The sequence below is a fragment of the Echiichthys vipera genome, assembly GCF_963691815.1.
Source record: "Echiichthys vipera genome assembly, chromosome: 9".
NCBI lineage: Eukaryota > Metazoa > Chordata > Actinopteri > Perciformes > Trachinidae > Echiichthys > Echiichthys vipera.
Window position 1 is genome coordinate 7,100,905 of NC_139834.1, and position 144,179 is coordinate 7,245,083.

The 144,179-nt window shown below is 41.2% G+C and overlaps 9 protein-coding genes across 10 annotated transcripts in view; 4 read left to right on the plus strand and 5 right to left on the minus strand.

Moving 5' to 3' along the window:
* hipk1a (homeodomain interacting protein kinase 1a) overlaps positions 1-236 on the minus strand; it is a 16,787-nt gene extending 16,551 nt beyond the window's left edge. Inside the window, exon 1 of the mRNA XM_083919462.1 lies at positions 1-236. This exon is cut by the window's left edge and continues 9 nt beyond it. Coding sequence (XP_083775588.1) covers positions 1-31 — 31 coding nt within the window. The 5' untranslated portion in view covers positions 32-236.
* A 2,703-nt stretch (positions 237-2,939) lies between these two features.
* On the minus strand, positions 2,940-76,363 carry acap3a (ArfGAP with coiled-coil, ankyrin repeat and PH domains 3a). Of its 2 annotated transcripts, none has more exons than XM_083920127.1 (25): positions 76,210-76,363; positions 41,826-41,883; positions 38,263-38,382; positions 37,649-37,702; positions 29,899-29,957; positions 29,354-29,537; positions 27,320-27,364; positions 27,103-27,198; positions 26,555-26,629; positions 25,199-25,210; positions 19,827-19,939; positions 18,775-18,826; positions 18,289-18,389; positions 17,393-17,504; positions 16,519-16,727; positions 13,452-13,521; positions 13,001-13,095; positions 12,689-12,906; positions 12,498-12,587; positions 12,264-12,353; positions 11,950-12,176; positions 11,168-11,277; positions 9,213-9,323; positions 9,062-9,123; positions 2,940-3,800 (listed from the first exon to the last, which is right to left on the minus strand). In XM_083920127.1, the coding sequence occupies exons 1-25, from the start codon at positions 76,254-76,256 to the stop codon at positions 3,694-3,696; spliced, it is 2,517 nt and encodes an 838-aa protein (XP_083776253.1). In that variant the 5' UTR covers positions 76,257-76,363; the 3' UTR covers positions 2,940-3,693. The 2 variants fall into 2 exon arrangements, with proteins under 2 accessions (XP_083776253.1, XP_083776252.1); XM_083920126.1 differs by having other exon boundaries at positions 12,264-12,360; positions 12,496-12,587.
* An 11,868-nt stretch (positions 76,364-88,231) lies between these two features.
* Positions 88,232-96,314, minus strand: LOC310952294 (PHD and RING finger domain-containing protein 1-like). The gene is made up of 7 exons (XM_083920867.1): positions 95,995-96,314; positions 94,108-94,191; positions 93,893-94,023; positions 93,572-93,663; positions 91,973-92,172; positions 88,483-88,579; positions 88,232-88,401 (listed from the first exon to the last, which is right to left on the minus strand). Exons 1-7 carry the CDS (start codon positions 96,142-96,144, stop codon positions 88,364-88,366), a joined length of 792 nt encoding a protein of 263 aa, XP_083776993.1. The 5' UTR covers positions 96,145-96,314; the 3' UTR covers positions 88,232-88,363.
* A 3,778-nt stretch (positions 96,315-100,092) lies between these two features.
* On the plus strand, positions 100,093-101,789 carry LOC310951372 (P2Y purinoceptor 1). The gene is made up of 2 exons (XM_083919569.1): positions 100,093-100,199; positions 100,624-101,789. The coding sequence occupies exon 2, from the start codon at positions 100,695-100,697 to the stop codon at positions 101,655-101,657; it is 963 nt and encodes a 320-aa protein (XP_083775695.1). The 5' UTR covers positions 100,093-100,199; positions 100,624-100,694; the 3' UTR covers positions 101,658-101,789.
* A 4-nt stretch (positions 101,790-101,793) lies between these two features.
* ints11 (integrator complex subunit 11) lies at positions 101,794-112,427 on the minus strand. The gene is made up of 17 exons (XM_083919568.1): positions 112,256-112,427; positions 111,198-111,295; positions 110,596-110,669; positions 110,260-110,488; positions 110,051-110,149; positions 109,940-109,974; positions 109,716-109,854; positions 109,529-109,593; positions 108,199-108,388; positions 108,027-108,110; positions 107,863-107,952; positions 106,812-106,974; positions 106,586-106,696; positions 105,801-105,862; positions 105,486-105,628; positions 104,812-104,941; positions 101,794-102,101 (listed from the first exon to the last, which is right to left on the minus strand). Exons 1-17 carry the CDS (start codon positions 112,281-112,283, stop codon positions 102,036-102,038), a joined length of 1,806 nt encoding a protein of 601 aa, XP_083775694.1. The 5' UTR covers positions 112,284-112,427; the 3' UTR covers positions 101,794-102,035.
* An 823-nt stretch (positions 112,428-113,250) lies between these two features.
* Positions 113,251-116,515, plus strand: cptp (ceramide-1-phosphate transfer protein). Its single transcript, XM_083920742.1, has 2 exons — positions 113,251-113,591; positions 114,696-116,515. Exons 1-2 carry the CDS (start codon positions 113,464-113,466, stop codon positions 115,216-115,218), a joined length of 651 nt encoding a protein of 216 aa, XP_083776868.1. The 5' UTR covers positions 113,251-113,463; the 3' UTR covers positions 115,219-116,515.
* Positions 116,516-117,895: 1,380 nt separating this feature from the next.
* ubxn10 (UBX domain protein 10) lies at positions 117,896-118,645 on the plus strand (the record flags this gene model as incomplete). Its single annotated transcript, XM_083920469.1, has 1 exon — positions 117,896-118,645. One exon carries the CDS (start codon positions 117,896-117,898, stop codon positions 118,643-118,645), a length of 750 nt encoding a protein of 249 aa, XP_083776595.1.
* A 3,066-nt stretch (positions 118,646-121,711) lies between these two features.
* ddx19a (DEAD-box helicase 19a) lies at positions 121,712-128,352 on the minus strand (the record flags this gene model as incomplete). The annotated part of the gene is made up of 11 exons (XM_083920470.1): positions 121,712-121,773; positions 121,857-122,048; positions 122,419-122,581; positions 123,367-123,604; positions 123,710-123,887; positions 124,005-124,119; positions 124,208-124,310; positions 127,589-127,681; positions 127,770-127,959; positions 128,068-128,131; positions 128,290-128,352. The coding sequence occupies 11 exons, from the start codon at positions 128,350-128,352 to the stop codon at positions 121,712-121,714; spliced, it is 1,461 nt and encodes a 486-aa protein (XP_083776596.1).
* Positions 128,353-134,320: 5,968 nt separating this feature from the next.
* The window catches only part of vwa5b1 (von Willebrand factor A domain containing 5B1), a gene marked incomplete at both ends in the record, with an annotated part of 26,897 nt that continues 17,038 nt past the window's right edge, over positions 134,321-144,179 (plus strand). Inside the window, 8 exons of the mRNA XM_083919690.1 lie at positions 134,321-134,459; positions 134,616-134,777; positions 136,126-136,345; positions 136,551-136,699; positions 137,979-138,110; positions 140,282-140,406; positions 142,299-142,475; positions 143,797-143,907. Coding sequence (XP_083775816.1) covers positions 134,321-134,459; positions 134,616-134,777; positions 136,126-136,345; positions 136,551-136,699; positions 137,979-138,110; positions 140,282-140,406; positions 142,299-142,475; positions 143,797-143,907 — 1,215 coding nt within the window. The remainder of the gene's footprint in view (positions 134,460-134,615; positions 134,778-136,125; positions 136,346-136,550; positions 136,700-137,978; positions 138,111-140,281; positions 140,407-142,298; positions 142,476-143,796; positions 143,908-144,179) is intronic.

A 144,179-nucleotide genomic window follows, 5' to 3' on the forward strand; every position in this document is an offset into this window, starting at 1 on the left:
ATGAGCGAACACACCGACGCCGATCTGACATTTAAGGCCTCCTCATCATCACCTCCTCGCCGGGCTCCGTGTGGTGCTGCAGCCGCTTAGCTGGAGCTGCAGAGCCGCCTGCAGGAGCTCTCTGACTCCGACCCCGCAGTCACATCGCGTGTCAAGCGAGCAAAATGTGCACGATGTCCCCGGAAATGTCAGATGTCATCGTTATGGCCACCGTCGAGTGAGCAGACAGAGCTCCGTCTTCATCACGACCGTCTGCTCGGAGCTGCTCTTTTCATCGAGGCGACGTAACGGCGAGACGTGACGGACGTCAACAAGCGCGGCTGTAGAGCCAAAGATCGTCTATTGTTACAGGTCACTATCAATCAGCGACGAGACGATCACTCCGCCGGTTAAATCCATTTTTAAGGAACTGGACTCAGTGAGCGTGCAGATGAATCAGTAGAAGAAACAGTGGTGGGAATGACCAATCACACTTAGTAGCTACTGCAGTAGTGAAAGGAATACTCTACTATATATAATATATAAAACTAGTTTTAACTGAAGTAAAAGTAGTAATATCACACTAGAGAAATACTCTGTTACAAGTTCTGCATTCAAAACAATACTTTAGTACAAAGAGGAAAAGCAGTCATTGTGCAGAATGGCCCATTTCAGAATAATATATTATCAGGATCAAATTATTGACAGATGAATGTAAATATGTACTGTTGCAGCTGATAAAGGTGGGGTCATCGTATGTACTTTATAAACTGCTGTGGAGCTTAATCTATAAGAATAAATCCTATTTATATCAGAGTCAAAGGTTTTTACAGAGGGGATTCCGGATATCTCTTTGTTAAAAATACTGTCATCAGACTTAGAATAAGTCTGTTTTTAAGAATACAATGTGTAAGTCAGGCTATGAATGATATATGAACAAATCCCTCTGTAAAAGAAACCTCCACAATATAAATAGGAATGAAACTGGGAAGTTTGGTGACTGTAAGAGCTCCTGAAGTGGAGAAAATCATTTTTAGAAAACAGCATTTAAAGTTAATTTTGTAAAATTCATACATTTAGCCAAGACACTATAGTGAATAGGGCAAACATGAGGCATTATCTCATGCTAACTTTGGTGAATTGAGGAAAAATCTGCAGACTCAAACAGACAAAGTGCAGAAATAAACACCTAAATGTGTATTTTGGATGTTTTCATTCCACCAGTCTGAAAAAAGACGTGATAAGGAAGTAAAATAGCCCAAGATCACACAAATCAATTGATGCTTTTGCCTGGGGAGTCTCCCCTTAATAACACAGTATAATGTGTGTTTTATTTTGTATTAAAACATATGTATCCAAAGTAACTAAAGCCACCAAACAATGTAGTGAAGTAATAAGTATCATATTCCCTGTTAAATGTAGTGGACTATAAGTATAGTATAAAGTAGCATAAAATGGAAGTGCAAGTGCAAGTACCTGAAAGTTGTATTTAAGTTCAGTACTTGAGTAAATGTACTTCTTAGTTCTTTTCCACCACTGACTGGAGGCTACTTAATTACAATTTTGAGGTACTTGTGCTTTGCTTGAGTAATTTCACGTTATGCTACTTTATACTTCTATTCCACTACATTTAACAATTTCACACTTTAACTCCACCACATATCAGAGGATAGTGATGGAAGAAGTATGTTTTTAGTAAAGTAAAAGCCTTCTACATTGTACAAAATATTCTGTTACACGTAAAAGTCCTGCATTCTACATAAAAGCACAAAAGTGTGAGCATCGAAATCAACTTAAAGTACCAAACGTAGAGGTTGTCATCATGCAGAATGGCCCATTTCACAGTCCTTTGGCCTATATTGTATTAGGCCACTGTATTATAATTAGTGATACATTAATGGGTTTATCACGTAATACACACTAAGCCGAATGCATTGTGTTTTGTATTAATAATTTAAATAAGCAAAGTGCTGGATTTGATACTTTGTTGGACTGCTACACAACAGTTCCCCTCTGGATAAATAAATAACAGCAGCAGCACGGTGATTTCAGAGATTGACTGTCCAAATGACACTTGGTCCGGCAGGAAGCAAGAAGCAGGAAGCTGCGTTGCAATAATGGATCTAATCAGAGGGTAAAATGGAAGCTGGGCACAGACATGTGTAAGGCCCCCCCCACACTTCATGATGGTGGTCATTTGTAGTCTTATTTTATGGTTGTTTCGTGCACCTTTGTGGTCTTTTTTTGTGTGTGGTCGTTGTGTGTCTGTAGTCTTTTTGAACATATTTGTTTTTGTCTCAGTCTTTTTGAACATCTTCATGGTCATTTTGCATCTCTTTTTGGTGTTTTTGAATATCTTTGGTCATTTGGTGTCTACTTTCAGTCTGTTGGAATATCTTTGTGGTCATTTTGCGTCTCTTTGTAGTCTTTTTGAATATCTTTGTGGTCATTTTGCGTCTCTTTGTAGTCTTTTTGAATATCTTTGTGGTCATTTTGTGTCTCTTTGCATGCTCTTTTGCCTTCCTCTTTGTGGTCATTTTGTGTCACCTTTGACGCGTTTGATTTTTGACTGACCTCCAATAAGAAATTTTAAAAATCATTCAAACTCTGGTCCAGGGGCCCCAAATGTTTTTGAAGAAGTGAGAATGTGGCTTTCGAGTGGGACGGAGACAAATCTTATCCTATTTTCCTGATATTCCTGCCATAATAAGGAGTGGGTGCATTTATATTATAATGTGGATAACTATCATCTCACTCTAAAACAACGATCCACTAGTTATTACTTCTCATGCAGGATGGCAAGGGTTTTTTTGACTCACTGGTCTCATATTTCAACACACGGGGGAGCTGTTGTTTTGGCTCCATGGAGCTGTGATGTATGGTCGGCAAAACCGAGAGCTTTACGGGGGTGTGTAAACACAGACAATGTTTATTTTCCATCCATCTTTCATCTGCATTCCTGTTCATTCAGATATATTAACATTTTTGCTTCTTCTACAGCATGTGTACAGTAACATAAGCACTGCATTTCATAGTGGTACTGCAAAGTACATTTCAACAACATATTACAAAGACTACACCAGCATAGTCGATGAAACAAAACACTTTTCATAACCAAATAAACTGCTCATCAAGAGAAATAATACTGTGCCTTCAAGAGGGTTGATGATAACTGATGATATGACACGCTTCATCCATACAACATAGCTGAATTCAAGTTTAAGTATGAAATATAATGGGAGTAAATGCATGCATTACACACACAGACAGAAGAACGTATTAATGTAAAAAAAATACTCCCAATAATCAGAATAATGATGCAGCAAACAAATGACAAATAAACAAAAGAAGTGCTCGGCATTTTATCCATCATCTAACAATGTACAAAAGCAATGCTAGATTTCTTTATAAAAGCATTTCAAAAGGAAAAGACCAGCAAATCCTCATTTCAAAATAATCTAACAGCACAAGGCTCTTGAAGATACGATGCACCTATTTAAAAAAAAAGAATGATAAACAACAGCATTTAAAAAAAGCCATGATTTCTCCATTTTAATGCACTTTGGAGGTGAATGGGATAAAACAGACTGGGTAAGGGTGATAAATGGTAAAATATGCTCATATTGAACTGATCCAGTCGAGTGTGTATGGAAAGTGGCTGTTGCACTTTTCAAGTCCACATTCTTTGCCCTTCTCCAGATGTTTGCTGGCGGACTACCTGAAGGAGTGTCGGAAGTGCACACTCCTTCGTTTCAGCTTCTCCGGGTTGTGGGACGCCATGTGGGAAAATTCCCGGAAGATGTCGAGGTATGTGGCGTCTCCTGATGAAAATAAAGAGAGAACGATGATGAAAACGATGCCACTCGAGACACTTTGAACAGTCAAAACAGCTTTTATATGGTTATGAATACAAGCACTGAGGGGAAACAGAAAGGCAGAGAGGAGTTCTGTGGAAGAAAAGAGCTCCATGAATGGAAGGGCAAAAACAGGCTGAGGCTTCATCAAGTTTCCCCTTTTTCTGCTTTCCAAATTCTGAGCTTTTACTCTTCTCGTGGCCATGGTAACCGCTGAATCCACAGGCATAACAAAAGCAGTTGAACTCTTTTGTGTCCCATGAGAGCTCCCAGGCTTGGCTAATTAAAAAAAGGGGGGAATGAACATTCCTGGCTTTCCCTGTTTATGTGATGTGAGAGGAAAAGGAGATGACTGAGTACAACCGTCAAAGTAGAGAAGGCTTCTTGGTAGCACCTTATTTTAAGGGTAAAGACGCAGCAGGTGAATAGTTCTTTTTAAATTTTATTAAAATATATCACCATGAAACTTCTCCATTTTATTGCTTACATTGAAACTAATATTTTTTGTATCGCAAGTTTTCCCGAAATATAAAGTTTAAATATGCAAATGAGGCATTTCCTTATGAAATATGTGCTAGTTTGCATGGACTTGGTAAATGGACTTGTACTTATATAGCCCCTTCCTAGTCTTCTGACTACTCAAGGCACTTTCACACTACTTGTCACATTCACCCATTCACACAGACATTCACACTGATGGCAGTGGAGATCTACAGACCATCTAATCTGACCATGCACACCACATTCACCCATGCGCAGCACGGGGAGCAATTCAGGGTTCAGTGTCTTGCCCAAGGACACTTCGACATGTGGTCCGGGGGAGCTGGGGATCGAACCGCTTTACTAAATAAAGAATAATAAAGTCAGGTTCAAAATTCTTGATTTGTTTTGTGGACAAAGAATCGAAGGTTTTTTTCAGAGGGGATTCCGGATATCTCTTTGTTAAAAATACTGTCAACAGACTTAGAATAAGTCTGTTTTTAAGAATACAATGTGTAAGTCAGGCTATGAATGATATATGAAAAAATCCCTCTGTAAAAGAAACCTCCACAATATAAATAGGAATGAAACTGGGAAGTTTGGTGACTGTAAGAGCTCCTGAAGTGGAGAAAATCATTTTTAGAAAACAGCATTTAAAGTTAATTTTGTAAAATTCATACATTTAGCCAAGACACTATAGTGAATAGGGCAAACATGAGGCATTATCTCATGCTAACTTTGGTGAATTGAGGAAAAATCTACAGACTCAAACAGACAAAGTGCAGAAATAAACACCTAAATGTGTATTTTGGATGTTTTCATTCCACCAGTATGAAAAAGACGTGATAAGGAAGTAAAATAGCCCAAGATCACACAAATCAATTGATGCTTTTGCCTGGGGTGTCTCCCCTTAATAACACAGTATAATGTAGTTGTAAGCAGATATAAGGGTATTTTATATTTTTAAGTATTTATTAAAGGGGATGTATAATGCTCATTTTTAGGTTCATACTCTTCATACTTTCTGTTAAAAGCTTAAATATAAAAAGAAAAAACACTTATCTTTCTGATACGGTCTGTTCTGATTTACAGGAGGATCTATCACTGTTGACAAGCACCTTAATAAACACTTAAAATGTTCTCATATATTATATATAAACCATTCATTAATATGTATTTACTGCTTATAAAGAAAGAAAGAAAACTTGAATGTTAATCTGTCTCCATGCATATTCAAACTCATCACTCACATTCTAGTTTACACAATAAATATGGTAGAATGTCATGCTGTGAACATGTAGAAATATCTGATCCATTATTAGATTATTAGAAATGTGGTAATGTTAGATGAAGTGAAAGGTTGTCAAAGCCAGGAAGAAAGAAGCAAAGTGACAGGTTAGATTTTTAGTCACATCTTCCATTTATTTTCATTCTTAGAAGACACTGGGAGGAGTTATTGAACAAAAGAAGGGAGTTGAAACCAAACAGGTTGCAGTTAGTGTTATTAATATACACAGGTATATTCAGAGACGTTCACAATCTCATACAATATTCAAATCGATTGTACAGATAACAGTCAAGAGAAAATACATGAAAGTTAAAAATTGCATGTTAGAAGCAAGCAGTTAAAGTGTTAATAGTTTTTTGTTAGTTTATATACACAACAGTCAATAGACACATCGTACTGTACAACACGTAATCCTTCAATGGCTCGATGTAAAAATCATGGTTTGGTCAGTGATGACATCACCTCGTAAAATCGGCTTCCTGTTTCCTTTTTGTAAGCTACCGCGCTAATGTACTGCACACAGTAAGGAAAGGCTGGACTTTCAAAGTGCGGAGAATCTTTATCACTGACGAGCAAGAAGGGAGAGTGAGAAAAGATATAAATAAAAAAATAAAATTCACAACTAAAAGGCTCCGACCTGCGTGTCACTTGGTAAAGTTAAGCTAGGGACTGTTTGAAAGTTATTAGGGGGAAACCTTGGGTCAGAAAAATGGGTTAAAAATGATGAAATCAATTCATGAACGTGTTCAATGGATTCACTGATGAGGAAGAAGTGCAGTTAAATATCTTTTGTGCACTTAAACTCAAATGTTTACTTGTTGAGCAATGTTATAAAGTGTTTCATTAAATAATAAAAAAAAGTGGCTGCAGATATTTGAGGGAAATCTATGGAATAAATAGATCTTTTGAAACTGTGAAAACTTATTTTTTCATTAGTGATACAGCTTACGGGCTTGCTAAGTCACAGATGAGAGAAAGCAAGAGTGTTTTTTTCTGGTTTTCAAAAAAACAACCCCAAACTCTTATTTTATAAAGAAAAAATGCACAATCAAGAAAACAAAATGTTAGGGGGAGTAAACGGCACGGTTAAGAAAAATGAAAAAGAAGTTCAGCAGTGGTGTCGTGATAGTTGAGGTGGGTGTCCTTCTACATAGATGAGTAGGTGAGTGTTCGCTTGGCTGTAATAATTGGCAAATTAAAAATGTAATAAATCACTTGGTGACAAAGGGTTTCTCATTTTACAGCTAAACAGCATGTTAAAATATGTTTAAGCCCACTACATGAATCATTTTCATACAGTCGCGTTGGATTCATGGTCTACCATGAGAAGAACAAACAAACCCTGTCTGCAGTCTTTGGTTTGACTGAACTACAACAGTCCGTAGCATCTGTCAAAGACAAGCAACATCTCTGGGAATTCGTTTTTCTTTAGGCTCCTTTTGCCTCAGATAACATGTGAAAACCGCAGTGGACAGACTCATACGAGTTCAATGCTTTAAACAACTGTTTCTGGATCACTGCCATTTACTCCGAGCTACATAGGGAGCCAGACAAAAAAGGTCCCCATCAGACCTGACATCGTTTTAGAGCATCAACGACATCATTGAATACAGCTTTTGGGCAGCCACGTCCATTCTCATCAAGCTTTTTGCACTAACCAGCCAATGGAAGACAGTGAGAGACGGGTGTTCAGTCTGTGTGCATACATTTTCTGTCATGAATGTCATTCCATGCACTGTTTGTCATGATTTGGCAGTATATAATATGGATATCAACATCATTCAATAATAACAAATGTGTAATATTCACATACACTGGGCACAGAAGTATAGAAAAGCAACAGGACGACCTGGGCAACAGCCACCCATGCACTACAAACCAAGAACAAATCTAATATGGGCCTAGTCGTGATACATTAGAGTAACATACACAAACATTTCAACACACAAATACTGTATATACAGTAAAACCTGTTAGTTTAGTGGGATTTATCAAAAAAATTCTGTTTTCCGCTGCAGAATTACACCAAGTTGATTATATATTCTGAAACTGTGGAGTATTGGCTCTCTCTCTCTCTTAATGAGAATGTAATACTGGCGCTATGTGTGTGTGAATACTCAGCAAAATAAGATCTAACAAAATATATCCAGTTTAAAAAAATACCATCTGCATTGTTGTTTCAACATAATACAAAAAAATACAGATTATCTGTACTGAAATGATCATTGCACTATTGCTCCGCACGTTTCGTCATAAATACAAACAAAAGCTTATCCCGAAAAATAAAATCAAAAAAGGGAAGTAAAGGACAACAACTTAAGAGCCAAAAAACTAAATTTGGTTGGTAAGAAAAAGTGCATAATTTCGCTTTTAATTAAACACAAAAGCTTAACTTGATCGACCTTCTCGATCAATACGGAGAAACTGTGATCATTTACTCGTAGTCACAGTCATCGCAGCCTCACCGTTTCCCCTCAGAACGTAAATACCAGACGACCATTGTATCACGCGTTATTAAAAAACAGCTGGCTCAGATTTAAATCGACCACAAACAGGAGAATTGGCTGAATTACCCTGTAAGAGACTTTTTTGGCATTATTCCTGCAACTCTGCGCTACGAATACTGTGCAGAGTCAGCAGGAAGGAGGAGCTGCTGTTCTCAGGAGTCATCTGTCCTATTCTGTCAGTCCCATTTCTTTAGATTATATAGAGACAGGATACTAACTTTGACTTTTTATCAATCATTGTCATTTTTATGATTTAACCAGCAGAATTTCACGCTGATGTGAGCCGTAAAAGTGGGAAAGTAACATTGTCTATTGGAAAAATGAATAGGACTTTCACTTCTGGAACAATGGGTGTCCGAAGTGTCTCCTCAAACTTATCGCACTACGCTAACAGCTGATATAAAACGTAGAATGGATTGGTGGGACAAGTGAGCTGTGGCAGGACTTTGGTTTCAGAGCCCCCTGTAACCCTCGAAACCTTCAAATAAAACTTTATGACTTTATCGGTGGTCTGTTGATTGCCTGGTGAGAGTGCTGCTGGATAGTCTTTTTTAAAAAAACAAACAGAACAAAACAGAAGTGGCAAGCCCTTCCCTGGCAGTGATTTCTTAACTCTGCTGTGAACTGTGATTGTGTGGCAGATCTGACATCGTTATAAAAGGAGGTTAACATGTTCACCGTGTGATCCTGAGTGACTGCTGTGGTATAAAGTCAGCAGACTGTGCTGGGGGGGGGGCACTAATGATTCTGATATATGTGATGTAGAGAAGGAAGGAGGAACACACGCTCCCTCAACACATCTCTCTCTCAGTCAGTCATGCGTCTGCTGGCACCCCCTGCACTGGTTAAACCTGACTGGACTTGACTCTAGCACTCTGCTATATTGAGACAGATAAACTCCTGAATGCATTTCTTATACTGCTGCTCAGTGGGGCTGCTGGTTGGGTATTGACCTGGCTGTCCAAAGGGTCCCTCCGATTCCCGCATCTCCTCGTTCATCCTGGCGAGACGCAGCCTGAAGGAAAGCAGGAAAAGTGCGTTTAGACTTCACCAGAGCTGGAGAGTAAACAAAAAAGAAACCTGGAAGTATAGAAATGAACATACAGTGTGACTATATCTGCATTGGCTTGCTGCACGGCTATACTCAAAGGGTCCTGGCCGTCCTCGTCCCCGTCGTTCTGTGTGGCGCCTCGTTTCAGGAATAAACACACCTGCCTGAAAATACCAGAGAAACAATCACAGCACATCCAATCAGATCGCCATCTTCAGAGGTCTGGGATCACTGACACAAAACAAATAATACAGTCTCCGTGATTCAGAGAGGAAGCTGCAGACACTCTCATCCTTAAAGTCCTGAGACGTATTGTATGTGAGGTCACAAAACTCTCTTAAAGTGTCATTCCGCCACAACAGCATCCCGTGGTCTTTTTCGGCATGAATATACATCAAAAAAGCCATTGAGGCAGTTTTTTTTGTTGATCACCTATTAACAGAGAAATCCCAAACACTGAGTAGCTCGGGGCGGAGCGCTGAACATTACAAAACGAGGAGGAAAGTATCGAACTGAACTCCGGTGCATTCCACTTATATAGACTGCCTCTCAATACAGACGCAGCTGGCTGCTAAGACTTGTATTTTGGTCTAGGTGACTCAGCTGGGAACCGGAGGGTCGCCAGTTCGAGTCCCTGTGTCGACCTTGAATGGAGTGTGGACTGGTGGCTAGAGAGCTGCCAGTTCATCTCCTGGGCACTGCCGAGGTGCTGTTGTGCAAGGCACCAAACCCCCAACTGCTCGGGGCAGCCCCCTCGCTCTGACACCTCTCCATTAATTGCATGTATATAGGTCCTGTCTGTGCATGTGTGTATTTCGGGCCTGTGTGTGTGTGTAACCTGTATAATAATAATAACAGAGTAAAAATGTAGTTTCCCTTGCAGAATAAATAAAAGGAATTCTTCTATTTCTTCTTCTATCATTGTAACACACTCATTTTTAAATAAACTCAGGGCTCTCTAACTACATTGTTTACGTTGTTGGTGCTTCGTTTTATGTGTAGGGACTCTTCTCATGCTACTGCAGAGGTTTGGTGCTATTTTGAGCAGTATTAGTGGTAAAAAGAAAGCTGTTTTGGGGGCGCCTGGTGGTTCAGGTGGTTAGAGCGGGCGCCCCATGTACCGAGGCTAGAAGTCCTCGATGCAGCGGCCGGGTTCAATTCCCACATGTGGCCCTTTGCTGCACGTAGCCCCCCCCCCTCTCTCACTCCTGTTTCCTGTCTTTCTTCAACCTATCCATAAAAGGCCAAAAAAAGTTATATATATATTTTAAAAAAAAAAGGTGTTTTGGATGGTTCAGCGTTCCGCCACTATGGGTTATTTGATGTGTATTCATGCCAAAAAACAACATGGGATGCTACTACGTCGGAATTACACTTTAAAGCTGCAGAAGGTAAAGATGTAGTTTTCTCTCTGATCACCTGAATTAGAATTTGGAGAACTATTATTATGTATTTTTTTGCCCAGCGACGCTAAAAATAAATTGCCTACCATAAGTGTATTTTCACAAACTGGCCGTAAATTGCTCATTCCACCTGGTCATCATAAGCATAATCGATGCCCCCTGACATTTTCTATATAAGGCTGCCTGTTTCATTCACAAAAATGTTACTGAAGAGTCAAAAAAAAAAAAAAAGAATTACACGCTGCAGAGCTTCTAGTCCTGCAGTCTGGAATCAGCTGATAAGAAGATCACAAGACCACCTTCAGCAGAGATAGCATCCGTATTAAAAGGCGTGTTTCCATGAGGGTAAAATGTGGCCGCTTGGAAAGTTTCAGGGCCCGCCCTCTCAAATGGCCGTTCACTCGCCGTGTTTCCATTACAAAATTTTACTACTCTACTTGGCCGTGTTGTTGTGGCGTCCGTAAAACCTCAGGTCATATCCCGCAGAGAGCTACATCCAATCAGAAACCAGGCTTCCTTCAGGGGTTTGAGTGGCTGTTTTTTGGCCCTGCTCTCCCGCAGGGCCAACAAACGGCCGATCAAATGACCGCTGCTTCGAGACTCACCCCGTGTGTCCCAGATATGTGGCATGATGCAGGGGGCCCCTCCCTCTCGCGTCCCTTTGGTTGACGTCAGCGGCGTTCTGGAGCAGGAACTCGCAGGCGATCAGTGAACCCTAAAAGAAAGTAACAAAACCAGTTTGCAAGATTCTTGATATTGATATTGATTTTGGGAGCAACAGGCATTTAAAAAGGAATATTCACACATTCGCAGCTGCTGACTTTTGATGTGTTTTTGGAGGGGACTGGTTTTTGCACTGTCCCAATTTGATACATACTGCATGCAACAGTGCATACTTTGTACGTACTGAAAGTAAAAAAAAAGGAAAAGGATGAAATCTGGAAGCTCCAAAAAACATATAATCCTACATTTCCCATAATGCAACTCAATAGCATCTTACTGTACATCAACACTTTTTCTGACCGGTAAATGTCAACAAACAGGCTTTCAATTAATAAAATGTGAAGACCCTTATATATATATATATTATGTATATATATATATATATATATATAAGAGAGGTTGCGGGATTTATATATATATATATATATATATAGGTTAAAAGTTATTTATATAACCGTGATGACATCACTATGACATCATCAGGGTTGACAAAGCTCCTCCAGATTTTCCTCAGGACATTAAACAGCTGTTTCCCCAGGTTGAGAAGTGCTCGTAACTGACCTTCAAGTCTTTTTATTGTGTTACTTAAACATTAACTCAGATGCACAAATCTAATTCATTTCCGACTCATTTCTCGCAGTGCTCGGTCGACTGACTCTCTCACCCCGATCACAGCCTGTATGAGGGGCGTCTTTCCTTCGTCCTCGTCATTGACCAAATTGACATCTGCCCCATGGGCTAGTGCCTCAGCCATGACAGGCAGGTTGCGGGATTTCGAGGCCTTGCAGAGCAGCACTCCGGGATGCAGGTCCCTCATGTCCTCCGCGTCCGACGTCTCCGGCTCAGCCTCCAGCTCAGCTTCGCCACTCGAGTCCTCCGACACCTCGCACTCTGAGGAAAGGAGGGTAAGGAGACCTCACGTGACCTTCATTTCACACACAGAGGGCCATCTGTTACACATTCCTCCAGTGGACTTACCCTCTGTGACGCTGTCCACCACTGAGCCAAACACCAGGATGTCCGTGCTGCCGTCTGTGCTGCCTCCCAACCCGCTGTCACTGCTCAGGCCTGCCGGACCAGGAGACGCCAGAACAGGGACACATTAGATACAGCTGTCGCCTTAAAAAGGCACCGAATAATGCAAAACAGAGACTTGAATCAAGCATCAAATACAGACTGTTTTTCAAGAGACAAAAAAAGCGAGTTGCCTACTTCGAGGTCCAGATCCCGTGTCAAAGTAGGAGAAGAGAGAGTCCAGCTCGTCAGGACAAAACAGGGAGTCTCGTCTGAACTTAGCGGCGGCTGTGAGACAAACACATAGGATCAGAACCCCAAAGAAACATCTCCTGTCTAATGTAATGGAGGACCTTTGCACACTTCCACACGGAGATGCACTAAAGTACCTGCGGAGAGCGTGGATGGGGAGATGCTTCCAGGCTCTTGTCGGTATCTTCGCCGTGTTTTAGGTACCGTGGTGGCGCTGTTGTGTCTCCGGCATTTCTTCACGCTCCATCGCCGCTCCGATTTCCTCTCTCCGTTGATGAGTATCTCTGTGGAGCCCAGCTTTTTCAGGAATTTCTTCTCTACGTACTTTGATTTAATCCAAGCCTCCTTCTCCTGCCTGCAACGGACGACACAGCATACTGTATGAGAGACTGGTAGTGTTCAAAAATAATATATTTCATTTGATTTAGCCATATTTTATGGATTCCTACCTTGAACTGGACGGTAATGGTTTCTTTAGACCTTGTTCTTGGTATGAGCCTTCGTAGATGTGGTTGATGACACTGTTTCCAAGCTCACACATTAACTACAGAGCAAAGACAAAGAGACAGAACATGAATGGTCTCCTCACTAAGATTGGACTTAATAGTCCAACATTTTGGAAAACGTGTTGTTCACTTTTTTTTGACGAGAGGATTGACTGTCCATTCAAATGTGAAGCTAAAGTCAGAACACAGTTAGCTTAGCTTAGCATAAGGACTTGAAACAGGGGGATAACGCTTGCCAGGCTCTGTCTGAAGGATATCTTTTTATTTACTTTAATGTACCTTTTAAAGAGCTTGGCGAACGGTTTCACACTGCTTCCAGTCTGTATGCTAAGCTAAGATAAGCTAAGCTAAGCTAAGTGGCTCAGCAGCTTCATATTCAAATCATCTGCTGTACCTTTAATAATTCTGGTTCCCACGAGTCCAGTGTGAGCGAGCGAACCTTCGAACAGTGAACTCCCAGACTCCTGCAACCAAAAAACAGATGTCAAGTTTAAAAACCTGTGCTGTGTTCACGTTCTGGAGTCAGACTATTCAGAGGTGAAGTACTTTGTTGGCTATAAGGCAACAGGTGGCAACAGGTGGCAACAAACAAAAAGAAAACTATATATAAAATATATATATAAATCTATATTCATTTATATTCTTTAACAGGAAAGAGGAAGATTGAATGATAAACTATGGTGACCTGGTCTGAATAGCTGCAAGGATCTAACATCACAAGAGAGAAATGAGAGGAGCTGCCGCTAATGTCATGCAAATCGCTACGTTCCACCGATGAAGCTCTCCGGTAACCAGGGCAACAGTGGCACACTGGAAAAAAACTCCCTGATACTGTTTCTCCTCTTTGTTGCTCTGCATTGTAACAAGATGTCTGGCGAGCCCCGGAAGGGAAGATGAATATTCAACAGGTGGGAACTCGCACAGTGATGAGGTTTGATTACATCAGCAGAGATAATTGCAACTTCAAAATAAGACACAACTCCTGAGGGATTATTTTCCCACTTGTTAGCTTGGAAACTAACATCAATGAGTGTGACGTAACAGAACGAGAGATCTGGATGAGGATGTTCTGGATTAAACTCGTCAACGGCTCGTCTTTCTCACTTCACAAACTCAATCAAAGCCTGATCCAATAAGCAACGCACGGCACTTGAATCCCTTCAGCAGTGTGTGTCTGAATGTGCTTTAACTGCACACCGTAAGCCAAAGAACCAGACAGCTGGCACCACTTCATTTCTTCAGCGCCAGTACCAACACAGCAACAATGGCAGCAGTGGGGGAAGTATTCAGATCTTTTACTTAAAGTCTTTTCTGCTTACTGTTACTTTGATGTTTGATCTTCAATGTGCAGACTAATGTTTCTGCAGAGTTTCACACTAGAAAGATGTTTTTAAGGTTAGTTTTTTAGGTTCTTACTTGTATTCTGGGTTTCTGCTAGAACATTTACATGCTTAATGTTCCAAAAACACATTGTTTGTCTCATACTGTCTGTCAGAATATGCCTGTATTCACGCTTTGTCTGAAACGCTCCAAAAAGCTTAGTCTGCACGAAAAAGTCACATATCTCATATCTCCCGAACCACAAAAAAGTTTGAAAGAACCTTTTACACATGTGCGTTAAAGCAATTCTTACCTTTCTGGCATTTTTACACTTTTCTTTTGTAATCTTAAAATGCTCCTAGTAAGCAAAAGAAATCCACCAGGTTTTGAAACTCAATATTCAATTCTCATGTATTTCTTATAAAAGTCTGACCAATCATTTTATACGTCTGAATAAAATTATTTGCCGAGGTCATTCTGCGTTCCAGTGCCATGTGCCATTACACACATGTATCATGTCTGACCTCATCTGAATCTGATCACTGTCCACTTATATCTTTTCTGCACTACAGTTCTGTTTATACCTGTTTCAACAGTCTACTGCATGTTTACACTGTTTACATCATATACACCCGCTCACATGTCTGCTTACATCTGATACACACATGTCTTTCTACATCTCACGCCGACGATGTTCTCTGTATCTAACCTGTACTAACACACTAACATCCTGACACTTATTCTACCTGTACTAACACACTAACATCCTGACACTAACTCTTCTTTTACACTTTATTCTTGTGTTAGGTTAAAATGTTTTTGTATAATTGCACTGTCGTTATTTGCTGCTCTGTGTGCCCTGAATTGCCCCCCGGGGACAAATAAAGTTTTTTTTGAATTGAATTGAATTGAATGAGAAGTCCAAATTTTCCGACCTCCAACGCGGCAAAGTGCACTGGAATGCCTGTCAAAGTGGAACCTCCTACTAGCGAATTTGGGGTAGGTCGATCTCCCTAGAATTCGCTAGAAGACGTTCCATTTTGACAGGCATTCGGGGTAAACTTTGGCTAGTTGGAGGTCCGAAAATTCAGACTTCCTATGACACTCGAATGCAGCATTTCTCTCTCAGCGCACGTTTCAGGGGAGGAGGGAGGTCAGACGTCAGAGGTCAGGCAGGGGGAAGAGGGTGGGACTTTGGAGGGAAGCGCTGTGAGACATGCCAGAAAGGTAGGAATAGCTTTATGAAAAGTACAGAGGCGTTATGAGCAAAATGTTCTTAAAGTCTCATTATTAAAAATACTCATTATTCAGAACAACCCCTTTCAGACTGATTCAATAATTAACAAATGGTCAAGGTCAGAGCTGACTTTGATTAAAACAGGTTGATTCTCTCCCCACAATTGCAGATTTCTTCACAAAAAAACTCACAGGTATGTGACTAAGGGCGCACTCACACTGTCCTTCCGTCCCGGGCCAAAACCGTTTTTTCAGCTAAAGCCTTGTGCGTTTGAGCAGTGTGAGTGCACCCGCTCCGCGCATAATTGCGGACAGCGGGCCGTCCACGGCCCGCCTGAGAGAGGTGGGCTTTTGTAGAGCGCGTTTGCACATGTACGAGCACCAGCACGAGGCCTAAGGCGGTTCTGACTTCATTTATGTGCGCCTGTTCGGACATAGAAAATAGAATGACAGACCATGCGCGGACATTTAACAACAACAACAACAATGGCGGCAAAGGTTCACGTTGGTGTGATGCGGAGGTGGAGTGTTTACTGCAGATTTGGTCGGATGAAAATATTTAAAAACAGTCGACAAGACGCACAAAAACACCGAGGTCTATGGAAAGATTTGTAAACAAAGCGACGCATCGCGATGACGTCATCAATGCGTGTGACGTGTTACGGCGTGATGATGAAGCATTTGCGCGAGGCCCAGGCAGTGTGAGTACAAACGGGCCTGGGGCGCGGGGGGAGAGGGAGGGGGGACGAGTACCCTAAAGCCCGGGGCGCGGTGTGGAACGACAGTGTGAGTGCGCCCTGGTAACATAACCCCAGTGATCAGATAAACTTGGTGAAGCAAGAGTATAAAGTAGCAGAAAATGTTATTAAATTAAAAGGTACAAATGTTTTTTTCCTGGACTCTACCTGTGGATGCCGGAGCACTCGATACACAGCAGGATGCCCAGGTTGATGGAGGCCCAGCGAGGGTCGGCCTGGCCGCAGTCACAGCACTGCTCGTTCCCCGGCAGACACTGGATCCGGTGCAGAATGGTCTCCCCTCGAACGCTGCGCTCCCGCGGCTCGCTGGCTGAATCGATACTGCTTGTGGACGGAGAGGCTGTTCTGTCCAGATGCTAAACATTGACACAAACAAAAAAAATGCCATGTCAGCGGGGGATATTCTGTGTTTTACAAATGCACTCAATTCAATTCAATTTTATTTATAGTGCCAAATCATAACAGAAGTTATCTCAGGACACTTTACAAACTAGGTAAAGACCACACTCTATGATAAACATAGACCTAACAATTCCCCCGTAGAGTAATCCCCCCAGTGACTCATGTCTCTTTTGTAGCAGCAGATATGTTTTCGTGTTCAGATCAGATGTAGATGTGTTCAGATGTTTGTTTTTACAAGTTTGTACAGATTAACCATTAGTTTGCTGTTGTAGTCAGTCTTGGTGGAGCTAATTTGATACTTTATATTTTTATACCAGGTATTTTCTTCTATCAAACAATGCAGCATATTTTTATAAACTTTTTAATGTTAGGTGTTGCATCCACACACCTAACATTAAAGATCAGATGCACCTGCAAAACAGCTCAAACAGATAAATGTAGTGAAAACAATATTTCGCACAATATTTTCCTTTGAAAAGTAGAAGTATTAAGTAGCGTGAAATGGAAATAGTCTAATAAAGTACAATGTAATTTATCTTCCACCGCTGCAACAACACAATGCAATCTGTTAAACAAGCTGTGAAGCATCTTTGTGCGTGCTCTGTGTCCTGTGACTTACCTCTATATAGTAGGTGTCTGGGCTCTCTCTGTAGGCCGAAGCTATGCTCGCTTGAACCGCCTGAATCCAAGCTTGTCTTAGCTTCTCAGACTCAGCCTGAAGCATACAGCTCCTGTTAAACAGACCATCAGCGTAGTATTAACATAATCATAATGTACCTTCAGTACAGATCTGCATAACTTAGTGTAACATGCTAAAATAACACTATGAAAAAAGCGTTCATCTGCATATTTTTCATGGATATACGGCCAATTCTTTTAGAACTATAAAAACGACCACAGCTATAATTTACCACATAGAAGCGTGCTTATATGGCATAACCAGAAGAAATGCTGCAAGGATTTACTAAAGGACGATTAAAACATAAGAGTTTGCAAACATGCCAGAGGCAGCACAGTTCATTTTCTCCTGATTTGTACGTCTGAAAAGTGACATTTTAGTGTCAAAATCTTCGGGGGATATGTGGCTTGTGAAAATGAAAAATGGGTCCAATCTTTGTTTCAGTGACTACGGGGGGAAAGGGAATTGTTATAATCTGTGTTCATGTTAACTTCTCCCACTTCCATCAATCAGTCAGGATGTAAAGCTGTTCTCCTTAAGAGGCGGAGCCGCGACGAGACACACACGACACAGACCAAAGAAACGACCACAAGTTGCAGCGGTCGTATCTAGATGGTACCCTTCAAAAACGTCTCTGACAAACATAAAGTACAGCTGAGTCTGACGGGAATATCTTTCATTTTGCAGGTATTTAGTCAAAAATGAAAGTACTGGCCAGATGAAAACGTTGACCTCATGATGGCGCCAGATGAAAAGTGAAGACATTACAATTCACCCTCTGGGGGACATCTTTAAAACCAAATTAGATATGACCCCATCCGGTAGTTAACTCTTACTTGGAGGGGGAGACAACCTCGAAACAGAACCTCCTCTCGATGTCCTCGCATGGTTTAACGGAGCACAGCCGCAGGTCTTCCACCACCACCGTCAGGGAGTCCTGCCAGTACAAAAACAACTTAGGATTCCTGTGCTTATCGAAAAAAACAACAACCTGAAACACAACAGAAACATAAAACAGCTGTTCCTCCATGAAAAGACATTTTTCTTCCTGGCAGTGGGAAGCCTCAGAGTACCTGTCCATTAGATATTTACGCACGCTCGTGTCAACCAGAGAAAAATGACTTGAAAGCAACACTGTCCGCTCCAGATTGAGTACTCAGATATCAGCAGAGCTCTCTTGACATGTCTGTGAGCGATGATGGATTTCAGTGAAGATCACCATAACGTTAAAAAAGGCTACCCCTCCATTAAAGTTGCACTTAACCTCTGAGAGCCCACTTTACCCTGGGGAAAACTGATAGCTCCAAGATATATGGACTTACCTTGAGCTTCTTCTGATAGACCAGCTGACTGTTCTGTATGGAGAACCACCGTCTAGAGAGAGCGAGAGAGATAAATAACTTATATTAGATGGATATCCTCCCGATCTTTAAAGGTCAGCGCACAGAGGTGAATCACAAGCATTGAGTGAAATTGGTTTTGCTCTTGGCATTGCAACATCGTGACCATGTGAGATGAATTCATCACATCGCTCATATCACAGCCTCACTGACCTCCCAAACCTGCCACAGAGGGACACAAATCGTCCGCCCGCGAAGGCGAAACTGAGGAAATGGCATGCACACTAATCATCTGCTCTATTATATTATTATATATATTAATCAATATTATAATGATATAACTGCTTTGTTGTATTAGCATTGTAAAATTATATTTCTATATTCTATATCATGATATTCTCTTCCATTTCTATTACTTTACCATGGAGTCATTGACAACTTGAGCCCTGCTTTGTTTAGCCTGTATTTATTTACATTCTAGCAAACTGGCACAATATAAGGTATGCCGGATTTGCTGTTAGCTGTTCATGTATGCAATGTAATCATGGATGTTCACACAACTATCACTGGATTACTTGGATATCGAAGAAAACTTCAAACCGGGGTGATTCTCAAGCAAGTTCTGGATGCATAATGAGCGCCTTTTTCCTGTGGTTTCCAAGTGGGTTTAAGGGACGTTTATTCGCAGTGATACCTGAGATAATGATCTGTGTAGAGGTGTAAGTCACTCTGAATCTGAGAATGTGGGTATCATATTTCTGTGTTAAGATTTCACTGAGTTATTACTCAGAGAAGGAGTGACATTTTGACACAGGAACGCAAAACAAAACAAGCTTTCAACGATTTATAAAACAAACAAAATACAACACGCAATATAGTGTTACTTATCATGCACAATTCACTTAAATTATTGAAGGTGCTGTAATATATATTGTAACTATGTAACTTAATGCACCTTCTGTGATGACTGTGTTACCATCACTTCACTAATGTGATACATTACAGTATATAGAGATCTCTGCCATCTTATTTACCTGTTCCAGGTCTTGAAGGCATTGCTGGCCCTCTTGAACAAGTAGCCCTCCATCACCACACCATTAGGAGCGTCCACATTGAACTCCACCTTAGAGTCGTCATACGAAAAGTCCTGAAAGTGAAGAGAAAAGAGACACGAACAGTAGGTCAAATGAACCCTGGCGTGATCATACACAGGGTTGAGAATAACTGTCAAACATAAAGCAAAATCCTTTACTGCAGTGAAGAGGTTGTATGCAAGCTGTTCCTGGAATACCAGTAGCATTGGATGTGCACTGTACTGTACAGTCCATTAACCGACCAAATCAGCATACACTGTGCGATCATGTAGAAACACTCACATGTTGGTCCATGTATGCATTGGAGTTGCATGCCATCTTCGTGCGCGGCACACTGGGGCATTTCGTAACTCAACAGATGCGAGTGTGACGCAAATTATTACATAAACAGAGTATGAATCATGTGAAATTAGCCTCCAACCTTTTTCATGACATGAAGCACTTTAATGCCACTTGACATAAAGTGGTACACAGGTAGTCAGGGCAGTCATTCCTAAATTTGACTATTTTCGGAAGCACAAAAAACACGTTTCAAGGAAGTATGCCCTGAGCCTAATAATAAGCAAGAGGTAATATAATATGCAGCAGGAACAGAACATTCACTTATTCAATTTCAACATCACATGCATTCAGCCCTGTGAGAAGACCAAACCGCGTCCTCCCACCAGAGTCAATTTAGGCTGCAAACTTAAAATAAAGAGCTGTCTCAGACGTAAAAAAACCAAAAGTACCCGAGAATATATGAAAGTCTGCTGAAGTGACCTACATAAAAACGATCTTCATTCACTCCCCTGTTTCATAACAGTGGGTGTGTACATGCAGCAGCTCCCAGCACACCGTTAACAAATGACTGCATCCTTTAATAATAGAACGAGTCTCTGCTGCGCCTCACCGTATCGTGATTTTAACTTCATATAAAAAAGGTGCGAGACACAACATTTCAATCATGCACCTTCAACAAACACTGGATTTAAAACATCTTTATACTTTGTCGCAACCGATAAAAAGGGGGAAACAGAAAGAGCTCAACACAAATGAGGAGACCAAAAGAAAAGAATAACTCCATAACAGACAAAAAAACAAATCATACGTCTATTAATAAGGAAAAGGACGACAGAATAATTTCTCGTTGTGCAAATATAAAGTCTAATACTACACAAAACATGCAGGAATTCTACATTTGATGCAAATGCAACATGATCGCAGTTTCCTATGCGCCTATCCACCAGTGGGTACTTTCATTTAAAATGTACACACACGTCATTGAGCATTACACCAGGGAACTACACACATTTTCACATTTTAATGAGAGGCTGTGCTGAGGGGAAAGTAATGGAATTGAGTCAGAGAGAGAAATAAAAAGAGTAAGCCAGGGAGTTACTTAGACATCTCTCTAATCACAAAGTCAAAGGGATAATCATTCTCAGAATAAAGTTGAATACCATGAACACAGAATCAGAGTATGCACTAAAGTAACAAATGGCCAATGTAATGTAAATCAACCCACCAAACTGTGGTCCCACTGGCAGAAGATCTTCATTTTCAAACGTTTAGTGTGTTCCAACAACATTGAAAAGCACAAAAAAGGCAACAAAAAAAGGCTCCTGAAACCCAGCTCTCTCAGAGAAGAAGCGTGTGTGCCTTCACTCTCTCACAGCGGAGGTTAACACATCGTGTCTCTGCAGCGCGGTGCGTAATTCCAACACTGACATGTGTGCCCTTCACTACAGCCGCCTGCCTGCCGCCCTGCGAGCCTCCGGATTACAGGACTAATTACCATACAGCTGCCAATGTATCCGTGGCAGGGTGGTGTGGAAGAGTAGCAGACTACACTACTACAGTGCTGTAGCTGCTTTCGACCCCAAAGACAAGCAGGCTGCTTTGACACTTTGGTGTCTGGGTCTGCTTCATTTTTAAAACTCCCTAAACACTCCTCCCCTCTCTGGAGAAGGTGGGAGTTTCAGTCCCCTGTTGACCCTGAGGGAGGTTATCTGGCAGGCTTCCCACATCACCAAACAAATACCAGTCGGGGCTGGATTAACCATCTACACTCTATTCTGCAACGCAACTATTGGATCTGTAAGAAGTGGATGCAGCTTACCTTCAGCTGTCAGATTCCTCTCTTTCCCCCCCCAATACAACATCACAAACACGGGAGGCAACACTGAAACAAGATGTGCACTGAGTGGTACGCTGCAATCTCTAGCCTACAACAAAGACCATCTATTTTTAACGATGCGACGTCACACGGACAGAAACTGAACATCAGTGAATTATTGAACAGGCTGGGAAACAGAGACTTCCAAATGTTTGGAAGCAAGTGAGCAACTTTGTCGAGTGTGGAGAAACGCCGGAGGAAGCAGACGACATGTGCTGGTGCTTCATCCACCTACTGCTGGACGCACTGTACCGCAAGTCGACCTACAGGCTGCAGAGCGCCAACACCAAATGGTGAGCCCAGTAGGCAGCACTGATCCCTCAGTCTGCAGGTTCCTTCTGTGTCTCATTATCACCACAGGTTCTCTCTACAAGCTTTCATCTGTTGCAGACCGGCCGGACATACCGCTGATCCTCAACACACCTGGTTGACTTCACTACAAAGAAACCGAAAGGTCATTTATTTTGAAAAAACTAGACCTTGATCGGAGGAATCCTCAAAAAGTCTTCTGTTATTAATTGATTGCGCTAATATGAGTTAAATCACTGCAATAAATCAGCAAAGAGCACAAACTGCTGGGATCAGACAGCCTCAAATTCATGCTTAAATTAAAAAAATTTGATTTAATAACAGTAGAGCTGCAAAGATTAATAGATTAGTTGTCAACCATCTTTTTTGCTAACTATTTTGATTAATTGATCAATCAATCAATCAATCAATCAGTGGGCTTGAGTAATTTTTCCTCCTTTTTGACAGTAAAGTGAATATTGTTGAGTTGTGGACAAAACAAGACATTTGAGGAAACACTGATCCACACTTTTCACCATTTTCTGACATTTCATAGACCAAACAACTCATTGAGAAAACAATCAACAGATTAATGGACAGTGAAAACGTTGTAGCCCTAAACAATGTGAATGTGAATTCAGATCAGTGGCTGCCTGAATTCTCAACAACACCATTAGAAAACTTTAATCTGGACAGTTTTTCTCTGTTCTCCTCTAATGAGCTGTGTTGGAACACAAAGGGGATGCTGTGTGATACGTGACGTTTCTTCTTCTGCTGACCTCGTCTAACGAACGCCCCGGGCCTGAAGCGCCATGTGTCAAATGAATAAATGTGGTAAGAGCTATATTTGAAGTGTTGCACCTCTTTTTTTCTTCCGAAGGTTGAGAATATCTAAACAAAGAGACCAAACAACTGATTAGGGGGGAATAACTATATGACGGTAAACTGAATATCTTTGGTCTGTTGGGAAAAATAATGGGAATTTGTTACTATTTTAGACAAAATCATTATAGAATTGAGAAAAAAATATGCAAATTAATCAATAAGGTAACTTATATGTGCTTGTATTATGTATATGCATGTATGTATGTATTGTATGTGCCTTCTCTATCCCCTGGACTTTTCTGTGTTGTAATATTTGTATGCTTGGTTGCCTGACGTAGAGTGTCGCTGACATAAAGAGCACCAAACAAACAAAAATATTTAACCTAGTTGGAGTTTCAAACAGAAAAAATCAATACAGTGAAGCACACGGGGTGCAGCATTGCACTGCGCTGGTGATGAAAACGTAGAAATATAGAATAGCAGGAGGAGCCGACTGCCTCAAACAGGACTTCTCCATTAAATCTGCTGTTAAAAATGAATGGCCCTGGCATTTAGATGCTTTTGGCTGCACTGTGCGCCCCATCAGCAGCAGTGACAGTTGGAGCACTTTAACTCCCTTTCTGCTCTCCTGGTTTTATGCTTGTACTGAGTAAAGGCTGCCGCTTTGCCCTGTGTAAGTTTACACAAGGCTTATTGCACATGCTTGATGTGATGAGGATGAAAAGAAACGAGGGGGAAAAGTCTCCTCTTTAAAGGAAGGAGAGAAGAATAACAAAGTGGGGCGAAGAATACAAAATATAATATGCACTACACTTTTGTGAATGGGTTAATCTTATATGTGCATATTTAGACAATAATTCCGATAAAGATGTCATAATTTGAATGTTGCAGCTACTTTATATGCTGCAGGTTGTTATGTGGACACAGGCTCTAACTTGCTAAGACAAAAATATACTGTATGCACCTTGTGTTAAGAAGGAAACTAAGAAAACTTGAATTGTTTAATTCCTATTTGGTGGTGCACTTCAGCCTCTTGTGGCAGAAAATAATATTACAACGACAAAACTGATCCTGACAAAAAATACACTATAAAGTAACTTTGAAAAATGACCCTGGCAAAACTTTTTATTTCCTTCTGTTTCGCTACTTCATTGTTTTTTCTCAAAAAAGTCAGATTGTATAAAAGATAATGAGAAAATGAGCCGACTTCTTTCCTGATTTATTACCTCAGCAAACATTTTCCTAATGAGTTTATGGTCTTAATCACTAGTTTCAAGCCTTTTCAATACAGGGTGATGTTCATTTAGTAAATGATGGTCCCATTAGAGTTAAATAGACCATAAAGCAGGAGATGCTTTAGGGCGGGGCTACACAGCTAACTGTCAATCAGGATAGAGGCTTAGTAATACATACTAATGTCACTGTGTCCATTAAAATAGCCGTGAACTTGTTTTGGGGTGTTGTCAGTGTGACTGTGTTTTAGGACTTTGACCCTCTCACAGTGTGTTTTCACTTCATTAAAGTATCATTATCAAGAAACTTAGAAATATCATCCTGGAAAAACCTGCTTTCCCACTTGTTCTTAAGTCAAACACAAGAAATAAAACTATTCAGATCTGACTTATAAAATGGATCACCAGAATATTTTTTTCTAACTCAGGGCTTCCAAGTGACTGTAGCTGTCAAAACAATGCTGTAAAAATAATTAAAAAAGTACAATATTTGCTTCCAAAACGTAGTGGAGTAGAGGATTAAACTTGAGTAGACGTACTGACTTTCAAGCGCTGACAATATGTGATGTAACAGACAGTTTCTATACAGGCCATTTAAACTGAGCCCTGTCTTTCTAATTGTTTCGTATAAATGATTCAGGATGCACTTCAGCTTGCCCTCAGGGCTTTTGGAGTCCGACTGCGGCTTGAAGAAAACTTCAAAGGGGTTTTTGTAATGTTCTGTAGGAACATCTTGGGCTGCGGCGCCCTCCCCACCTCAACACACTAAACCAAAGATGAGTCTCAAGTAAAAATGTAGAAGTACTCACCTGCATGAGGGTCTGAGCGGAGATGGTAGCGTCGGGAACATGAGCAGATGGAAAGAAAACGCAGCGTTAGAATTTGAATTTTAAATGGTGATAAAACAATAATCTTTCAATGCACCTGGGAATAAAAAAAAAATGACTGCTGCTCACAAAAAAAACGTCACCTGGCACCACAATATTTTCATACCCGGCAGATAATAATGTGGCCCTTAACTCCCTGACCTTGTTTATTTACGACAACAGCTCCGTCCCTTGGTGATGGATGGTGCATGAAGCTTAACAGCTCTGGCAAAAACAGATCAATAACCGGCCCCGCATGTGACCCAGCCCTTCCCCGTGGCTCTATCTAACAGCGCAGATCGCAGCGCCTGGAGGGAGAGCCGGCGCTGACCGGAGCTGTCTGACAGATGGTCACTGATCCTGGGGTACAGAGGAGTCAGACGCTGGCTGGCGCGCTGGAAACAAGGCTTTCTGAATTATTAAATAACAAGATGGCACACAGGGAGTGCACCCTGGTTTTATGGATTTTATTATTCAGCACCAAGAGAAAAGATGCAGTAAACTCACAGAGCCAATTTGAATCCATCCAATATTTAAAAATACAGCCTTGTCAGAAATTGGGGACCATGGATGTCTGTACAAAAGGTCATATAAATCCAGTTAACAGTTGTCAAGATATTTCAGTCTTTACCAAGTTGTTTCCATCCACAGGGACTAAATCCCGCTCAACAAACCACTCGGTCAGCACTTCACTGGACTAAGAGCAGAGTGAAGCTCCTGCTCATACATCAGCACAAACCACAGCTAATGTGCTGACCACTGACAGCAGACAACAGCGGGATTAATATCTCTTAAAAACACTTAATTCCACCTAATTTAATGCTTAAATCAATGCCTGGACTTTGTTAGGGGGATTAATCAAACACTTCCCAGCTGCCCAGGTCTAATCCCTCCCCAGTCACAACAGATGCACCCGGGCCCTAGTGGCAGACTGGATCTCAGAGGTGAGATGTGAGAACATTACCACGTTAGATTCTCAGAACAGCTCAGTTTCGACCTGCACAACCGCACAGACAACAGGAAGACTGTTCAGGCAAGTGTCTGAATCCTTTTCTAGCAGGAAAACACCAAAGACAAACATGAAAGGGTGTGAATCCAGAGTTTTCATGGAGTAGTGTGGTGTCAGGTGTGTGTATCACACAGTAACACAGTTTTGAGTATTTTGCTAGTTGTTTATATGTCTGTCTGTCCGTCGGTGGACAGATTTTGTGGCTGGAATAGCGTCCCAACTGTGCAAGAAACAGTCACAAAACAAACACATGTTATTATCTGGTCAATCTTAAACAAATAGGAACTCACCCTCTGCTGAATGGTTGCATGTTTATGCTCCATTTCCCTCTTCTCCATGGCTGAATCAATCACCAGCTGATCCAGCTGAAAAACAAGTTCAGTGTTTTTGAATGGACATCCAGCCAAAGTAACATCCATCCTGAGAAAGTCCAACACATAGTAGTAAAGGCTGCAGATGTAAAGGCTGATTCCAGCTGACTGCAACTCTTTCCACTTGCAAACAGACGCTAAGCCTCCAATGACATGTTAGGTCATTGTTTGGTCATGAAGCATTGATTCACAACCTGCTGTGACAAACAAGTTAATCCACAATAACGTGTACCATAAAATATTGGTTTCAACTGTACTGGAGCCTTTTGATTTCATGTGGAGAGGAACTCTTAAAATGAAAAAATCCAACAATGTATTGATCGACAAGTGGAAATGCAAATGACACATTACGCAATAGGCTCCTGTCAATAGTTACATTAAATTAAACCGATTTAAATCAAGACAGAGCGCCCGGGGATGTGATGGATGGAGCACACGCCGAGTGGGGACAAAGATGCTTCTCTCACCTCAGCAGCCAGTTTCTTCATGTACGGGTCGATCTCATCCAGCAGGTTGTAGCCCTGCTGGAACAGCGAGTACTGGGCGTGCATGAATGACAGCATCTGGGTGGGAGAGAGGCAGCTGGTTTGAAACAGGATGAAGTGCTTCTCTGCAGATGACTCTTTATATGTGGAGTGTGTTTTTTTTAAAGACACGGGTGTTTGTGTGTCTGCTTTGACTTACAGCATCAAGGATCTCAAATTTCTTCTTTGCCTGGAGGACATTGATCTGCAGAACAAAAGAGTTTCTAAATGTAAATAATTTATAAGACTGTCAGGAGTATTGATTATAGTTACTCATAATGATACCCACAACAATACAACACACACAGACTGTTGAGCGATAGCTCCATCTGGAGGACAAGTTTCCTTTTTCTTACTGTAACACCATCAAACTATTCTCATTTGCTAAGAAAATCTATCCACCTATCTATCTATCTATCTACCTACCTGTCTATCTGTCTATCTATCAATCTATCTATCCATCTATCCATTTATCCGTCCATCATCTAAACTTAATTTGAGTTAACTCTGACAAAGACAAAGTACTGAGCTTATGGTACTGTATTAATGTGAAGTACTTCGATTGAGGCTTTTTGTTTCATGCTGCTTTTTATACTTATATACTAAATATCTAATAAACTTTTTCCTTCCCTACATGTATGTGATAAATTAGGTTTCTTTGCAAAATAAGATTCCTGCATCCATAGAGCTCATAAAATATGATGTATTTCAATCATTTAGAGGTTTGGACAAAACAAAAATTGTGAAGGTGTCACTTTGGGATCTGGGAGGAGGCTGCACAATCAGTGAAAAATGTATTAAATTGGGTAATTATAACAGCATTTGTCACTATTTTCTGAATTCTGTTAATCAATCGATTAATGGTGAAAATAATCCGCAGATTAATATGAAAATAATCATTGTTAATGGTTCAAAATGAGTCACACATAATAATATATGTCACGTTTTTCAGCATTGAGTACCTTTACTTTTAATACTAAAGTACATTTTTCTGATAGGTGCATTTACTAAAATAACATTTTGAATGCATTTTACTTGAGTATTTATACTTAACATTTGTACAGTGTGGAACTTAATTCTTTCACCAGTATAAGTGGAAAAAAAACAAACACCGTCCCTTTGGCATTTCCTTAGTTAAAGCCTTTGCTTTGTACATGTTAACCCGTGCAAACCTAAATAACATTTTGTGCCACTTATACATACTGTATAACACATCTCCCTGCAGCTTTGACCTTTCCTGCCTTGAGACACTTTCACTTAAGACTCAAAAGGGTAACGTGTCTGAGAGCAGTGAGAGAAAGCTGCCAGCAGGCAGAATGAAGAATGGAAAAGAGGGCACGGCCACAGCGATCGCACTGAATCAGTCTCTTTGTTCCCCCCGCGGGCAGTCATGGGTAAGATGTCACAACTTGTGAGCAAAATAAAACTGCATGCTGCATATGAACAGAGCGGAGAAAGTGTCATACTTGAAGAAGGACAGACGCAGACATCGCCACGGGGCTAAAGGGGCTACGTCATGGGAAATTAGCCCGACTAGTGGGAATTTAAATGAATTTTAAAAAACATCATTAAGTCCTCTGAACAGATTTAAATGATTTTGCAGTAATATTCGTCCCTCCTCACCCTTTCTGTCCTGCGGTGGTGGAAGAAGTATTCAGATATGGACAGTTCTGGCCTTCCCATCGTGCATTAATTCCTGATACTGATCACCTCGTCGGGCATTATCCTTACACTAGTGCAGTGCCCGTTTGGCTCAGGAAGATTGCTTGGCCCCTGAAACTGCTCATACAATTGACTTCACACTCAACACTGCACTCCCTTGGGTCCTCAGCAGCACATCTGCCGACTGTTAAGTTGACTGGATGAACAGTTCTTGAGGCGTGAAGGACAGTCATACAGACATACTGTACACACACACACACAGATTCTTTCCTTTATAGTTAGATGACGCTGCTACAGCCACCTATTGGCCGAATGGCACCAAATTCTCCATGTCCACTCGTGCATCATATCTGCACATGTCCGCAAAATGGGATTGCAGTGCACACCTGCTAAGTGTGGAGTAGACTGGTTGAATGGTTCTTGAGATATGCGGATTACACGCACATACAAACGCACAGTACCTCGCTTTAATGCAAGGAACATTCTGTATATTCTCAAACCATGCTTCATCCATAGAGTCATGTTTTCTAACCTGCAGTACGTAGTCCAGAGCGAGGTGTCGGAAGCACTTGCGGGTGATGCTGAGCGTGCCGGCGGCTTCCTCGACCTCGTGAGGTTTGTTCCTTGGCGCCTGAGCATTCTTCACCTGTGCTATTTCCATGTCCTCACGCACCCGATCGAAGTGCTTCTTGGTCTCTTTGAACTTCCGAACATCCCTGTCAGACACAGTGAGACATCAGTGACTTCACACCGGATAATAAGACAAACTGTTGGGTCAAGCAGACAACAGAATGACAGATTTTTGGAAATGTGGAGCTGCCGCAAAGTCACTGTGAGGTCACAGGAAACTGAATTGTTCATGATACGTCTGTGACAACGTATCTAGGCTGCAAAGGTTTGTACTCACTTTAATATTTTAAAACACCAAAGAGGTTTTCGGGGTAACAAGGGTACGTCTGCTCTTTTTAGAGATTCTGGACTTTTTTTTCTACCTGTGTTGAATATTTTATACATGTTGAAGTTCTGCAGGGATACCTGACTGGAGCACCCTGAAGGATGGATTGTGGGTCTACTCACTCTTTCACAAAGTTGTGCAACTGCTGCTTCACAGACCGCTGAGCTTGATCAAACAGGATCTGAAACCGATGAAAAGAAGATGTTAGCACGTCTTCATTATGTATTTGAAACACATGAAGACATGGACGGCCGGAGTTGAAAACCATGGCCAACATTGCATTTGATAATACCTCTATACGAAGTAGGATGTTGACTGCAGGACTTGCAGAGGAATATTTTTACATTAATGTATCAGATGAGTCACACAGGGTCAAAACATCCCAATAGTATTGTTTACTGTATATATACACTTTCTGTATCTATTTAGCTAAGAGTTTATTGTTTATCCTATACTGTATTTTTATTTTTTTTTATACCTCCCTTGTGCTTTTGTAAGCTGCTGGAAATTCAATTTCCTAGCGGGAGTTCATCCCAAAGGGATCAATAAGGAGAAGTCTAAGTCTAGTACAAGTTTAATGTAACCCAGCAGTGATATTTGGTGTGACAAAAAAATGAGTTCCTCAACTATTGTTTTATTATTTGTTTATTTCTGTTACTCAATATGCCAAAAATAAAAAGAAGAGTTCATATGTTCTACACAACATCATGCATTTTACCATCTCTCATTAAAAGGAATACGACTTTTGGAGGGAAAACTACAGTGTGCCTCAGTCAAACCCCCTACAGTATATTTCTAACCAACAGAGGGCGACAGCGCATAGCTTTTTCTTTTCTTTTCTCACGATGCATGCAAATTATGCAAATCATCCATTAATGCCTGTTGGAATGAATGGTGGAGGAATGCCACTCGGACTTGAACTACACCCACTGCAACACAATAAGAATTCTTTTGGGTGTTTTACACACAAGATTCCCTCCTCCTCTCTTTTTCGCCCTCTGAGCACATCCTCTGTGATCACTCCTGCCATGCTCCTGCTGCTGCTGCTGCTGCTGCCGCTAAATAGGTCACTCGGGCAGAGAGGGAGGGAGGAAGTGAGTTAGAGGGAGGAGAGGAGGCATTTTGGTACTATGTGACACTGCAGAGTCTGCATCCAAAGCAGGGTGCAAACACACTCAGACAAATTGTCAGAGCACAGGTGCTATCTCCATAACTGAGCAGCTAGATTGGTTAAAGGGTTTGCATCCTCATCCTGCATGAATAATTGGATATACGAGTGTATGCGGATTAAAAGATTTGCAGGGCCCTATAAAACTAAGCTTATGGGCGTTTTAACTCAGCGATTACAGACGCTGATGAGGAGTAGGACACATCTCTATAGTTGAACCCGGTGTACAGAGGGACTCTCCACTAAGGGGAATAAGAAACAGATGACTTTGAGTTGACCAGACTTTAAAATAAAAATGTGGCTGAGATGGAAGTAGTCATCGTATCCCTGCCACCAACTTGTTTTGATGATGGGTTAAGGCTTCATTTTACTGCTCTATAAACTTGCTGGGTTCAAATAAGTGTGAGAGTGGAACAACGAAAGCAGCCCTCCCATCCGGTTTGTTGCTTCATCACAGCAGAAAACCATCCACTTTCCTGTGTGTGTGTGTGATTAACCAGCAAAGGAATTCTTCCAGTGATGCACCAGACGCAGACCTGACTGCAAATTTACCAGAGTTTAATTGTGCATGTGTGGTCAATCTGTTCTCCTGGATGCAGTTTAAAAAAGTGCAAGTGAGAAGTGGAGTCTTGCGCCATCGAGGACTCCCACAAAACCAGAACCAGCCGGGCCATAAACGCTCGCGTGGACACCGTGCAGACTGGATTGGAGTGTACGGAGTCTCAATGTCAACCACGATCTTTAAAAAGAAAGTAGTCAACAAGCACACATGCATGTTTGTGATTGTGTGTGAGTGGTGGCAGGAAAGCTGCTGTGAGACTTCCTGGCTCTGGGGGGAGTGCAGCCTGTAGCATTCCTGAGCTGCTTTGTGGCAAGTTGACACCCTACTTTCATTGGACAAGATGCCAGAGGTCGTCTGATGTGAACTAGCCCGACTGCAGGAGTAACAATACACCAACTAAAGCAGGGGTCTGCACTGGTTTTTGGACAAGGACGTCACAGCTGGAAGAGAGACGGAGTGGACCCCTGCTATACATAATGTATAAAAACTTAACTGAGTTGCATATCAAATTGGGAATACATGTTGGGTGACCTAAAGCCTATACACCTTTTATGGTGTATACAATACTTAGCTATTAAAATAGTAATACTTGGCATATTCATTATATATTCATTCATCATGTTTTATTGTTAAACACATCGTGAACGGGGTTCTTTAATATTAACTGTATCTGGTTAATGTGATGTGTTTTTGTCGTTTTTGTTTTTCAGAAATAGGTTGTCAACAAAAGGGTATTCTACTTACTGAAATACTAAACATTAGCCTGCTGGATGCTTAGAATACTCGCAAATGTCCTATTTATTTATTTATTTCCAGAATACCTCAGTACTCGTCTCTGTGTCAGCTCTAGTAGTTTCCATCTGCACGCCTCCAAATGATGCTCTTGAATGTTCCTCAGGCTTTGACAGACTTCGGCAAGACAGCGTTTTCTTCTCAAGCATGGAATAATCTCCAGAAAACTTTCGAACTAAAAACCTTCATATCTATTAGTGATTTTAAGAGTATCATAAAGAATGCAGTGAGGGAGTTATCATTGTTTTTCTTAAGAGGCCACTGTGCTTGAATAGCTGTCATTCTGTACTACATACTCATGTATGTTTTTACATAGTTCATTTTGTATGGCTGTTAACTTGGCCACGTCTCCCTTGTAAAAGACATTTTTGACCTCAATGGCACTTCCTGGTTAAATAGGTAAAATAAAATCAATTTAAAGAATGTAACATTACCTTAATAACATGGTAACATGGTAACCTGCTAACTCTTTACAGACTTGTCGGCCTCGACTCCTTCCGTAACTATACACTTTCAGTTGTGTTATTGTTGTGAATGAGATCCCTTTTTGTTTGCATTTGAAATCCTCTCTGCAGTTGATGACTATCACAACATCTTATCCTCATATTCAACAGACAGGTCAACAACATACACAATGGCGTTGGAATGTGGTCGAACAAAGAAAACACTGTCAAACGCATCAAAAGTAAGGAAGTCAGGAATACTGTATCTGGCACGTCTTCCAGGACCTGATATCAGAGCTGAGGCATGAGACGGCTTCAAGCCCACCTCACAATGGACCACTGTACTCATGAGTTCATCATTCCACAGACATGTTGGGACACACACTGATGTAATGAATGAGTGATGCATTTACCTTTAAGCCAAATTAGGGATCCATGCAGCAGCGTAAGCAAACAACTGTCAGATCAGTGTGAATTTAGACTTTATCCAGGAAGGTTGACTGATCAAACCTGGACAACTCTGCTACTACTTTGCTTATTTTAAATCAAAATCAAAACTCAAGTGTCCACTTCATCAGGTACAGCTGTACAACTCCTCTGCTTCTAAATATAATATAATGGCTCGATATAATGTAGTCGCGTAAACCACCACCTTCAAATATAACCTCAATAATAATCATGTAACTGAATTTACACATTTCCAACAATGTCAACAAACAAAAGAACATTATACACTTTGAAAGAGTAGAATTTTTAGCTGCTGTATGATGTTGTAATTGATAGATGTATCCCATAAGTGGCCGCTGAGGGTCTATTGCATGTACAGAGAAAAGGCAATGTACCGGCTGTGTTTGTGAGGGTTTTGCGCGGCTCGACTACATGCAAAGATGCAATGTCGTCTTAGAAGGCAGACCTGACCAAGCAAGAATTTCCCTTTTCATAAATTGTCATCATGCTTTTAGATACATTTGATCTGTTAAATATAATTACAGCTACAGCTCTGGAAGTATCAGACATCCAAAAGTATATCCCCGGAGAAGGCAGGGAAAGTCGCCGTACACCTCCAGATGTTGTTTGGTTTTGCGAGATTTCCAGAACAGGTACAAAGCGGCAAGAGCAGTTATTTCAGCCACGGTTGATGACGGGGAGAAATGTTGTTGGTGTCCACGACTACACCGGCGTAGTGCAAATAAACACAAATGATCCCAATATGATCCAGTGTCAGAAATGAAGGGGTGCAAAGGGCAAAAGTGCTCCAAGAAATCTCAAAAAGCAAATTGCCCCTTGGTCATGTTAATTTCCATCTCTAACACACACACACACACACACACACACACTCACACAAACAGCGCTGTTACATATACAGTAAATACAAAGATAATAGCAATAGTATGCTTTTTATTCATCCATTTTGGTCCAGATTAGTGTATGCATTTTAATCAAAATTTCACATTAAATAGCAATTCATTACATTTTTCAAGTGCTCCCCAAATTTTATAAATGCTCCAACTCTTGGGGGGAAAAGTTGCCTCCCAGATATTTTCTGAAATTTTCTCATCTTGTCTGAACACGCTTTAACACAGCTTGAAACCTATTATAAAATAATTTGTCGCGTGGTTAATAGACACATGGAGATTAAAATTTCAATATACAGGAACACAATAACAACAAAGTGTTTAGTCAGTTTCCTGTGCTTCCTTTGAAGACACATTTTCATATATATTTTTTACTCTCTGAACAAAGGATGCAGTTGTAGTCTGTGAGGAATGAGAAAGGATTGCAGTTGCAGACAGAGACGCCTTCCTGCTGTTTGAGTCTTGCTTTGTTTTCCAGTTTCCAAATATAACTGAGACACCCGTGTTGGCATCCAACACAGGAGTTAACTCATTGAGTTTGTGCAGCCTTCTGCAGAAGCGTACTTATTGTACTCTGATGAATTCAATCAGGAATTTGTATATATGTAACTGATCCCTGATCTCTGATCGTACATGCATCCTCTCTACCTACTGTAAATGTAATCCTATGTATAATCCTGTAGCGGCTCAGATGTTAGTCTCTTTGCATCTCTCCTCATGTCTAATGGATGTTCAGCGAGTCAAACACAAGTCAATAATTTATCGAGTATTCATTTGGAGTTTCATGCCTGATCAAACAGAGACCGTTGAAATCTTGGCGTGATTCTGTGGATACTTCAGCCTGTCTGAGAGAGAAAAAATCTGTTGTGAAATCTATGGAAGAGAAAAGGAGCTATACTTGGCTTGACTTTCATACAAACAGAGCCTGTTTGTTGTGTTGTGTGGCGCTGAACTGGCAAAGAGAGAGCCAAGCTACCAGGAAATGGGTGCAAGAGAAGGCCAAGACTCTTTTGACACTTTTCTTGGATCTGTGTGTTTGCTCGACTGACCTCAACGTCCTTGTATAGGCTCAAACATATGTGTGTATTTCATGCGTTTTAAAAGGCACCCGAGCTTGACTGCAACAAGGGCAGTTGGCACTCAGCGGTCCCATTTGCGCGGTGCCATTTCATATTCGTGCGCGCAGTGGCAGCTGCTCGGCAGCAGCATGCACACAGAGGGACATCCGTCACGAGTAGCAGATATAACCATCATCATTTCTTATTCATTGGAGCACTGATGGGAGTCCCTCGGCGACAAGAGCGCCACACACTTAAATGCGCAGGCCGTCTTTCCTGATTAAAAGAGGAACATGTAAAATATGTCAACAGAAGATGAGTGGATCACGAGGCTGCGCAAAGGTCACATCTTTACGTATATTATCATTTCTGTGAAATCTTCCATCTCAGAGGGATCTCTCCTATCGCCTCAGTCTGGCACTTCTCATACAGTACATAACCGCGCTGCTCTGTTCTGCTTTTACATCAAAGTAGCAGAGAAAACCTTTGAGAGCCAATCATTGTGATGTCCAGTCAGACTCTTGGCTCTAATGGACAGAAGGGAGGGAGAGGAGGGTGAAACAGGAGGCTGAGAACCCAGCTGAGCTTACAGTAGAAGACGCCAGCTGGTCCTAGGCCAGACCCACACTCTCTGATGGTTTCTAAAGTGTGACACAGACGAACAGGGGATCTGCCAGTCTGACGAACACACTGACAGACTGATGGCACCTCTGAAGTCTGCATCTGACTGGAACGGGGAAGAAACATAATAGCGGGGAACTGCCAAAGCTCTGAACACATTTACAAAAAGGCCAGCAAAAAATAAATAAATAACGTCTTAACTATGAAACAAAGAGATTAACAGTAACACTTTCCTTTTCTTTTACATGATTGTTGAATTATGTTGTACAGGTCCACATACACATCCAGCAAAAATATCTGCCTCGAGCTGCTAAATGTTCCACTCCTCCGACCGGCTCGTCGCTAAAGTTGTGTACGTTTGTTCCAGCTGTATATATCGTAGCCTATTCATGTATTCTATACAGTATGCACATTACTCTGCACTTTACTGCTTTTTGCACATCTTGTTAGATGCTAAACTGTCTTTCGTTATCTCAGTACTGTGCAATGACAAGAAACCTCTAGTCTCTGTCAACACAGCAAACTCAACACTTTAGCACAACGACCTGTTGAATGTCAAATGTTAAAGTGATGAGAAACATCCTGTTAAGTACAGGCGTGCTTGTCTTTTGGCTCTGGAGCACTCGAGCATGAGAAAGTTTCTCTTTTCACTGCTGTGATTACAACCTTCACGACACATGGTTAACACACTGTTGGCCGCTCGCTCGCACACACACTTTACAGCACTGTCACTTCATGCTATCGACAGTCACACACACACACATTATATACATGTGCCTGGCCATATGTAACACACTCAAGGTTAAACCAAGGGTGACTGCTGTCCAGCGGCTACAGCTAATCCACGCCTGGCTGAGCGACCCGAGCCCATTAACCCTGCATCTGGCTGACCCCTCTCTCTCTACTAATAGACTGAATGAGGTGGAGGGAGTGGCTGATTTGCAATGACACGTCTTTGTGTCACACACACACACACACACACACACACACACACACACACACACACACACACACACACACACACACACACACACACACACACACACACACACACACACACACACACACACACACACACACACACACACACACACACACACACACACACACACACACACACACACACACACACACACACACACACACACACACACACACACACACACACACACACACACACACACACACACACACACTTTACAGCACTGTCAAGCACAAAAGGAGTTCAAGCTAATGGACTTCAAAGGGGGTGGGCAGGAAGGGGGTTTAGGGGGTCAGGAGCCTCGGAGGCGGGGAGGGGAACGACAGCAGTAAAGCAGAAGCTCTGTTTATTGCAGCAGAGAAGATGTAGAAGAATCTTCTTCTCAGAAATTTTAACAGGGGCGCCTTTAGATGAGTGGAAATTGCTAAAATACTTGCAGATAAAAGCTTTGGAAAACAGAGAAAACAGATCAGAGAGGTAAAACTGTTTCTGTCAATGGAGTCTGATGGCTGTGAGGAGAAAATATAACAGTTGATTTCAACAGAAACAATGGAAAGACAAAGACGGATGTTTATGTCGAGTTTGAATTATGTTTTGATGAGTTAACATGGAGATTCTTCTATTTTTTGCCATTTTTGCCCTCGGTGAGATATTATACAGCTCTGACTGACAATGACTGACACTAACACAGCGACAGACTGTCAGACATATTTAAAGATGTGTCAGAAGTAATCAGTTCATAGCTTGACCCTCGGTTTTGTTCTAAAGGGAACACAGGACCCTCGTGAGGTCTTAAATGCTGGTTAATGTTGGGTGATTGGATCATTGTGCTGCTCTGTTCCAATCCACTGTATGAGGAGCATACGGGGACAGCCTGGAGAGCTGACTTACCATGTGGTAGTTGATGATTTCCTGGAGGCTTTCACCGCACTTTTCCAGGCACTCCTGCAAAGAAAAGAAATAACATCATTCTTTAACTGGATCATACAAAAAGAGAACTGCTGCTGTATTTGCATGTGAGAGTGAAAGAAATGGAAGAAAATGAAAACATCCGCAATGCTAAAATTAAGTTGGTTAATGTCACTTGAGGTAGAGTGGAGGATTTCTTCTCTTGAACGTTGTACAGGAAAATGAACTATAATTGCAGGGCTGCTTCAGTTTCTTTCTTTTTTTTTTTTTTACAATGGAAACTACAAATACGAAGACTTTAATAAGAAAGTCTCAATTAGTCTTACGGTTGAAGCCAAGAAGGCTTTTAATAGTACTTAATGTCAGCAGCAATGAAAACAGTCCAAGTCTCTGGTGCCGCACGCCGAGCCAGGAGTAAGTTTCCAGACCGGATCTGATGCTCGCTTACTAATCTGTTAGTAATCAGGTTTACTCACACACATAAAAGTCCCCGTCCCAGGAGACGCTGACTATAACAACCCTTTCCACTAAACGTCAGAAAAATATGACAAATAAAACCACAAAAAAGGGCTGCAATTGTTCGAACAGAACCTCACCGAGATCGTCTCATCCTTCTTGCACTGCTGAGACAAATCCCGAATGCCGTTGACAAAGAGCTTGTTGGCGCTGACGTACGCCTTCCCTGCTTCAATCATCCCAGAGCATAGCTTCACCAGCTGTGGAGGAGAGAGAGACACATTTGGATGAAGGCATCGCTTTCACCACGCACACATCATATCAGGTTAGCATTACCACACCGAGAACATGTTTGTTGGGTTGTTTCAGGGCATTTAGGCTACACGTGTACACAAACTAGACACGTTCTTTTATTTTAAAGTTTCTTTTTGGGATGATTCTGAGATTTTCAGTCAATATTCAGACTGAAGAGAAGGCAGATTTATGTCTATGGGCAGTTTCAGTCTGTTTTAACCCAAGAAACACCCATAGGTCGACCCATATTAACGTTTGTTGTTGAGCAAACAAGGAAGAAGATGCAAAGTTATAAGAGCCTCAAGATCTGTTTGGAGAGGAAGGTTTGGTGGTGGATGGGTCAAACAAACACAGGACTTTCACCCAGGAGGCTGCTGTTCCTTTCCCATGTGAAACAAAAAGTTTAGATTTCTTTTTTTCAAGTTAACCAACTTCCATCAGCCACCCATTTTAAGCTGATCCAGGATCTTTTCCCAGCCCTTACTAATTGTTTTTGTTGCCTAAACTTAACCACGTAGATTTTGTCTCTTAAACTTAGGAGTTCGGTTTCACAGCTTTAAATACTGTCACATGTAACCGTCATGTGATCACTGTGGTGACCTGTTTCAAACTCCCACCACGTGAATGTTTCACCACGTTAAATAGAACGGTCTTCTATGTCCTTTTTGGAGTCATTTAGCCAGTGCAAAGGTTTTTAAACATGAAGTGTTTATTTTTGTGACAACTTAATTAAAGTTGTATTATTATTCATTGTACACATATAGACTTTAAATAAAACTATTTAGCATGCTTTCACATTAGTATCAATTTAACACAGATGACACACAATTAAAGGAGAATTAAAGGAGGTTAAAACTAGGTACAGTAAGATGACAGGGGATCAGCCCCCGGAAGTGGAAACCTACAGAGAAGGGAGGGTTCTTTCAACAGGAACTGGCTGTTTATTGGAGGAACCCTGTGACCAGGGGGTGGAGGACTCCATTCGAGCAGCAGCAGTGACAAACCAGAGCCTGTCTGGGAGGGATGGACTTTGCAAAGCCTGGACCAGGGACTGCCTCAGCAATATTCTTAACCAATCCCAAATAGGCGTGAACTTTATTGCTGTATAAAGTCTTTGTTTGGGAGGGGCTCAGGGCTCTTCCTGGTTATCAGCGATTAAAGATAACAGCTTGGCTGATGGCCAGGCTGATATCTGAAGCCAGGGAGAGGCCTTGGTCAAGCAGAAAAAGCCTTTGCTGATTTTATAATGAACTTTTTATTTCTTAAGAAGCAGTTTGGCTTTCCTTAAGGAAAAGAACACACGGCGTGTTGGACATTTAAAAAGCACAGAAGTCATTTAAAGATGCTCCTTTTTGTAACGTTTAACCCCATCAACAAAAAATTGAGAAATTTGCAGTTTCCAGCATTCAATGTGTACGTAATGTAGATACTCTTGTAAACCTATATATACTCTGCAACTGTATTAGATAAGTCACAAGTGCACACTACAGCAAAAAACATTAAGTTATTCCAGAATAACAGATGTTTTCAAATTCAAATGCTAGTGAATAAGCGAGATGTGAAATTAGCCTCCCTCCGGTTTTTGCTTTATATAAGGTGCCAAATACACTTTGATCAAGGGATAAGTATTTCAATTAACAACCGATTAATGACCCCAGTGACAGGAGTGTGAACTATAGTGGAGGTTTTCTGACACTGATGGCAGTAAAAGACTAATCCTGGCTCTCACGGACACATACTGTAATTCAATGTCAATGGGACCAGATGGAACGGTGACACGAGCATTACAGCCAAAGCATCTGGCCGCCTCATTACAACTGGATGCCACGTCACTTTTCAGTGAACCTAAGCTGAACTCTACAGAGGGACTGAGTGACATTACGCCGTGTGTTTGTGCTGTCAGTGTGTGTGCGTGTGTGTGTGTGTGGAGGGGGTGGGGGGTTGGGGGGGGTAGGCACAGTAGAATCATGCTGGTTTTGAGCAGTTGAGTGTAATGGTCAAGCTGTGTCCAATGTCTATTAAACAAGATATTATATATAACAACATACCAAGATTATGACTGTATAGGCCTTGGATTGATGTGTGAAATACCCTCTGAAAACCAAAACCATAACTGTGTCACAGTCTGTTTCTCAGAACTTAAAAACACACAGTTACACAGTCCCCGACTCCAATGATGGTTCAAAGACATCGAGAGCGCAAATGTGGAAGATCTGGAAACACGGACTGGCTTTTTTCAGGACAGGGTTCTTTAAAGGGACCGGCGTCACAGTATAAGAAAAACCATGTGGTTTTCAACATTAAAGTGTGCAAACAAGTTCTAGTAAAAAAAAAAAAAGAAAAAGTACGAATCTGTAAAAGAGCATAATACAGTATGGGACCTTAAAGATTTAATTGAGGCATTTTAGTACACAGAGGAGCACAGCTGCAAGATTTAAATGTATTAATTACTGTATTTCACATTAACACCTGAATCACTGAACAGGTCATCATGTATGTCAGATTTCCTGTAAGAACTATAATACCAACTTTAGTTCTGCCTAACACATATTGTAGTGTTGTTGTTGTTTTTTAGATGAAACAAGAATGGCTAAAAAACTGTCACTGTTCCTCTCTTTAAACTTCTGGCCACAATTCAAACAGTGATGTCACAGCAGGTGTTTTTGCCTTCAGGTGCAAAGTTGAAGCTGATGGGTGGATTCAGCGCATGAGATAAACAGCCGCCACTTGGCCTGATCTCAACTGACAGCTTGCAGAGCAAGAAAACATGCATGTACCAACAGCGTGATTTGGCATGGCCTAATATAAAATGCGGAGTTGTTGAACTGGCTTTAAATATTGGCCCTAAACGACATATTATATGTTATTTATATAGCACTTTTCAGCATCGGATGTTTGTTTTTTTTCTTCTGTTTTTTGCTTAAGCCGCATGATAGCCCACTGTTCTATTCACACATGGGCTCACACAGGCACTACGGCATCTTTGTACTAGGTTGCTGGCAGAGTAAAGACTGTTTAATATTCGGTCCAACTGATTTGAACATTTGCGTTTTCACATACGACTCCTCAGGGTAAATGTCTAGATGATTACAGTAGTGGATCTGAAAGCCTTGGCACTGATTGGGCTATTTTAAACCAGTTTGATTTTAAGATGATACAACATTTTGTTAATGTCTGCTGTCAGTCCTTCCCTTCGGTGGTTTTCACTGTGCTTTACGATTTCTACAGTATGTGGCATGCCAGCAGGGTTCGCAGCCTTTGAGATATCAGCTTTAATATCAGTGAATGGGGTGTAGCGAGAAGAACATTGAAAGGTTAAACCCAGCATATATGTTATATCAATAGGTTTATGGGACCACAAGGACTGACAGATAAGGTGCACTGGAAGTGACAGTATGAAATGTCTTACCTTATCAAGTTTTGCCTCGATCTCCACAACCTCAGTCTCCACCTCATCGATATTTGCCCTGAAAAACACAACGCAGGAGAAGCTGTTAAAGCATGTGTGTTAATGTGTTACTGGAGGACTGAAAAGAAATTCCATTAAGGGCATTATTTATCTCATTTGGAGAACAGCCGTTCAAACAATGTGCATGTGATTTCCCACGTTCTCAGAAAGCATGAAGACATAAATCTGTGAGTGACAGATGGGAGTTTTTTGTGGAGCCAAACCCAGACATGTTCGAGCAGCAACAGGCGAGAGTCTGGGGTCTCTTTAAGTGAGCGAGACGCCGTCCTGGGAGCAGTTCAGCTCTGTCAAAACAAAGTGACAGACGAGGGCTCGACACGGTAAGGGGGGAACGCGGCTGTCTGGCACATCCCGAACCCCGATCTAAACTACTTTCACTGTCAACACCACCACCACTAATACCACACCCAACCGCACCGCATAGAGAGGTGTTATTTACACCCAGAGGCTCACAGCTGCATGACGTAGCCCCTGAATGCACCACTCCCAAGCTTCCCCACATGCTGATGTCAATAAGGAGTGTGCGTATTATAAATAGACCTACATCACCGCTGCTCATCCTGCCGTTATCTGCTTCCTGCTGCCCAGAGGGAGTATAAATATGATCAAAAGCCAGACTCGAAATATAATCACAGTTCTGCATACCTCAACCAAATCTCCCCATTTCTAGACACATTATTCAATTCAATGTGTGAAATCATAACAAAAGTTATCTCAGGAAACTTTCCATATAGAGCGGAATGATTTACGGGAACCCACCAATCCCCCATGAGTAACAGTGGCGACGAAAACCTTCCTTTTAACAGGCAGGACTGTCGGACAGAACCTTGGCTCTATGGCGGTTGTCCATCTGTCTTGACCGGTTGGGGGAAAGAGATATGCATAACAACAATAGCAGCAGGGGGCGTCGAGCAGGACCACGGCAGCAGGCACAGCCATGATCCAAGGAAACCTGTGTGAAGATAAACTAGAAACAACTAGTGTGGTTTTGGTCAGTTGGGGCAGTCCACCACCTTTGTCCGGACCCAGCTGTTTCATGACTTTCCTACAGACATTTGTGTTCCCCACCCAGATGATGAATCCATTTGACTTTGGTGATCCTCTGTCTTTTAGTCCAGCGCCACATTGAGGTTGACATTTTTGGCTTTTAGTGAAATGTCTCAACAATTGTTGGAAGATGAATTGTGATAACCTCAGAGATCCTCTGACTCTGTAATTCATGACTAAATACCTGCAGAACTAATGACAATACTATCAGCCTCAGCTGTACTGTGGGTTTAGTGTTTAGTTAGAAAAGGGTAGCATGCTAACAGAGTCTTTCAGTCTAGTTTGGTTTAGATTTCATGATGATGTATTTTACCTTTTTTATGTCTTTTAAGTATTCTGAGGCTACAGGCATGTTTATACACCATTAATGTAATGTCATGTAATTTACACCTTGTTTAGCTCACAGGTGTCGTTAGTATAATCCCACTGCTTTCCTTGGCAAGACCTGCCCACCTTAACAACTGAGTGGTGAGGTAGGCAGTTACAGTTAGGCCAGGGGTGGGCAATTCCGGTCCTGGAGGGCCACTGTCCTGCATGTTTTAGGTTTCTCCCTACCCTAACACACCTGAGTCTAACAATAATCAAACTGTGACAAGCATCAGCTGCTTGATAACGTGCACATCCTTAGAATCAGGTGTGTTAGAGCAGAGAGAAACCTAAAACATGCAGGACGGTGGCTCTCCAGGACCGGAATTACCTACCTCTGGGTTAGGCACTGACCTTCTATGGTTAGGGTTATAGGAAGCCCTTTGGTCATGAACCCCTGGCCAATCCTAGTGCTTGAATGATGCGCAGGATACGTTTTGTCAAGGAAAGCAGTGGGGTTTATAATAATGCATCATTCTTGTATATCTAGAGAGACATATATAGCGAGGTGATAAGCTACAGTGTTTGATTCTGCAGATACATGCAGATTTTTGAATAAGACTGTATTAAAAGAGTCATTTGTTGCTTTGTCCATCTTCCACGTTATTGTTTAGCTTAGGGGTACAATAGGCACGTGTGTCACCGTTCGTATGTTTCACAGCCACTGACAGGTACATGGTTATTTAGTGTAGTTTAATTGACCTTTTCTCCATCCGCATTCTGCAAAGACCCCTCCTACTCTGACTCCAATTGGCTAGTACTCATTATCTTCTTCCCAGAATCCTGTGCAGGTGGCGAAAACAAATAACACTGGCAGAAAGGGCTCGTTTGACAATGGTAATCTGGAGCTTTGGTTCAGTTTTTATCAGCTAACAAGATGAAATTCATTTCCTCACAGTTGCGGTTTTCAGTGACGTGACACACACACACACACACACACACACACACACACACACACACACACACACACACACACACACACACACACACACACACACACACACACACACACACACACACACACACACACACACACACACACACACACACACACACACACACACACACACACACACACACACACACACACACACACACACACACACACACACACACACACACACACACACACACACACACACACACACACACACACACACACACACACACACACACACACACACCCCCTTGATGAGAGTATATGTGGCATATATCGGCCACAGCTGGCAGGATATAAAATTGTATCTCTGTCTCATCTCTTTCTCTCTGGCCCTGGGTGGATAAGCCTGCTTGGCCGAGGCTGCAGCGAGCTCAGGGGACGAAAGATGGAACGTGCTCTCGTACTTCACTCCAGCCCCCCCCACACACACACACACACACTCACAAACAGCTTTTACTCTCACCATCTCCTTTAATAAGCATCTGAGGAAGTAAGTAGGGGGGGAGAAATACTCCAGAGAGGAAATATCTGTCAAAAGCTTCGACTCATGCAAAATGGAAACATACATTACTAAAATAATCAATACCATATTATTCCACATGTGGCCGTGTGTTATTGTAACCTCAACTGATCTCCAGCCTCCAGCCAACCACACCCAGGGATAATGTCGCTGCAAGCAAAGCTGTTTTCATTGCTGATGTCATTTTTTTGAAACTGCCCTTTTTATGTGATAATTCAGAGCTTAGCAGGCTCTCCCTTTTCAGGAGGCTCGTTCCCCTCACGCCTTTCAGCAGCAGCCAGGCTGATCTTGAAACCTTATCTTGATATTTACTTCCAAATGTCTACAGATACCAGCACCGTTCATGAATGACCCGTTTTTAAATTAACCAAAAGCAGATGCATAGCATATTGTTATCTACAGTACTTTTCACATGATGACAAAAGTCCCTCCATGATGATCTATTATAAAACATGCAATTAAATGATATGTTTAATTATGTTTATTTGGAAATAAAATTTGGATCATAGTTGCGGCTTGACTTGTTTTAACCCATGATCAAATACAGTCTACTAAGCATATCGTCACTGTTCTGATCTGATCCTCCAGATGTTTCTGTTTACTATTCATTTTGCTGTGCTTCAAATCTGTATTCAAGGTGTTTTTTTGTGGAAGATGGAGTTCACACTCTCCCTTTAAAGGGACTGTATAAAAGTTCAGAGGTCAGAAAAGGGAGAGGTCATGTATTTTTATTTTTCAAGCCCAGACTTATATTTTATTTCATCATTTTCTTGTGAGATATAATTTAAAAAAAGATTGAGGTGCGTATGTCTCTGTGTCACACCTTTATTGTAGACCCAACATCAGTGAATCTTTAGAGTTGTAGTTGGTCTCCATCATAGCTCATCGATAAAACAGCTTTCAGCAGTTGACTCTCAAAACTGTAGCCAACCTGGAGGTCTGGACACATGTAAGTAGTCATTTATACTCCAAAGTCTGCAGGCTGTACTGGTCACGGGGACGGCGTTTTTCGCCACATTTCCCGATCATCACTCCATTTACTCTGTTCCAGTCGGTGACTTGCTATGCTTACAGTCCACGCAATCACTTTTTTTCTGGATTGCACATGGAAGGTCATGCCAGACCCTCGCGGACACACGGACGTGGAAAGTAATATTTCTATTTAGGGTTTAGGGTCACAAGATGCAAGAAATCTAACAACATAACAAGACAAAACATTACTACTACACAGAATGTTAACTTCATCTTCGTCCACTGGAGAGTTTACCTCTTCGGACAATAGAACAAGGATCACTCTTTGGTTAAATTGCTCACAGTGCATAACAATGAAAAACAAAAAGTGGGAACCAGTGCCTTGGTGCTTTATAACCCTTTATTAAACCCACATAAGAAAGCTTTATGTCAAACTGCTTTTACATCTTGCCAAATGCAGAGGTGTGGGACAAACATTGAATACATTTAACTTTGTGGCAATAAAAAAGCATCAAATGGAGCTTGCCACACACTCTTAATGCAGCTGAACAAGTGTGGCTCGACACAGTGACAGCCCATGTAGCTGTTCCAGATGTGCAGACGGACTCTGCTGGCTCGTGGTGCAGCTGCTCCAGCTGAACCCTCTCCTCCAGGCTGTAACCCCCCACTGCCCTGTCTCACTGCACATGCCTCCCATAATGGATGCACACAGTTTCCCCCCCGGGTCTGTAGCCACGGCAACCATCTCCTAAGTGGGCTGGAGAGGTCCCCGATGTGTTTGTGAATTGACCCTTATTCACACCACTGGGAGTGGGAAAGCTAAGCAGATAACAGGACTCACGACACGGCTAACTGTGACAGGAGATGACCATCCTTGCACCGTTCAAATCCTCATCAGGAGACAATTAAACAGCAGTAACAACTCAGTAAGTTTAGAACTTGTCGAGGCAGATTGAGGTTAAATGCCCATGATTGTGTGCCTGGGATCATTTATGTGACATGGAACAGTAAAAAACATAATTAACAGTGAGATTGTGCTTAGTAAGCTGGAGCTCCGGTGGTTCCCACATGCTGACTGGGCATCCAGAGGAACGTCTGAGGTGCTCTTTACTGGCCCAAAGTTGCAGAATACCTCCATTTCCATTTAATTCATGAAAGTCTTAACTAGTTTCACATGATGCTTAACTAACAACACTTGTGTGTGAAGTGACTGTTTATGTTGCCGTTTCTATTATTCCAGTAAGCAGCTGTGGAAAAAAGTATTCAGATCCTTTACTTTAAAGGTATAATTTGCAACTTTTTCAGAATAAAATGTCCCAAAATGACAAGTCTTATGTTATATAGGTTGTTGAGTTGTGTACTTAAAGTATCCTAAAGGTTCCCCACAATGTTCAAACCAGAGAAATCAGTCATTTCATTCAAGGTAATGGTCCGTTACATTTAGTCGCCTGTCAACAGCGTAAGATCCCTTTTGTTTATCCAGTTCTAAGCTAAATTTGTACGAAAAACGTTTAAAGTGTTTATACTTTAAACGGATGAAGTATTTTAGAGAAACTTTCCTTTGTCCACTGAAGAAACACTGATTTCTAACGTGTATCTGCTTTATTCAGTGTTTTTAACCTGGTCTGTTTGGAGACCTCTGCAGTAAAAACCTCCTGAACAATAAACACAAGAGGAATCCTGAGTCAGAGGCTGACTGCAACAACAGTGAAGACAACAACTCCCATGATCCTGCGCTACTTCACAACGTCACCAAGCTCCATCTTTTGTTATTGTTTTGATTGAGAAACCTCTACCGGCAGAAAATCACATATTGTGTGTTTAAGTCAAAGTAGCAATACCATTTTGTAAAAATATTCAATTACAGGTAAAAGTCCTCCAGTGAAAATAATACTGAAACAAAAGTACATAGCGGTATTATAAGCAAATGCCCTTGAAAGCAAAAGTATTTATAATACAGATCGATTGCCCTGTTTTAGCTGGTCAAGCAGAAGCAATTTTTCATAAGAGTCATTTCATTTGTAAAAAAACGCATCATATTTATTTAAAGTCTGTAAAGTAAAATATTTTAGTGGAGTATAAAGTAGCATGAGATGGAAATACTTAAGTAACGTATCTCAAATTAGTACCAAATTACATTATTGTGTGAACCGGATGGCTGAGAGGGATGCAGCTGGGCTCTGATGCCCCAGAGCGTTGTGTTTTGGTGGGTGCATCTCCGCTGAGCAGCCTGGTGGTCTGGATGGAGAATGAGCAGGTGGGATGCTGAGGGGAGAGCCAACACTGGGGGTCCAGGTAGTGACCCCTAAAATACAGTCACGGCCACCCCAGAACCAAACCGGCAGCTGCGTCACACAGATTAAACCTACAGCCGGTGGCCCGCTGGGGAGAATGAATTGGCCAATGAGTGATGCAACGATGTCAGCGTGCTCTCGTCTCCCTGCCAGCATACAAATAATAACAGCTGTAGAGCAGACGACATGCTAACTACAAGTGATCCTCAGTAATCAGCAGACTGTTTGATAGAAATCTGCTGTTTGCTCTTCAGCATCTTTCATCTTCATTCCAAAACCTGCCACAGAAGGTTTCATCAGTGTGAAGAGTTTGGGCGGCTACAGAGGGGACAGGAGGTGGAGGGTGGAGGAGGAGGAACCCAAAGGGTTTTGGAGACGGGGGCGGCCCCGTCTGTCTGAGGGCCCCATTGTGATGAAGCCACTTCCTGTCTGGAGAAGTGGCAGCATTTTGTTTTAATATCGATTGCTTGAGTGTCCTAATTGAGGCTGGATTGCAGGGTTGAATGGCATACTCGAGCGGGGGGAGGGATCCCTGAGCGCATTCCCTTCAGCTACGTTGAACAGCAGCGGGTTATTCTTAGCTGCATGGCTTCTAATGCCCCTGCTGTCTGCTCGAGCTCTCCTCCTCCTCAGGCCACTACATGAACTAATGCAGAGCCAAAGAGGCACCCCTGGCTATGCAATGCCTAGTGATCCTACCCAGTACATTTTCAGAGTCCCCCAAAAACATCTTATCTCCCCAAACCATTGATGTATTATTAGAATGCAGGCTCCCAAATGTAGCTTCAGCTCGAGTCTTTTAGCACAATATAATGTTTGTAGTCATCAAGTGCATATTGTAAACAGCCTTTGCAGGATTCTCGTTTTGATAGGAATCAGCTGTAAACCCCTAAAAAGGCAACGGGAGACAGCATTTGGAAGTTACTCATGACACTAAGGTTAACTTTATTAGCTAGCTATAGCTTAAAAGTAACTGCGACATAAGGCTCCAATATCGATGGCCACTCAGAAGAAATCATCCTGCTTTGGTCGACCACTGTCTTCACAAATGGTCAATTACTGCTACAACAGCCCACTTTGCCGTCCTTGTGACTTCCAAAGATTCTTTTGCACTCATCCAGTTGGCGCCATTTACATCATCATCCTAATAATTTAAGAATAACACCGCCCCATAATCTGCGTAACACTATCCTACTGCATTTAAAAGGTGCAGAGGGAGTTCAGATGTCTCCGGTAATACCCTCCCCAACATGTGTTCAAAGCCCTGACTATTGTTTCATAAGCCCAGGGCTTTTATTTCCACTTGAAAAGCTTAGATGTGTTCCTCATGCTTAAAAAACAGGCTTTCTGTTCCGAGAGAGCTCGGCTGCACTACAAACAAGCGCTCACACTTCTGCGCCAGACTTTGCAGAGTGTGCCGCTGTCACTGCATTAACCTCAAAGCCTCTGCAAAAAACACACATCTGCACTAATGGCTTCTCAGAAGTGACACGTCTGCACTGGCTATAATTACTCATTTATGCTCTGATGGAAAAATGCTGCTGAAGGCATCAAGTCATATAGATATAGATGTAGCTACATGTACTGGATGGGTGGTACCTATCACAGGGTTAACATGTATGTTTCAGAACTGGTGCTCTCATCAGATAGGTCTGTATACATAATAAAAAGCCCGCTCGCTCTTCTACAAGTGGAGGTTAGTGCCCCCCATCCCCCCTACTGTGTCAAATACTTATGTGAAGCCAAAACAGCTGAGTGGCAGCCATTGACCAAGCCCTGTTTCTACGGCAACATTCACCCCTCCCAGCCCACCCACTCATTCATTCATTCAGCGGACTTAATACAGAGACCACCAACACTCCCAACCAAACTATTTTCCTCACAGCGGGCCTCATGTGTCTGCCAAGTCTGTGAAGACACCGTCTGGTGGCGAGTTCAGGAGAGGACAAGACCTTCTGACCTTTTGGGGTCACGTGGTTTCACATTAACTCGACCTACAGGCAATTAATTGGCTGCGATGTTGATAAGTGATCAGTTTTGAAGTCGTGTATCAAGCATAAATGCCAAACATTCATTGGTTCCAGCTTCTCAATTATTAGTTAGTTAGTTGGACAAAAAATGATTCATTTGAAGATGTGACCTTTTGACATTTTATTATAAGAACGGTCTCATGCCTTAACCCCTCACTGCCCTGACATCTCTCAGTGAAGCAGCAAATAAATCAGTAGCCACCTGACCGAGCTTGTCCTCATGGAAAAGCCCCAAAAAGCGGTGTCTATTTTAGCAGGAGGGCTCATGTGTACCCTCTCTCACAACAATGAAAAGCCTTGCAAATAAAAGACAAGGAGAGAGACTGGCGGACAGCTCTGTCTGCATGAAAAGTTATTAAAAAACACCCAGCAGAAGCGTTTGAGACTCAGACATACTGAATCTACAACAAAAGGCATTCAAATAGAATAATGCGGGAGGGTTCAAATTAACTCTATTCAACTAATTCTGCACAGTTTTGTTTTGCATTCGACTAGAAGCCTCTGAAATGCTAATTAGATTACAGACGGTGTCTCAAAATAGATATGTGTGAGTGCTTTGTATTATCAGCAGCAGTTATCCAGCATTTTAGTCACGTCGTTGTGCAGACTTCCACTGCGCTATATTGTACTTTTGTTGATGTTTTTCTGTTTTGGTCTTTGTTAATAAGTATCAGGACATTGAACAGTGAAGCTGCAAACTCAAGAGTTTTCTGGGGGAATTGCCGCCATCTGGGACTTGTGTCACAAAGACAGATTAGACAGTTATCAAAACATATTTGGGATTAATTCTGGTTTTCTCCACGCATTATAACATCTTTTATTCCATCACTGCAGCAGAGAATAACATGAAGCATCTTTATGATGATAATCAGAAATCAAATAAAAAAAACCTACTCATTATTTTTTGGGGTAGAAATAATCCACATATAGTTAATTACCTCCCAGCATATCCTCAATTCAACATTTGGGTCAGATCGACCTTATCAGGCATTAACCAGCTTTGTTTCTACTCTTGTACTCTCCTCAGCTTTAATAGCAGGAATGCTCTTGCACTCCTTTAAATGTCTCTACATGCATCACATATTCACATAACAGTTTTTTCATTGTGAGACAAAAAAAGCACAAAACGTCTATACTTCTGAACATGTTGACAATGACGAACATATTTAACAAAACCTTCTTACAGTATAGCCTTACTTTTAACATGTGGATGTTATTCAGAATATTTCTATAGCTTCCTTTTACATTCAAATTGTGCGATTTTATATATTTCATTTCACTGTAGGTCACTTCTTCCAGCTGCAATAAAACCCTCAAAGAATATCGCAGTTTCATACCATCGTTATATATACGTATAAGTAATCTACTCAAAGTTCTGTTTAGATGCAATGGTTTTTGGATAAACCGTGGTAAAATTCCAGACTGTTAGTTTTACTTTAATTATCATTATAACTGATTAATGCACTTTGACAGACTCATGGTAAATGAGTAAATGAATAAAAAGTAAGCAACAGTCTCCAGGCCGCAGGTTCAACATGCAACATGGGTTTGACGCCAATTAAAACACGGCAGAATTGCAATTAGTATCACCGTCTTCATGTAAATTGTGCATGGGGTAATTGCATATACTCAAATGCAACACAGAAGATAGACTCTGTGTGTGTGTGTGTGTGTGTATGTGTGTGCGTGTGTGTGTGTGTGTGTGTGTGTGTGTGTGTGTGTGTGTGTGTGTGTGTGTGTGTGTGTATTAGTACTTTTTGAACTTTTGAACAAAGTTGCGCGATAATACTGATAAAAGAGATCATTTGGGTCGCTATAATTGGAGTTCTTCAACATAGTTCTGTAGAAGTCACATGTAATTAACAACCAGAGTTAAACTTCAGTGCCGGACGTTCATCTGTCCTCTTTTCCTTGTCATCTCAGAGGGAGAGGACAGGTGCAGCTTTCACGCCAGGTGAGCCAAGCGTACCCATCATGCCTAGAGCTCCACAGGCTCTTTTTCTGCACGAAAGTCAGCAAGATGTCAGTCCACCTAAGCTAAAAGCATCTGAGATTGTGAAAACACACACTTCAGCCTGCCGTGTCCTCTCTGTGAGGAATTCTCCAAAGTCTGAACTGGGATAGGATGTCAGAAACTTACAGTAACTCCATGTGGAGCCCAGCTGAGCTTACTGTAACATCAGAGCATCTCTCATCCAGAAAGCTGTCTGGACTGGAAAGCAGGGGATGGAAAAATATCAGAGTGAGATTGAAAAGAGGTAAAAGAGTCTGACGGACACATATTCCTCTCTCCTGGCTGCACGCAACCTCTCCAAAATCAACACGGCTGATGTTGTTTCAGACTGAAGGAGTTATCTCGTCTGGCGGCGGGTTTGAGCGCTCCACCTCTGATGACCCGTCTGCCTGCTGTGGGCGAACTTTTGCCCGTCTGTCTCTGCCACACCCCTGCCAACGCTCCCTTCTGCAAGCTCACGGGTCGGCTGTGCGGTTCCTTCTCTGCATGCCGCAGACCGCAGCACATAAATCCTGACGCAAAGAGCAGCCCACGTCGCCTCAGAAAGCAGCCCCAAAAACACATTTAATGTTTGTGTTATCCAACGAAGCCACAAGCAGAAGCGAAACATATCTCAAGTGGTTAAATAAGGGCTTAACTAATGTGTTTCTGAAGGCCAACACTAAAACCAACATGACTGATTGAAGCCAATGTTAAAAATATGACCTTTCCTGTGCCAGAAATTCCAAAGGTTCTCCACAATCCTTTTCTACCTTAAAACGACATTTAGATTTTTAACACTTGATTGACTTTAACCACCCAGGAAAACCCAGGGTAATTAAAAAGTCAACAATAAAAACGGAGAAAATTGATTTTATTGCTGTTTTTTACGGACTTGGTCTATGTAGCTGTGGTCAAAAAAGCGCCTCAATCGTATCAGAAGACGACCATGTGACTTGACAATATCCCTTATTCAATAAAAAGGGACAACATTGGTCTGATAATATGATATGATCTGAAACACACATATGTTATAAATGCATTCAGCTGTGAACTCGTCTACACTTGTTGAGTGTTCTCATTTTGCATCAAGATACGTCTTGATTATTGTGCATCAGTGAAGACATCCATCCACTAAAACGTTTGTAAGTGTTTGATTTGAAATTATAAAGGGAACCTCCAGCAGTTTAGTATTGGACTTCCATAAAGTTGAATACTGCTGGTCGGAACTACTGATGACATCCGTTCTCTGGTCAAGTTGGAGCTTCCCAAATCTTGAATTTGTGCGATTTTCAACAATTATGAATGCTGAATGCCCCTGTTTTCAATGCACAGGCTTTCAGCAGCAGAGTACATACAGACTAACGCTCCCCCCTGTGATGGGGCACCCCTAAGGGGTGCAATAACATGAATATTATATTGCATTAATAATATTAAGGCAATTTTTTGTCTCAAAAACAGCTTAACCATCCTTCTTCATTTTCGCCAGTGTACTGAGCTCCTCGCCCTCACGCCTCCAAAGTGTCCGCAGTCATTCTGCGGCAACTCATAGGGTGAGCTGTACCGAATATGGCATCGCTCCAACGATATCCAGGAATTCACATTCTAGACACCAACGCTGACTATCCCTGTAACAATCTGACCACAATTAAGTAGACTGACTGTGACTATACATGGTCCAGACGTATACTTTGTTTAAACCAAGTCTTGTTAGTTCCAAAAAGGCCCCCAAAACACTGGCTCCTACATTTCCCATATTGCATTTAAATAGCCCTTTTCATTAGACTACAACTGTCAGACAAAGCAAGAATTCAAAAGCCCCCGGCCCCTTATTTCACAGACTTAAGAAAGCTCTCAAAGTCCCAGAACACAAACAAGCTGAGCATCACGCCTCGTGATGAGTAAACTGATCTTCATGTGTCAAATTGGTGGAATGCCCCTTTTAAAAAAACTGTCTGCAGGAAAATAAAGGAAACTTTTCAAATTGTTAGTCACACATTCAGTCGCCTATAAAGGAAAATACAAAAAGAAAATACCCTCTCTGCTGTAACAAAGACTCCTCCTGTGTCAGGCTGTTAGTTGGACCTTGAGCAGCATATTTTCAGATCCTCCCTTAGCGAGAGACATTAGATCTGGCACTGCTGTCCAACGACCAATGGACTCACAGCCAGTGTAAAAAGCAGCCAGCCAGCCAGGCAGGCAGGCAGTCCCCTGAGCTGGGGAGAACATTCCCGTTAAGATCTGAGCAGATGAATCCCATCTTCACACATAAAGAGAACAGAGACACATTCTTCAGCAGAAACATTCAAATCAGACAAAACTTCTGCAGCCAAGTTTACTCCTGTGAAAAACTCCTCAATGATATGGAAAAAGTCCGGTTTTCATTTGAACTTTTCATTTCAAAATGTACAATGAAAGTATAAAAGTAAAGTAATAGTTTGATATGTTGGTGGTTAGTGGATGCTGTTTAGCTGGTTTCATGACAGTCCATCCAATAGTTGTTTTTTCTAAGTCCCGTCAGTCATATGAGGTAATTGTTCTCAAAAACCTCAAACCAAAAGTGACACGTTCACACATCATGCACACATGCAGGAGATACTGGCTGTCAAACCCTGAGTCCTGACCCTGCAGTGACCCTAAGAGAATGACCTGGCCCCTGGGGAAGGAGCAGCAGCCCTCAGCTCCCCCCTGCACCCCCCTGTCATCACACTCCAGGCTAACCATGCATTCACACCAAAAGTGATGGAGGCGATGAAAGCGACAAGCTGCCATTCAAAATCAATGTAAATGACACGATGACACGTGATGTCGCTTCGGGCGACGCGTTCCGAGCGATAAGAGCGATACAATAAAGCGTCCATCGCCTCAAAGTGTGTGTCGCTTGGAGTTGAAAAATACTAACTTTTCAAGAAAATCACGGGCGTTGAGATTGCGGTAAGCGTCGGCGAAGTTCTCCGTGAAACATCCAGGGGCTCACCGGGCTCACCAAAGCTGACATTGTTGCAGTCCTTGGAGGAAACCAGACTGTTCCTATGATTAATATAATGGATATAACTATGACCTGTGGGAGGCAGCGGCGTGCCTTTAGGCATCTAGTCCACTGGGAAAACTAGAAGCAGAAGAAGAAGAAGAAAGCCGTCAATGAAGAGTGAACCGATCCCGGTCTGATTTACAGAAGACCAGGCAGCACCTGTACAGCTACGGAGGTTAAATCACTGACTGATCTCACTACAACACGACGACACACTTCCTCTGAGAGATCATCTCTGTTCTTTTAAAAGCATTCAGATTCCCATTAGCACTAGCATAACGTCCATTTAGAACAACCGCAGAGTAGGCTGAGCCAGGGGTTAGCTTCAGTTAGTTAGGCGCCTTGGCTGATATCTGCGATAGCCGCAATGAAGCGTTGATCAAAAATGTGACAAATATGAGCTTTTGGTGTGAATGCACGGTAAGGCAGCTCAGAGAAGAGGTGCCTGCCAAAAGAGACAACACTGAAAGAGAGAGAGAGAGAGAGAGAGAGAGAGAGAGAGAGAGAGAGAGAGAGAGAGAGAGAGAGACTGAACTAGTGTTTCCCGCTCTTTTTGAAATCCAGAAAAACAGACTGTTCCATCTAGATTTACTGTACTTAAGTACAGTAAAACGCATGAGATATGATGATTTGTTACAAATTAACACAAGAAAGATAACTTTAGTTTAAATTATGATTGTGTTATGTTTTGGGATCAATGATGCTCTTGTTTTGTTTTTGCCTTTTATGTTTTCTTTACTTGTTCCTGACTGGAATATTTTGAATTAGTGAGTTTTCAGTAGGTTGTACTGCAACACATTTGAGCCAATTTATTTCTGACTTTATTCTTTTTATATAATTAATTAAAATGTATATATATTTATGTGTTTATTTTATACATTTCCCTAATATTTTTCCCATTTATTTCAGTAGAATTTTATTTTTCAGTTCAAAAGTATCCACTGTTGGAAACACATGTTTCCGTTCAATAAATGCATGATGTTCCCAGTGTGGCATTGGTACTGTAATTGAGGTAAAAGATGTGAATACTTCCTCCAACACTGTGACAAAGACATCCGCATGATTTGGATTAAAGCAAATAAACAACTCAACATGAGTTTAAAGATATCGATCGGTGATAAAAGTGCGACTAACACTGCTGCCTTCTTCTCCCTGAAGCCGTCTACTGAGATCTTTTAATGTCTAAAATGACGAAAATAACATTGTTTCCATTTTTAACTCGTCTGGCTCGGGGATTTGTGCAGCAGACAAATGGCAAAACATCTGGACTTTCTAATTTTAGCTTCTGCTCAGACAGATTGATTCGAGGGTACGTGACCCAAGGAAAAGTCAGAGTTATTAGCTGAACGTTAAAGCAGAATCTCTTTCTGCTTGCACATGCTTGAAGTCCACAATTATAAACCAGTAATGTGGCAGAAAGTTTTCTCTCCTGCTACGTCGGAGTTGGATCCGTGAGGGTTTTCTTTCCTGTGTCAGCCTTTCCACTAATATTTCAAAGCTTTAACTACGGGTCAGCTGTGGAACAGACGTCTTCTGCACAATATCGCCTTTCATTCTGTAGTCAGGCAGCTGGATAGAGTTCAGTACTGAAGACAGTCACATGAAAGAGTCAAAGTGTCTCAAAGCAGCATCTCCCTCACAAAACTGACTGTTGACCTTCGCCTGTGGCCTTCCTAACAAACATCTTTTCAGAGCCTCTGGAGCTGTTTAATCTATCACCTCTCCCACGTAGGCTATGTATTTGGTTCGGTTTGTTTGTTTGTTTGTCAGCGGGATAGCAGAAAAACTTATGAAACTTGGTGCAAGGGTGCAGCATGGGTCAAGGAAGTACCCACTAGATTTTGGAGCGGATACACAACTTATTTTTCACTTTCATTAACATTGCCAGACAGGGCATGGCCTTGGCGGAGGTCTGCGTTCTCCAGGTTCCGTTCTAGTCTTTATTCTGTTCGTCCTTGAGGGATTTGATTGGTGATACATCATGGGTGTCATTCAAACAGTGAGGTTGGTAGGATGAACACTGAGGTTTATCAGGGAATCAGGAGTTGGTTAGTAACTGTGTGGCTGGAGGCCTGAGGAGCTGTACCCTAAGCCGTTTTCAGACTACATCAGGCAGCCTGGCATAAACACAAGACATGCGTTTAGGCTGTGGCGGTGGGGGCTGCAGGTGGGTGACGGATTCAACTTTTGGAGAAACGCAACCTGAAGTTAGCTTCAGCACAGTCGCTCAGTCCCTTCGTCTCTTTTCTCTGTGAAATAAAGACGTAAACGTTGAGATTATAACGATCTGATGGAAAACTTGTGCAACATTAGGGAGTTAAAGAACACATCTGGTGATATTTCATATTTTTCCTATTGTTACCAAATCTCACGAAAAGGCTGAAATGCAAGTGTTGCAATGCCTGATATGTCTCATTGCTCTGTGCCATAAAGCTTTATTGTTGACCAAACCTTATCAGAAAGACATGAATGAGCGAGGACGGCATGTTCTTTCATTTCCACAAACACTCACATTGTAGTTCATTTAGATTTGATATACACAGTCCTGCTGCGGTAAACCAGACGTGTTTAAATCTGCAGAAAATAGTCCCTGGCGCACTATTTTACATTCAGTAATGTTTGTTAAAAACTTCAGTGTACAGCTCTTCAAGAATGTTCTAATTGAAGTATATATTTATGACCTGCTCCTAAAGATGTATGTGTGTAATTAAGTTGGGGAAATCGTTTTTGGTCTCTTCTGGGATGTTTTTGTACCGTCTGCACTTGTTCCGTCTTATGATTGTCTTGTCAGTGGTCTGTGAAGCACTTTGAGCTGAACGTACCTGTGTGAAAGGGGCTGTTTCAAATAAAGTTTTATTGACTGATTGACGGTTTTGGCCTTTTCATAGCAGAAAAATAAAGAAATCAAATAATGTCAGCCTCAACCTTTAACATTACGAAGCAGTTCAGTACAGTGAATTTCAGTTTCATTACATAACGTTATTTCATCCTTGAATTTATAGGATTAGTGTTATTTATATAGATATATTACAAATAAGGCAGATTAAACTGGTTTTAATCAATGCCGTCCATCCCTGGTTGGTTTAATTTTCTGAAACAATTGATGGATTTGTTTGTGGAAAAATAATATTAATCAGCAATTTTGATAATCATTTGTCAAGTGAATATCTTTTACTTTAACACGACATTTTTAATTGTGATGGACCCTTTTCACTATACGACAAAAAAAAGTAGATTAAAATAATTTAGAATCACCATATAGAGAGTGAAAACTTAACTGGCAATCAGACTTTTAAGCACCTTTAAAGACACTTTTTGAAATATTTGCACACTTTAACTGCCACCAGCTTTAAGGTTAATGAGTCAAACAACTTGGCATCTCTCGTAAATTTGTGACTTCAATTCTTTATAGAAGGATTCAAATTGAATGTGTTCCTTTAGCAATTTTTTCACACAACCATCCATGTTCCTAAAAGCCTCTGGGGAGCTTTGTGGTCAGAGCTTTAATAGCTACTAATACATCCTTAGTCTGTACTAAACAGCCACAGAAACAGAAGATTATAGAGATCACTTAGCAACAAGTGATGACACTCAGTCCAGACAAAGAGCTAAATCTACGGCGTGCAACGAGGCAGTATGCTCGGAGAGGACGGGCGTTTCTATAAATGCAACTGTCAATTTCAGCGTACAGTATTTACAGTGAGTTTGGCAGCTGCCATGTGTAGCTCCCCTCCTGAACTTCCTGCTGTCAGCACAGTTCTTGGACGCTGACCTGGAATGCAGCCGGGGAAAAAAACACACAAACACACAAGAGACAATGAATGGGATTGCAGCCAGCTGATTCCTGCGTGACCTTGAGTTGTTGTGGGGTCAGCGGTGAAGTCATTCTGGAAATCCCATAACAACCAACTCCCACTTTGATATCAACACAGGAAGAACCAACAATCCTGCTTTCACTCTTCACTTCTCCAATGGATAAAACATCTGTGTGAATAGAGGCAGTTGCTGGTGTGATGCAACAGGCTGTAACTAGACTTGACCAAATATCACATTGGAATTACTGTGTTGTTGTTTTTTAACATACCAGGACCTTTCTGCTCTTCTTGAGCAAGAACCTGGATGCTGCTGAAGGGCAGTATAGAAAGATTTAACCTTTAGGGCCCTGAAACAGTTAGTTGACCAGTTCATCACTTAATAAAAGGAGAAAAGATGGTAAACCTGCTGGATAAAGCCTCTTAAATTTGAGGACAATTACTTTTTTATGATTTTCACTTTTTTAAATGAACAACTTTGGCTTCACTTTTTCGAAGTATGATATTAGAAAAGCTGTATGGAAACAGCAAAATTTGATAAAACCTCCTCAATTGCAAAAAAAACATTTTTACACCTGCTTGAGATGTTTTCGCCGAAAAAGAGATGCTAAATGGGATATGGAAATGCTTTTGCTGAAGTCCTGGTGTTTATGCTCCAATATTCCCTTAACATATCTTTGGTCAGCATGAAACATGGCTAATATGAGTTGATGTGAAAGGACAATTAAGCAAATTTCTGAAGATCTCTCGTAGATGATTAGCTGAAAGGTGACTTGTTTTGTTTCCGGTTGGCAACCTCTACTTCTTCTACTCTGTTTACTGGCAGATTTACAGTCTTTTGCAGCCCATAGAGGAAAATTCTGATAAAACCACCCTGTAGCCTAGTTTATTGGCTTCAAATCAGTTGATTTTTGCAACATCACAATTTGCTGCACAAATATATGGAAACACATGTGGTGCTAAATAAAAAGTCAGGCAATCAGGAAGAAGTCTGTAGGATTCGTCCACGGGAGGACATGAATGTCAAACTATGCATCCAAAAGTTTTTGAGTTGCTTTGCTTTGCTGTTAATGAAGATAATGAAAACAATACCAATCCAACTAACCTGAACTACCTGTTTAGGTCTTTCAATGAACTCTTCAGATGAAGTTCCAGATGATTTCTTGTTCTGGACTGAGAGGACTTCAGCTTAGCATCACTGCACCATTGTGAAAAATTTGGCGCACAGCAGGGAGATGGTGTTCAATATCAGCTGCAAGTGGGCTTTTAACAAACCAGCTGGGTGTATCTGCCATGCATAATGTCATGCCAACTCCATCCATCCCCCATCATCTATGGCTGTGGTGGTGGTGGTGGTGGTGGTGGTGGTGGGCTGTCGCACAATTAGGCCACTACAGCCCATGGGGAAATGTCACTTCAGACAGGGGGCCAACAAAGACGGTCATGTAGAGGAAATGTGACACAGATTAACCCTTTCAGCACAACAATAATAGCCTTTACACCACCCCTCCGTGAAGAATTGAGTGTGGTCTGCGAGAGCTTCCTGTGCACCATCACAAGGAGAAACAGACTGGTGTGGACAGCCTCAAATCGTGTGTTTATTATTACATAGGATGCAAGAGGATGCGTTGGACGTCACAACAGTATTGTTTGGGCTGGGTGGGGGAGAGGGACGCTGCTGATCGGCCGGGGTAAACGGGAGAAAGGTCAGGATATGAGAGGTCTCGGCTGGCGGCGCAGGTTTATATTAACTCAGGGTGGTCCGAGATGACGGCAACGCACAAAAATGTCAATGAAGATATTCGGGGACGTAAGAGAGAACACAAACACACACACAGAGGATCCTAGAAGAGGCCCGGGCTGTGAGAACCGGCCTGGACAATGTTCCATTGAAGGGAGGAAGACAATAAAGCCTACAGACGTGAAGCTCCTCGTGGCCTTTTTCCGGGCAGCACAACAGGCTGTCTGGGGGAAAAAAACCCGGCAAACAGAATAGAAAAAACAGAACAGTTAAACCAATCCTACAGTTTAACACCCTGACATTTTGGTGAAATAGCTGAATTCCCTCCTGTGAAAATCCCTACACAGGCGTGATGTGGTGGGGCCGAGCTGGGAGTCTTCCCGGCATTTTTGTGGGCTAAACATGCAGCTTGGCTCGCACTAGAAAGGCATACCAGACGCGTGAAGCACTCAGCTCTTTCCTGTCTGAGAGCTTGAGAGATGGTTCCTCGCAGAAACAACAGCTCAGGCGGCTTCCACATGAATTACGCTGATATCCCTTTCACTCTGAACAGGCTCGAAACATGAAAACCTACCAGTTCTGTTTTACATTAGATCCAAAAAAAAAATTAGGGACGCAACCCAAACAGACGATTCATGATGTCGAGTCGCGTGTGGAGCTGCTGGTGCATGTTCATGCATCATGTGAACATTGCGGTGTCAGTTCAGCTGACTGAAAGAGAGATGTCACTTCCTTCTGAGTTTCCCCCAGGTGTTTCCTCTGGTCTGAAGTCAGCAGAACGCCCCTGACGTCACTCTACGGCTCTCTTCCACTGACCCGCGACCCTTTTCCCATCAGTCCAGGGACCTGAATGTTGATGTGACTCCTGTGTCAACCAGCAGGGAGCTAACCCGACCTCAACACTATCCGCAAGGAAGCACAACAGTTCAGGGAGGATACTGGGAAAACAGGAATCCAAAAGTTTTTGGTTGCTTAACCCGAGATGGGAGCTTTAAATGTGGAAAAGAAGACAGAAACAGTCATGCTTGTTTGCACTTGATGTGCAAAACACAATGGCAGCGCGCGGACAAATGAAGCATGGAATAGCTGCTTTCCCTCTATTCACAATGCTGAAACATGGCCCTGAAAATGACTCTCTGGAGAATTACAGACCGCCAGACTGGAGAGTGAGAAAAAGAAAAGAGCAGGATTCGACAAAATTTGTGAGAAAAAATGAAGTGGAGTCACGGCTCATTGGTCCGTTCGCCCCGAAACCGCACTCTCCACGGAGAACCACGACAAACAAACATCAACAACAATGAGAAAATACAGAGGAATGAGAAATTGAGGCTAATCGTTATGTTTAGTAAATGGAAGAGCAAAGAATATGATCCACATCTGGGCTGCAAGTAACCATTATCTTCATGGTCAATTAGAATCAGTGGGTTAACAGTTCTGTCTCAAAGGAAATTGCGCCCAAGGTGACTTTTATCAAATGTTTTGTTTTGTTTCAACCAACAGTCCAAAACCAAAAGAGATTGCTTGAAAGGTTACTTGAGCAATTAATCAATTGGCAGAACATTTGGCGTCTGATATTCTGTAGAGTGACTAAGTGATTATTCGATTAATCGTTTCAGCTCCATTTCAAATTCTCGCTTAGGGATTCCAAAAAAAAAGTCAAGGAAATCTGCATTAAACTCAGAGAAAAGTAGCACTCACAAGTTAAAGTCCCGCGATCCAGGACTCTTACAAGGATGGCGGTATATCCAATGTCAGTAAATAATAGGAAAAGCATAGGAAATGTGCATTACAGATCTGGCCTGATATGAAAAAAACATCTGTACACTCTCCTTTGTACTAAATGTATCATTCTAAATTACTAAAACTAAATTCTCCCCTGAACTGAGAAGAGCTAATGTAGCGTGATTATCTCGTGGTGCAGATTGACCCAAATGTAAAGAAATATAGGCTTAAAAAACAGAGCTCAATGTGTGGCTCACTGTCTCCATGGCAACACTATAGCTCCTGCTTGCATCTCCCAAAGCATGATGGGAACTTTAACATGATTAGAGCTGAGTCTATAGGGCTATAGTTAATGACATGTTTTTTCACTCATACAGCATTTTTTAAATTGGCGTGATAAAGAAATATCTGAGTGAATAATCTTCTTGTGTGAAGCGGTGGGCCATTTTATTCACGCTGGAAGTTGTTTCAGGGATTCCTGTTGTGACTCAGGGCCGAGTGTCTGACAGCGAGAGTCCGCACACATCGTCACCTCATGGATTTGCCCTTTTACGCCGAACCTGCTTTTAATCTCTGAGCGGACTGACGCATTTCCTGGCCTGTCCCTAGACCCGGTTGCCCAGGCGTGACCAGAAGTCTGCCTCCGCACACAAGAGGAAGGCAGGGAGGACGGAAAAGGGGAAGAGAAGGGACGAGAGAGAGTATAGAGGCAGGGAGGGGAGAGAGCGATGGAACAAATCAAAAACAGATGCTTGTACACGTGTGATTCAGCATTTCAAAACGGAGCAGGAACACAGGAGTGCTCGTGGAGCCCAATGATTCCTCCCTTTATCTCCCTCAGTATTTGTGTTGGAAATACAGACACTTTTATATTCCCCAGGTGACGACAAACACGCAGCTGCATCGCTGAAATCCCCACTTTTTATCCTACTTCCCTACCCATGGGGTGATAAACATGTAGCGCGGGCTGATGTTGATACACCTGGAGGCTGCTTAGCCAGTTTCCCCCCCTCGAGATCAAGGCTTTCCAAACAACCGGGTCATCGGGGGGGACGTTTCAGAGACAGTGAAATCTGTTAGTCATAACTCTCCCCTTTTTTTCTGTTGATTGTGTTATCTTATTTATCAAAAGTGCAGTGGTAAGACAGAGTACAGATCACCGAGTCTGCTGACGAATGACGCACACAGCTGTGACCAAAGAGCCCAGCCCAGCCGCTGTCTCACTGAGAGGACACTTCACCTCACATGCTGCCTTTAACCGGAGGGCAAATCTCCGTCTTACAAACACAGCTGAGAGACGAACCACGAGTTGCAGCGCCGTTTATGTGCCGAGGAAATTGGGTATTTTCCAATTAGTGTTCTATCTTGAATGAAAAACAAGGTCAGTGAAATACAGTCCAGGCTAAACACGCTGCACACCCCTGATGAGAAAACCTGATAGAGATTGAATTTTAAAAGCCTGAAAGTCTGTGTAATGTTTCTAGGTCATGCACTTGTGAATGCGTTTTATACCATCCAGGCTTTTTTTGGGGGGGGGGGGGGGGGGGTATGTGCACTTATTTGCTTTCTGGCAAAAAAATAGATGAGAAGATTGATACTGCTCTTGTTTCTGTGTGTTAAATGATTGGGCAGCCTGTGTTGATTGCACCACAAACAGCCAATTTCTTAAAGATGCGATGTTGTACAGACTGTTTGTGTTGAGCTCAGCCTCTGAGAGAAGTCAAAACTCCACAGGTTCTCTCTGTTAATTTCTCGAGCAGATTCATAAAACTTGAATCTTTGCAGCTTACAGTTGAGCTTAGCATGAAGACTGGAAACCGAGTGAGACAGCGAGCTTGGCTCCATCCAAAGGCAACAAAAATCCAAGAAAAAGAAAATATCCATACACTTTAGTATAGACCCAATCACGATGTTGGTTTACATTCATTTACAGGTTCCGCGCTGAACAAACGTGGGTCGAGGAACAACTGGATAAACTCTCATCTCATTCATCTAAAACGCATGTTTGATGCTTTCACATCTCATTAATAATAACACTTTCCCCATGTTTAATTGTTGAGCTTTAGAGGTGGTGGTAGGTAGATTTTGGATACAGCCTGGCTGGCTGTTTCCCTCTGTTTCCACTCTTTGTGCTAAGCTAAGCTAACCAGCTGTAGCTTCATTTTTAACTGACTGACGTAAGCATGGATCAATGCTCTCATCCAAATCTTCACCAGAGAGCTAATGAGCGTATTTCCCCCAAAACGTCAAACTAATCGTGATCTGAGAGGAAAAGAACAACTGCACTGCTGTCCTGCTGTATTACGCAAGCCTTTCACTGCATTACATCTGACAGCTCCACTTTACAGTATGGATAATCCACCAGGAACATTACTCAGACTATTTATATTAACTCAGAATTACAGCCCATTTCACATAACTGCCAGCCCTCCGTGAAGTCACGTTGCAGCTGAGGCTTAACTCCCTCTGATCGGGGTCAGAAAGGGTTAAAGTTGCACACATGATACTACACTAAATATAAGATACAACCTGTTGTTAGCTATGCTCTGATACACACGGCCAACATTTCTCCCATGTTTCTGTCTTTACAAAAACACATGATCAGGACTGTCTCCGGGGCAAACTGGGAGCTCTTCATCTCACATATGAAAGGGGAAAGTGGATTTTCTCCTCCAAATGGTACGAGATATCGAATATCTACCACCAAACTCAATTCAAATCAGATGTTCGGTCTCTATTACCATAATCCAATCTGCTAGGGAAAACAAATGCCCAGTTGTGAGCGATTTTGTTCACCCACACTATGAAGTAAGACCAAAAGGCTCGGATTATCAGCGTTAAAAATCAGCTCGGCGTGTTCCAGTGTGTGTGTGATACTGCACTCGCTGGCCCGGCTCTTGTTTTCTAACTCCCCTGCCTCGCATTAGTCATCGCTGGTCTCATTCTCCATGGTTTGTGTGATAGGAATACTAATGCCAATTTACTACAACTCATCAGTCATTTAGGGCTAGCAATGTTGCCATAGTGCTGATTCAATGTCTGCGGCAGAGCATGGCCAACCTGTGGCAACACCAGATGGCAGATTTGAAAGAGAGACGACAGGAATTAGATTTCATCGCACTTAATAAACTGTTCACACTCTCGCCGGTTGCAACGCTGATTGATCGAGGTCTTTGTCACCCCTCAGGATGTCCGACAGAAGCGAGATTAGCAGCGTTCAGCATGCGGCACCCTGCTTTTCTTTGGCTCTTTGTGCAAGCAGTGTGTGAAACGTCTTGCTATTCATTAAAAAGAAATGAGAGGACAGCCAGGGCTCATGTGGTGATCCCCCCCTTCCTTTGATACAAAAGACTCAGGGATGACATCATCTCTGCATCCCAAAAGCATTTCACCAGGGATTCATCTGCATTACACAAATCATCAATTAACTTCCTGTATAAAGAACATATAATACCTTACACAGCGCTTTATAAAATCATTCAAATGTCCGACTTTGAAAAGGGAAGCAGCAACGACTACAAACTTGCACATAATGAAGTGACACTTAATTTGACATAAAAAATGTCCAACTATTGAACTCGACAAAAGTATCCATGGCATGTGAATTATCTTCTGCTAACAATCCAACAATGCAATGCCACTATTTATAGATGCAGAAACAACAGTTGTGTAACTCTACACCTGGCAGAGATGATGCAAAGTGTCTGAAATTCCAGTTTGTGACCAACTATACAGTAAACTAATTAGTGTCTGTTTATTTATCGATCATATATTATTAATGAGTTCACAAGGGAGGCATTTTGTTTCACAACCATAGTTTTGTTGGTAAATTGTTGGCCTTTACCAGGGAGTGGATGATTAAGCAGCAATATAATATACCGGAAAGCCCCTCCTCCATCGGATTAGAGGGGAGGGCGCGGAGCGACAACCTCCGGGTCTGAAAAATGAAGCAAACAAGAAAGTGCCAAAAACTGCAGTTCATTGAGTGGCCACTTGACGCTGGTTCCAAAAGAGAGTCAGTCCCCATAGACGCCCACGTTAAAACCATGTTTACAGCCGAAATATACATGTTTACAGCCTGGTACAAAAACTCAACCTTTTTGCCCATTTTTAGATAATCCAGGAGTAGGCAGCATCAGACACTGCCAAGATGGCGACTGCGACAGCCACATACACCGGTAGCCACACACTTTGAGCTTAATATTGGCTCTTCAGAAATCTATGGATGACACAAGAAGACTACGTCCATGTTTTATACAGTCTTTGTCTAACATTTACACTCACTTCGAGCCGTGATTGGCCAGGGTTTGAAGTTGAGAAACTGGCAACTGGGTGTACTGTATATCCCTTCAGACGCTCTCATATTCTTTGTGCAGCTGCCCTTCAGTGCATGCTTTGGAGCCTGGTGAGCTCAGAGGTTCCAACTGGCAAAAGCCCTTCATCTGGTCTCGTTTTAAAAAGATGAAAGCCTTTTCCAGCTAATGGCGCTGCGCCTTCTCAGCAGGAGGGCAACAACGCTGTGATTAAGAAATCATATTGCTCTGTGTATCATTAGATCTGTTTGCGGTCCTTCACATTGAGTCGTGATGACACCCAATTCAACGTTAATCCTTTCAGGTACAACACCTTGCCATCCAAAGGGATTGAGCAGGCGAATGTGGGCCAATCCCTGATTAAAAGACACGCGGCCACCAAACTGCACACTGCTGCTTTAATCCCTGTCACTTTCATTACCTGGAGTTGTTAGCTCCAGGGCACAGAGCTCACTGACGTCCTTAACAAGATGGGGGAAATGCCCGCGGGCCAGCGCCGCTGAGCTATTCTCGCTCATTAAATCAAGAATGCGGATGAAAATTAAAATAGCAGAATAAACTCACATGTGTGGGGGAGAAGGGTAGTAATGCATATAATGTGGAAATCACAAGCAGAGGTTGTTAAATTGAAGCCAAACAGGACACAGGATTTATGGGTAAGAACTTGAATATGCAACAGAACACTTGACTATAAACAATATCAGCTGCGCGAGGAGATGGATGTGACGGAGACCAGATGGATATTCGCAAAGTGGGTTTTTTCCAATCACAATAATGATTGGCCAAAGTCACAGTCTTGTTGGGAGGAGCACTCTCGGCTGAACAGAAGGGCCACTGACACAGATTCAAGATGGAAGGAGGTCAGTCTGAAGTAGAGCAGAATCAACAAGAGAAATCCCTTCCAGCTCCATGCAGCTGGAGATGCTGATCTTCCAGAAACGTCCTCTCCAACCTCACAGAAGTCACACTCATGAACCCAGATGAACTTGATGCTTGGAACCCTACACGAGCATTAAAAAAGGGGCTCATTTTAGATGTTCTTGGTACCATTATGATTTTAACATGCATAGTAGGTTTTTTTTATACACGTGCAGAAAGGAACTCCAATATAAAAAAACAGGTTCCTCTTCTCAGTAAACCTGTATTAAATATGAAGTCATGAAGCTAATGTAATCCCGCTATAAATTCCTTCCCTGCAGAGAGGGAAACAGATGGGTGTACATCTTGAAACATATAAAAAATAATAATCCAGAGGCAGAATGAGTCAGGTACTTTCCAGTTCACTCAACGATGCACAGTATGTAAAAAGAAGCTCGACACTACTCTAAAGCAGTTTTATGAAGATAAAATGAGGGGAAAATGCAATCACAGAGCTTTTGCTACTGACTTAGGGTCGAACCAGCAACATAAAAATATCGTAGTATAGTAACTTTATAAAATCCTGTTGTTAAAATTATGGATTTCTTTTTTTAAGATTTTTTTTGCAGTTTTCAAGCCTTTATAAGGGCGCGCTCACACTATCCTCCCGGACCGAGACCCGGACTTTAGGGTACTTGTCCCCCCTCCCTCTCCCCCCGCGCCCCAGCCCCGTTTGTACTCACACTACCAGGGCCTCGGCCAATGCTTCTTGCTGTCCATACGCCTTCAAGCCGTAACACGTCACACGCATTGATCGCGTGTGTGTGGCTTTGTTTACAAATCTTTCCACAGACCTCAGAGTTTTTGTACGTCTTGTCGACTGTTTTTGAATATTTTCATCCGACCAAATCTGCAGTAAACACTCCACCTCCGCACCACACCAACGTGAACCTTTCACCGCCATTGTTGTTGTTGTTAAATGTCCGCGCATGGTCCGTCCTTCTATTTACATGTCCGAACAGGCGGACATAACGCTACTGCCGTAGGGCTCGTGCTTGTGCGCGTACACGTGCGCACGCTCGTGCTCGTACATGTGCAAACGGCTCCGCTAAAGCCCACCTATTTCAAGCGGGCCGTGGAGGGCCAGCTGGCCCCAGTTGAGCGCGGAGCGGGTGCGCTCACACTACTTAAAGGTACTAGACTTTAGCTGAAAAACCGGTTTTGGCCGCGGCCAAAAGGATAGTGTGATCACGCCCTTAGATAGGACAGACAGTAATTGGGGTGAGAGAGAGAGGGGGGAGACATGCAGAAAAGGGCGGCAGGTGGGAGTCGAACCCGCGGCTGCTGCCTCGAGGACCTTCAGCCTCTTTACATGGGGGGACTGCTTATCTGCAGCTATTCTGACAATCAATTAATTGCTCAAGTTATATTTTTCAAGCAAAAATGTCAAAGGTTATCTGGTTCAAGCTGCATTTGTTTGTCTTAAATGATGTAAACTTTTTTTTTTTTTAATGGTTGAAGAAGTATTCTTTGGGATACTTTAGGATACTGTAACATGTAATGGGCCAAACAAAATAAACTGTAAAATAAAATAACTGCTGTTTCATTGATGACGAGAATAATCCAGTTGCAGCCCTTGTGTGTTATCATATGAACGTTCCATGGATTCATCATTAATGTCTAACTGTTTTTAGGGCTGCAGCTTTCTATTCATTTCATAATTGATTTATCGTTTTGTCATTATAATGTCATTAGTCCTAAACCTGAAGAACTCCCGTTCACAATTATTTGAAAAGCAGAAAATGTTCAAAATTTAAAAGCTGGAATTAGGTAACGTTTGGCTATTTTGCTTGAAAAAAAAAAATTATTTGTTAATTATCAAAAAAAAAAAGATGATTACTAATTAATTACTAACAACTACTGAACCAATTATTTCCGTCATACAAATTTAAATTTGAAAAAAAAGTTTTACACCTGTGAAGAGTTTTTTTCATTTTCTACAACCCTTATCTACCATAAACAGATTCTGCACAGGAATGTAGAATATTTAGGCAACGGGACAAGATTTGGGAATCGGAAGTGGTCTGGTTTCAGTTTGTAGGCTGAATAGTATTTACCAATCTCATCTGAGCAGGCTTTGGTTGCATGCAGGTAAACAGTCCATGTGAAGAGTAAAAGACTGGCTGTCATAGAATCACAGAACCAAATGGCTATGATCTAGCAATGGTTTAGCTTTTCATTAGCTTTCTGTAATTATTATTATATTCTCACATGTCAAGTTGCTAATCGCAGTGTACACAATGACACTCAGAACAGGAAGTCTTGGTCCAGATATCCGCTGGCCACACAGGAAAGCCTGAACTATTAGCCGTTGCCCCCAGAGGCAATTCGATTGGTTCTAACTTTTGACTCTGCATGCATGTCTTCAAGTAACCTGACTCTCGCCAGATGACTGTCGTTCCGCCTTGTTTCCGTCTTGACTCCGCCTAACTCCACTCAAGCATCTGGATTGGAAAGGGATTTCACGGTCCGCAAAAAATGGTCAGGCCAATCAGGACTGTCGGCAGGGATTTTATAGATGTGACGTAGCAGCGAAACGACTGTGGCGGCTCGCATCGAGGAAGCAGGCGTCAGCATGGATGCTGCTGTTTCATCTGTGTCGTCCAATCTAGAGAATCTTTCTTCTTTAAAAAAACACCAGAGAACGGCTCTGAAGGATTTTGTTGGTGGAAACCATGTTTGGCGTTTCCCTGCGTCAGTCATCAGCGTCACAGTTTGGTTTCGATGTGAGTGGTTGAAGTAGCACGTCAATAAAGATGACGGACAAGTGGTTTATCCAATCATATGCAGGGATTTTTGATAAGGCCCAGCCTTTCCTACGGAGCGATCCCAGATGGATGAGGGAAGCAAGGAGGAACCAAATTCATCCGGCCAGAGTCAGGTTATGTCTTCAGTCCATGCGGTATCTATTGACTGCACAAATTCATTTCTCATTTTCTTGCTCTGAATTCCTTCATCTCCTGGAATTTTACATACACATTCCCCCCTCACCCTGTCATTTGATTTTGTGTCACAAATCCATCCATCCAGTCACTCTCTCACAGACGCTGAAGAAACACAAGCAGGGAACTCCACAGGTCACTGGCCTTGGATTCCCAGCCTGTCGGGGCTCTCTGCTCTGTAACTCAATGACAAACCCTCCATCAGCATGAAGGCGGCCTCGCCTCCCTTCTCCACCCCACAGCTGTTCACATGGAAAGGGAGGAAGGATCATCTGGGCCGTCTGCCCCGGGCCATTCACACACACACACACACACAGAAAAGAGTGTGTCTCTCAGCGGAAGCAAGAATCTCTCTGGACAATATAGTTCTGTTCTGTTCGGACACATGAACAGCAATAAAAATCCCACCCAACAGCAAAAAAGGGGCGTGATTGTAATATCCTCTCAAACTCAGCAGAAATATTTCATGTTATTCATAGTGGTGCAGGAGCCGTAATCACAAAACATACTAAGGCTAAAAGCAGCTACTGAGTGCCCACATATATATAAATATAAAAGTGTGTATAAAAGTTTTTAGCACTAAAATTAATATCATTATTAAGTCTGAGAGACAATCACAGTCTGGATAACTCCTATAGTATTTTGCTTCAGGTAATATGCCTCGGTTTATCTGTGCATACTCTCATCTGGATATTCAGAAAATAAACAATACCAAAAATAAGTATCGGATTAGATACTAACTTGCAAAAGTTTCGATACTTTTGTGGTCAACAGTGCCACCTCCTCCAGTTGCCGCGTAACGTCACCCAGCAACGCTGCAGACAAAACCAGACAGCAGCTACAGCTTGTGTCTCTGAGAACATGAACGCTGGTTTGTCACGTTAACAACACTGAGCTGACTGAACACAGGTAGCGCTGCTGCTGCTGCTGGAGGACCTTCGCACGGGTATTAGTAGGAAATAAACAAAGCAAAAGTGCCGTTTGGAAGTATTTAGCATACAAGGCTAACGGCCAGGGAAAAGCTGACTATGTAAAGCTGGGGGGGTAGCAGCTTGCGTCTATTAATAAACAGTAATGTTAACGGCGAAGCTAAGCAGCTAACGTCATCAGTCCTGCCCGTCTAACGTTAAGACGCGGTAATTTAACAGGATGACACAAAAATATGTTTGAAAAGTCAACCATCATCAAGACAAAAACAGTGGCAGCTGCCATACCAACTCTACTTAATCAGAAACAGTAATATGGAGCCATGTCAGCAGAAACACAGAAGATGAACAGGACTGTAGCTGAATACATTAGCATGGACCAGATCCCTGTTTACACTGCGGAGAAACCTGACTAACAACAACCTATTCACCAGCTGAATCCAAGGTATAATCTCCTTCATTGATTCATTTTATGTCCACAGAAATCCCTGAGCTCTACAACACAATTAAACAAACTGAATTTGAACATATTTGTCATACATTCACCCCGCAGTTATTTTCTTTTTTTGTTTTTGCACTACGTCAGACTACTAATTGATGGTTAGTGATGTTGTTTGTGTGGTTCGAATCTTTATTTTAAAAAATATGTTTTGACTTTTGAAATTCTTGTATTGTGAAACCCTACTCTCATCTCATTCATCTAAAATGCATGCTTGATGCTTCCATATCTCATAAATAACAACACTTTTACAAACCAGCGGTTGTAATGCTAGATTCCTTTTATCGAAGATGCGACTGAGCTAAGCTAGCTGACATTAGCTCGTTAGCTTGGGGAGCTCTCGTCAATAACTTCTTAATTAATTATGCGGTGCGCAGTGGTAAACAAACATACAAGGGGAAAGTAAACACAAGAAGAGAAGGAAAATAAAGGGAAGCTCCAGAAGCTGTTGTACCTGTGCTAATGGTTAGCTCGCTAGCTAGCTCACCACCTATGTCTCTGTGGTTTGACGGCTGCATTTTTTCATTAATGAAACATGGTGTCATCCGCAGCAACAGCTTTGCGGAAAGGTAAAAGGGAAATTGTCATGAAAGTGTCCTGAGATAACTTTTGTTATGATTTGGCACTATAAATAAAATTGAATTGAAAAATTGAATGGAATTGAATTGAAATCTCTCAGCTAGGAAGCTTTAGCGCCGTTTCGGAGGACTCCTGATGGTGGGTTAAGATACAAACGTATAAAAGTAAAGCCAGCTTGTTGAGAAACAAAAACATCACATTGACATCACAAATAAAGGGTTTAAAAGTGCTCACGCTCTTCCGACCAATTAAAAAGTATATCCAACCCATTAACTACAACAGGAGATACTGGTTGCTACGCCTAAATATTATCCTTCAGCAGTATGTGAGTGCGACCTCAAATTAACATGTCAGTGGGGAGAAAACAACTCAAACGTTGCGTGTTGCCACTGTTGTGCCGGAGCAAACACAAACACCACAAGTTCCTGCGGCCGTGTAATCATCACAAACCACCTTCCCAAAAAACAGATGTGGAGCATCACTGGTTTGCCCTCTCACATCTGTGCGAGTCGGAGTATCCATGGAGACTAAACACATGAATACATACAGTTTGTTCAAGAGACGTTGAACAGGGACCGGTTATTCATCATGTTGTTGGGAAGTGCTGAAACAGCAGATTTAAAAAAGAGAACCTAATTGCTACCATTTTGTTCTGCGTCTTGGTCAGAATACTTGGTGATAAATCGCTAAATGCTTCAAGCTTGAGCTGACAAGTAAAGAAGTCCGCGGCCGCGTGAAAGATCATTGTAAAACCACGCACAAACTGATTTCCTGCATGGTTTTAAATACGTGTGGGAAATACGTGGAGTGTCATGCCAATCCTCAGAGTGAAAAGCCTTGATTTCTTTCCTGTACTCTGGGCCTGCTGCCTCCTTCCAGTCATCCACCTCCAGGGTCGTTACATAACACAAGACAGCGTTGCTTTTAGCTCCACAAAGGACACCGTTTGAATGCTCTGTGAAAAAAAACATAGTTACAGGCTTCAGTGGCTGCACGAACACAAGTTTACTTTGTCTCTTTCAGCGTCTCTTCTAGTCATTTAAACATCCTGGGCAGCAGATAAAAGACTCTTAACGTAAACTGGACGAGAAAGTGGAGCGTAAAAGGAGCATCTCTCGAGCCAGTGGGAAAGATCTGTACAGTCGAGGAGGAGGAGGAGGCCTATTATCACAGCCAGTCCGATAAGAGCTCCCTTTATCGAGCCATTCCTGGAGAGAAGGCGTCTCAGAGCTCTAAATAATGAGGTGGTGACTCCAGCATGCAGCGCGTAGCCTCGTCGCTTAGCATAATGAAACAAGGAGGGAGAGGGTTAGTGCCCCTTCACTCAGCACTTCCTGTGATGTGCCTCTCTCCAGCACAGATGGCTGTCATTAAGGTGCTGCGGCCGGGTCTGGAAGTCTTTGATTTATTTGGGCGCAAAGATTTTATCTCCAGGAGCACACAGACATTATGCCTACTCAAATCTTTCAAAGTATTATTTTAGGTACTCCTAAGGCTCCGTTTTATGATACTTCATACTTCTACTCCACTGCATTTCAGAGACAAATGTTGTTCTTTTTACTCATTTCTTTGACAGCTGTAGTAACTTGGAAGATTACAAATTTACATGAACAATGCAAAAAGATTAAAAATGACACCAGATCAGTGACGCCTTTCAATAAACCAATGTGTGGTTGGGCCTACTTGTCACATAATGCCAAGTTCATACTAGGCTTTCACAGTCATCTTGTGTCAAGAGTTTTGGAGTCTCAAAGTCTTGATGAGTCCTCTGCTACAAGATCTCTGACAAGTAGGAATCCCCCGATGTGCTCGCTCTGATGTCTAATATCGCCGCGGATAAGTTTACAGTTGAAAACTCAAAAATGCCTTGTGCGTCAGTCTCAAACACAGAGGATCGTGACAGCGCAGCGGCTTTTAATCCGGCCAGTTGCCTCGCTTCGCTTCGCCGGTGCCCAAGGAAACAGGGTCCGTCTGCCCCCGCACTTACAGTAAAGTTCCTGTAGTTATAGGCGCCCCCTCCCGTGGTTTGCACCATCATTGGCTCTTGGAGACACCAACAGCTTCAGATATTTCGCCTGCTAGATATCTGGAGTGTGTCTGCTAGACACCAGCACTTCGAAAAGTTCACATATCACGCTCGAGCTCCAAGCAGAGCCAGCGAGCCAGCCAGCCCCGGTCTGCCTCCGATCTGGGGCTTCTTTTTGTTGGGGAGGGGAAAGTCAGAGCCAAAGTCGTATACTGAGACGATTAGAGAGTCCAAAACATGAATACAAATTCCATTACAAAAGCACATAAAGTAAAAAAAACTAGTACCTCATAAGCTACAAATACTGCTAACAAACATATGCATCATGCACGGCATCCTTTCTTTGATTTGTGACATTTTGTCAATTTTGAAAGTATAAAGTAACCCAAAAGCACAATAAAATAATGTACAAATCTTTAGGGATAATCACCTAAAATATGTGGAATATGAAAAATGTAATAGAGGTGCCTTCATTATTAATAGTCTACAGTATATTTGCCATTGTAAATAACTGGAAATATGACTACAAGTATGCTCTGCAGACATGAATGAGATACTGTGACACCAACACTTCTCGGCTTGACATATGTAAATAAAGTTATGTTATTATAAACTAAACATGATCAGTCTTCCAGTACTGGTTCAACATCTGTACAGTAGTTATACTTTAATATGGTGGATGCAGGGGTTTTACTCGGTATGAGGTATCTTTACGTTGTTCTATTGCTATAGTTTGACTTAAGTTAAGGATCTTCCACCTCACTGCTCCATGGGTCTGAAAGATCCCTCCCTGAGAGACTCATATGGGAGCAAGGACCAGGTTTAGATGGGGGGTGCAGAAAATTCCTGGCTTATTTATGTAACCTTTGGTGCACATGCGGTCAGGGGCTTTGGTGCAGGCTGTGTGGGGAAACCTTCAGTTTCCTCTGATCCTGTGATTAGAGACACTGTTTGAACTGGAGCTGATACATCGAATCGATGGATCACCGCAAACATTCATTAGTTCCAGCTTCTCAATACTGAGACAGTTGCTGCTTTTCTTTGTCTGATGTAAATTAAAACTGATGGTTTATTTTTTGTCTGACCAAGACCTTTGAAAGACTTTAACATTGGGAAACGATGGGGCTTTTTTGTGACATCTTATAGACTAGACAATGAACTGACTTATCAATAATGGAAGAAAAACCATGAGTTTCAGCCCCAGGTAGGGTTATTGCAATTATTCTGGATTAGGAATATGTCTTGTTTTATTACAACGGTGTCAAGAGCATCTTGACTGTCAAATGGATGCATATAAATATATAAATAAACAGACAACGTGAGGAGCAACAGATAAGACTCTGATCTCCTAACTGAGCCCATGTGACAGCTCATATGGCTGCTTTGCTCATCCTCATGCCTACTGCATGAAATGACTCACAGATCTGACTGGATTTTCCAAACTGTAGCTCTGATCCAGACACCATTTACCGGATCAATGCATTAAAAAAATGCAACATAATATCAGAGACACATGGCATATATGGCACATGCATTCAATGCCTGCTGGGACAAATCATTTGAGTTATCGCGCACAAGATAGCAGAGAAATCGTCACGTTGTTGCGTTCAACAGTTCAAAACGAGCAAATACGGAGTTGCGTGTTGTTCTTACCTGAACCGGGGTGAATCTTTAATGCATTCTTCAAAATCCACCGTCATCTTGGGCTGGAGAGTCGAAGTTTATACGCGGTTAAAAGACGGGGTTCATTTCCCGGGTGTTGGAGTAAAGCCGATCCTCCCGCCGTGTCCTGTGCTCCTGCAGCGGTTCAGACACTCTCTCAGTCCCGCTCTGATGATACGGAGCTGCCTCCGTCAGGACTGGACCCGTGCCGCCTTCACGTGCTCCCGCTGAGCTCGGATTTTTAAGAAGCCATGTGTGACGTATGACTCGTAGCATTAAAACGTGACACATTCAGCGTATTTTTTAGTGGGAAAAGTAACATTTACTGCAGCCTTGTTGAGGTACTTGTGTTTGGTTTTATATGTATTCCTTTTTCTGTCTTTTTCCACTTTTCAATAGGAGCTAAGGCTTGCTGGATCAGTGGCTTCTTTTAAATCACTTCTTAAAACACCCTTTTATTGACTTGATTTTTTATTTTTATATATATATATATTCAAATATGTAAAAAAGAAAAAAGAAGGTGTCAAACAGAACATGAGAAGCATTTTTTTTTTACTTTTATTGACTTGATTTTTTATTTTTTTATTCTATATTTTTTAATTTCAAACATTTAAAAAAGAAAACAGAAGGTGTCAAACAGAACATGAAAAACATTTTTTAATAACTTTTATAGGCTTGATTTTTGTTTTTTTTATTATTTTATATTTTTTAATTTCAAGCATGTAAAAAAGAAAAAAGAAGGTGTCAAACAGTACATGAAAAACATTTTTTATAACTTTTATAGGCTTGATTTTTTGCGATGTGGTCCTTTGTGTTATTTATATTTTATTTACCTGTTTTTTATGTTATGGTCTTTTACTGTCTTTTTTATCTTGTCGTCTGTTAATTTCCTTTTTCTTGTTGACATTTGTTGTTTTTCCAGCTCGTAAAAGTGTCCTACTGTTTATCTCACCTTGTTGATGAGTACATATGTATGGGTTTCTATGTGCTTTTGTCTTTGCTCTGTCAAAGCACTTTGTAAACGTTTCTTTTAAAGGTGCTATATACTGAAAATGAAGTTATTATTATTATTATTATTATTATTACTAAATTTCAGACTAAAATGGTGGCTCACTTTGGTGAAAGCAGCAGTACCACACTAGAAAAACTCTCTTACAAGTAAAAGTCCTGTATTCAGATTTTATATAAAAGTACAAAAGCATTTTAATTTAATTTTTATTATTATATATATGTAAGTATATCATAATAAGAAAAGTACTCATCATGTAGACTGGCACATTGCAGAATAATATGTACTATATTTATTGGATTAAAATTAGTGATGCATCCATGTGTACATCACTTTAATGTTGAAACTTGAAAAAAAGATGGGTCTAATGGCTACACGGTGGTGTAGTGGTTAGCACTGTCGCCTCACAGCAAGAAGGTCACAGGTTCACATCACGACCTCGGCCTTTCTGTGTGGAGTTTGCATGTTCTCCCCGTGTCTGCGTGGGTTTTCTCCGGGTACTCCGGTTTCCTCCCACAGTCCAAAGACATGCACGTGTTAGGTTAATTGATGAGTCTGAAATTGCCCGTAGGTGTGAATGGTTGTCTGTCTCTGTACGTCTCTATGTGCCCTGTGATAGACTGGCATCCTGTCCAGGGTGGACCCCGCCTCACGCCCGATGTCAGCTGGGATCGGCTCCAGCACCCCCGCGACCCCGACCCCGGGATAAGCGGTTGAAGATGAATGAATGAATAATTGTTATTCCTTCATACACTGCTGGGCTGCGTGTTTTATCTTATCTTATCTTAACCCTAATACCTCCTAATTTATTTGTATTAATAAATCTGAAATATTCAAGTAAAGTACAAGTAACTCAAATTTGTACTTAAGTGTTACTATTCTACCGATATAGTTACTTCTCAAATGATGATTTAAAAAACCCATAATGAGCATATCAAATACAACGCATTGTAATTCAGTTATTCATCAAACCACTAACAGTATATAAAAGGGGTCAAACTAGCTCTACAGCTTTTACAAATAACAATACAGTACACCAAAAAGTAACACTGACGGGAAAGGAAAAATAATTCCACCTATTCATTGTGCTAAATAGACCCAGTCAGAGTGTTATGATTATATTATACGTACTATACTACTTACTTATTATCATGTGAGCAGCATTTTAATGATCGAGAATAGGCCAATACAACTACTTACAAATTTGTATCATATTGTATACATTCATAATGTAATCTTTAAAGTACCTGCAGTAGTAACTACAGGTGTCAAATAAATGTATTGGAGTCAAAATTACGATATCTTCCTCAGAATATGAAGCAGTTTAAAGTTACATAAAACATATGTTTTTGAGTTAACTACAAATATCTTAAGTAGAGTAAGTGAGTAAATGTCACTTCCCATGACTAGAGAATTTCATCATTTAACAGTTGCACAGTGTCATTTTGCACACAACTCGTAATAACTAACATTTCCGACGGCACGTGAAAGCAACGCGTGCTCAGCCCTCTGCATGAGAATGAGTGAAGCGCTGACGTCACGTTCCATCTCGTTTGAATGAATACAACATGTGCAGTAATCTCCAGGAAGCAGCAGGAAGCACACACATGACAGATCCTGACATTCAGTCATTTTGCACCATTTTCTACAGAAATGACAAAAAGAAAACATTTGGTTTGCTGTGCTGGTGATCACATTTCCAACGATTCTTCACTGGGCCTCAGATTCTTTAGCTCCGTATTCATCCCAGAATGTATTATTACACTCTCTGGTGTGTTACCTCGAGCAATGAATAAATAAGCAAACAGCCACGATGGCTTCAGTCAGATTCACACCTCTCATCTTATTCACATTAGATCCACATGTTTTTACTGCTGTGAAATCTATCTCATGTAAAAACCTGACTCAGTGAGACTAATTGTTTCATTCCAAAACGCTTTATTTAACACATCCCAGGGTTGCTATATCTATCTACTTTTCCACGCCGTTGTTAAATGAGGGTACCCTAAGTGCATCCATTTCCCCAGCAAGTCTATTATTAATTCACAGGAAATGGGAAAGCTTGGAGAACGAGCGCTGGCCTGGGATTTCTGTGCAGGTTTTCATAGAGCGCCATTGTTCCTTTAGATCTGGGCGTTTAAAAAAAAAGGCTGTGTCTCAGGCCATGAATGGAGATGATCTCATCCACTGTGAGCAGACGTGTCTGTGACTAAAATACCGCTATCAGTTACTGGAAGAACTGAATCTCAAATGAACCATATAGATTTTATTAGCGGTTTGTTGTGTTGAAATATATATATTTTTTAGCCATTTACGGGATAGTGATGTTGCTTAGTCAGTCAACCACTTTGGTCCAAAACAAAATATCTCAATATTGGATGGATTGCCATTAAACGTCAAAAGACATTCATGGTTCCCAGAGGATGTATCGTACTGACCTGGTGATCCCCTTCACGGGGTTGACGTTTGGAGTTCTCCTGAGAAACGTCTCCACAGCTATTAAGTGGAATGCCATGAAATTTGTTACAGACATTCCTGTCCCTCTCCGGATGAAGTGTAATAACTTTGGTGCTGCTCTGACATCTCATCGAGCACCATCAGCAAGTCATACTTTCGTTTTCTTTTTCTTTTTTTATGACTCAATACCTGCAAAACGATGATAAATTACATGAATTTCCTTCACTACTTTGGGGACGAGTGTATCTATCTTCTGTGTTCAGCTTAACACAAGCTTTGGGCGGCACTGTCGCCTCAGAACAAGAGGGTTCCTGGTTCGAGGCCTGGCTGGGGCCCTCCTGTGTGGAGTTTGCATGTTCTCACCGTGTCTGTGTGGCTTTTCTCCGGCTTCCTCCCACAGTTCAAATATGTGTACTTGTTAGGTTCATTGATGACTCTAAATTGCCCGTAGGTGTGGATGGTTGTCCGTCTCTGTTTGTCTCTATGGGCCCTGCGATAGGCGTCCTGTCCAGGGTGTACCCCGCCTCACGCCCTATGTCAGCTGGGATCTGCTCTAGCCCCCCGCGACCCCGAAAGGGACAAGCGGTTGAAGATGAATAGATGGATGGAACAGGAGCTTTCAAAGTGTTTATGCTCTACAAAGTCAAATGCTCACAGTGTTTTCCTGGGTCAGTATAGTGAACTCACTCACCCCACAGCTTATAGCCTACTGATGTTAAACTCCATGAGACCTACGCCCTCAAATTTGCCGACAAGACCTTGTCTTGACTTTAGACATTGATATCTCAACAGTGGCTGAACAGATTTTTACCATTTGAACTGCATTTGAAACACCCATCTCCCTGTGTTCTTTTTCAATATAAACTTTGAAGATAGCCTTACCAATCTGTTACAGTGAGGACCCTGGGAACATGGGGGCGACCCGACTAATACAGCAATACCTCAGTCTTTTGACTACCCCCACCATCCCCCTTCTCTCCCCCTCTGCCTCATCCCCAGCTTCTTTTACTAATCTGAGATCAAAGCGCCGCTGCTTCTTTACCAATGTGTCGAGTCAGCAGTCGGCTGATCTGAAAGTGCACACTACTGGAGAAACTTCAGAGAAAACTTGGTAGCATGCATATCTATATGGTTCTGGATTTTATTACTGCAGCAGCACATGATCACAGACATTTATGTTCCCCTTTAGCATGAATTGTAATAACTTCGCTGATCCCTTAACTTTTCATCTTTTTCCAAAGTTTGGGCAAAGTTTTTATACATCCAATACTTTGGTTTGTTGTTTAATATTAATGACGTTCCCATCCGCCATCCATCCCTCAGCTGTACTTTCTATTTGTGCTAATTAGCAGTATTAGCATGCTAACACACTAAACTAAGATGGTGAACATGGTACACATTACACCTGCTAAACATCAAAATGTTATTATTGTCATTTTGAGCAAATTAGCATGCTGATATTAGCATTTAGCTCCAAACACACATGTGCCTTAATAGGCACTCAGATAGAGAACAGCCTCGTGTTACAGATTTTGTTGCTTTCAGACAGGCCAGGCTAGATGTTTTTCTTTATGCTAAGCTAAGCTAAGCTAGTCTGCTGCTGACTGTTCATTATGTATTCAACAGACAGATGTGATAGTATGGTATCAATTTACTCGCATAAGTGCATAAGTGTGTTTCCCAAAATGCTTCTGTAAGGTTAAAGACTCTGAGGTTTATGGGTCAGATTCTGACTCACAGTGAAGACAGTGGCTTTTGTTTCCTGTGTGACATCTAACAGGGGCAGGGATGAGGCTCTTCTGCCTTTGTGCAGGAAAAGTGAGTTGAAGGGAGCTGTCCACTCCCATTTTAGCTCCCATCAGAGGCCCTCTAATGGCAGGCGCGAGCACTGCTGCTGCTGCAGTGTGGAATCACTGGGAGAGATGTGTGGGTCTCTGGGAGGGTGACCTACTTTTGCTCCCCCTCTTTGGTCTGCTGGAGAGAGAGCTGCGCGTCACATTGCTGAGCACACAGCATGTAATGGTATCTCTTCTGACTGCAGGTGCGAGGCTCGACAAGCCACTGCCAATGAGGCATGTACAGATGCTGCATGACTGCTCTGTATTATGCATGCAGACGGCTTCTCAGCACTGACTTACTCCAAAATGTATTCCCAAGTCTATTTTAAATTAACTTTAATCTTGCCACAAGACTGCTGCACACACACTAGTGGCAATGTGCGTGTTCAGTGTACTTAGAGGGGATATGGAAGAATGCAAACACACTGGCATTGTCATGATAATGTAGAATTTGTGTGATACTGTTTATGCTTTTATCAGTGTTAAAGAAAGAGATTAAAATTGAAAATTTCATGTAATAGTTTGAAGCTTTGAAGAAGATTGATACAACACATATCTGTGTGTTGAAACAACAGCTTACCATTTTACAGAGGGTACGTGCCGGACTACTTCTTAGCCAGGACTAATTGCAGAGGAACCAGTGGAGACTCCAGGAAGTTACTGGTCCCAGCCAAGAAAAAGTCCCACACACAACCCTCAAAACTCATTTGCATGCCTCAGGTTCTGTAGGGATTAGACTTGGAACACATAATATATTGATTAAAGTTACCTTACAAAAGTGCCAGGTGAGCTGTTTCCCTCGTTTCCAGTTGGTCTGCACTCTTTAAATGTCATTCTAGTTAAGAATAGTATCATTCTGTTCATCTCTGAGAAAGAAAGGGAACATAATTATTTCCCAAACTACTCATTTAATTCCCATTGATTTTTGTGTGTATTGTGTAGACTTGACTTTGTAAGTTTTGAGGGAGTTTCATGATGGCAGTAAACAGTGGTTATCAGTGTGTCACAAGATGATTGACTGGAAAGGAAAGAAAAATACATTTTCAGACTTTTTTATTATCCCTCTAAAAACACTCACACTTATTTGGCTGAACTGGTCATAAGAAATAAGAAAGAAATATATTTATGCAACCACAAGGGATTACAAGGAGACGGCTTGTGTCCCAAGCAAAAATGTAATAAAGGATAATTCATGTTGTGATAATACTCATTTTAATAAGTTATATTCTCATTCTGCATACTGGGCCACATCCAAAAGCCCTTGACACGTAACCTTTCTGAGTTTAAAAGCACCCCTATTACCAGAAGCTGTTTGCAGTCATGCTAACATCACTGCTGACTTATTTAGCAGCCCCGCCACTGCACATTAAACCGTGTAGCTACCGTCTCAGCCAAAGTGCCTCTCTCTGCCTCTGCAGCTCTGAGCATCGCTCCTGGGGGTGTTAGGCCTACCAGCATCAGTACTGCTGCATCAGCAAAATAACTTGGTGGTGGAGGTGGATGAGTTCCATGCTTTTGATTCAGCTACATGCTTTCATGGTAAATAAATGGCGTTACATCAATGCAGAGCCCATGAAACCCCCTCAAAACTTACAAAGTCTACACAATACACATAAAAATCAAAGGGAATTGAACGAGTAGTTCAACGTATTTGGGAAATATCCAAATTCCCTTTCTTGCTCAGAGAGGAACAGAATGATACTATTCTTAACTAGAATGACATTCAAAGAGTGCAGACCTCCACCAAGACCAATGGTGTGGTCACATGCTCCTTGGCCCATGCTGCACCCATCCACCGAGCTTCATGACAATTGGGCCAGTAGTTTTTCCGTAATCCTGCTGACAAACAGACAAACCGAGCCAAACACATGACCTAAAAGGTAAAAATATGAACTACAGCGGTGGTTAGCGTAGCTTAGCATAAAGAATGGAAACAGGGGGGAAATAGCAAGCCCTAAACAGATAAATTAAAGAAGTTAACAGACTGAAAGTTTTTCATTTTGGATGGAGCCAGGTTAGTTGTTTCCTCCTGCTTCCGGCTAAGCTAAGCTAATAGCATCCTGGCTCTTGCTTCATATCTCATGTACAAAAATAAGACAGCTTTGAACTGCTGCTTTAAAGTCTTAGTTGAAGAAATAGGTGAGGATAAATACATTTAGGGCCTTTACTTACTTCAGAATCAATGCGCTACAAATTCTGTATTTGTGAACCACTCATTTGCACCTGATGGGATCCCTTAGCATGTCAATCTTTAAGAACATATTGTACTCATAAACAGACTCTCTCTGTAGCAGCGAGTCATTAGAAGTTCTGACCTTGGCTCCATTGTGTGTTAATCGTGTTAGAGTAAGCCTAATTGCTTAAGAAGTCACCGGCTTTACAGCCCAAAGCCCGTAAGTGCCGGCCCAGCTCCTTATCCTCTCTACGGTGTGTTGTTCCTGTCAGTGATTCCTGTGAGGGAAACTGTGACAGGATCCCATAAAGACGAGTACAGGGTGGGTACAGGGTCAACACTGGAACAACTGGAACAGAAACAAAGGAAAGTACTTTTGCAGGAAGTCTGTTTCCCTGTGTCAGCTAGGCGCATCAAATTTTCAGATGCCCAAAGGCGATCTAAATCCTTGCCACCAGGTGTAAGGATGTTAGAGTTCCATGAGCGGAGAAACGGGGTCATGAAGGGCGAAGCAAAGCAGCTGACCTATTCAGAAAAATAAATTATTTGGCTGAAGCTAAGAACAATGTGGCCTGTTCATCCTAATCTAGCAATAACAAAAAAGCCCTGGCAGGCGACATCTGTGGACGTACGAAACAGGCACGTCCGTCGGGCCAGGCTATAATCTGGACGAACCAGCATACAAACAACTCCAACGTTAGTTTATTAGTTGAGAAAAGACACTGAGAAAAGACATTCCAGCGCTAGGTCTAGATGTTCAATGACAAACAGAGTTAAGAAAACAATGTGTAAGAAAAGATGTATAACCACGTTCATTCTGGCGTCCCTGAGGATGTCTTCTGGATGTCCAAAAATGCATCTTAATGGACAACTTTTTCCTCACAGGCCTTTTAGAAATAGTTTGACATTTAGGCAAATTGATATACCTTTGAGTTAGAAGAGAATAATGTTTGTTCATTAAATATGAAGTAAGTTACAGCCTGGAGACAATAGAGTGCTGCAGGAATGAGTCCTAAAACCCCAAAATGAGTTTTTGCACTTGCGGTTCCCTCCTCTTGACGTCAATGTTTATTTCTTTTTAATGGGTTTCTGGTTAGATGCCTAAAGTAAGGTTTGTGGTTAACACAAGCTTGAGAGATTTGTTCTACAATATAAAATATGTCAGTAAATACCACACTTGCTTATTTTGAAGCTTTTACGTGTCTTTAAAGTGGCTAAGTGAGACTACAGAGGTTGTCGGGGACATGAAATGTCATCTCGGCTGAACACTGAAATTAAAAAACTGTTCTAACTCAAACTTTACAACAACAATCAGGAAAGGCTTTTGTAGCAGAGGTAAGCTCATAATATCAAATTCAACGTCGTAAGCTTGCGGTGGTGTGGTGATGTTGAAGTAATAGCTTTGTACTCATGGTGATTGCATTTACACTTCAAAAATCATAAAAGTTGATGTTATTTGTAAAGATTATATTGATGAACAAAACATAAACATGTATCATAAACCTTTGTTTGCCACTGAGCTTATTTTCTGAAATAATCCAATGAAAATGGATCCCATTGGCTTTTTGTCAAGGGAACCAGGGCGATGCTAACTTCAGAAATACATCATCCCTGCAGCACTCTATTAGCTTAGCATAGAGACTGGGTGTAGGTGGTTACTTTTATTTCTTCCCAGGAGATTTAACAACCTAACCCCAAAGAACAACTGTTCACAAAGGGCCTCCTGTGACTCCAACGGCTGTCGTTAAGAGAGGATGAGAGGTGAAACGTCTTCCTAAAAAAGTCCAGTTGCTTTTGATTGAAATTGCTTTGGGGATAGCGATGACCTGGACAAATGAGAACATTCACAGCCTTGTAGGTGGTAACCGTTCACAGGTAAAAAAAAAAAAATCAGCTTACCAGCACCTGGAAAAACGTCAAATTTTGATTTTTACATGTTGGTTATTGTCCAGAAATAAATAAACAAATCACAATATGTTAATGAGTGAGGTGCTGGTAGGCAGATTTTATATTATTTAACCTTTGGAAATCACTATTATAAAGTTTCAAACTGGAAATGAGTTCTAAAAACAGCATGCATTGTATGTAGCAATATGTGAATCACATCTCCTTTGTAGCATCCACGATGTTTCACATTATGGCTTAAAGCTCATGGACACCAAAGTTGGAAGAACGCCTTTCCAACTCTGAAAATGGGACCATCCGAGGAGCATGTGAATGCACCATAAGCATATTTCTCCCCCATAAAAAGGGTAAACAATAGCGATAATTAATAATGCAAGTGGCTTCTCTGCAGTGATCCGAAGGTGATTGCCTAAGAAAAGATAAACACACAAACTAACTGTGAGTGCTTTCTTGTGTACACCTGGTTGTGTACACCTTACAGTGTCTCAGCTTGGACATTTTGTTCATTTCGACAACTCTGCTCAGCAAACATGCCTGACTGATGAAGGTGCACATTTGTTTTTCTGTGCACATTGTTTTGAGGGGGAAAGTAGGGCAAGACGAGCTGCAGGCTTGTCGAGTACCCGCCCACTGAATCACAACACACTGATAACAATACACACATGCATGCACACACACACACGCATGCACGCACACACACACACACGGACCAACAAGGATACATATGAGCTAAAATAACTTAACTGTAATATCAGGGAATGATTTCTTGACGTCATATTTATATTTAGTTTGTTTTGTTTCTTGCAGCTATCAGAAACGAGTTCAGATTTTAAGGACATTAAAGGATGAATTTAGCATCTGATCCCCAGAAACGACAGATCTGAGAGCGTCTGACAGAGGCAGCCTCTCTCTCTCGGGTACAGCTGGACAAGATCCTGAAAAATCACTGAGGATGGTGTTGCTAGGCGATGGCTCAGTGCTGCTGGAGAAGGCAGGATGAGGAAATCCTGCAGTCGAGCAGAGGAGTCTCAGACACCTCCAGCTGCCTCACATTCTTCCTTTGGCCGGGGTCTACCTATCGACCATGACCACCTGCACCGTGATACCTGTACCAAAGAAACTGTGAACACTGATTCTACAAAGTACTTTGGATTAAGACAAATGATGATCATTCGCTTTCTGTCCAGATTTTTAGGGATTGGATCAGTGTGATCAGCTATTTGATGGATTGCTATGAAAGTTTCTACAGATATATTAATGTTCCCCGGAGAATAAATCATACTGACTTTGGTGAATCCTTGACTTTTATTTTAAGGTCAACAGCCGATTGAAGTTGTCACTTATCTTTGCATCTACTGGATGGACTGCAACTAAATTTCGTTCAGACGTTCACAGATCCCAAATGATGAATCCTGATGACTCTGGTGACTTCTTCTTTAGTGCCACTTTGAGGTTGACATTTCTGAAAATTTCTCGAATACTGTCGGATGGAATGCCATGACATTTGGTAAAGACATTCGTGTTCCCCTCAGGATGAATCGTAATAACTTTAGTGGTGCCGACTTCTCATCTAGCACCATCATCGTGACATTCCCGTCAGCCTCAGCTGTACTTTATGTTTGGTGCTAATTGATAATAGCAAGCAGAAATACTAAACTAAGATGGAGAAGGGTGGTCAACAGGATATCTGATAAACATCAACATCAGATTGTGTTAGCCCCGTTTCACATATTGTTTTGAAAGATGTGTTAAAGTAAAAAGCTTGTGTTTTTGTACTGCTTTTCAAAACATTATGACATTTGTCCCAACATACAATACATTCATATTAATTTAAAGGAACTCATCTTACAAAGCCGTTAATAACTTTCTATTCAACAGGGTAAACATATGTAATAATAAAAAAGTAACTGAACAAGCCAAGTTGGTGTGGCAACGGGTGACGTTTCATCATTTACATCAACACACACACACACACACACTGCAGTTTAGTTTGGGTCAATCACACATTCGCCAGCCTGTAACCAGTTTCACAAAGATTGACTTTGACTTTTATCTAACTGCTGGTCAGACTTTAGATAGACATCCAAATGGATCTGAATAACACAGCTCTTAGTCAACATTTAGCCTGGGGGCAAACTTTTTAGGTTTAAAATAGTCTTACCGTATTTTCCACACTATAAGGCGCACCTAAAAACCTTCAATTTTCTCAAAAGCCGACAGTGCGCCTTATATATGAAAAAAGTTTTAAAATAGGCCATTCATTGAAGGTGCGCCTTATAGTGCGGAAAATACGGTAAATGTGGAGACGAATCTAGTAGCAAAATGACTGTAGGACATTAAAGACCGGTCTAAACTATCTTTGTGAAACCATGTCGTAATACTCACTATAGCACCCAAAGTGCATTAATTCCACACTGAAAATAATCCCAAACCCATTTTGAATAAAGATTTGTGTCGTCAGCAGGAACCAGTTGGCTACAGACAGGGTTGGTCTTTTCATGGGATTTATTGTCAGTAAGAAAAGTATAGAATACAAATAATACCTTAAACTTTAAAGCATTTATTTTTATTCTATTTTACAAATGGTAGCAGACACCATCACTGTAAAACAAAAAATCACCAGCAGCCAGTTTCTGGATCAGTTCCTTCACATGTTTATATCACAATGCTGCCACCATGTGGTCATTTCTGACAGGAGCACCTTTATCAGGCAGTGACGACACGCACCGTCCTCCAACGTCCACTCCTCTTGGTGTCAGGAGCTCAAGTTGCACGCTTCCTCCCTTTGCTGTTCTTTAACTCTGTGAGGCAGACAAAAAAGATCATGTTGAATATCAAGGAATACACAGAGGCATGGTGGAGAAGTGACTTGACAGACTTACTGACTGCAGCTCGGCTGGTTTCACTGTGATGAAGTGCAGCCTTTTCATCTGTTGTGAATGCCGGGTTTGATGTCCGTAACAGATATTTAGGTACATGCTGAGAAACAAGAACAAAAAACTGTTAATTTATGGAGATTGACACTAATGTTGAGGAAGATTGTGTTTCAGTTCAGACGCAAAAGGTACGAAGCGATACCTAATGATGTGGTTGGATGGTGCCTTGTTCACCAGTTCTTTCCCATGAATATGTGCATTTGGTCTTTGCATCCGGTATATATGTCAAGTTATCATTGATAAAATGTACGCATATTTACAACATAATGCAAATTATGTGTTTTGAAAGAAGCAAACACCATTTACTATGAGAGAGCTTTACCTCTCTCATAGTGAATCCATTCCTAAATCCATTTTAGAAAGTTCAGACCTCTTCTTTAAGGAATCTGACATGCTCCCTCCCTGACATCAGGTTTCCAATAATTCTGTGAAATCTGCAATAAATGCTCTAAATGTTTCCCCCTCCGTCTTATGTTTACTCTAACTATTGAACTTTCTTTTATTTTATTACATGAACGTATGTATTCTGTACTGAACCACTTTTAATGATATAAACTTTGTTTTTATATGCTGCAAAATCAACCCCTCCTGTGGGACAGTAAAGATGTAAACTGAATTGACCTTAAAGAATGGAAAGTGGCCAACACATCACACATTTTTATAATGCCCAATCTGATCAATCCGGTCAGACTTAAAACTGATATTGATATTGTTGTTGTTATTGTATCAAAGACCCCTGGACTGAACGGGCAGCTGCCATCTGAAAACAAGCAGTCAGTCTTTGAGTATAACCTTGACTGCCTGCACACTGATCACTGAAACACCACTGAGAAAGGGCTCCCAGCTGGACAATTATCCGCCGAGTGCTCGAGCAACAGCAGACCATAGTTCAAGTCATTGTTGAGGAGAGGAAAACGCACAAACAGACGTCCTTGAGTGTGTATACAAGGCGCTGTCTCTGCAACAAGTGTTCACCGATACTCTTGTCAGGTGAAGGGTTTTAGTCGCTGTGGGCACCTGAAGCCGGCACTCTGCGAGCTTAAATAGAGTATCTATGATACAAGCCTCTCGAAGGCAACGAGAAAGGGAAACAAAGACTATGGCCCCTTGACCCCTGCTTCAAGACCATGTATGTCATAAGTCATAATAAACCAATGTCTACAGAAGCTGAAAGCAGCACTAACCCACACAGATACAGTGCCTATAGAAAGTGATGATAGCGTTTTAAAATAGTCCCTTTGTTCGATTTACAGTCTGAAATGATAATACAAACAAAGAAATATTTTTCCAACGTGAGTTACACTTTTTGTCTAACAACTTTCTAGTGAATTTTTTCCCCTTACATTTCTGAAGAGTAATAAAAACTAGAATAGCAGGGTTGGAAAAGTGACGAGTTAAATAAATAATTATATATATATATATATATATATATATATATATATATATATATATATATATATATATATATATATATATATATATATATATACTATTATATATATATAATTATTTATAATATATAATTATAAATAATTTTATATATATATATAATCATTTCAGGCTGTAAAACAAAAGAAGTGACTATTTCAAAGAGGTATCAGGACTTTCTATAGGCACTGTAGATCCAAGGGGTGCGAGAAGCTTGTTTCAGACAGTAACCACAAACCCCAGCAGCAAGAGACCATGCACAGGTCTGCAGACAATCAGTCGACCTGGTGGAAAGGTATTTATGCATCACTGCTACATTACAGTACGTGTGGTTAATGCCACAGCGGTTTCTGACTCGTACAGTGACAGGTTTGTCTTGCCCTAGTTACTTAGACAAGTTAGGGGCCCACTTTAGGTTACCTAAATGAATAATGAACACAGGGGGAAGTTTCAGCGTTTATGTTTTTAATAAAAGTTTGACTGTGTATTTGATTGATCTTAGAGGATTTGCAGCATATTTTGTTTCATTTATTTTAGGGGAATCCTAAGAGTCAAGAATCTAAATGAAGAGAGCTTAAGGGAACTCCCTGGCTGCAGTTTTTTTGTGACAGATTGAAGAAAATACCTGGTAATCTTTGGAAAGCCCAGAACACAATTTAATAGCTCTAATCGCTGCTGTGATGGTATTTCCCGAATCCTAAAGAGACTCTTCTAACCATCTGGATTTTTAAAAAAAATGCATGATAAAAAAACATTTTTTAACCTTAATATCCCAGTTTTGACTCAATTTTATTGTTTAATCCAAACAAAAATGGCAGCTGGCTACGACGTGAAACAATTTGAATAATGAAAACATCTCATTATTGTTTGTATCGATGTTACTGTTTTAATTTATATTTTACGTGTTTATATTTTCCTTGTGTCATAGAAAACAAATTATCAGGTAATTTCTGGCTAGTTTATGTTTTTCATTGTGCAGCAAAGAGAATATTCTTTCATCTAGATCAGGGGTGCCCAGTCCTGCTCCTGAAGGGCCACTGTCCTGCATGTTTTAGGTTTCTCCCTGCTCCAACACACCCGAGTCTAATGCCCTCCTCCTTATCAAGCAGCTGAAGCTTGTCACAGGTCTGAAAATCACTGGAGTCAGGTGTGTTACATGCAGGACAGCAGTCCTCCAGGAGCGGGATTGGGGCCCCCTGATCTAGATGTTAGGAGAGTCTCTGAAGACCCTGGAAATACCTTCAAGTGACTTTCTGGGCTTTTCACTATTGTAAAATACAATCATACAGGCAATAATGTTAAAATACTGTGAGGTTTCGGTCAGATTGTTGAGCCCTAACTGTTTAGAGACTTTTTGTACATGGACTAGTCTGCGTACAAAAGGTATACACAGGGTTCCTACAACTTTTCCAAAGTCAAATTCAAGCACGTTTCAAGCATTTCAAGATGCATTTTCACGTGTTACCTTAAAGCTGTGGTAGACTACATATTTGTATGCAGTACAATAATTAGTATTCAGTATACTTATTATTGCACTTGTTCATCACATTACATTAGATGTTACTGTCCTAAAAACAACGAGCAGGATGTTTTGAAACAGCTTTCTACAGAAGGATGACAAATGAAAGGAAAACTAACTCCACACAAATATAATCAACTATTTTGATCATCTGTTAATCATCAAAAGTAATATTTTTCATGCAAAAATGTCAGAAAATGTTGTTTTCAGTCTCTCAAATATGGAGATGTTCTTTTCTCTGGCTTATTATATCATAGATGCCATCATCATATAACAGGACGTTCCAAGCACTTTTCAAACCTCACTAAAAAGTGTTTTCAAGGATTTCCAGCACCCGAACGAATCCTGTATAAACCTCTGTTCACCTGACACACACACACACATTAATGATCAATTATGTCATATCAAGAGTGGGGACCTCTGCGTTTCCACCTCCTGCTCTCTGCTGACGCTGTATCTAACTGTATATGTGTGTAAAGTTGAACTGACCCAGGAGGTTCGGGGACCAGGATGAGGATCCACGCTGGCTCTGCTCCGGATCCTCTGGCTGTGACGTCGTTCCGTGGAGCTGCTGGGACGATTTACGGTGGAGGGTCGAAGGCGACTGCTGGTGGATGTAGTTTCATCTACTTCGGCGAGGAGGTCCGTTAGTTCTCCATCACTGATCTCCCCCTCCACCATGGAGCCGTCTGTGCAGGGACAATTTCACTAAATGAGAAACTTGTAATAATCTATGAAATATATTCATAAAGTTCCTGAAACAAGTGCTTTTTAATGGTTACTTCATATTGTTCTAGTACATCACATAATTCTGAAAGGTCACTCATACGGAATCACATAAAATATAGCTACTTTGGCCCGACGTTATGTTGTTTCACTGCAACTTTAAAGTACCAAAAGCATTTTTGCATTTTATGGTCTTTTTTACAGTGGCTGAAAGAAATGTTCCCATATTTCATCTAAAGAGGATTAATCTAGTTTTGCAGGCCAGTGTGGCATAAAAATCAACCGTCTCATGGTAGGCCATCACACTATAACTTACATTTTTTTTTGTGTATTCATTTTTTTAGATTTACTGCCACCCTGAAGACAGGGAAGAAACATTCATCAGGTATTGTTATTACTTTGGAAAGTGGTTGGCAGTAATGTGAAATAGAGTACCTATAGAAAGTCATGACACCATCTTGAAATAGTCACGTTTTTTTACAGCCTAAAATGATGATACATAAAATATATATTTTTCCAGCGTGATTTATACATTTTGCCTTACAACATTCAAGTGACTTTTTTTTTTAACATGTCTGAAAAGTAATAAAAAATGAAAAAATACAATTTTTATGAAGGTGTGTTTTTGTCGTTGTCATGCTGGAAGGTGAACCACCTGCCCATTTTCAAGTGTCTAACAGAGGGACAAGGGTTTGAATCAAGAATGTGGGTTGACTTGGCAGCATCCATTTTCCCTTCAATCCAGACCAGTTGCCCAGTCCCTGCTGAAGAGAAACAAGCCCACAACATAATGCTGCCACCTCCAGGCTTCACTGTAGGGATGGTGTGTTTTGGGTGGTGTGCTGCGTTTGGTTTCCACCAAACATAGAGCTCTTAGAGTTCAGCCCAAAAAGTTAAATTTTGCTCTCATCTGATCATATAACCTTTTGCCACATGGCATCTGAATCTTCGGTATGTTTTTTTTTATCAGACTCAGTGTGACATTTCTTGAATGTTTTAAGGCACAATGTGTAAATCACGCTGGCATTTTTTTTTTTTTATGTATTACTACATTTAAGTCTGGTCCTTTAAAGAAGGAAGATTCAATCAATTAATTAATTCTTGTGCAAAATAAAAACATGAGAATGTAAAACTAGAATTACTGCCTTGCAGTCGTATTCCTTCACCAACCAGTCAAGTTGCAGCCTACATCCAAACGGTCCAGACTTACGTAGTAAAGGTCGTCAAGACTTTGAAAGAAGTGAAGAAAAAGGTATAACGTGTATTTTTTGAAGATCTCGACAATCGCTACAGTTTCAAGATTAGTGTCATCGATTCAGTATGGGACCAAACATCTCCCCTTCCGTTCCTGAGTTATCTTACCTGTATGCTGAGGACTGACCGCACACTCAGGACAGATCCAGTCACCTTCAGGGCCTGTGGTTAATGATGGTGTCAAGCAGCCCATATGATACCTGCGAGGACCACAGTTGTGTGATTAAGTACCTTTTCAATGTATTTCCAACAGAGTTTAAAGGTGTTTGTGATATAAAACAGCTGAGAAATCTGTCAAATTCAGTCCAATATAACTCACTGTTGCACACGATATAATGCTACTACTATGACTAAAACAAACACTGGGTAGAACATTCAAATACAGCTAGTTTAAAGTGTGTAAAGTGCACCTGCACTGCAATGCCATACCCAGAATCACAGTGTATGCACACTAGCAGTCGGTGCCTGCGGTCGCTGCGTCCACATTCCTCACAGTTAACAACATTTCTCCCCTCCTCTTCATCATCGTCATCTTCCTTTGTCTTCGTCCTCACTTTGATCTGCAGCAGCACAAACGGTTCAGCACCCAAACACTGTATGTTCACACATATGTTCAAAAACTTCAGATACAGACACATAATCACCTTCTTTTGAATGTCCCCTCCAGGACGCCGTCTCTGGTGGATGAAAGCAAAACTGGTCCGATCCACGGGGCAAGTGGTGGCTGTCTGAGATTAAACAGAGCAACAAAATGTTCCAATTTAAAACAAATCAAATATCCCTGGATGTTCATGCAGCTCAGACATAATAGCGTTTTACAATTATTTCACATTCTGTGCATAGAAAAGAAGAGGTGAGATATTAAAATGGACCACAGTGGTGCCTCGTGCATCTCATGTAGGGCTCCAAAAATCACAATTTTCATTATCGATTAATCTTTTATTTTCTCAATTAATCCATTAATAACTGTCTCTTCAAAATCCCAGAGATCTTTAGTTTACTTGTTATGTCCAATCAACAGTTTAAAACCCAAATATATTCAATATACAATTATATAAGAGAGAAAAGCAGAAAAGGCTGGATGTTTAGGATTTATGCTTGATAGATAACACAAGTGATAATCGATTGACAAAATAGAAACATTTTCTGTCCATCCACTCATCATTCGACTCAAATGTATTTTGATACAATATCAAAAATTAGTGATAGACCCATACGTTTTTTAGGTGTATCGTATCGGCAGATAGTTTTTTCCCGGCATTATTCACAGACAGACGTCCACAGGCAGCTTCGTGTTGCTGGAGACACCTTTTTTAAGTTCAATAAATGTTCCCTTTTTTAAAAATGGTGACTCGTGACATTTGTTATCATCATCGTGTAATTTTTATGATGTAAATTGAGGGAGCGAAAGAAGTATCGGCTCCAAATATCGGCTCAAGAAAACCTGCAGTCTGCATCGGTCATCGGCTAAAGCTGATAAAATACACAAAAAATAAATCGGTCAATTGATATCAGTCAATCCTTATAAACAATGATCACATCACTGCATCTGCCACTTTGTCTTTTTTTTTAAAAAAAGATTATTTTTTGGGCAGTTTTCATGCCTTCAGGACAGACAGGAAATGGGGTGAGAGAGAGGGGGAGACATGTAGCAAAGGGCTGCAGGTCGGAGTCGAACCCACGGCCGCTGCCTGAAGGACCTTCAGCCTCTTTACATGGGGGGACTGGTGGTTGAGTGGTTAGAGTGTTTTTTTTAGATATAAAATAAATATAATAATAATATAAATATATAAAAATAAAACACAGGACAACGGAATTGTAAACATTGTGCAAGTGCAATGGTCTCATCTAATCTTCAGCCTCTTATCCGGGGTCGGGTCGCGGGGGCAGCAGCTTTAGCAGGGGACCCCAAACTTCCCTTTCCCGGGCCACATTAACCAGCTCTAACTGGGGGATCCTGAGGCGTTCCCAGGCCAGTGTGGAGATCTAATCTCTCCACCTGGTCCTGGGTCTTCCCCGAGGCCTCCTCCCAGCTGGACGTGCCTGGAACACCTCCCTAGGGAGGCGTCCAGGGTTCATCCTTACTAGATGATCCTGAACCACCTCAACTGGCTCCTTTCAATGCAAAGGAGCAGCGGCTCTACTCCGAGTTCCTCACGGATGCTGCACTTCTCCCCCTCTCTCTAAGGGAGACTCCAGCCACCCTCCTGAGAAAACCCATTTCAGCCGCTTGTACCCGAGACCTCGTTCTTTCGGTCATGACAAGTGCAATGGTGCAGAGTGCAAAAAAAGTTGCTGGTATAAATTTGGAATAATGGATGTAACAGGTGGCTTTACATGAAGTAGGGGATGTGACAGTACAACAATATTTGTCACAGAACAGTGAGCATTCTAACTATGAAATATACAATCAGGTATGGTAGGTGGATACTACCCATCCCCCTATTATTATTAGATACAATCACCTGTTTCTGTGGTATTAAATCCATGACACAGTTAGCTTCAGTGACACAGGTGAAGTGCATGTTTACCTGGGACCACTGCAGAATACATTCAAGGCAGAAGACATGCTGGCAGCTGTGCAGAGAGCCCACTGTCTGTTCCCCAAAGGGGCTCAGACAGATGGAACATTTCTCGGCACCCTCTCCGTCTGCTGCGTTTAACACGGCGGACTTTAACATACTCTAACACTTCCGTAAAGGCCTGTTTCTGAGAATTAGGTCAATGTAGTAATACACCGTTAACAGCGCTGTGCATTTAAACTAACTAGTGTTACAGCATTTAACGTTATGACATCAAATAAACCCATGTTAACGGAAACATTCAAGGAGCTAAATGCTACTTTTCATTTCACTTCATCTACCGCGCTACACAAAAACACTTCCGGTCTTGTTCTTTCAGAGTAAAAGCGTCAAAAAGTGTGGAGGAACTTTTTATACAGTTCATAATAATAATAATTATTATTATTATTGTTATTATCATTATTATTATATTCATTATTATTATTATTATTATTATTATTATTATTGTTATTATTGTGTTAAAGTGTTTTTGTGTAGCACGGAAGATGAAGTGAAATGAAAAGTAGCATTTAGCTCTTTGAATGTTTCAGTTAACATGGAATTATTTTTATGTTTTAAAGTTGTCATTATTATATTAACATATATTTATTTTGTATACAGTCTGTACTTAAGTACAATTTTGAGTTTGTACTTTAAGTATTTTCATTTCCATTCATTAAGTAATTTTAGTTATGTTGCAGACTCATATTAATAATACAAGATATAGTCAATAAATACATTTGAATGTTTATTATAGATTAACATCAGATTTGATTGATCCCCGGGGAGTTGACAGTGACAGTCAGCCGGCACGCACTGTTCCAGGACCCTGAAATCAAAGCAGCTAAATATAATTCAGCCATCGTTCATTTCATTACTCACACCTGTGCTTTTCCTGCTATGACAAGTCAAAATGTGAAAAAGACATTAAAAGTAGCCACAGCTTTTACAGCTGCAACATGAATGCATCACTAATTATAATCATATAAAACATAATAATAATGGTAGTACATTATACTGAAACAGGCTTTTCTGCATCTACTTTTGTACTTGATACTGTGTGTAGCCTGTGTTCATGATAGACAGTCCAAAACATATATATATACATATATATACACACACACACACACACATATATATATATATATATATATATATATATATATATATATATATATATATACACACACACACATATATATATATATATATATATATATATACATATATATATATATGTGTATATATATATAGTTATATATATATACAGTGGTATGCAAAATGTATTCTAACTTTATAAGAGAAGATCACAGCAACAAGATTTTATTTCCTACAGAGATGTAGACATTTCAGTATTTTCCAGACCAAAATTCTCAGAGTAGCATTACATAGTTTTATTATGATAAAATAAAATGTAAAAAATGGTATGTACAAAAGTTTGGGCACCCTTTTAATCGCATTCATTTCAAGACCTGTAGAGATTCATAGCTGACAGGTTGTAGCACAAAATTGCTTGGATTAGCTCATGAGACCTTCAATTACAAAGACAGGTGGAACCAATCATGAATAAGGCTATTTAACAGAGGTAATTGCTGGCTGTGCTTGTCCTTGGATCTTTCTTAGAGCGTGGCAACATGGGGGCATCTAAACAACTCTCCACGGACCTAAAAACTAAGATAATTCATTATCATGAATTAGGAGAAGGGTACAAGAAATTATCAAGAAGGTTTGGACTGTCTGTCTCCACAGTCAGAAATGTTGTGCAGAAATGGAAGGCCACAGGAACAGTTCTTGTGAAGGAAAGATGTGGTAGGCCAAGAAAAATACAAGAAAGGCACAGGCGAAGGATGGTTAGAATGGTCACAGACAAGCCACAGACCACCTCCAGAGAACTACAAGAACACCTGGCTACTGATGGTGTAGTTGTTCATCGTTCCACAATCCAGCGTACTTTGCACCAAGAAAAGCTCATTGGAAGGGTGATGCGCAAAAAGCCTTTCCTGAGTGTTCGTCACAAGAAGAGTCGCATGGGTTATGCTAAAGCACATCTGGACAAGCCAGAAGCATTTTGGAAAAAAATACTGTGGTCAGATGAGACTAAGATGGAGTTATTTGGTCATAACAGGAGGAGATATGCATGGCGAAGAAAACACACTGCATTCCATGAGAAGAACTTATTGCCTACTTTGAAATTTGGCGGAGGGTCCATCATGTTATGGGGCTGTGTGGCTAGCACAGGGACTGGAAACCTTGTTAAAGTTGAGGGCCACATGAATTCCTCTCAGTATCAGTAGATTCTTGACAAGAATGTTCAAGAATCTGTCACAAAGTTGAAGCTACGCCGGGGTTGGATTTTTCAGCAGGACAATGATCCTAAGCACTGTTCAAAATCCACCAAGGAATTCATGCAGAAGCACAAGTACAATCTTCTGGAATGGCCATCCCAGTCCCCAGACCTTAATATCATTGAAAATGTATGGACTGATTTGAAGCAGGCTGTGTACGCACGGAAGCCAAGAAACCTGACTGAACTGGAGGCCTTTTGTAAGGAGGAATGGGCCAAAATACCACCTGCCGGACTTCAGGGACTTGTCTGTGGCTATAGGAGGCGTCTACAGGCTGTTCTAGCAGCAAAAGAAGGCTCGACTAAATATTAATGGAATTATTTCTTTGGGGTGTCCAAATTTATGCACATGCCTATTTTTGTTTAAATGCACATAAAAAATATTCTGTTGGACCAATAAAAATGGTTTCACTACTGAGATGTTTCTGTTTCCATGAGGTATAACATATGTTAAAATTAAGTTGCTGCTTCAAAAGCTCACTAAGTGACAAACGGATGTAATGATTTTCCTAAGGGGTGCCCAAACTTTTGCATACCACTGTATATATATATATATATATGTGTGTGTGTGTGTGTAAATTACCACACAGCAAACCTGAGGCCATGAAATACTCCAACATAGGAATCATGTACACAATACACAGAGAATGAGAAGACAGAGGAGCTAACAGGGGCCCAACAGCTAATGCTCCTCTCTGAGCATTCGCACTCAGAGAGGAGCCACATTAACCTCAAGCAGGTCAATGTGGCTCCTCTCTGAGTGTGAAGTCACAGAGAGGAGTTCATGTTGTGAAAATAACCATGCAGCATGACTTGTGGCATGTACAGGTAATATCACCACCAGATCCTATCATTGCGGATATCCTGGAAGACATAAGGCAAGGCAAGTTTATTTGTATAGCACAATTCAACAAGGCAATTCAAAGTGCTCCACATAAAACATTTAAAGCATTGGGAGAAATAACACATAAAACGTATACATTTAAAACATATAAAAGGTCATTAAAAACATATATAGATATGAATCTCAAGCGCACCAGTCATCTTGCTCGTGGAAGATTTGGATTGTGTGCATACATGATTAATCTAATCTTGTGTGTGTAACATCCATATCTTGCACGTGTGCAGTGGGGTTGTATGAAGTACTTATCCATAGTCAGTTTATTACCAGCAGAAGTTGATGAGCGCCCTGGAGAAGCAAGCAGGACAGGCATGGAAGCTCAGAAATGTACTGATGTGGTGGTCAGCAGCTAAATGTGTTTTAGCTTTAGGATGAGAGCTTCAGTCCGTGTGAAGCTACACAGGGCTGTTTGACACCAAGGTAAAGCTATGAAAAAAATATAGAATATAACTATCCCTATAAAAAGGCAGGAATCATACTTGTATAGAAATCTTGAATTACCACATTTAAGACACACCTTAAATTTTTCATTTAGCTCTGTAGGTCCAGGACTTCAAAACCGCCTAAGAGGATGTGAAACATGTTTGTGCATTATGTGTGTTTAAATCGACCGACATAAATTATAAATACACTCTATCCGCCTGCTGGAAATGTAGGGGAGATACTCATACTCACAATATCTCTCTCTATGTTGCAGTGGGTGATAAAAGCAGACTGTATGCATCATCTAGTGTCATGCTATGGTTTCCTGCCCCTCTCTTACCTCCACACCTACACAGAGACAGGAAATTAAAGACGCCTGAGCAGAGAGCAGCCTTGTATATACTCCCTGTGCTCTGAGAGGAGCTGCTCAAACAAAGTGCAGCTACAAAGCTTTGATCTCACGTGTTTTCAACAGGAGATAAAACGAAGGAGTCTCTACACATCTCGGTAAGCGTTTTTTCTCCCCTAATTGTTTTATTTTAACTGTAGTTGGGCTTAGCTAGGTTTCATTTGTGTGAAGATGTTACAAATGTATATAAATCAGAAACATAATTCCTGAAAATATGGTAAAGGAGAAATATGTCACGAGTGTGATACTGGAAGTGTAACATTGTCGGCTTTCTGAAGTGGTCACTGTGTTTCTGCCATTTCTTTTTCACTTCAACGTTTGTTTCATTTTTGACGTGTGAGTAAATGTGTATTTGTAGTATGTGTTTAAATATTCTTTGTTTTCAGAAAATGAGCTTACAAAATAATGCAGTCAATTTCTGGAACAAAAAAACATTTCTCAAAAGCAACAAATCACCAAAAAAGATTGGTTTCCAATAAAGTGTCAATGGAAAAGTGGAAAAAAGCTCTTCTGTTGGTACAGTTACAGATGCAGCTGCGTTTCTGAGAATCAACCTACGCTTTCTGACTTTCATCTGACAAAAAACAACAACGATGAACGTGACAGATGGCGACTGCAGAGCCCCTTCGGTAGAGTACCAGTACTACTTTTTCCCAGCGGTCTACATCCTCGCTTTAGTTATAGGTCTACCAGGAAATCTGGCTGCCCTCTTCGTCTTCTCCTTCAGGATCACTCCCCGCACAGCCTTCAGTGTTTACATCAGCAATCTGGCTCTGGCAGACATCGTCATACTCTGCACCCTGCCCTTTAAGATCCACTACCACCTCAACAGAAACGACTGGGTGTTTGGGGACGTCGCCTGCCGCGTCACTGGGATTCTGTTCTTCGCCAACATCTACATGAGCATCGCCTTCATGACTTGTATCTGTGTGGATCGCTACATTGCCACTGTACATCCGCACTCCTATCTGAGGCTGCGGAGCCCCCGGTGCTCTCTGGTTGTGAGTGTGGTTCTCTGGTGTGTAATCGTAGTGGCTATGCTGGTCTTCGTCCTCATGGGACCTCTGGAAACCAACGAGGACATGTCTGGAAGCCACAGCTGCTTTGAGAATTTCGCCAAGAACGAGTGGAATGCACGCTTGGCGGTGTACAGCGTGCTAGGCCTGTTCTTTGGCTCCCTGCTGCCCTCCCTGATCATCCTGGTGTGTTACCCGCTGGCCGCGAGGCGCATTTCCATGATTAAGACTAAAACAGCTCAAAAAGCTGTGTGGGTCATTTACACCATCCTGGCGATAACGCTGCTCTGCTTCCTACCCAACCACGTGGTGTACTTGCTGCACCTCCTTCGACGCATGGAGGTCATCGAAAGCTGCTTCTCTGCCAACGCCATCTACCACGCCAGGCGGGTCACCATGGCGCTTGTCATCCTCAACACCTGCTTGGACCCCGTGCTTTACTACATCACCACCAGCCACTGCAAATGGAAGCAGTACAAGATGACGTGGCCGTGGGGGAGAATCCGGAGGAGGAGGGGTGTTTATACCATTGCACATTAGCACAGCACACGTATATTGTAAATATATCTCTTTATATGCTTCAGAATGATTGTAAATGTAACTTCACGATGATAATTTGACTTTTCTATAAAAGTGTTTATTCAACTTGACTTTGTACATCAAAATAAAGGTACAAATTGGAATCTTGTTTTTCTTAATTGTGTGCGGTTGAGTCTGTAAATGAGTCCATGAAAGTCTGCAGCATCACTAAAGAAGAATCAGAGCTGCAGCCTGAATAAGGATCACTATCCCAACAGTAACTGGGAGCTAATTCAGCCTTAATGTTGCACTGGGAAGAACTTTCCAGTCTCCACAAATCCAGGTTCAAAAGAGTGTGACTTTTCTTCAAATGTTTGTATTTTCTGGAGTGAAAGATATTCAGCAGAGTCCAGGTGGAAGCCCCTTTTTCAGCAGATTTGAAAGGAAGCTCCCCAGGTCCTCGTCCTGACAAAACGAAAAAAGAAAAAAACAGAACAAAGCAGACAAAGTCAAAGCATTGCAGGAAAAGACAAAACACCATATCTTCACTTTAACACGTTAACATCTTATGACATCTTAAAATGACGCAGTTGATACTTGTGTTTTTGAGTGAATGTTTCACTTTGTTGTTGTTGTGGGCTGAAAGAACTATTTGTTATTTTTCGTTTTTAAAAGTATATTAATAATTTGTTAAAAAATAACTTGTGACAAGATTAATTGTCTGGTCTAGTATATGTCCGAAAATAGGGGAAATGCTTGAAAAATTCCTAAAGCCCAAGGTGACAACTTCAGACAGCTTGTTTTGTCCGACAAACAACTAAAAATATATTCAGTTTACAATAACATAACAGACAGAAAGGCAGCAAAATATCATATTTGAGAAGCTGAAAATAATGAATGTTTGGCATATCATAAAAATGCTCTTAATGATTAATTTACACTTTACATTTCTGAATAAATAAAAAAAAAAAAAAGAAATACGGACTAAACCTCCTCGTTCGATTATTAGAAAAGCTAGCATTTCATTTTCTGTTGATCTAATAGTTCTCAGAGTTTAATTTGGTGAGTGTGAAGCTTTTCTTCATGTCAGACACTCTGCTCAGTGGTTACAGGAGAAGCACAGGTGTGATTAATAGCATTAATAACATAGCAGCATTGTATTAAGGTAGGAAGGTTAAATTTTGTAAAACCAGTAGACCTTTCCAATCATCAAATAAAGATTACGTCTTATATTAAATTACTTTTGAAAGAATAATGTTAAGGTGTATTCTACATTGAAGCTTACAGAGAACACAGCTTAAGTGTTACCACCATTTATTTCTTAAGTACTACCTGATTACATTTCCTACACAAAGACTTGATAATCTAACAGATACCATCAAAAACTATGGTATTATATTCAGTGGCAATCGAATCTTTAAGCCACTTTTCTGAGAGAATTGAAGACAGAAAAAGAGGCAGAAACAGACTTGGTTTGTTTTATTTGCCAGTCCTTTGTGCTGCACCGGGCGCATGAAGCCACAGACAGCTCTCTCTCCTTCGATTGTGCAGTGACTGAAGTTAACAGGCAGCTTTCCCGTGCTTCTACTTTCATCTCATTTTCACTTTCAAAGCCCTCAGTCCCCAACTGTCCACCCACACAAGTGTGAGGCCGACTGAACCTCTCCTGAGGTAAAGACTGTTTAACGGATATCCTCCCTCACGCTGCGGTCACACCAGATCTCACCCAAAACAAATGTACTATTCTGGGGCTCAAAAATGATTTTGAATGGGCATGATTTTGTAGATTAAACGGCTTCTTATCAAACACTGTGCACGCCCTCTTTCTCTGCTGTTTGTTTTATTTAATCCTGCAGGTATACAAACAACAATATGAACAATCAAATACTTTCAGATAAAATAGTCAAGTGGGCTGGACGTTGCAGAGCCTCAGGATTTCAACGTCAATCACACTGACCTTTGCAACCTAATGGGGAGTCACCTTCAATCTTTTTTTTTTTTTTTTTTCCAAAACAATTATCCCAGAGTATATAAATGTGGACCGGTGGTTAAGGGTCTCCTTGACCCCTTGCCCACAGAGAAGTGGATGATGCAGCTGCCCAGCTGTCTTATAAGGACCTTGAGGCCAATTCATGCAAGATGTTTATTCATCCCCACGGGATGCGTCCTGTGCCCCCTTTACTGTGTATGTTCTTTATACCATTGAATGTAGGCGTCAAAAGTACTATTTGCAGATGGCACGGCGGTTGTCAGCTTCACTGAAATTTGCGGTCCTGTGCCTGTGGTCAGTGATCTTTTACAGCAGTGTGATGATCACTACAAAAGAATGAACATTTCTAAAATCAAATATAGGCCGTATAGGCAGATTATTGTTAAAGTGCCAAAACTGGAAACCGTAGAGAGCCATCAGTAATTTCGTGCTTGTTTACTATAAAATGAACATACTGCTTTGACCTGTTTACGTCTGGGTTCAGACCTCACCACAGTACAGAAATAGCTCTTGTCAGAGTTGGTCAATGGTCTCCAAGGTGTCCATTATTGTGCTTCAACACCACAGTGCTTAATTCAACACTGAAGATCACAAGATCTTATTAGAAAGAGTGGGAATCATGGGTGGTTTGTCTCCAAAACAGTCAACAAATGGTATGGAGTACCACAGGGATCAATTTAAGGCCCCCTTTTGGTTTAACCTTTAACCCCTCAGACAAATTAACAGTGTTCATTACCATAAATACACAGATGGTACACAGCTACATATTTCCTTGTCCATGAATGATCTCAGCCCTATCACCAGGGTTTACAACATATTTAAAATATACACTTCTAAATAAAGATAAAAAGGAATTGCTAAAGAAGTCCATGAAAACAACATATTAAGTAAGAAACCTTCAACCTTTTCAGTGTTGAAACCTTAGTTTTTATAAACATTTAAAGAGCTATTATTTTTCAGATATATTGTAATGGCTGACATGCCGCAGAAACCAATGGGACTGCGTGATTATGTTATTGTGTTTTTACTGCATTTATGTTTTTATGCCCCCAAAACATCTCGAGGGACAATAAAGATCTGAACTGGTCTCAAAACTGCTGCTGTGTTGTGCGGGGTATTTAAAGGTCCATTTTTCCAGTTGTGAATATTGAAATCAGTGAAGCCTAGACGATGATAATGTTTTACCTGATAACTCCAGGAAAGTAGCAGGACCTTCGTGTTGGTGTCTTCAGCAGAGGAGGAGACTTTGATGACGATGGACTCCACCATGACTGTGCCATCGGGGAGGTGCTGGATGGTGTAGCCTTTTAACACACTGAAGGAGAGGAATGCAAAAGCGAGGGTTCATAATAGAGGTTTAAGAAATACAATACTTAAGTTAGATTTTAGACTTTATTGTCCCAGAGGGGAAATTCTTTTCCACCTCAACCCTACAGTTTATGGGCAGCACGCCACGACCTGAACATGCGTCCGGAGGGCATGATGATGAACTGGCGGTTTATTGGGTGTGTGCTGTCCCTTTACTATTGTCAATGCGATCGTGAGATGGCCTTGAGATTGAGCTCTGACAGTGTGGGTGTGTGATGTGAAGTTATTTTCACATCACAAGCATCCGGCAAAATAAAGGAGAAAAGAAACAACACATACCGTATACTCCAATGTACTCAAATAACCAAAAAACAAACGAGACACAGAGAATGTTTTTTTTTTTTTTTAAAAAAAGGCACAAAAACAGCGGCTTGGATCATAGGAGGAAGGTGGAGAAAGTGCACGGTGTAGGTGAATTGCAAAATAATGCAGATTAGTATGTAAATGCAGGAAACTCAGTGACCCTCCTCTCCCTGCAGTGCTGCCCTCACCTCTTGAGATGTGTGTAGATTCTGTGAAGTGTGTCAGAGTCGCTGTGCGGGTCCTGGAGCTGCACGCGGCAGGTGAAGCGCAACTGATGTTCGTTGAGGCCCAGCTCCTTCAGGGCCTGCTCCGACGACACCAGCTTCAGACTCTGTGCTCAGGAAAAAGACGACGAGGAATTACATCACCATCTGTCGCCTGTGATAACGGAGCAAATGCCACGAGACCGCAGGTCGTCGATGTAAAAGGTCACAAAAGTATTTTGGTAAGTCCAAGAGTGACAGAACTCCTGCACTGACATAGTTAGAAGTATGGGAACTCACGTTTTCTTTCATGATCAGGGTTCCGTGCATGGTGCGAGGTTTTTTGGGATCAGGAAGCGGCCCTTCAACACAACAACGGTTCATCACAGACATAAATAAACAGGTAAATTATCACATGAAGCATAGGTGCAGATTTGGGTAGGGACGATGCCAAGGAGCTGCTGAATTCTGCCGACCAAGATTTATACAGATCTCAAACAATTTCACTTCCACAATTTCATTTTAATTAAGCTTACTTATTCATAATAAATCAAAATGTATTACTTAAATGTTCAAATATATACCATAATACTAATACTAACTGTATAACTGTAGTATGATATATATATATAAAATATAGTATAGTATATATAAGTACTATAATAATTCCCTAAAAAATAAATACAAAAAACAGATACTATAATAACACTATGTGGCGGAGTCTTTAGACATAAGAAATTCGAAAACTAGACACAAAGGAGCATGAAAACTGCACTGTCCTGATACACATAACTATTACATTTCTGTGCGTTTAGAGTCCTATCATCTCCATACATGACATTTATCATGATGACAACTAATCTGGGTCATGATATTTAGGTCGCGTGGGACACGAGGGCTAGCCGGGTAAACCGCACTGAAGAAAATCTAAATGTCAGGAACAAACTGAATTCTGAAACTGAAACTGAAACTGCGTAGGCTCCCTGTACCTACTGTAAAACCATTTTTACCAAATACACACTTTGTTTCACTTTATTACACCTTAGGCTACAAATTAAACAAACTAAGCAATAAACAAGACATACCTCCGAGAGCCATCTCCCTCTTGAGCAGGTTGAGTGAGATATCCACAGGCACGCTGGGGTTGGTGGTCACAGTCACTGTCTCTCCGTTGGCTGGCATGTGGCAATCTATGCCTGCCGTTAAAAAAACAACATCGACAGGACTGAGAATGTCTCCTCTTACTATGAGCTTGCACACATCTGCCAAATATACTTGTAAAGAGCCTGACGCTATTGATGATGCACTTACTGAACTCCTGTTCAATCTTGCCCTTTAGGAACTCCATTTTCACTGCCTCCCCGTGAACCAGCAGCATGTTTCGAGGCTCTGCCATGCGAATGAGCTGCATGATGCCCTTAGCATCTGCATGGGCACTGAAGGACATGTACTCCACCTGTAGCTTCACATCCAACTGTAGGAATCGCAGAAACAGAAAGTCAAGTGTTGTTTTTCACATTAATCACAATTTCATGTTTTTTGTAGTTATTTTTTTCAAGGATTAGTTCCATGTATTGGCTCTTTTGCTGAGAGATGAGAAGATTCATTCACTTTAATACCTGTTTCATTAGAGGAGCTCCTCTGGTGGGACTTTTATGGTCACATGCACTAACATGCACGCACCGCCGGACAGGCTATCAGAACAAACTTTTGGCAATAACAAGAGACAAGAAAGAGTCCTACACATAATCACATTAGGCATTGAACTTACCATTAACATTACCGTTACCATTGAAGAGTTTTCCCCAGTTTTCAGTCTTTATACTAAGCTAAGTAGAGCTGCAATGATCGGTTGACTAAATTGATCAAAATTATTTGATACTTTAATTATTAAAGTAATCTTTCATACAAAAATAGCAGAAAATGCTGTTTTCAGCCTCAAATATGGACATTTCCTGCTTTTCTCTGTTTTACAAAGCATGAAATTTAAAGACATCCCCTCGGACTTTAAGAAACTGGAATGGAAATGTTTCACTATTTTCTGACTTTTTAAATCAAAACACTTAATCTTGAATATAATCGTCAGATTAATCGATAATGGAAATAACCGTTAGTTGCAGCCCTGAAGCTAAGCTCAGATATGACCGTGGTATTGATTTTCTCATAGAACTCCCGCCAAGAAAGCCAAAAAGCATTTTCCACGAGTTGACCACTTTCTTTAAGCACCTCTCTACATTATCAGACCGACGTCAAAAGGAAGATGAGAGACAGGAGGGATGACAGGATGAGGTGACTTTATCTGCAGAGCTGAGATAAATAAAAAGTATGATCTCCTAACTGACACAGATGACGGGAAACGTACTGTTGCTCTCCCTTCCATCTCCAGTTTCCTCTGCCCGTTTAGGATCTTGTGACCGATTGTTCCTTGTACACAATACCCAGGCATGATCACCTAAAAGAAAGGCAGAACTAGGTCTTTATCAAGTATAGTAATTGAAAAAGAAAACATTTCCTTATGGGACTCACCATGTTTTTCTCATTGCCAGCCCATTTCTTGAAGATCTGCAAAGACTGACCAGCGTGCAGCATACCTGGTGTGGCAAACACCACCTGGAAGTGTGCACAATGTTCACAGCAATTTGAATTTGAATCCTGAATTAAATACTTGTACACTTTGGAGGAAAAACAAAACAATTACCATAGGTCCAGGATTATCAGCGTAGGAGCGATCAAAGGGCTTGATGTGCTTAAATTCAAACATGTTTCTCTGTACAAAGGTTTTTCGAATCTTCTGGTTGGTCCACGTTATGAAAAGCTTGTAATAATGATTCGCTTTCTCCGTCAGCCCAGTGGAGAAGTAGATCGGGGCCTTCAGGTTCATTCTCTCCCTGATAGGGAGGACAGGGAAAGGACGTGATTAGAGCGTCTGCCCAATGAGCCAATGTTTAATGTGAATAAAGTTCATATGTCACCATTATTCTATCAAGCTTAATAAAATGAATACAGCTATTTAAGGGAGCTGCTACTTTTCTGATTCCAGACAATTTGCGACCTTTGCATATGGTAATCATGTGTAATTACTCCACATTGACAGGACTTTCTATTCAACCTCTTCCACTCCTCGCAGACGCCTGCGTCCTCAGCCGACACTAATGTATTTCAGAGGCTCTGAAGTGACGATGTTAGTCTCCACGGTAGCAGTTGACCTCACTGTATAAAATGAGCTGTTGTGACCTCTATGATAACCACAGCACCATGAAACTTTACAACCACAAACTACAGACCTAGGGCATTCAGATGACAGATGGCTTCCCTGGGTATATTGAACATTTTTCAGGTTCCAGAACAGAAATGCTCGCCATTTTATCATAGAAAAATGCAACTGCAGAAATCTCCAGCATGGATTTTTCTATGGTGTTCCTCGAAGTCTTGGTGTCTTAATGTGGTGTTTTGGAGGGATTTTTGACCATTTTTATATCAAGTGGTGGAAAAATGGTCAAATTTAGTACCAAATCTGCGTAACGAATGGTACCAACGCAAAAATTGCTGCAACAACTTATTGTAAATAAGTGAGCAGGGAAATGGAAATAACAAACTTCTGTTCTAAGCCTTTATACACGCTTTCAACATTTTAATAGGCATGTAAACAAAACACAGAAGAACTTGACACAGTGCTGAGCGGCATGTCAATCTTGGGGTTCCCATCGTTCAGATAATATACACCAATACCCACCAATTCTATTTGGCATCTATATCTGTAGTGTTCACCTGCTATCTCCCACTAAAGATCCTCTGCCTTTTCCCTATATAAAACAAAACTATGGTAGGGAGGAGTCCTTTATCTGATATTACACCACCAGGGTACAGTGATTATTTCCACACATCACTTTCACAAATCACCTTTACTCTCTTATTTCTAGCTTTGACAGAGATTTATCTACATCCACAAACCTGTTGAAGAACATATAAGAAAGCCTGTGCGAATTTTGTTTCTGGGATTTGTGTGAACAATCGAAGAACAAACCTACCAAAATGTTTCCAACAGGATGCAGAGTTCTTGTGCTCTTCCGAGGGCAAAAACTGGAATGAGAACCTGAAAAGATAATAAGGAAACAAATATCTTAGACAAACTGCATGCAACTGATGCAATACAAAAATTGAAAGAACACAAAAAGCCACCCCCAAACACAGAATTCCATTAACTCTGAAAATGACCTTTCCTCCTCTTTCTATGCTTTCGTGCACTTTCTTCAGAAAGTCCCTCTCTCTGCATCTCTTCGAGTCACGGATGGTGGTGGCGTATGTGGACTCTGAGATGAGGATGTCTGGACGACACTTGTCGATCCATGCAGCGCTGCAAATATAAAAACACAAGGATGAAGAGAAGCGTGGGCATAAACTCCATCATGTCATCATTAACCACAGTGAAGGCTACTTACCCTAAATGCCTGTCAGGTGTCATGTTATAGTCTCCCTAAAAATGAAAAGATAATTTTAGACCTGTGTGTCAGATTCAAACTCTGATACAGTGCAGACTTGTTTACACTCACAGTGTAGACCACAGATTCTGATCCCACTTTGATGTGCACCATGGCAGCTCCCAGAACATGGCCTGCATAGTACGCCTTGATCTCCAGCTCATCATCCACCTGCGCAGCAGCACAACAGAAACAGCTTGATTTGCCATCAAAAGGGATGAGCAGCTGGTGCAGAAATGATTAACAGATGGATGTGATCAGAACGTATGTGAGCGCCGCACCTGGACAGTTTGGTGGAGGTTCAAAGGTACCACTTTCTTCATGCAGTCCTTTATCATCTGCGAGGTGAAGAAGTTGGTTTCTCCCTTTTTGTCGACGGTGATCTTCCGGAAGTCCTCCAGCAAAATGGGACAGATGGCCTTGGTGGGATGAGTCATGTAGATGGGTCCATCGTAGCCCACCATCTCACTCATGAAGGGCAGAGCGCCACAGTGGTCCAAGTGGAAATGGCTGAGAAAGGAAACAGGTGTAGCCAAGTTAAAAACACTGGATTGTTCATTGTATCCATAATCGGGAGAGAAATGGCACTTTATACTGTGAATGTTAGGAAAACAAACCTGATGATCACACAGTCCAGAAATTCTGTCAGACGTCCGTTCTGGGTTATATAAGAAAAGTCGGGGAAACGTCTCTGCAATGACAATAGAGACGTGCATTCAACTGTTCTTATGCTGTAAATGACCTTCTTCACAACTTACAAAACGTATGTAACTGAACTAAAGAGTTGGGAAGAGAGATTACACATTGAAAATCCTGAAACAATTTATTTTAATTAGTCTGCTGATTAATCTTGAGTAACTGGTTAGTTTTTAAAATGTCATAAAAATGGCAAAATGTCTTCAAATGTCTTGTTTTGTTCAACCAATCATCCAAAAAACCCAAATGTATTCAATCTATAAGCATAAAGCAACAAATCTACACATTCAAGAAGCTGCAGCTGCAGAAGGTTTGGATTTTTTTTTGATGATCTCTATTAAACCTCTCTGTAGACTGATGAATTGTGTAATCTTCAAATCTAATTTCAGCAATACCAGTAACCACCAGGTGATGACACTTGATGATGACCTTTTTTTTCTTCACTTTTATCGTTGTATTTGGACAAGCATTATCTTAAACGGTTGTTATTTCTATTTTGAAATAAATACGCTACTTCACTTACATCATCATTGTATCCCATGTGCATCCCACAGTCGAGCATTATGTTTTTGCCCCCAATAGAAACAAGGATGCAGCTGCGGCCGACATCCTGTCCAGCACCTTGGAGAGAGAGAACACACATTTGATAAAAATGAAGTAAATAAACTGAGAATTATGTATCTAACATTCCCTGTAGCATCCAAATGAGAGAAACACATTTAAAAACAATGGACGACATTCATCCTCTGAAAGAATGACTTAGTCTATGTTTTAATATTGATGATAATATGTGCTCATTTTGTGAAAGCGATACTGAGACCACAGACCACAGATTTTTCTCATGTAGGATAATACATAGATACAAAGAGAGATTTTGGCCTGACATCCACACACTGATAAAACAAAATATCTCCTAATTTCCAGCTTCTATCTCTAGAGACTACTGAAATCCACCCCCAATTTTATTTATTTTTCTTAAATTAATTCAAAATGTATGTAAAGTCCTTAAAATTGGTAATTGGAAGCACAAAAATTGTATGATATTCTAAAACACTTGCCCTTACTTTTTCGACTAACTGAAATAGAACTGTATTTCTCCTTGTATGTAAAATTATTTATTTTAACTATTTTTTTTATTTTCTATTGATATTATAATTATGTTCAGAATGAACTACTAAAAGCACTTCCTTTGAGATCCATTGTTAATCCTGTATACAAGGCTGTCGTGCCATTTGGCAAATGCTTTGTACCAATTATGTAATGAATGCATATTAATGTTGCCATGTCTATTTTGTACATTTTCAATAAAGTTAACCTTGGCGAGAGGAACAGTGAAGTTGAGAGAAAGCTTTAAAAAAACAAACACATCATGAACGCACCACCAAGTTAGCTTCTCCGGCTAACAACGGCTAACTGTCAGTTAAGGGTGGAACCTACACGCCGCTTACGTGCATTATAACAGAAAACACACAGGCTGTTGCTACTCTAATGCTACAAGACATTTAGCAGATAGATACCGTCAAAGTTCGAGACACAATCATTTCATTTCAGACGCTAGTTAGCTCCTGCAGCTTTACTCACCCAGGGGTGTTACTTTTATCTCAGGCATGTTTTCTGGCCTGCTTTTGAAGAAAGATTAAATACACAGCTGGTGACCCGGAGGCCAGGGAGCTTCCGATGGATAACGCCTTGTTTACAAAGAAATATTTATTGTCTAACTTGGATACATGTGGGTCATTTTGAGTTCCGACGTTTGTTTTTACCAGTGTCAAAGCTGCACACGTTAAAACGGCAGAGCTTCCGGGCGGCGCATTCAAAATAAAACCCCAAATTGCAAACCATGTTACAAGACTTTATTGAAGTGATGTGACATCCATCCTTCCATCCATCCATCCATCCATCCTTCCTTCCATCCTTCCTTCCATCCATCCTTCCATCCTTCCATCCATCCTTCCATCCATCCTTCCTTCCATCCTTCCATCCATCCTTCCATCCATCCATCCATCCATCCATCCATCCAACCAACCAACCATAAAAACACCCGCTCCTAAGTCTTGCTTCTTTTTTTTTTAAATTCAACAGCTTTATTTAAAATGAGTTGCCATAGATACAAATAGTATACAGGGAACAGTATATAAGGAAAATACAGAGAACCTGTGCCAGGGGTGATGTTCATTATACAACAAGGTTACACTACATATTACAGAAGTCTATGGTTTGGTTTAAAGCAGCCTTTTCATTTGCTGATTTGGTGATTAGCTTAAAGTAAAGTTCCATTTCTTTTTGAGAAACATAAAAACAAGGTTTTTTCTTAGAAAATTTACTTTTATGGTTATATTTTGCAAGAAATAAAAACAGATTTATTAATAGTATACATTTCCTTCTAATTATGGAAACCAAAAACAACATTTTCCCAAAGTAAAATAAAATCTATCGTGAAAGAGTCAATAATACTAAGGTGTGCCCATAGTTTTTTCCTTTTATTTTTTTCTAAAATGCTTTTGTTTTGAAGGCAAAGTCGCCAATTTCCGACGTTTGCCGGTTCGAGTCTGCGCAGTAGAAGCGGATTAGAGCAGGGATGACCTGCCGCACCACTGACATGAACACAAACGCCTGATTTCCCCTTTCTTTTGAAAAGTGTTCTCGCAGGTAATGTGTTCATTCAGTGAGTTTATACCTCAGCAGTCACTTTTGTCGTGACCTCCAGTCTGTGCGCGGCCGTTAGTCACATCTCCACATCCATTTGCTGCCTGTTCCCTTCTGTCGGGAGCACTTCCGCATAGAAAACCATGGCTGGTCCTGGAGAAGAGCAGAAATTCTGCTTTCAGGAGGTGCTCGATACCTTCAACGTGTGTTTGTCGGAGAATAAAGAAGTCTACCTCGAACACTACGTCGCTGGGTGGCGTGGTCTTGTAAAGTAAGTGTGCTTGGAAAGATAACACTCAGCTGAAAGAAAGGAAGTATGAGGAATATAAAGGAAATATCAAATAATAACAACGACGTAAGGACAAGATGGAATGAATTAAATGCAAAATCATAATAACAGCACCAGGATGGTCTTTTAGAATATGAGGCATTTCTGTAGATTAAACAACCCAACAGTACATAAAGGGGTTAACATGAGCACAACCTTATACATCTACAGTAGTAAAATGCAATACACACTTTAATGCAGCATGAGTATTAACAAGATGTATTAGTTAAACACTGACAGGGAACATTTGACTGAACAATGAGTACTTTTACTTTTCATACTTGTAGTGCATTTAAATAATATTATTTACATACTTTTAGTCAGGTGTTAAATGCAGGATTTTTACTTAGAATGGAGTATTTTCAGATTTTGCCCCCAATAGAAACAAGGATGCAGCTGCGGCCGACATCCTGTCCAGCACCTTGGAGAGAGGGAACACACATTTGATAAAAAATGAAGTAAATAAACTGAAAATTATGTATCTAACATTCCCTGTAGCACTCAAAATGAGAGAAACACATTTAAAAACCATGAACATGTCCATGGTTTTTAAATGTGTTTCTCAGGCGACATGTCATCCTCTGAAAGAATGACTTAGTCCATGTTTTAATATTGATGATAATATGTGCTCATTTATATTTTTCTCATGTAAGATAATACATAGATACAAAGAGAGATTTTGGATTGACATCCACAAACTGATTACACAAAATATCTCCTAATCTCCAGCTTCTATGTCCAGAGACAATGTTACATTTGGTGTGATGCTGCAAAAATAAAAGCATGACCTCTGTTGTGATGTAATTCTACGTCTGGCAAAAATGTTTCATACGTAAAAATAGAATACTGAAATCCAGCCCCAATTAAATGTTTTTCTTAAATTCAGCTGAGAGAAAGAAAGTATGAGAAATATAAAGGAAATATCAAACATGGTATTAGTGCTTTTTCTTAAGTAAAGCATCTGAATATATTTACTCCAGCCCTACTCAGCTGTCTTCAAAGAGTCATTGTGGTGTTAACAAACTGTTTTGTTTATCCCTTTAATAGGTTCCTGAACAGCTTGGGGAGTGTGTTTAGCTTCATTTCCAAGGATGCTGTCAACAAGATCAATATCCTAGTCACTCACATTGATGGTGAGAACGGGTCCCAGTACGTCACCATCCAGTCAATGGTCAAATATGAGCTGGAGAACGAACTAGTGGACCTGACCAAGAGAGGCAGCCACCCAGAGTCCGGCTGCCGTACTCTCCTGAGGCTCCACCGTGCACTGAGGTGGCTGGAGCTCTTCCTGGAGCGTCTCCGCACCAGCGACGAGGACGGCAAGACTTCTGTCATGTGCTCAGAGTCCTACAACGAGTCTCTCTCCCAGCACCACCCTTGGGTGGTCCGTAAGGCCGCGAGCATGGCGTTCTGCGTTCTCCCGGGGCGTCCGGCTTTCTTTGAAGTGATGAACGTAGGCTCCTCGGAGCAGGTCGTGGCCAAGCTCGGGGAAGCCCTACCTCATATATCCGAGGTGTACCAGATCACAGAGGAACTTTACGCTCAACATGACCTGCTCGACTTACCGTAGAGAGCAACAAGTGCGATTATTTGCCACTTCATACATTACAGGATTAAATATGGTGGGCTGTCAAGGTAGCTACTACTGGTGTTTAAAGGGTTGTGCATTATCTGTATACAGTGTTATTAATTAAGCATAGTTAAACTGACACTCATCTGTACCTACTGCATTACCAGTTGTTGTTTTTTTTTATATAAAACTACTGTTTATTATAATGCTGCATGTTTAGCTCTACTCTACAATGAACCTCTTTTTAATTCAACGGTGGCCTGTAAATCTATTTGTTTTTCATTTAAGTAGACCAAGGGAACGGTGGGGGCCAGAAGTCGTAGCTCACTGCCCATAGCTGTTTGTTTTCATTATTGATTCAAAAAACAAACAAAAGGAAATGAATCAGTCACTATTTTGACAATAAATGAATCATTTAAGTATTTCTTTTGAAAGCATAAACACCAAATATTTGATTTCAGTTTCTGAAATGTAATACGTTTGTTGCTCTGCTTGGTCTCACGTCATAGTAAATTGAATATTTCTTTGTTTTGGACAGATTTGATAACTCAATTATAGCAGTTGATGATGAAAACAATTGTTAGTTGCAGCTCTATTTAGATACAAGGACTGCTTACATAAAATTATGTAATAATGGAGCCATTTGATAACATTTTGGAAGTTCTCGTATTATATTTCATTCAAATATTGACAGATTTGTCCAATGCTATAAAATATCTGATATTAGATATTGTGGTAAAAGAAAATACAGATAAAAGACCAGTGGCAAACTGCAGCCTTTTAATGGAAGAGTTTCCAAACTACAGAGACAGAAAAGTTTAAACTACCAACAGTATTAAACTCATCAGAGAGATAAAAAAAGAAAAACTAACATTACGAGACAGACGAGGTGGACTACTGTAGAGATTTAAATATAAAATGAAACAAACATCTATAGCATTTGAATGGCCAGATCAGATACCACACAACATGTATTCATACCCTAACTTCCCTACAAATGATTTATGCTAACTTATGAAACAAACGATTTTAGTAGTGGATAATAAAAGAGCCTGGTATATTTTATTCATGTGACTGGTGTTTTATCTTACAATTGTATGTACTGTACTATATCTCTCTATATATTATATATACATATTTACATAATTCCAACAGAATGCATAAGTATTAGCTTAATGAAAGAAAAGTCCACTTTGTTGTTGATTGTGAATTTGCCTCATGTTAGATTTGATGATTTTTGTATTGGTTCATTTTGTTACTGGTTTTAAGTAAATGAGGGCGATAATTTAACTTTGATCTTTTCATGTTTTTTTTTAATTTTTATCCTTTTGTAAAGCTCATGGCATTCAGGGTAGTGGGCAATAAGTGACTTTGGACTTTCTTTTTCTCTCATGAACAAACTTTAAAAAAGGAATAACAGAACTACTCCACTACTGTTCACAGAATAAAACTGCTCTTGTACTCTGTGACACTTGTGGTTACTTTGAAAAGCACAGATGCTTATGTGATATGATGCAGTACTAATACTACTAATCCACCCAGAAGCTTACAAAGTACCTTGAATTGGCTCCACAAGTCCGACATTAAGTTGCTCTTGTTTGTTATGAATATAAAAGCTGAATCATATTCTACAATACTATAAAACTGTAAGGAGCCATTCTGCATATTGAGTAATTAAACTTTTTATACTTGAAGTACATTTTGCTGAACTCACATTTTGAATTCAGGACTTTTAATTGTAATGGAGTACTTTCAGATTATTGTATTGCAGCTTTTAATAAAGTAGGCGATATATATATATAGCGATGGAATGGAATAAAGCACCGTTTTGAGGTACATGCACTGTACTCAAGTATTTTGTTTTTAAACCCATTTCTACTAGTAAGTATTTCACTTTTGTTTAGTTACTTTAATTCAATATATATATATATATATATAGTGACATATAAAACAGCTGATCAGTTAATGGGCAATCATTTTCTTGAAAAAACCTTTCATGGTTCAAGCTTCTCAAATGTGAAGATGTGCTGCTTTTCCATTTGATTATAAAACAATACATATTTCATGAGTACTGCTCATTATACAGCTCCTTCTGCGCGCGGTGATACGGTTGACATTGTAGTTCGGTCGAAAGAAAATAGTTCCTACATGAAACTGCTCCCCACCAGGTCTGTGTGTTACCTTGTACACATAACACTACAGGTAAGAGGGGACATGTGCTGTGTGAGTTTAGGGTGAAGTTTCCCTGCCGATAAAACAGTATTGATTATGTTTTGAGCTGATAAAGAGGGCAGGAGGGTTCAAGCTAAAGTGAACCAAGCAGCAGTTGCGAACTTCCAACACCAGGGGTCTCCTTCCGCCTCTTAAAGCTCTCGCTACAAGGCGTCGTCAGGGTAACCAGACTGTCATGGCAACCTCGCTGACGCCTAACGTGAGGCACTTTCTGTTAAAACGGGGTGGAAAGCGCACAAATGGTATTTTCTTTTAGCATTTTAACTTGTAATTTAGCTTCAGTGCGACGAATCTCTTCTCTAATGTAGTGAAGCAGCTTTTAAAACAACAGGACGTGCTTCTCTGTGTGTGTGTGTGTGTGTGTGTGTGTGTGTTTTTAACGGACTGACAACTGGGAATCAGACCGATTGTGAATGCAAGAAAGCGCATTGGCAGCAGGTTATCGATGCATTTAATGAGGCCAAAGTCATCCAAAGGGCGAAGCCGACCGGCTGCAAACAACTCTCTGTATTCAGGTGACACTGACAGCACCCAGGGGCCACCACCGGCGTCCCCAGATTCTCCTGTGCAGAGCTGCAGGCCAGACAGGACCCTCCGCTCCCAGTCCCAGCCCACAATGTGGCCCAGCCAGCTGAGCCAGGAGGATGAGGGTCTCCAGATGCTGCAACATGCTCCACCACAGTCCTTGAACAAGTACAAGGTTCTTCCATCCATAGAGAGGAGGCAGTCAGGGGTGAGTCCTCCCAGGAGAAGCCTGGACAAACACATGTCCGCCCTCAGCCTGTCTGATGTTGCTCTCCTGCAGGGAAAGAACAGGCACAAGGAGCCAGATCTCCCCACAGTGAAGGGTGTGGCCCAGAGCTCTGAGGTGGGAAAGAGGGCTGGGGTCTGGCCGCCTAAGCCCCCTGACCCAGGAGCAATAATTCACAAAGAAACTAAGAGTTTGCTCCTAGCTATCCGTGCACCATGTGGCAGGAGGTTCCAGCAGCACTTTGACCCCACGGACACTCTGCTGATGGTGAGAGCCAGTGCAGAGCTCAGGTATGGAGCAGAGTACAGAGAGGCTTCCATCGAGACCGTAGACGTACCACGCAGGAGCTTCACAGATATGGATATGACCTTGGCCCAGTGTGGCATCTTGAACAGATCAGTGCTGTGCATCTCTCAGAATGACAGTGCAGTGGTGCATGAGTGAGCTTAAATGATTTTATTGTTTTTTGCCAGTCAAGCCATGGTGGCTTTTAAAATCCCTCCGCACTCAAAAAAGCGTCCCACTTTCTTCCCTTGGATGTTCAAGCTCCACTGTGCAGAATGATGCGTGTGCAGAGTTTACTGCAGCTAAAGGAGGAAACGTTTCTCCCCTTGAATCTAGACTCGATTCTGTACTAGATTATCTAGTACAGAGACAAAGCCTATGATTTCTGGAGCTAATCGTGGCCCAGTATGTTGGACACATAAAAACATCTTTCAGGACTCAATAATGTCTCCATGTGCTTTGAATGTGAGTTTTTTACAAGTTAATTTGCCTATTGTTTGTGAAAAGAACAAATTATTATTCAAAGCAGACCGTTTTTATGCCTTAAAACATATCTGAGGAGGATCTTTACATATACATGATCTTATTTTTGGTAATTGACAAATACAGATACTAAAATGTATCCGTGTAGCTGTATATAACAACAGCTGTCCTATGAGGACATTTAAAAGTATGCAGATAAGTAGTAAAAGAACAACTTTGATCCTTTGTCAGTCTCATTTAGAGAAGAAATTCTGATTTCTTTCTTCTGATTTTCCCATTTGAATTCCGATAATCAGAGATGCTGCAGACAAATACACCGACAAAGAGGTTTTCTGGGTTACGTTGCTTTTTCACATTTTGTAGTTTTATGTTCATATATGCCAAATAAAGTCCTATTTCATTAAGATGCAGAGGCACAGAAGCATGAGGAGTAAGAACCAGAGGGGCGTAATTAATGTTTTGGGTGAAAATGAGTATATTCACCAAATTAAAGCTCTTGATGAGCTCTTTTACTGCCAAAAGATAAAGATGAATTCTACGCCAATCCAGATTTATGAATTAGAAAAACAAGAGCCGACACCGAAACACACAAGTGTACATAAAAATATATTTTTAAATAAACGCCAAAATACTGTTTCAGTATGTTTTCACCCACGTTGACCAAGCTTTAATATTAAAGATCGAATTTAATAAACAGGACAAAGTACGGTCACTCTGGTTCTCACCTCTGAATTCATCCCACTTTCATTTTAAGCTGCAACTACTGCCCTGCTTTCAAAGCGTGTAAAAACAAATCCATAAAAGAATATTGAATCCTGTGGCTGGTTTTTCATTTGACAGACGTGTGTGTGTGTTGATTCACTGCTGTGGTGTAGTAGTCAAGGTAATCAGGACACAGGAAAAGAAGCCTTTTTTCACACGTGGCAGAGGGAAGAGCACATCAGGTGTTCCCCATGAACAATGAACGAAGCCATTGCCATCGTCATTAGAAACACCTGTGCTTTTCTGTCTGAGTCAAAATGACTGCTGTGAAAAAGATCAACTGCTAACGACCCTCCATATGTTCTGGTAAAGTACTCCTTTTATAGTTTTTCATACTGAAAAGAGCCACAAAATGACTTCTGGATGAATGACAGCACCAATGACTTATCACTCATTTAAATGGTGAAGAGAATGAGTTTACAGGCTCATCTTTTAAACATATTGTATATTCTCTCAAGAAATGTATGTTCACTGTCATTATGTTTAATAAAGTTCCTGAGCAAGTGACTTATTCTTTTATCTCATCTAATCTTCAGCCTCTTATCCGGGGTCGGGTCGCGGGGGCAGCAGCTTTAGCAGGGGACCCCAAACTTCCCTTTCCCGGGCCACATCAACCAGCTCTAACTGGGGGATCCCGAGGCTTTCCCAGGCCAGTGTGGAGATCTAATCTCTCCACCTGGTCCTGGGTCTTCCCCGAGGCCTCCTCCCAGCTGGACGTGCCTGGAACACCTCCCTAGGGAGGCGCCCAGGGGGCATCCTTACTAGATGATCCTGAACCACCTCAACTGGCTCCTTTCAACGCAAAGGAGCAGCGGCTCTACTCCGAGTTCCTCACGGATGCTGAACTTCTCACCCTATCTCTAAGGGAGACTCCAGCCACCCTCCTGAGAAAACCCATTTCGGCCGCTTGTACCCGTGACCTCGTTCTTTCGGTCATGACCCAGCTTTCATGACCATAGGTGAGGGTAGGAACGAAGATTGACCGGTAGATCGAGAGCTTTGCCTTCCGGCTCAGCTCTCTTTTCGTCACAACGGTGATACATCAAATATGATGGTATTAGTCAATAAGGCGCCAAAACTGGGCTCAGCTCTGTGTTTCCACGGAATGAGTCTCTTGATATAAACTAAAACTAACTTCACAGTTCAAACAGCAAAACAATGAACATAGATGGAGAACTTTCTTGCCTGCGTATGAGGACATGATTTCAACGGGAGCGTACATATGTTCCCCGCCTTGTATGTGACCAGGGAACATAACCCTACCTTGTGAAGGGTTTTGGGAAGAACAGGGAACATAGGAAACCCATTTCAACAGTGACCCAGACAAACACACGTTGAACATTAGACCTCAGGAACACATTGCTGAAAACATAAAAACGTTTTAAAGCTCTTTAATGTGTCATCAAAAGGATATTGGGCTGGGTAACACCTCCCCACCCCCCCAAAAAACTGTCCTCTGTTGAGCAAGTTTACTGCAACAGTTTATTTATTCATTTATTTTATCCACACACACACACACACACACAAAAGAAAAATGAGCAACAGCTCTGGCTTCACAGTCTGATAGAACATCCAAAGTATCAGGAAACTGTCAGCTAACGCTAAGGCTGAAACAGGCATTTAAACCTTAAAATGCTTCAAGTCACTCGAGGATCTTTTTCAATCCTGCATGAATAATTGAATAATTCACTTCAGATAATCAAACAAACATTATCACCACTCTTTGAATGCTGTTTTAACAGCTAGTGGTTGGTTTATAGTCTCTGGGAGACAGCTTAAAGGCTTAAGGTGACTTCAGTGATCCAAGTCGGACACATCAAATGAAAAGAAATTGGCACTAATTACTGCCATGAAATAAGTTTGCATAGTCGACATTAGCATGCATCTCTCTTCTGTAAACAATAAACCCTGGAACTCAAGTCCCGTTTGAGGTAACGTGTCTAACTGCTTCAGTGTTTGGTAGTACATGTCGCAGAGCATTCAGCTGATCAGGCTTTCCATTTCTTCAAGATTGCTGGTGTCAAGTTTTGTGATTCTCCGGTCTGTAGGAAAAAGCAGAGGTCGTGTTAGGATCATTTTATTTTCTCGTTTTACGTGATCAAACCGAAAGAAAGTGAAAACATACTGAAATGCATCTCAATTTGGTTGATTATATCCATGCTGTGTTTGGAGTCAACCATATTGACAGCAAACCCTCTTCTGCCGAAGCGTCCTGTGCGGCCGATACGGTGAAGGTATGTCTCGTTGTCTGCCTTTCCATCCATGTCCACAGGGAGGTCAAAGTTGACCACGAGTGACACTTGTTCCACATCGATACCTGGAAGCAACAAAATGGGTTGGAGATACACACACACACACACACACACACACACACACACACACACACACACACACACACACACACACACACACACACACACACACACACACACACACACACACACACACACACACACACACACACACACACACACACACACACACACACACACACACACACACACACACACACACACACACACACACACACACACACACACACACACACACACACACACACACACACACACACACACACACACACACACACACACACACACACACACACACACACACACACACACACACACACACACACACACACACCATAAAGATGATGTTTTGAATTTAGAAAATTCCTCCCTCACCTCTGGAGCACACGTTTGTGGTCACGAGCACCTTCTCCTTGCCGTTCCTAAAGCGTTCGATGACAGCGGCTCTCTGCTCCACCGTCAACTCCCCACTCAGTAACGCCACCTGGTGTCCCTCTGTGGTCAGGTTTGCAGTCAGCCAAGAAGCCATCTTGCGAGTCTAGAAAATATAAAGAAAGGACAGGCTAAACTGAATGGCTCGGTTGCTTGTTTGACTAACAGTAGGCCTGCTGTGCCACATACGCTGTTAAGAGACCAACAGAGGAACTGAAAGTGTTGTGCTGAAAGGTTTGAAAGATGGGCCTATTGGATGTTCTTTACTGCTTTAAAAGTTGTGCTTGGACCAGACTATGGTTTTGGGCTGAGGAAAGAGTGAGTAAAGAACGTGTTTTACCACCATTTGGAGCTTTGAAGTTAACTTGAGGATTCACATTTAGAAACAATCAGATTTGGAGTTCTTGGCTGTCTGAAACAGGTTGCGATATACACAATATGATTCCATCTGGCTTTTAGCCTTCAGCAAGATCACCATCTATGCTTTTAGCATCTTATACCACCAAAGTATCTCAAACTAGTCCAGTCTCAAGGGCATGTCATGTTAACACATCCTCCTGAACCATATATTTGAATACTTTTATAAAATTGATTGATCGCCCAGCCATAGCCTAACTCTTACTCTGAGAAGAACCCCTACAGCAGCGTGGGCTGTGTCGAATTGATTGACAAGTCCTTGACCCCTGGCAAATTAATTTGCATTGTGAGATCTGATCCCGATGCAAGCAGGACTACGATAAAGAAAACATTTATCTGTCTGAATGCCGAGGCCATGAATCGATGTCTTTCAGACACAGATCGTACGTCATCAGGTGTAAATGGTCCAACGGTGAAGGAAAATGTCAATTGTTAATCATTTGAAGTGTAAAGAGAATAAAACAGCTGACTTACATGGCAGAAGATCATGGCCTGTGCAATGGTAAGGCTCCCGTATAGATTACAGAGTGATGTGAACTTGTCCTCCTTCTCCCTACAGAGAACGTAGAACTGTTTGATGGTGTCAAGAGTCTCCTCTTCGCGCTTCAGCCTGATGATATTGGGATCAGGAACCACGTGCTCTGCAAACCTCCACACAGAGTCCTCAAAGGTTGCAGAGAAAAGGAGCATCTGGCAGTCCTTTGTCAGCTGTCTGTTGTTACGAATAAAAGGATGGAAACAATGTAACAAGAGAAAATTGATGGCTAAAAAAAAAAAACTATATTATCATTGGTAGGTTTCTCGGAAATGAACCCACCTATGGATCCGTATGCTCTGGTCCCGATGACCTTGTGTGGCAATCATCACATCAGCCTCGTCAAGCACAAACATAGTAATCTTCTTTGGGTCAATATGCTTGTACTTGGTGCACCAGTCGAGGACTGTGCCTGGTGTTCCAATGACAATCTGCTCCTGCAACTTCATTCCTCGCTCCACTGAACAGAATGCACACATTCATGTAGTGACCTTACCAACACTGGCACTTGGAAAGATTTGAAATGCCATTTCCCCCCCCCCGTCACACGTCATTACAATTACGATCAAATTCTTACTTCTGTTGCCTCGAATCCCGTACGCCAGTTTCACATCAGGACAAAACTTCCCCATTTGCTCGATGACTTGACCAATCTGCAGAGCGAGCTCGTACGTCGGCGCGATGCAAAGGCACTGAAAGAACCAAACAGTTTTTACATGGTGAGTGTCTCCAACTGAATGTTGACACTGGCTGGCTCCGCAGAATACATGTTATGCTTACCTGAGTCCACTTATTGGCTGGGTTTACATGGCTGAGCATGGCCAGAGAGAAAGCAGCGGTTTTACCCGTGCCGGACTGTGACTGGGCGATCAGATTCTGAGGTCTGGACCCAGAGAAAATACAGGCATAGAAAAAGTAAAGAAATCACAGACTAACTTGATGTGAAAAAAAAGGCTTTTAGAATAACTGCAAGGATAATAGTCCATAGATCTGGAGCTAAATTAAATTGTATGTTCACTGTCATTATGTTTAATAAAGTTTCTGAGCAAGTGACTTATTCTTTTAGATCCACCAAATATGATGGTATTGGTCAATAAGGCGCCAAAACTGGGCTCATCTCTGTGTTCCCACGGAATGCGTCTCTTGATATAAACTAAAATGTCGATGGATGTGTAAAATGCAATTTGAATGGCAAAAATCCTTGCAGTCACTGTGGAAATATTCATTTTAAAAGTGAAGAGAACTTTCTTGCCTTCATAAGAGGACATGATTTCAACGGGAGTTAAATTGCAGCTATTTTGATAATCGCTTAAATAATTTTTCATTTATGCAGACAGTTACATGGAACACCTCCCTAGGGAGGCGCACAGGGTTCATCCTTACTAGATGCCCGCACCCCCTCAACTAGCTCCTTTCAACGCAAAGGAGCAGCGGCTCTACTCCGAGTTCCTCACGGATGCTGAACTTCTCACCCTCTCTCTAAGGGAGACTCCAGACACCCTCCTGAGAAAACCCATTTCGACCGCTTGTACCCGCGACCTGGTTCTTTTGGTGATGACCCAGCTTTCATGACCATAGGTAAAGGTAGGAACGAAGATTGACCGGTATTAAGCCAGAACATGTGTCAACAATTTTGATAATTGATAAGTCTTACAAGTAATTTCTTAGGCAAAAATGCAAAACGTTTGCTGGTTCCAGGTTCTGGGTTGTGAGGATTCGCTGCTTATCTTAGTTTTATATTATTGTAAAAGGAATATTTTTATGTTTTGGATATCTGGTTGAATAAAACAAGTTATTTGAAGACCAGCTTAGGGGTCGGAGAATTGTGACTTATTTTTTTATTTTCTGACATTTAATTGGATTCAAACAAATGAAAAGATGAATTTAAAAAATAAATTGATTCATTGATAATTAAAATAATAGTTGCAGTCCTAAATGGATTAATCCTAATATAAGTAATTTCTGCAGGTCTCCAACTAATCACTCTTTGTATTATGAATTTTCATTCAGCAAATAACTATTTAGTACAGCTATTGCAATTTCCCACAGTCCAAGGTGATGTTTTCAAGTTGCTTGTTGTAAAATACAAATAGTCCAAATTACAAAGTTGTTTAATTTATGTTATAAAAGACAGAAGAGCAGCAAATTCTCACATTTGAGAGCCTTGAACAAGAAAATATTCAGTATTTTTTCTTGATAAACAACTTTAATAATTGTTTGACTTGATTATCAAAAAAGTTCATTAATTTCTTGAGTCCATGCTCATAATATCAAGTCGCTCGTGTTAAAAAAATAAAATTAAAAAAAGATCTAAAATGCAAAGAGAGAATCATTTTTAATAACATGGAGAAGGGCAACTTGAGAAGCTTGAACCAGCAAATACCTACCATTACTTACTTAGCGTGAAAGGTCTCATAGTAAAAAGTGAAATTTCTATAGTTTTTTTTTTTTTAAATTATAAAGCAGATTAAGCGTTATAAAAAAAACTGTGGACGTATCAAAACCCTCAATCCACAGAGAAATGCACACAATCTGTATTCAGAAACTGTTTCTATAAACAAGACGGGTGCTTAAAATTGAGTGTTTCAGACAGACCAGGAACCTCATTTCTAAAGGTGGCAAGCGCGCCGAACAGGGCGCACGACACTTTCTAAGCAAACTTTGGGATTTATATAACGCAAACTTGATGGGGGAATGTGCGGTCCTCCACGCACACTCTGACCCAGGCGTAAGCAAAGAAACGGGAGAAATGAGAAACTGCGACACTGACGGCAGAGGGATGAAACAACAATAAAGATGTAGGATCAGAAATTCAAAGGAAGATATCTTTGACCCTCATAACTCATAAATATGTTCTGTAAGTATTAAACAATATTTGCAGGTTATAGAGTTCATTCTCATAAATAATATGGTGAACAGGACAAATAATGTTTACACTGATGCTGTTATCAATGCCTCCGTCTGACAGAAAGGGGCGAAGTTTTGATATAGCTATCAAGTAACAAATATATCATAGCTATCATATAAACAGTCTTTTGTATGGATTTAGTTTGTTTTATTTTTGTTTTTAAAATTAGATTAATCTCCACGTCTGTAGTGTTTTAGATCAATCGAATCAAAAGGGACAGGTATAAAAAGAATGCCATCATAATGCGTAACGATGCACGCTCGCTCACTTACTGACAACCGAGGACGAGCGGATTATGAGCCGGCTCCGACTGCCATGCACTGTTCTCATGGTTTGTTTGGATCTCTGAGAACAGGGAAATAAAAAAGCCCAAACTGCATCAATGTTCTGTTGCTCAAATGCAACCGGTGCTGTTGACTGCACTTGTGTTGCTGTAAGAGCACCGAGTGAGAACGAAAAGGCTTTGATTCATCTCTTTTTCATTTCGACAACGGTCTGACCTTCTGCACTGCATTATCTGTGTCAGCAACATGTTGACACTCTACGGCCGTTTTGTCATCATTAACGCCCACACTGGGTCCTACAAACACCTCTCCAACAAGAACGTCAACTTCACACTGACTTTTTTTTTTGTTTTCCTCATGATGTCTGTATGAATGAATGTTCATTTTGGGCGTGACATGAAGCCGCAAAAGCTGCGCCACATTTAGAGTTGATTGTGATTTAATTGGGAAACTGGCGTAGGACGTGCATGCACACTGTTTTATAAATCCCAATATTTTTAAGCACACACACGTCCTATGTTTTGTCCGTACACCGCCTTTTACGTGAATCCTGCACACAGTTTTATAAATGAGGCCCCAGGGCTGCAACCAACCAATTTCATTATCGATTAATCGGTTGATTATTTTCCCGAATAATCGATTAGTTTTTTGGGCAGAAAATGTTAAAACAAAACAAAATCAACATCCTCAAATGCCCATTTTGTCCTTAACTCAAAATATATTCTGTTTACTGTCATAGAAGAGGGAGAAAAAAAATAGCTTGAATCAGCTAATTTCTATATTCGATTAATCTAATTCAGACAGTTTGAGGAAAAGAATGTGTTTGTGGCACATTAAAGCATGTAAACATTCTCTAGAAGAAACCCAAAGCACTAAATATGAACCAAACTGTTGCTTCATTTTCAGTCCCCTGACTCATGGATCCATTACTTGTCATCCAAACATTTCAAGAGCAAGAAGTGAACTCACGGCTGCGCCAGCATCATGGGTAAGGCATTCTCCTGGATCTTGGATGGTCTGTTGAAACCCAGGTTGTACACACCCCTCAGAAGATCAGGTTTCCTATCCATCATCAAGTCAAATCAGAAAGACTTAAGTTATTGTGGAGGGGGAACTCAACAGCATACATGTGCTCATCTGTCAAACTCACAGTCTCAGCTCCTCAAAGGTCTTCACAGAGTACAGGGGAGAGGTGGGGTCCCGCTGCAGGACCTCCACCTGGTTCCTGTTGCGCACCAGAGAGTGGCGGATCAGTTTGTTCAACAGGGACTGTTCAGCCAGGTCCGCTTTGTCGCCGTCTCTTTTACAGTCTCCATTTTCAGGCTTCGGCAATACGTTGCCTGCACAGGTGGAAACGAACACCACCACCACCACCACCACCACAACAAAAACAGTCAAAAACCACAACTACGCGGTCAAATTAGGTAAAAAATAATAACAATAATTACCATTTATGTCTCCTCTTATGTTACAAAGAGCACGCACTCGGTCCACTTTCCTTGAGAAGTCAAACTGGTGGGAGAAAACACATTTATTAACTGTAAAATAATGATGCAACGAACTGCGTGTGTGAAGCACATAGGTAGCAAATTAAGCTAACCTGCTAACGAACGATGCGCAAGTTTAACTGTTTGTGTCAGCCGTTTGTCACTTTTTTTAAAAAAACTTACCTGTGTACATGGAGCTGTGGCTTCTTGAACATCGACAGCAACCGCCCACGAGTCTTCGGACATTTTTAAAACATTAATTGCGTGTTTTCTTTCGAGGCAAACAACACTTTTTCTTTTTATCAAAAAGTTTGATGTCAGCGTGAAAGATGAGCGTCAAAGTGCAGTGACGCCGTGACGTGCCGCCGCCGCTGCTGCTGCTGCTGACCCGCTGGACCACACCACTCATGCTACATTCACAAGCGTCGGAGATTTTAAAACCTGGGCCGTCATTACTCAACCAATTAAAGTGACAAATAGCCGAGATATAGGGCGCTACATGTTATTTTAACTGAGCTAATGTTGACCACAATTTGGTGGCACATCTTGACGTAAAATGTTAAGAAAAAAATGTCAGAAAACCGCTATTCACAACTGTTTTTCACCTACTAATAACCATCTAAAATGTACAATATTATCCGTAAAATATTTCCCAGATTTTTCTTATTGCAATTGCGAAACAAAATGTCTCTGTTTGTTTGTTTTTTTAACTGAAAATAAACGCTTGAATGCTGCGTTATTATATTTACGAAGCATATGAGCGATACCTGAAGGCGCCATTGTATTGCTGCGTGAACCTGCTGACACACCCATCATCACAGATTATACACAGAACTACTCCACCATAACAAGGTACTTGACCATTTAAAGCCCATATACTAATCTAATCTTCATGAAAACCCATTAAACAATTAAATGCACCAATATTGCACATAAATACAAAGTATAACAAATGTTTTTTTTCTATATAAACATAGATTTCACTGTTGTAATCATGTGTATTCATCCGTATGAGTTGAAGTATTTTCAAGTTGTTTGTGTTAAAGTTTGTTGGCTTTTTGCTGTTTTGTCATATAAAATATCTAGAAATGTGATATATAAATCAGCTCTTTTCACAGTATCATCATTATTTTCATTATCGATTATTCTTTCAATTTCTAATTTGGATTAATTGATTATTATTTTCTAGGGGTTGAAGGCAAAATTCCACTTCCATGTAGATGTTAATGATTAGTTGTTGTGATGTTATTTGATTCAATGATGATTTATCGGTCTATTTACTGTCACAAATCCCCAGAGCCAAAGGTGAAGTCTTCAATTCAATTCTATTTAAGACTAGGTGATACAATCCTTTGTTTGACTGCTCACACTGGTTAGACCTTGCTATTGTGAGGTTTTCAAGTGGGTGCGCTCCTCCCTCAGCATGTCATCCATGCGTCTGCTGAACCTCCAGTGGGTTCAGGGAGGAGGCTTTGTGTCCCGGGCTCACCTCCATAATGTCATCTCCTTCTTGATATTATCAGGTGTTGTCTCTCCTGTTAAGCCAGAGACACTTGCCCTTTCAGCAGCACCAGAGAGGGCTTTTGATGTCTTGACATTGGGCCTTGACTCAAATTCCCATGTCCTTGAGCAGCCTGGTAGTTGACATGTTTATGAAGCTTCTGTAGCCAAATTCTACTGGCAAACTTTAGCTTTCCAGCCATGTTGTACAGCAGCTGCTATCTCAGCAGCAAACCTCTGTGGTTCGTAGGTCCTCGCCCACAGCATCCCCGCAGAGCTTTGTATGCAATATGAATTAGGCCTTGGATTTATTTGCAGTCTCACGGACAAACTCTTGTTGCAGGATGGGATGACAGAGGAGCCCGGGCACTGATGGTTGTCCATCTGCTCCCCAGCATAGCTGCTTGTTTTGTTGACCAACAGTCCCAAACCTAAAAACATTCCATTCATTATCACACAAGACAAAGAAATGCAGCAAATGCTCACATTTAAGGAAGTGAATCAGGGGAAATATTTGACAGTTCTTGCTTGAAAAAAAACTTGCAGATACATTTTCTGTCTACAAATTACTTCAGCTCTAATATAACTCAGTGTTGACACAGGAACAGAAGTATTTTAAGCACTAAACAATAAAACGTCAGAACTGGCTGATCACCACATTCATTAACAGCATTCTTGATTACCTTATGCTTGATGGGGACACAGACTCACTGTTCTACGTAGAGCTGAGACAATTAGATGACTAACTGGCGAGTCAGTCGTTTAAGCATTCTGTGCTTCCAGCTTCTTCAATGAGGATTTGCATGAGCTTCAGGAATGTTTAAGTGCCAATTGTCACCATTTTCTGACATTTGTTGACCGATTACTGAATCCACTGAATTCACCTAAATTAAAACCTTCAAATGTGGAATTTACCTTTAACCCTTCTACTATTTGATTGTTGTGAGAAAGAGAGAGGGTGAATGAGCTGTGTGTGTGTGTGTGTGTGTGTGTGAGTGTGTGTGTGTGTGTGTGTGTGTGTGTGTGTGTGTGTGTGTGTGTGTGTGTGTGTGCGTGTGCGTGCGTGCGTGTTTGAGAGGCTGAGAAACAGACAGGGAAAAGGAAGCAAGCAGCGGAGAGGGGGTGTGCAGACCTGGTTTTATTGGCTGCAAGTTAATTCAATTTGGAGGCGGATGCTCAGGCAATCCACCCACCCACCCACACACACACACACACACACACACACACACACACACACACACACACACACACACACAAACCCCCCCCCCCCCCCCCCCCCACACACACACACCATCTACGTTCACGACTGCCAAAAAGACTCTATAAACACATATTAAATGCCATGGTAACCTCCCAGAAAACATATGGATCAAACCAAGTGATTACAAACAGAGACAGCCAAGCGCCCACATTGGATGTTTTTCCAATCACACCGTAGAGAGGAAGAGAGAGAGAGATTATAGGTGATATGAGTGAGACATCGCTCCCTAACCCACCCACCCTGTCCCTCCAAGCCTGTTTTCACTACCCTGGTGTTACAGTACATGTCATGTACTGATTATACTCTGATCCCTCGCTATAATAAAGGACACCTGAATATTGCTTGTTGTCATCGGTGTCAGGGAGGGCTGCTGGAGTGAGTGGGTGGTGCTGATGCTTTGAATGCGCATCTGATGAGAAGGGGGATGTTTATTGGAAGAACTGGACCCTCCGTCTCAGCCCCCCTCTCTCGCTCTCAAAGCCCTCCAACTCCAGCAGTATCCACAGGGGGGAGGAGGAGGAGGATGAGAAGGAGGAGGAGGATAAATGAAACAGTTTTTGCAGCCACATGTTGCTTCATTGAACTGCTGCAGCGGCTCCTACCTACCTTGTCCTTTCCTTGCATTGTCCCTCCAACTAACGATGTGGCAGCTGCATCTGTAGTTTCTGCCACCTGTGGCAGCACTCCGATTCCCTCTACGCCACAGAGAGAAAACAAAAAAGGGGAGCTGAAAGAGGTTGGAGAAGGATATCTTTCATGATAAGTGGACTTCTGACAGAGAGAGATCCCCGTTGCATCTCCAGCTGACACAAATGAAAGGTAAGGTAATGAAGCTGATGCTGTGATCATATCAGATATGTTTTAATGCCGCTGTGTGTCTCTCTGATGATGCATAGATTAAACATCCCTGTCATTTATTTAAAATGAAGAAAAGGTTGGCCAGTCAGATGATTAAATAAACTACCTGCATCTTGAGTCACAGTATAAACGGATACCGTGTTTCAACAGGTGGCAGGTACCACAGCATCTGCTCTTTGTTTTGACTCTAATGAGTGCAGAGGAGTGTGGCATCACTGATGGGAAATGTTGAAAGTTGATGGTTTGGTGGTCTTTTAGCAAAACCCAGGTGGGAGGCTGGGTGATTCATGTGACAGAGCCAACCAGGAGAGGAGCATCCTGGGACTGACACTTTTAGCACTAATTACTATAGGATGAAAGACCGTAAAGAAAGGGATGCCTTGGAAAAACACCTGTAATGCAACTCATGCAAATGTAGTTTTTTTAAAGAGTATGTTCATTTATTCAGAATTTCATACTTTGCATGACTAGATCTTCATTTTCAACAGTTATTGATGTTCAGCGTCTGTATCTCACCACTTATGATGTCATCTCTTCAGCATTGGTATAGTTTGCAGTCCCGCTGTGCCTGAATAAGTCTTTTTTTATTCACCTATCCGAGGGGACTGTTTATAGAAGGACAAAGGGATGTGTTGCCTCTCAATCTGTGGTCGACCAGACACATGATGGCACTGTTGAGACAGGCAACTAAAAAGTCTGTATTTACATCTGTATGACCTTTTCCTCGCCATAAATAACCGTGTGGTGTCTAAAATGTCACTTTTGACTATTAGAAAGACTCATTGAATTTGTTATTGATTCTGAAGAACCTCTTTCGTAGCCGGGAATGTGAAAGTAGTGTCCCTGGAGTTTAATTAAGCCTGTTTTGTGAATTCCCTAAGTGAAAGTGATTTTGTGTGAAGGAAAGAGATCGCCTTGCGTTTTAATTGTAATCAATCACAGTGTCATAAAAAAAAAGCATGTTACTGGTCAGCATGCAGCCAAGCAAGCAAGCAAGCAAGCAAGCAGAGCTGTCTCTATGGAAATTGCTTTCGTCATAACACTTCCTATCACGCCTGTGCTGGGGCTTTGGTCGTGCAGCAGGCGCAGACCCTTGACAGCACATAACCAAGATTGCTGGTGGAGGAGACGACAATAACAATAAAGTACAGCCCCAAAGCAACAGATGATTATATCGTATAACTTACATAATTAGTGGCGCCTCATTCCTCTTCAAGCATTTTTTAATGTATCTGAATCTTTTCTCTCCTCCTACATTGTTGGTGTGCTCTAATGATGAGATCACCCAAAATGTTTTATTGCTGTGACATTTATCACAAATGCTCTAAGTGCCTGTCACCCATCCGGCTCCGTGGTTTTACATCATACCCTTGAACATAAATGAGGTTGAAATATCTATAAAACCTGCAGCACTAAATAGGGTGTTAACCACATACCTTATTTTAGCCAACTAACCAAAAACCCGTTTAAAAAATCCCAATGACTTTGAGACGAGGGAACTGGGAGTGCAAAAATGCTGACTCACTTCTGGGTTTTAGGACTCATCCCTATAGTACTCCAAAAAAAGCTCATAAATCAAAAACTACACAATCAAACACGTTTGTGGTCCGAAATGACAAACAACAACATACATTACTGCAATGTTTACATTTTACATACACTGCTACATGTAGCTACATGCTAACATCAGGGAAAGCTGTAGTCTTGGTTGCCGATGTTGTTTAGTTCTCAACAATTTGGGATCACATTCATGCTGGAACTTGTTACATTTTATAGTTTTTGAAGCCTTTATTAGTGATTTTGTTTCATGGTAAAAAGTGCTGCTGTAACGTCACTCCACAGCCATTCCACTGCTTAAGTTATATGTAGCTACATGCTAACGTCAGTGAAAGCTGTCATCTCTTAGTTTTCGTTTTATAAGCCTTTATTTGCGAATTATTCACAATAAAAAAGTGGCTTGGTTGCCTTCTGTGTGGAGTTTGCATGTTCTCCCCGTGTCTGCTTGGGTTTTCTCTGGGTTCTCCGGCTTCCTCCCACAGTCCAAAGACATGCACATGTTAGGTTAATTGATGACTCTTAATTGCCCGTGAGTGTGAATGGTTGTCTGTCTCTGTTTGTCTCTATGTGCCCTGCAATGAACTGGCCTCTTGCCTCACACCCGATGTCAGCTGGGATTGGCTCCAGCCCCCCCTGAAGATGGATGGATGGTTGTTATCTAGCATCTACCTTTTGTCTCAAACTAAATAAATAAAAGATGTTAGTTTCTGTCTCTGTAGTTGGTTGATTCAACTCTGATTTAGCTCTGGCTAACAGGAGCTAACTGGCTATGTTTGTTAGCAGTTGGTTAAGATGCTTGAGGCAGGGGCCATGTGATTGGCAGAGAGGTGAGTGGCTGGAGAAATGAAATGAGCAACCGTTATTATCGCAAAGAGAATAATAAAATAACATGTCACAATAATGAGTTATGTTTGAATTGGTTCCTACATTTATTTATTTTATTATGGCAGCTTTTGTACCTGAAGTGTAATCATTATTATCATTTTGTTGTTCTTTTCTGACACATGGCAACAAACCAGAATCCTAAAAAACAGCACCATGCCTGGACTCATTAACAAGGAGAACCGGAGCGCTCTGCCTCTCAGTGTCTCTGACATCACTTCCTGTGTCAGGGGTTACACTCTGGCCATGACAGCCTCTATGACCTATGAAAATATTGAGGATCACGCAATTGAGGGTAAGTGCGTACACAAAAGAAGACTAAATTGTGTACTTCAGCTATGTGGATGCTAGCCACTTTCAGCCTCTTATGCTGTGAAACACTTTTTATTTAACTTATTGACTGGATACGTGTAATTGTTTGTTGCCTTTTTTCTCTCCAACTGCTCTTTAGGGATCTTCATTTATCCGCTGGAGGAAAATTCTATTGTTGTGGGGTTTGAATCTATGATATCCAGTCAGATTATAACACTGCAAATCAAAGACAAGGCCAAAATTGACGACTGTTATCTGGATTGCTGTAACACATCGAATGGAGCCCTCCAGAGTGGCAGCGGTAAGATTGAAGCTGCTCTAATCAATATTGTTATATGAGCAATGGATCAAATTACTATTTGTAAAAGCATGTCTCCAGCAGCAACATGCAGCTATTTACAGTGGGAGAAGTCAGTTAAACCCAGTCTAAACTATCTGCTCAGCACCAAATGACAGACAGACAAAGTTGTCGTCTACAGCTGGTGAACAAAGTAGAGCATTAAGAAGAGACAGATATTTCCTTAAGGAGTTCGCTGAGATCAAACGAGTGCTAAAAGTTGACTGACTTTTGAATTTGCATTTGTCAGGTTGCCTGAAACAACCCGTTATCACTGCCATCTCTTCAAATATGGCAGCTTTGTCTGTGGCCCAAAGCTTCTGATACCGACGCGGAAGACACCATTGAGCGCCTGTATGAGACGCACTGGGCTTCAACACCACATCGCAGTGGGATGACGTAGCATAAAGAGCAATAAAGTCCATTTACAGGGAAGATAATAATAAAACACAGGAGAGGTCAGAGTGCATGCCTGGGTCAAACAAACATAGGACTTTCAACCAGGAGACTGTTGTTCCTTCAAGTTAACATTGACTTATTTAAACTTACGTACTTAGCTTTGTTGCCTAAACCTAACCATACCCCGCGTGTTGAAAAAATGACACCAAAAGGTGCCAAAAGTGTCAAAACATGACACAAAGGGGTCCTAACCAAGCGGTCGTATATAACGAGTTGGGATTGACAATATGTTTGATGAAACACAACTACAAATGAAAGCTAATGTCTCCGTGTCTGCTGGATGTGTAAAACTGTTTGGTAACACGTTAGTGATATCGCCTTACAAGGTGTTATTACATCAGTGTTATGTTTACAGCGTTTTTTTACTTTTCTTTGGGTACTCCATGCTTTAATGTGATGCCAACAGGGTATAGTGGATCTGGATTGTGACATTTTAACAGAAAATCTTCATTAAAAACACACACACACACGCGAAGGCTTTAAAAGTCCTTTACAAAACAGAGAGGGTCTAAGGAAATGTTACATAATGGGTAATTTGGTATCCAGAGTTTTTGGATATCGACTCACTCTAAAAACTAAAAGTGATTACTCTCTTTTTTAGTTGATGGAAGTGCAATACAAAATTATTAGAGTGCATCTATAATATAATAGGAGGATTATAGTATGGTACTTCAATCGAACAAAGAAGCCTGTATCACTTTCTACTGTGTATCTGAACATTAAAATATATTAAAGGCATCAAGGATAACTGTCTGAACAGCTTTGAAATAGCTTGGGGAACCTTAAGAGTCACAGAAATTGAGGGTGCATTTTGAAGATTTGGTTGTATACTAATCTATTATGGTGTTTTCAGGACACATAGTGATTGACGAGGATTTGGACAGGACAGTGTTAGTGGTTAACCTCGGGGTCATCCCTCCTATGGAAACGGTCCATATTCTGGTTAGCACCTCCTCTGAGCTCTCCACTCTGCCCAACGGAGGCATCAGGGTGTCATCCCCACCGGTGTGTACGCCTCGGGTACAGAGGTCCATCAACGAGGAGCAGGGACTATCTCCAAACTTCTCCAGAACGTGAGAAAAATCAGATACATTCATGAAAACAATATAAAAGTCGCTGTCTTGTTGATATTGCACCATGTTGCATGCTCAAATTAAGTGTATTTTACCGGATTTTTCAGACCCAAATGTTTGTATGGATGGAAACTGACGATACAAACATTTTATATGTTTATTCAAGATGGCTCCATTTCAATGTAGTTATGCCTTTCTATTTTAGGCGGCATAGTTGTGCCTCAAGTCCTCACGATCAAACTCCCAACTCCCCTCAGCTGTGGTTGGCTTCATTGGTGGAGGAGGAGGCCATTAACTCCATGGACTACGAGTTTAACTTCCAGCTGGAGATACGGGCTCCCTATCTTCTCGCAGGTCTTGTCACTTGTCAATGGGGGAAGTGAGCTATCTAGAAATAATATAGTTTTTACCACTTTGTATAATGGTACATCAGGCGTGATCACTGAGCTTTCTTGTAATCCTACATTGCATTTCAGTGCCCCTTGAAAGCTCTTGTCTGCAATACAAATTGTATTTGTGACACATGCCTGCAGTGATGTATAGCAAAGGAAAAAAAGCACTCTACTTTTGTGTGTTTGCAGTTATGTGTATATGTGTTTTCTCTATGCCACACATTGCTGAATGCTCTTATATAACTGGATATTGGGAGCATAATTTGGCAACTTGTTAAAGGAATGATTTAACATTTTGAGAAATACGATAATTTACTTTCTTGCTTGTGTGAGTTACATGAGAAGATTGATACCAGTCTCATGGCTGTCCATTGGATATCAAGCTACTGCCAGGTAGAGGGTAAACTTAGCTTAGCATAAAGGCTGGAAACAAGAGGAAATGGCAAGGTTCCATTATCATATTCAATAGAAATTGTTTAATCTGTACAAGTCTTGTTGTCACTATGAAGTTGTCAGGAAATCAGCACTAATTACCAGGAAGCTGGTAATTGCTGATTCATCCAAGGATGAAGAGATGAAGGAAAGAGGGAATGAAAGGATGAGAGGATAAGTGGATGAGCGTCGAGGGATGTTGGGATGATGGGATAATGGAAGAAGGGTGAGGAATGAAGGAATGAAGGGATGACGGAATGACGGCTGAGGGTAGGATGAAGAGATGAGGAGATGAAGGGTTAATGGGACGAGGGTCATAGATGAAGGGATGAGGGTTGAGAGTCGAGGGTTACAGGGAAGAAAGGTGAGATATGACTGGTTGAAAGGATGAAGGTTTAAGGGATGAAGGGATGAGGGAATGAATGGCAGTGGATGAAGGGAGAAATCAGGGTCATGGATGGATGATTGATGGAGAGAAGCAGGCTAGCTTCAAATATCGAAGAAAGAAGAAAGCATATTCAATAAGCACATTTTCTAAAACGTCCAATTATTCCTTTAAACTTGAAAACTTTCATCATTTGAGCATCATGAAATACTCACATTATAACATTATTATATATTTTCTGCGTTTGCTCAAACTGCAACAGCGCTTGAAGGCATCAGCTCACCAGTCATCTTGCTCTGTGAATCTTTTGGAGGTGTTTAGCTCTTATAAATGTGAGTGTCATTTCAGCGGGACCTGCTGCTTTGTTCTTACTTGAGGTGAAGCCACTGGTTATTTTCTCTGCCGTTTCTGTTGCTCTGTGTAGGTGTAGAGAGCCCGTCTCACGCTATAAGAGCTGACGCAGACCCTCAGGCTCGCTCGGCCACCAGCGTCGTCATCACTCTGGCTGACAAGTACACTTACGACTGTCCTGTCAAGATCCTCATCTACCCTAGCGGTAGGTCCTCAGCTTCAAAACTCACTCCCAGCACGGCCCTGCAAGTCATTCATTTTTACTCCCCTCTCAAGCAAAATATTTTGAAATTGTTTATTTCAGCTCTGTCGACCTTCTTTATCTCATACCATCTCATTTTAAGGTCCTTTGTGAGGTAATTCACTGGCACACTTAGTGGTATGACATGCCAGAGAAGTCAGACTGCATTGGTGTGCAGTGTCAGGTGTTTTTTTTTTTTTCTTCCGTGCGCTCTTGTTTCTCTCTCACGGTCATCGTGACCTAGACTATGTGTGGACCAGTTGTCTCCCAGAGGCAGGTATGAGCCAAGGCCTTGCTGATCCAATAGCGCTCTTATGAAGGTTTTGTTCACAAACAGACCTGCTGCCGGAGCTGGGCAATTTAATTCAGCTCAGACTGGAGCTACATTTTCAATCACAACATGGATGCTCAGCTCGAGCAGAGAGACGGAGGAAATTGAGCTGAATTACAGATGTGAGTGTGTGTCATAATAATAAAAAACAACAACACCAGCTGGGTTGATTAATGACCAGAAGCACAGGCTGTGTCATATAAATGACTTTGTTTCTGCAGGGATCACGAAGTTAAAGTTTTTAATACCATGTAGACAATTTAATACCTGTTTCACAGCCAAAGTAAGAAAGATGTTGATGGAAACCAGTAGGAATGATAAAACGTTCTTCACCAAATACACAAATATGGACTTTTATATCCCAATTTTTGTAGGGAAGCCCTCAGTTAGAATTTTTTAATTGACTGCATTCAGACACTTTGTTGACTAATTGATTCTACATATTTTCATCAACAGGTTTCATAAAATTTTATTTAATGCTGTGAAATGAAGATCGGAAGTGGACAACAATGGTTGGGTTAATGAAAGAAAAGGTGAAAGTCAGGGTTAGGCACCAAAACGACTTGGTTAGGATTAGAAAAACTGGTATTTATAGGGTGGTTGGTGACTCAGTGGTTAGAGCAGTCACCCAATGTAAAGTGGCTTAATGGCCTTGAGGCAGCAGCCGCAGGTTTGACTCCAACCTGCGGCGCTTTGATGCATGTCTTCCCCTCTCTCTCTCACCCCATTTCCTGTCTATCCTATCTAATAAAGCCTTGAAAAACTGCCAACTGGGTTAGTTCCACCACTCCGACCCTCCTCCCTACACAGACTTTAGCGTTCGTATACAACGTTAATAAATACATAGAATACACAGAAATTACAGTGCCTTATTTTCCGTAGTTATATGTACGATCAGTGAATGAGGACAGCCTGACTGATTAGTTGATTTGATTGAGAGATCTGTAAAACTGAGTTTCTCCACAAAGAATCATGCAGAATCACAACACAATCATCTTAAATCAGATGATGTGCTCATACGTTTCTTGGAAATAAGTTAGTGAGCATGAAAAAATGACTAATCATCGAAAGCAATCTTAGTCAACCGATTAGTCAACTAATAGACTAAGAGGGGACAACCCTACGTTTTTTTGGTAAAAGATAATTTTTTTGGCAGTTTTCCAAGCCTTTTATTATATAGGACAGTCAGGAAATGGGGTGAGAGAGGGGGGGGGGGGGGCATGCAGCATAGGGCCACAGGTCAGAGTCGAACCCACGGCCTCGAGAACCTTCAGCCCCTTCACATGGGGCGACTGCTCTAACCATTGTTCCACCAGCCGCCCCCGACCCTACATTTCTGACAGCTCTTCCCAGCAGTATATGAAAATAATTCCAACAATATCACTTATTGATCATTATTAATTTATGGTCCACATATACATTTTACATAAAATCAGAGGTCTGGAACAATAGTACTGGGGATTTTGCTAAAATCATACAATCTTACTGCAGACCTTTGTAAATAAAACCTAAGCCTTTTAATTTAAGGCCTTTTTATGAGAAATTTGAAATCAATGCTTTTTAAGACTCTTTCCAACCTGCAGTTACCAATTACCATTACTCAACCCTCTGAGCTCATTTTGTTGGGTGAGACTCAGCTGTGATACAGCATCTTTATATGCAACCGCCTCCTCACTCTCGCATCATTATGGGGATAATTCTGCACCAGAGATTACCACACTTACGCATCCTCCACCTGCTTTATAACCTGTCTGCCATATTTAGACTAATGTGTCTATGTTCCTGACCAACTGTGTCGCTTCAGAACCTCATCTGCCACATGTGCTCGTTGAGAACGGAGACATGACGCAGGAGGAGTATGATGAGTATCTTCATGGACGGAGCGATTTCATCAAAGCCACCAAGAAGGACTGCAGCAATGAGAGGAAAGTGAGTGTGTCGTCGGCATCAGCATCATGCACCTGAACTGACTGGCAACTCTATTATCCCACCAGGAGAGTGATAAACACTACACAGCAGCACAATATCATAGACAATGCTCTGCAGCAAAGACTGTTTTTGTGAAGTTGCAGCGATTATGCCTCAGTGTTTTGTTATAATATACAATATAATACAATACATTAGAAGAAGTATTCAGTTGTTTTACTTAATCAAAAGTACTAATACCACACTGCAAGCGAGTCATTAGGAGCCAACACGTGTAATTTCAAATAAGCTCTTGAGATGGAGTGTCTAACAACCATTTCCAAATGAAGTGTTGACTATCACAACCTTTTCGTGTTAAGGATAGAGTTGTTGGGATACTGATACCAGCATCAGAAATGCCTCTGATACTGCTTTAAATGCTGGTATCAGCAACAGTGAGTACGTCAGTCCATGCACCGATCTGAAACCATGTAATGATCTACATTACAACCTACTTTAAAGTAGTTTATTTGTGTTCTTTTTCTGTTATGACTGACTTTCAAACTACATGATAAAAGATAGTTTTATGTCATTCAGTCTCTGTATGCATTTGCTCATGTTTTACAAAGGAGTCGGCCGGAAAATGTATCGGGAAGTAAAAAATGGAGTTGGAACAAGTAGATACACACGAGGGAGCGGACCCGGAGTTGATACGATTTCATTTCAGGGGCCTTTCACCTGAAAACAAGTTTGATGATATGATAAAGTCCAGAATTCTAGATATCACTACCTGTGATGAGAAAGTCCCTCTTATGACTCATGTTGGACTCACTTCTCAAATAGTGAAAATGAATTATTACCCATTTTTCTGGTGACACCCTCAAGGACCCACAGACTTCTTGTTGAGAACCACTGTTGTAGACCCATCGAGGCCAAGCCCTGTTTTTTATACACACACTCAATGTGATTATATAGCACAAAAGTCCGTTTTTTCTTTTTTCTTTTTTCTTTTAGATAAGACTGTGATATCCTGCTTTTACCTTAATACAAAACAAGGAAAGAACAAAATAACACATTCACGGCACGTCCTTCTGGTGTGGGGTATTAGATGACAGAGCATGAGCTGAAATTTGTTTTAATGATAGCAATACATGTATTATGTTAATATATAGAACTAGCATTGTCAGGGATTTAAGTCAGTGGGTAAATTGTTGTAATTGATCTCATTTGAGGGTCATTGGGCAAGAACTGTTCCTTGTGTCCAGTGTTTTACTATTATAAATGATGTTTCTGATCTAATATTACTGCTACATTAATGTGTTTGTGACATAAGCTGAGAGCTGTGTTATCCAAGGTCATGCTTATTTAACTACAACTGCTTAGAAAAACCCTTCATTCATTCTCCTAATGAAAGCTGACATAAAAAAGAACAATATTTGCCTCTGAAATGTACTCGAGTAAAAGTAAAATGTAGCATACAAATGGAAATACTCAAGTAAAATACAAACACCTTAAGTTGTTCTTAATTTCATTACATAAATATTTAGTTACGTTTCACCACAGCTAATGAATGTTTATATCAGTTCAGCATTATTGTTTTGTTAACCTTCCTCTTGTCCAGTCACATCCCCTCTATGATATGGCTGTTAAGTGACCAGCAGACCGAAACAGGCGAAGGAGAAAGAGCACTTAGCCTTAAAAATGTGTTTCTATGGAAACGCTCCAAAGGCTCGCCACATTCAGCCTGGAATTTCCGGCACATCTGCAATAATTGATGTGGTCTGCCTATCATTCTGTCTCTCTCTTTAAGTGTTAAAATAGAGCCTGGCAATTCATAGAAAAGTCCACTTATCTCAAAGTGACAAACCCCTCATTTAAATGTATGCATTTTCATTTATGTTCCTCTGTCTTTACAGGTCGATATCATTCACAGGCGACTCCACAAGGACATCCTCCACAACCCTGTGGTCATGTTGAACTTTTGTCCCGACCTCAAGTCCATCAGCTCAGACCTGAGGAAGGTTCACGGCGAGTTTATCTTCCTCATTGACCGCAGCGGCAGCATGAGCGGGGTTAACATCAACCGTGTGAAGGTATTTAATCACCTCAGCGTGGTGTGTAATATTTCTGTGTGGATGCAAACATACATAAAGGCACACACTGATTTAAATTATATTTGCAGACGCTGCAGGAAGCAAATGAAAAATATATTAAATGGGAAATTAATGCCTCAAACCACATGGAGAACAATATATCATTATTAGAGGCTGTGTAATTGCTGTCGGCGCTTACAGCAACACTGATTCTGCAGTCTTTAGAGATAATAGATGTGGTCATCCAGCTGTGTGAAGGGCATGTACACAAGAATATCGATCAGATAAGTCACTCACCAAATGTATCCCAGTTGCTAGGTTTTAGACAGCAAGTCTTTGAGGTCTTATCAGACTTCATGTGACGTTTCCTCAATACCTACAGAGCTGACCCGTTCAAGGCTGATTTTCTTTCCTTATGTGTTGACTTATTTGGCTGCACTAACCCTGCCCTTTAGTGTGATCCTGACTGGTGTTCATTTGTGACTCTGTCTGAGGCTTTCATTGGATGTGTCTTAGGGCCAGGGTGAAAGCCAGTGATTGTAATGACCGCTTACCACACTCACATAGTAACACACGATACTATCACCATATGTTGCCCACGATAACGGAGGTATCATGATACAGGGATTCTGCAATATTCGATTGAAATGGCAGCTTTCCATGATACATCTGCATCCATATGTGTCGTTATACTAATATAGCGCCTTTCTAGTCTTCTGACCACTCAAGGCGCTTTCACACTTCAGCGTCTTGCCCAAGGACATTTTAACATGCAAAGGAAATAACATATACAGTATATGAGAATATGTGTGTGTATAGAATTAAAGGAAATCGTATATATTCCTGTATTGACATTTTGTCCTACCCCTATTTACCACAGGTCTTTCAAGAAATCCTGCGGAATACCTTTATAATATATATCTAAAAACGTGAACATTATATGCTGCATGTGTTTCTTTGCCAATGCACCTGAAAGGGTATTTAATTATAGACATAGTTGACATTTCTGCTCTTGAATGAAAGTCAAGATAAGTGGTATTCCTTTACGAAACGTCTCCTCTGCTGTAGATTAGGCAGTGATGGATGAAAGGACACTGTGTGATGGCGCTCTCCATTCACCTCTCTCCTTGAGAAAATCTGCTGTGCAGCAATGGCAGCTGTGTAGAGCACAGTGCTTTCATTCAGCCAGACATCAACAGACGTAGTTGTATTGCAGTTGAAATGTTCAGCACCTAATGAGCAGAAGTGTTTTGCCCTTTAATTTCTTTAAGATGTCCCTGTCTTTGTTCTGTTCTACTTTATGGACACGTCTCTTCCTCAGGATGCCATGGTGGTGATTCTCAAGAGCCTTGTGCCAGGCTGCCTTTTTAACATCATAGGTTTCGGCTCCACATTCAAATCACTATTCACAACCAGCCAGAAGTACGAGGAGGTAAAGCAATTCAGTAATACATTACTGTATTTGTTTTAAAGGTCCCATATTGTATACATTGAGATTTCCATGACTATGGTTATAAAGCAGATCAAGGTGCTATATAAATACTGTGAAAGTATCAAAACGCTCAAACCACAAAGAAATGCACACAGCTCATATTCAGAAACTGTGCCTTTAAATGAGCCGTCAGGACTTTAGTATGGTTGTGATGTCACAACTATACTAATGTATATTTAGGTAGAAAGTGCCGCTATGGTAGTATTAAAGTC

Bases quoted from the DNA above. Each gene is read 5' to 3' on its own strand.
- acap3a (XM_083920126.1), bottom strand. From the start codon at position 76,256: ATGACGGTGGATTTTGAAGAATGCATTAAAGATTCACCCCGGTTCAG. The intron at 13,522-16,518 runs GTAGAGTCCAGG...TTTTGGTTGCAG, and splicing joins GAGTGCTCCGGCATCCACAG to GAGTCTGGGAGTTCACTGTT. The intron at 12,361-12,495 runs AGGCAACTCGCT...GCGTCTCCTGGT, and splicing joins CGGGATCTGGACCTCGAAGT to CCGGCAGGCCTGAGCAGTGA.
- LOC310952294 (XM_083920867.1), bottom strand. From the start codon at position 96,144: ATGTTAAAGTCCGCCGTGTTAAACGCAGCAGACGGAGAGGGTGCCGAG. The intron at 94,024-94,107 runs GTGATTATGTGT...GTGCTGCTGCAG, and splicing joins GAGGGGACATTCAAAAGAAG to ATCAAAGTGAGGACGAAGAC. The intron at 88,402-88,482 runs GTAAGTCTGTCA...TCTGCCTCACAG, and splicing joins AACCAGCCGAGCTGCAGTCA to AGTTAAAGAACAGCAAAGGG.
- cptp (XM_083920742.1), top strand. From the start codon at position 113,464: ATGGCTGGTCCTGGAGAAGAGCAGAAATTCTGCTTTCAGGAGGTGCTC. The intron at 113,592-114,695 runs GTAAGTGTGCTT...TCCCTTTAATAG, and splicing joins GGGTGGCGTGGTCTTGTAAA to GTTCCTGAACAGCTTGGGGA.
- ints11 (XM_083919568.1), bottom strand. From the start codon at position 112,283: ATGCCTGAGATAAAAGTAACACCCCTGG. The intron at 110,150-110,259 runs GTGCGGCGCTCA...GCTGCTGCGCAG, and splicing joins ACCTCCACCAAACTGTCCAG to GTGGATGATGAGCTGGAGAT. The intron at 108,111-108,198 runs GTAATTGTTTTG...GCACACTTCCAG, and splicing joins CTGATAATCCTGGACCTATG to GTGGTGTTTGCCACACCAGG.
- LOC310951372 (XM_083919569.1), top strand. From the start codon at position 100,695: ATGAACGTGACAGATGGCGACTGCAGAGCCCCTTCGGTAGAGTACCAG.